This window comes from Takifugu flavidus, chromosome 6, assembly GCF_003711565.1.
Source record: "Takifugu flavidus isolate HTHZ2018 chromosome 6, ASM371156v2, whole genome shotgun sequence".
In the NCBI taxonomy this organism is placed as follows: domain Eukaryota; kingdom Metazoa; phylum Chordata; class Actinopteri; order Tetraodontiformes; family Tetraodontidae; genus Takifugu; species Takifugu flavidus.
This window is the reverse complement of record NC_079525.1, coordinates 1312602-1454993: the sequence shown is the minus strand read 5'-3', so window position 1 is coordinate 1454993 and position 142392 is coordinate 1312602. Positions and strand designations below refer to the sequence as shown.

At 46.3% G+C, this 142392-nt stretch overlaps 5 protein-coding genes and 2 long non-coding RNA genes across 12 annotated transcripts; 4 read left to right on the top strand and 3 right to left on the bottom strand.

Moving 5' to 3' along the window:
• Positions 1–61168: 61168 nt before the first annotated feature.
• Positions 61169–76007, bottom strand: ccdc85al (coiled-coil domain containing 85A, like). Of its 4 annotated transcripts, XR_008951096.1 has the most exons (5): positions 73709–74373; positions 71885–72953; positions 63733–63790; positions 62209–63390; positions 61169–62070 (listed from the first exon to the last, which is right to left on the bottom strand). XR_008951096.1 is itself a non-coding variant. In XM_057036374.1 (4 exons), exons 2-4 carry the CDS (start codon positions 72819–72821, stop codon positions 63192–63194), a joined length of 1194 nt encoding a protein of 397 aa, XP_056892354.1. In that variant the 5' UTR covers positions 72822–72953; positions 75900–76007; the 3' UTR covers positions 61169–63191. The 4 variants fall into 4 exon arrangements, 3 of the variants coding, with proteins under 3 accessions (XP_056892354.1, XP_056892352.1, XP_056892353.1); XM_057036374.1 differs by lacking the exon at positions 73709–74373 and adding an exon at positions 75900–76007 and having other exon boundaries at positions 61169–63390; XM_057036372.1 differs by having other exon boundaries at positions 61169–63390.
• Positions 74298–80283, top strand: LOC130527678 (uncharacterized). Of its 2 annotated transcripts, XR_008951098.1 has the most exons (6): positions 74298–74426; positions 75093–76829; positions 78231–78311; positions 78462–78498; positions 78705–78811; positions 79052–80283. It is a non-coding gene; the product is annotated as an uncharacterized LOC130527678 (long non-coding RNA). The 2 variants fall into 2 exon arrangements; XR_008951097.1 differs by having other exon boundaries at positions 78705–80283.
• Positions 80284–80379: 96 nt separating this feature from the next.
• On the top strand, positions 80380–88252 carry sec23b (SEC23 homolog B, coat complex II component). The gene is made up of 19 exons (XM_057035043.1): positions 80380–80539; positions 81596–81828; positions 82037–82094; positions 82192–82278; positions 82683–82919; positions 83141–83220; positions 83335–83479; positions 84225–84383; positions 84550–84665; positions 84839–84962; positions 85063–85143; positions 85231–85320; positions 85506–85612; positions 85870–86023; positions 86157–86234; positions 86332–86493; positions 86578–86664; positions 86758–86979; positions 87377–88252. The coding sequence occupies exons 2-19, from the start codon at positions 81608–81610 to the stop codon at positions 87464–87466; spliced, it is 2298 nt and encodes a 765-aa protein (XP_056891023.1). The 5' UTR covers positions 80380–80539; positions 81596–81607; the 3' UTR covers positions 87467–88252.
• Positions 88253–90386: 2134 nt separating this feature from the next.
• LOC130527017 (germ cell-specific gene 1-like protein) lies at positions 90387–94477 on the top strand. The gene is made up of 5 exons (XM_057035044.1): positions 90387–90951; positions 92159–92206; positions 92446–92598; positions 92982–93093; positions 93542–94477. Exons 1-5 carry the CDS (start codon positions 90663–90665, stop codon positions 93834–93836), a joined length of 897 nt encoding a protein of 298 aa, XP_056891024.1. The 5' UTR covers positions 90387–90662; the 3' UTR covers positions 93837–94477.
• Positions 94478–94739: 262 nt separating this feature from the next.
• tmc5 (transmembrane channel like 5) lies at positions 94740–103424 on the bottom strand. 2 transcript variants are annotated; one of them, XM_057035042.1, is made up of 21 exons: positions 103285–103424; positions 101609–101806; positions 101081–101292; positions 100820–100882; positions 99983–100099; positions 99798–99900; positions 99498–99579; positions 99165–99425; positions 98561–98703; positions 98344–98488; positions 98048–98200; positions 97711–97877; positions 97334–97409; positions 97150–97247; positions 96981–97076; positions 96822–96897; positions 96304–96437; positions 96043–96216; positions 95890–95968; positions 95715–95801; positions 94740–95637 (listed from the first exon to the last, which is right to left on the bottom strand). In XM_057035042.1, the coding sequence occupies exons 2-21, from the start codon at positions 101680–101682 to the stop codon at positions 95098–95100; spliced, it is 2880 nt and encodes a 959-aa protein (XP_056891022.1). In that variant the 5' UTR covers positions 101683–101806; positions 103285–103424; the 3' UTR covers positions 94740–95097. The 2 variants fall into 2 exon arrangements, with proteins under 2 accessions (XP_056891022.1, XP_056891021.1); XM_057035041.1 differs by lacking the exon at positions 103285–103424 and adding an exon at positions 102173–102325.
• On the top strand, positions 102626–120531 carry nomo (nodal modulator). The gene is made up of 47 exons (XM_057035045.1): positions 102626–102805; positions 103300–103558; positions 103661–103809; positions 103906–104061; positions 104225–104310; positions 104396–104541; positions 104605–104752; positions 104954–105136; positions 105214–105359; positions 105671–105785; positions 105939–106036; positions 106252–106435; positions 106512–106642; positions 107207–107362; positions 107450–107528; positions 107605–107784; positions 109261–109485; positions 109939–110028; positions 110108–110153; positions 110259–110359; positions 111212–111318; positions 111403–111475; positions 111874–112026; positions 112151–112288; positions 112376–112465; positions 112547–112652; positions 112731–112881; positions 112979–113156; positions 113451–113592; positions 113675–113806; positions 114765–114901; positions 114990–115077; positions 115304–115367; positions 115465–115560; positions 115645–115866; positions 115982–116064; positions 116136–116295; positions 116383–116509; positions 116599–116712; positions 116801–116928; positions 117039–117180; positions 117309–117392; positions 118059–118169; positions 118241–118342; positions 118423–118542; positions 118620–118712; positions 118782–120531. Exons 1-47 carry the CDS (start codon positions 102790–102792, stop codon positions 118911–118913), a joined length of 5967 nt encoding a protein of 1988 aa, XP_056891025.1. The 5' UTR covers positions 102626–102789; the 3' UTR covers positions 118914–120531.
• Positions 120532–126150: 5619 nt separating this feature from the next.
• Positions 126151–128463, bottom strand: LOC130527662 (uncharacterized). Its single transcript, XR_008951093.1, has 2 exons — positions 128163–128463; positions 126151–126535 (listed from the first exon to the last, which is right to left on the bottom strand). It is a non-coding gene; the product is annotated as an uncharacterized LOC130527662 (long non-coding RNA).
• Between the last annotated feature and the right edge of the window lie 13929 nt (positions 128464–142392).

Sequence of the window (142392 nt, the reverse complement as noted above, 5' to 3'; positions counted from 1 at the left end):
TGCCACATATTCACCATCACCATGTCCACCAGCGTGCGTGAATGCGTGACAAAGACAATGCTTCAGGGGTCTGGGCACTGGGAAATATGCTAATTGCGATTAATAGACTTTACATTCATTATTGCTCGTTTGTCGGTTGGTGCCAGTAAAGTGTCTTTAGCTGCTTTAACCTTGTGTTCTTTGCTATTTTTTAGGGGTTTGTGTCACATTAGCTTGACACAGTGACGTTTAAAAAAAATTTTTTTTAAAGCTATGAAGATCAGACATTACATCATTATTTCATCTCCCTCAGGGTTCCTTGTAATTCTAATCTGCCCACCTCCACTCCAGCATCTCTCGCCGCTTTAAAGTTATCAGTATTTGCAAGGATTTTCTCACATTTTGTCTTTGTGAGATTTATGGACTGCAGTCATTTGATACGGGAGGATTTTTTTTTTTTTTGCTGTGGAGCAGCCAACGAGTCACCATCTGAGGACCCGCTGCAGTGCGAGTGGTCGGATGGCCAGGGAAAAAAGTCCATCACTGAACGAATAAAGCTCTCGGAATCGGATTCACACTTTGATCCTGCCGCTTTCAACCTGGGAGAGATTTCTACACGGCGGTCCGGCTGTAGATGAGCAGGGAAGTGTGTAAAACGGAGCTTTAGCATTGAACTTTTTCCAGCACCGTAATGCCTGTAAATGTGTCTCAAAGGCCGGAGAAGCTCAATAAAACACTCAGGTCCTCTGAATATTTCCAGCCTGTAATCTTCATATCCAAATACAGAAATGTACATTGAACTCCTGTATGCTACAGGACTAGATTTTAACTAGACTAAAGTTTGTTGTCTGACAATGTATAGTTGTCAGTATAGAGTCATGTGATAGAGCTAGGGTTGGAATTAAGAGTGACAAAAATCCAGAAACCATTATGTACAACTCATAGCCAAAAAGTTCCAGGATTAATTTATGGATTTCATCTGTATATGTGGAGTTTACATGTTCTATGACTTGTCCTGATCTATTCCTACTTGGTCCAGTGACCTTTGGGAACCCCTAGGGTGCATTTGGGGTTGAATAAATGCTATTTAGGGCTTCTAAAGTTTACTTTTCTTCGGCATATTTGGCACCCACGGAGTTCACTCTACATTTTGTCATTCATTAACATCGGAAGCAGTTTGACATCAGAGCAGCAGATGTGAAATAGCTTGCTGTGAAGAAAGAAAAAGATACATGAGGCTGAAGCTGTCATTAAAGATTTCATTACAGCTCGTTTCCTGCCCTGAGCAAACTTGAAAGCAGGAGGAAAAAACAAATGCCTGGTGGCTGAATGAATAACAACAATGCCACGTTCACTAAATTGGTGCTTGAAAGTTTAATCCCGCCGTTTATCAGTGTAAATTTGAAGCCTTTGTCATGTTGAGGTGAAAGCGCACACGGAGGCCTCTGATGTTGACCTCATGGCAACAGCTAAGATCTTATCCTGCCTCCTTTCATCTTAAGGTCAGCTAATTTCCAGTGGCTAATCATCGGTGTTCGGGTGCTCCTTGACACCATTCAGACACATGCTTACTGTACCGTGGAGTGGAACAGATACACGAGGAAGCAAATGAAAGCACCTCGTGATTGGTTGCCCCAGATTTGAAAAATGATCTGCTGTTTTGGGCATTAAATAAAATAAGCACGGTGGTGGTGGAGCATAATCATCTGGCCCCATTCCAGCAAGATCTTACATTTAGGGCAACTGAGCAAAGTGCGTCTGAATCAAAATCAGGTCGTTCCTGTGGGCCACTGGTAATGAAGACTGTGAGCAGTGTTGGGAGTAAAAGAGAGGACTAAGAGATGCAGTTGTAGACGACCTCACATTTCTAGCACCACAGCATGGTGGCTTAAACATGACCATGCTAAGCACCTTTTCTGTACCCATTCAAAGTGTGAAGGGCTGCTCTAATGACTTAACGACCTTCCCCGATGACAACAAGAGACTGGCTTTCAGAGCCATATTGAAAGGAGGACTGTCAATCTGACATTTTCAGGGCTCCGGGATTGTTTTTTTTTTTTTAAAAAGCAGGTGGACAGGGAAGTGTCTTCAGAAATACATGAAGATATTCAGATGTTTGTGGCCATTTTGCAGCATTTCTACCGATCGCCAGTGCAATCCTTTGCAGGGACAAATATGCAGCCTGGGCATGGTTAAGTGTCCTACAGGAGTACCAACACTAAAAACTGTGAATATTTGTGAATATAAATATAGTCACTTTACACTGGATTTAAGATTGATCATGAATTTGTCTAGTATCCCTCATATCAATCCCCTGTGCATACATAACTGCCTTATCTACGCCTCTCTCCCTTCTCCTCTGCCTGTCCGGGGGCCTAATTTAGCCTTAGTAGGCTCTCCTGGTGCCTAAGAGAATTCTCCTTTATGCAAGCCAGGTAAAATAAGAGCGCAGCACAGATGAGGCCCCTCTCCATCATGGTGGATAGGGGGAGTCATGGGTGTCACCCCCCCTGATCAGGTGTGCATGTGTAATGGCCATCCCAAAATAATCACTGCTTTGAATAATTTTCCCTTTTTCTGTCTTATGCCCCATGATTCTTGCTGCTTCGACTCGTTTTGTTCCGGGCATCCCATATATCCTTGCGGTAAATGTAAATCAGTGGGCCGGGTGCGTCTGACAGATGGGGGCTGCAAGAAGTCCTGGGAGATCTCTCCTCTCACCTTTTCCTTCAGCCGGAATGGATGAATTGCTAGCTGGGCTAGCAAATAGCATTAGTGTGCGTCCCTCACTTAAGAAGACAGGAGGCTGAGATATGAGCTAATACGGGGAGAATATAAAGTTGGAGGCTCACTCTGATTGAGAATGATGTGTAGAGGATGCGAGGAGAGGACAGCTGCAGCAAAGAGGATTTTCCTACCTTTGTTGTTGTTGTTATGATGGGGAAATGAGGTTGAGCAGGTGGAGGAGACACGGGCTTGCCGATCTCCGAGCTGTCAGTTCCTCAGAGACTTGGAGATCTGAAGAGGAAGCAGGGTTCGGGGAGGGGGGTTCTTGGTCCCCTTGGCTGTCTCTAGAAGCAGAACCCATCTCTCATTAAGGAAGAGTGGCGAGGAGACACTTGAAAGTGACATTCACCCTCCCTTTGCCTCCCCCCTCCCTCCCTCCGTTTTAGAGATGCTATGCATGACGGCCACTGCCACTCAGCTAGCAGGGTCACCTCTCTCTCCCTCTGTCTCCAGGCCCCTCTCTTCTTTTGCCTGGGGGAGAATATCAATGCTGTAGCGGTTTGGCAGATATACATACAACACCTACACCCTTCAATGAAGTCCATCAATTATGGACCCCTCGCAGGGAGGAAGGCGACACAAGTTGTAAGGGAGAAAATAGAAAAGATGAAACCGTAGCGGATCCTCCTTATTAGAGATGAGGGGGACGGGGTGGAGTCTGATAATATGCAAAGAGATGAAACAATGTGTGTTCTTGATGTGGGGATGAAAAAAGGGGAGGGGAGGAATCAAAGGCTGCAGCCCGCTGTGGGGTCACGGGCTTGAGTGCTGGATCATCTCTGCTCTGGCAGAGTGTCGATTTTCGCCCCCAGTTCTAACCTCGAGCCTTGACTCCTCTGCTCATATCCATCTCTTTAATCTCGGGGAGCTCCGCCTAATGAGCTACATACTTTATTGAGTGGGGAGGGGGGGGTAAAACAATACCTCTCCACTCCACTGTCCGTCCGTCCGTGACCAGGCATAGTTCCATATGTTTATCATCGGTACTTTGTCCCATTACCACCACATGTTTGAGCTCTTGCGCCGTTCTGTAATCACTTGACAAAACATGATTATGGTGTTTAAAAAAAGTACTTCCTGTTGACTCCCCGGGCCAGTTGTTGTGTGTCCAGTGGTCATGCTTGCCCTGTAATCGCCACCGGCTGCTTGAGCCTTGCTCTCAGCCAATGAGGTAAAAACAGCCCATAAATAAATTACCAAAACGGTCCATACATTTTAAGTGGGCAAACACTAGCAATTAAATCCACACAGATATGCAAAAATAAACCAACCCTGTCGAAGGATTCAAAACACTGCAGCCCTGAAGGGTGTTATACGCAATCCATATCCAGTCATAAATCCTTGGAAAACTATACACTCTTTGAGGCGCTATAAACGGTTGCAGACACATATGCTCGCAAGAAGCCCATGTGCTGTAAGTAATTTGTCGTGGGATCCTTTCATTTGCTAACTATCTGTTTGTCACTTAAACTATTTTGGACAGGACTTAAACGCTGTGTGGGTCTGTGGTGAGACCTCAGCTAAGGGTGGCGATGGGAAGGCAGCGATGAGCAAATGTCCAAGTATTCCTGGACAGGATAATGCCTGGAGCCATCGCTGTCATTGATCATAAATCTGCCTCCTGGAAACATTTTGTGTTTATTACAGTTCAAAAACATCCGCCGTGATTCATTTGAGACGCTCTTTCTTCTAAATGGACAAGCAAGGCCTTGTATTGTTCCTTATTTCAATCTGTGTATAGTTATTAAATAGTGCTACAGTATATCTCTAAATTAAAGGGAAAAAAATGCAGCGCTTCCTTCATTTTGGTAAATCTCACTTAGACACAAGGTGTATCTTCTTGGATATTTCCTTTCAGCCTGATCTTCATCACACACTGACTGAGATGGAGAATAGCCAGTGACCATGTGAAGGATAATTTGTACCTTCTCAATGAATGAGGACAGGCAAATTACTGCTTGAATAAGGACTGCCTGTGGATGCCACTGTCAGACAGAGAGAGAAGGGCAGAGAAGGAGAGTGTAATTATCAACTAGCAAAGTGCATTCATATCCCATCACAAAAGGACTGGGATGTGGGTGGAGGAAAGAAAGCAAGGGAGAGTGAAGGAGGCAGAAAAACGGGGAGATGCATGAAGGGGGAGGGAGGGATGCAGAGCGAAGGACTCCTGGTCAAATGGATGCAAGGCCGTAAACAGGGCTAAAAGCAGCCTTCTACGGTCTGGTTCCATGAATGAGGACACATTAGGACCTTTCAGCCCCATGCACAAGCACCTCTTTTGGTGTTAAGATGAGAATTGCCAGGCAAGGAGATGTAGTGTGAAGAGAGGTTGGAGGTAGAGGTGATGCGGTGGATGGTGGGGGGAGCTGTTCAAAAGCACCCATTTCTAATTTGAATAGAATCGTGTACGTTATAAGGATGGTGGGTTTGAGGATCCCCCCTTCTTTTTTTTCTTTTTTGCTAGCTGACATCACAGAACAAAGCTAGTCTATTAGTGACCCTGAACCTTATTGACAAGCCTGCCATTACCCATACTTCCTGGGGTCTGTCAGGTCAAGGGTCACAGACAAGCGGCTTGAGGGGGTTGGTAAAGGGTCTGGGGAGCACATTTAGAGCACAGGGACACCTGTAGGGTCACATCCAGTTCATAATGTGGCCATGAAGAACAGTAAAATCCTTGTGTGAGGGAGCAGACAATGCAACTCAACCTTCCTTCTCCTCCTCCTCCTTCAAGTTTTCTTCCCTCTGCTGAATTTAGCTCAAAAATGGGGTCCTGGCATTCAACCAGAGAGGTGGAGAATCTATACAATCTGCGCAGGTTTCAGCGCATGTCTGTGGTATTATTACGAAGGTCATGGGTTTGTCCGTTGGCAGAAAAATTCCATAAACACTGGAAAACAAAATCCGAGAGATGTCAGTTCATGTCACGGCAGAGCGGGGTGAACGTCTGGCCACAGATAATCCCGAAAACATTTTCATTCGCTCCGATTTTCACACGATCAATCACGGCATTAACCCGTCAATCAAGTACCCGTTGGAGTACACGGGGCCGGATGAAACCAGATGCGGAACACAAACACACATTTGCAAACAGGCATGTGTTCAGACTACTGAGGGCTAAACGATAGCACCATGCGTCCCATATATGTGACACTGCAAATAGAGGGCATCATCAGAACTGTTTGCTGGCACAGCGTGGCGGCGTGTGGTGCACCGCGGGCGACTGGCACACCGGCCAAGCCTGGCATACGCGCCGTCTGAGCAAAGAATTAATCCCTAGTGGCTTTGCTCAGTAAGTACTCTCTTTATTTGTCTCAGTCGTTGGTGTAATAGCAGAACGAGTGTTGACGACTAAACTCAACCAACTTATATTTCATCTGTTCCCTCTGCAGGCACCGTCTACCAAAACACTCTTGCCCTCTTTGCTTTGCTGCATATGTGTGTGCGAACGAGCACGGGTGTGTGTCGGGGGTGTGTGGGTGTGTGTGTGTGTGTGTGTTAAATCCGCATGTTGCCGGTCAAATCTGCGGCAGCGGCACAGCAATCAGGTGTTGGTGCATATGTTCCTGGTGTCAGCTCCGCATTTTCCCCAGCGGGCAGGCCGGCTTATCGTCAGCCTCGTAATAGGAGGGCCAGGCAAGGGCCATGACTAGCAGTTGGCACGCGCCGCTGCCAATATGGCTGGCTTTTTGTTCCACCTCCCTCTGAAACTTAACCAGCTCCATGCCAAGATTAACTGCCGCATAATTTCCCCAGCATCGTTAACTGCCACATGTGTCAGCTGTCAGAAATGTCCCTCTATATCGTGCCACTAATCAGAGACCACACGGTGAGGTTTACAGCATTAAAACTCAGTAGTAATAACCTGGTGGTGATGTCCAAATAACAGGTAGTGTGAGAGAATCTACCCCACTGTGCCGACACACAATGGATCAAATTCACAAAGATAGTGTCATGGTCATTAGCTATGCCCCCCCCCCCCCCCCCGCCCCCCCCCGCCATCTCGCCATACCAGTCGTGTCGCTGTCCTGAGCATCCACGCAATCTCAGCTTTTACCCACCGTCAGCGCCATTTTTAGGTACAAGCAGAATCCACACTGTCATATTTTCCTGCTCATGCACAACACTCTATTTACACCCCCCAGTTTCCTGCTGCAGTTACTCGCATTTTCGGCCTTCTCCTGTCATTCTGAACCTTTCAGCTATAAAAGGTATCCCCACTTCACTTCTTAAAAAGAAAATTGAATTGGATTGTGCTGTCACATAATGTTAATGTAAACCTTTGCCTTTAACAGCCCAATTTTACTACTTTCATAAAAGCAAGGAATTGTTTTTGATCCACTTATAGGATTCATTCATACTTATTACTATTACTCTGTTTTTTTTTACACATTATCAGCAGATCAAAATGGGGAACACAAAAGGAGTTCATATAACTGTGCAGCGTGTCGTGCTATAAACGCACCAGCGCTGGAAGTGACGCCAATTAGACGATAAAATGTATGTGCAGATAGTAATAAACACGCGAGTCAAAGGCTGATATGTATCTAACACTCAGAGGCGAGTATGTGCACATATCATTGACGTGCTTTAGCCATGTGCCATATGGACTCAAGCCACCGCTCTCTTCCTCCTCCTTTGCTTGATTTCATTCCCCGTGTCCGAGATATTCCGCAGCCCTGGGGCCTCGCTTTTGACAAGAGGAGCACACTGTTTACGCGCGTGCACACACACACACACACACACACACGCACACACACACACACACACACACACACACACACACACACATGCAAATAAAGTAACAGATATCCGTACAACTGATTTGGATACATACAAAACAAGACAATGTAAATTCATGTCCTGTCTACTAACTTTAAAATGAATATTTACTTTAAAATGTCTATCCACCCCCACCATCCTTCCCTCTCTTACGTGTTTGCACACACACACACACGCGCGCGCACACACACTGTCCCTGGCCAGGCCAAAGCAGCAGGGTCAGCAGCAGGGCAGCCTGTACCGCTGCACATCTCTGTTATTCATCCATGTCACTGAGTCCAGGATCACGAGGGAGGGGTGGAGCAGGCCATGGCGGGAACGGACAGGCCTGCGTGGCTCATATTCAATCACACTCACCGTTTCTCTCCGCTTACCCCCACCAGCACCTGCACCAGACACACCCCAGTCCCTGCTCGTCCAGCATTGATCAGTGCTGCAATGGACACATGGCAGGACAAGGACAGGACAGAGCAAATGCGTACTTTCTAAGCATCCACAAAAGCTTTCCTGCCGCAGACAGGATGTCAAAGCTAAGAATTTCAAAAGGACAAAATATTTGTTGACGGGGCTGCCTTAAAAACCGTCCGCTGTCAAAATATGTACAGAGTGTGATGTGGACAGAGTAATTACTTCCACTGATAAAGCAAACATATCTGTTATATGCCATCACTCTCCTCGTGTTAATTGATGGGAGAAGGCATGCAAACATGCAGCGCACACATACGAGGTGTGTCTCTGGAGTGTGAAGACCGGCGCATCATTAGTGGGAGGCACACATGCATTTCAGAGAAGTGCCACTAATCCGGCATGAAATTCAATTTAAAACTTGGAGCGCATCTCAACCCCCCTGCTTTGATTCGCTGCCAGATATCAGCAGCATACGAAGGAGAGCTGCAGCAGCAGAGCGCACAAGGATTGTGAGCGCACGAGGATTTCAAGTGAACAAATACATATGTAAAATACTGGCTTTTGTTGTGCTTTAATCATGAGCGCGGATCAGCACATTAACTAACGTTAACGACTCCAAATCTAATGTTTTTCATTTTGCAAGATGAAATTGCTGTTAAACACACACACACACACACACACACACACACACACACACACACACACACACACACACACACACACACACACACACACAATACAAAAACAATTGGTGAAAAATGACCTGTCAGTCAGCAACCCTCTGTAACAATACCGCCGCTGGGCCTGCCACTCTTTATGTTCAGGCAGAGAACAGGGCCCCCTTCTATCCTAGAGACCGGGACTAAAGGTCAGCATGGACCTCTGGACATATCCTATGATAATACCCGAGGCTGTGTCATGTGAGGGAGTAGAAGGGGTGAGGTGGGGGGAGATTCTATAGGCAGAAAAGAGGAAAAAAACAGACCAAATGATGAGAAGTAAAAAGCTTGCGTTTAGGAGGGACTGGAAGGCACAGATCACGAGATCAGCATGCAGGTCATCTGTTTTGAAATCTATTCACAGGATTCATGCCCAGGGTTGTCAAGTCCTTACCCCCCACCCCCCACCCCCACTATAACCTCCTTCCTCCCCCCAGATACCCTGACCCTTCCAGTGTTTTCTCAGCCGCAGACCTCTGGCTGTAATTAAAGACGACGTTTTCACTGGAAGGTGCACAAAAAATGGGCCCCACTTTTGGTGGAAAGTGCGACGGAAGGAGGATGAGGAGGAGGAGCGGTATCCCACAGTGCACCTGTCTCCATTACCTCCTAGCCAAGAAATCCAGAATCGAGAACCCAGTGGAACGTTGGTGTCAGCCTCTTTGTCTCATTATTATGATTATTACTCAACTAAATGGTGGATCTAGTTTTTCTGATTAAAAACGGATTCAGATGTGTGATTACAACCGGCACTTAATCATCTTTGGTTTCTGAAATATTAACATTTCCCCAGAATAATAACGAAAACATTGAAGACCAACTGTTACGGCCGTATAATCGGGCCACAATAAATCACTCGCTTATATTAGGTTTTTAATGAGTTTGTGTTTGGAAGCGAGGCCTGGGTGAAAAATTAGGGTGACAAATATCTGGATAAACCTGCGCGCCGCTTTGACAGCTCTTACATGCCGTACTGACAAAATTCATGTTTGCTTCAGTTCATTGCTACAAAAGTACCACTTCACCTGCTGTTTTCAAGGTTCAAAATGTAAGCGGCACTACAACTTGCCTGCACCAACTCTTAAAACATGAATACATTAGCTTAAATAAATTCCACTCCCATAATAAGGAACGTTTAGTGCATTTGGCTCATAAAGTTAGCGACACGTCCCACATTGTGCTCTTTCATTTGGCCTGAATATCACTCTGTGTCTTCCCCGTCTGAGGAGGTGACGGTGAACAATGGCCGCGCTAATAAATAAAACAGCGGACTATCAACCGTCACTGCCCGGCCTTGCCCTCCATCATCACATGACCCACATGCTGGACGACGTGTCACAGCCAGTGCGTCTTCATTTGCATAAGACAATCGCCCCTTTCGGACGCAGGGCACAAATGTTGTCTAGACGACATGCATCAGACGGGTGAAACCCCCAACACAAGCGCGCACACACACACACACACACACACACACACACACACACACACACATACATAACACCTATATCTGTATTTATGTGCATCCATTCATATGCACAGACACAGCCACGTCACTTCAAACAGCCTAGACAGACCCTCCAGCTAGGATAGAGCTATAAATCAACTTCAGTTCTGTCCCGGCTTGATTTACATGCTGTGCTATTATGATGTGGTGGGTCAGGCCTGAGAAAGACCTCCCATTTTTACAAATCTTTAGTAATGGAACAATAAGATGGCCCCAGCAGTTGTTTAGAGATGTACGCACTATAGGTGGGAAATTATAATTGCAATTATTGTGCTCTGTGGGATAAATCCTATAATATGAGATACACCTTGAAGCCATGACAATGAGTCCTGAGAGTTCGTGCAATCACGTGGATACATATCTGTGTGTACACGCATAGGTGTGTTAATGTGTGTGGATAGAACATACTGGCCACCGGTCCCTCCTGATTGTTTGATGTTTCTGTTAGTCCAGCTGTAATGACTGCGGCAGCAGCAGGATGCATCTCAGGAGAGCTGATTATGTCTGTTTGTCATCCACGTGAGGGTGATCCTGTGACACTGCCAGCATCCGCTTTGCCGCTCTCTCCTGGTTCTCTGTGAAGGAGAAGTTCACTCGAGTGCCTGCCGCGGAACACTCAGACGCCCGCACATGTCAACGTGTGCATTTGCATTTGCAGACTTTCAGCTACGAAAGTGGCATCAAACATCTGTCCGTTGTCACGGCGGCGGCGCTACCAGAGCAGGATGTCAACGTGAGTCGGGACGCTGAAGGAGGAAGAGAGGAGGGGTGGCCAGTGGGAAAATGGAACCAAATAGGAAGAGACAGGAGGAAAGATGACCAGATAAACCATATGGGTCACTTCTTCTCTGTCCAAAAGGGTCTCATTTATACTCCCACTCTTGGCTCACATGACCAGGAGGCAAATTTTAGCGTCGCAGGAAGGCAACATCTTTACCCAGACGCTGGCAGGGGAAAAAAAACTGCGTGAAATGACACCAGATGTTAGTTATTGTTGGTCCAGGGTGTGTGCTATAACTCAGCAGGGTGGGACTAATCAACACCTTGCTGTTGTCACATGTATAGTTTGAATGTCCGTCATCACCTGGCAATAGAGCCGAGATGTTCAGTAAATGGCGGGCCGACACCTTTCATCGGCTCGCAAAAAAGTAAATATGCATGGGTGCAAGCCTTCAAACAACTCCGGTTGGCCTTTCTCTCTTTCAAATGACCACAAAAACAAATTCTTCTCTTCTTTTGCTGACATATTAAGGTTTACCAGCATATCGCTGCTGGTGATATAACTCCTCTTTCACCAGCCAGGCAGCCCTGTATTACCCCTCAGCTGCCTCTTCCCATGGAATCTTTGGGCAGATACCATTGAGCCTGGATTACCACTGCTCACACACACAAATGTGCGCACACAGACACAACTACCCAAACCTGCATATGCACCACCTCGCCTGTTTTATCCATGCCTTCAGAAACCACTCTTTAATCATTTCATCAGATCATTTGCCTGGCAGATACGCCTCAGGCTTTTCCCATTACCCCTGACTGCCTTGACCTACATATGTGTGTGTGTGAATGTGTGTGTGTGTAAAAGGAAAAGAAAAGGGGGATGGAAGCAATAACTGTCCATGCAAAGCTGTGTCCGACAGTGGCTAAAAGACAAACAGCCTCCCAGATAAAGTATCAGATGCACATTTTTTTTTTTTTTTTTAAATCATCTTATAAATTAATTTTAATATTCTTTTACAAATTCTCAGATATTAACAGCTTGGCCCGTCTTTAAACTACATAATCATCACCTTGAGTTTGCATTTGTCTGATTTAAAAAAAAACGCATTAAGTATTTCTACAGTTAATGTGCCGATAAAATGAAAACACATTTTATGACATTTTCTACCAGTTTGTTGGCATTTAGTTTCGCCTTCCTACAAAAGTGCTGCAGAAGTCGCTGACTTACATTTACACGCCCAACTCGTCAAACTGGAAGGTTTCTACCTGTCTGAGACACTGACTTCACTTTGCCATAAATATCAACGCCATTAAAATCATGTAATGTAAGGTTGACAGGAAGTCGTCACAGCGTTAAAATGCTTCTCAAGTAGCTGTTACAGGCCTCTTATGTAGCATTACAGAACTTTAGACAATTTTCAAGAAAGTAGGTGTCATCAATGTAAATACACACACCATCAGGACAGCAAAGAAAGAAAAATGTGTGCTACCTATAGCATCACTTGCTTCTGTAGGATCTCTCATTATTTGGTGAGTTGAGAGTAAGAATGAGTGTGAATAAAACCCGCCTGCTCTTAACATCTGTTGTTGGTCGACTGCTTTACAAACCATATGTTTGTTATTTGTACAGATCCCGTCTTAGACAAATGGTGGCAAAGGTAAAGCTGTTCCGCTTACTTTAGCCTCCAGCCAGCTGCTACAAGAAAGAAATGATCAATAATAAACCATCAAATACAAAAAATCAGCAGTATCGAGATGTTGGCCTCCTGAAAGAGGTTGTTCAGGTTCTTTATTAGACATGATCTTGCATGCTCAGGTGTGCTAGTTGGTGTCAGAGCTGCCGTGAGTGACTATTTTACTCACAACAAAAGACCTGCACAATGGAAAAATAACCTAAAATTTCAACTTTGCATGAAGAGCTTTCTGAAAAAAATGAGAAACTAGGCTGTAATATGCCCTCGTGCCTAATGCGTTCTGTTTCCTTATAAATGTAAATGTTTTCTGCCAAATTTCTGCAGGAAAAACAAGCCGCTATCCACCAAAAGATAAATTGCCGCACGCAAGAAAGCCATTTGCCTTGTAAATGGACAGTCGCCTCATCAAGCAAACATGAGGCGAGGAGACAGCAGGGAGTGGTCACCTCTCCGAGACCTCTTGTACAGTCAGCCTGGCTCCTGCCTGCACGCCTCAGGACAGCCGAGTGACGGATGAAGGGATGAACGAGCCGCAGCTTGGGGAGGGGACAGGTGGGGGTGAGCATGAATCACAGGCAAACAGAGAGATGTCAAGACGGAAGGTAAAACTAGGGTTAAGGAAAAAAGACTTGCAGTATTTTTTTGCGTTAAAGCCTGGAATACCAAAGCATTTCTTAACTGGACGACATTCCCTGACGTTTTTTTTTTGACTGACACATGCCTAAAATCAGCACGCTCTAGTTTCCCATTGAAGCCGCTGAGAGATAATGCTGGTTTCTAATCCCGTGAAATAACCCGCAGCTATACAAGCATACCTGATATTTCTGATAGCGCTCTGGCTGAGAGATTGTGTCTAAAACGGCACCCCCGAAGCCATATCACATGGCTCTTGTATCTTTTCATTCCAGTTTCAATCAAATTTTGGTGGAATGTTTGACTTGATGTGGGCCTTGGGCAGCCAGAGGGTGTAAGGCCAGAGCGTGGCTATCAGGGCTGCTTCGCATGAAAGGACATCTAATATCTGCGGCCCAGAGAGCATGCAGAATTCTCATACGCAAGGACAAAGGGATACGAGTCTGGACTCGTTCGAGCAGACTGCTCAATGCCAAAACATTTTATTGTGTGGGAAGGACTGACGGGTTTTGTGTGGGTATTTTTTTGGTTTTGGTTTGTTGTCAAGCATTGAAGATTAAAGATGAGCTGCGGTGGTGACGTGCAGTTGTGTGCAGGAGTGATCAAAGTTTGCAGATTTGGGTATTAAAACTCCAGTTTCCAGTGCTGCTAATAGTGTCAAGGAGAAAAGAAATTCTATCCCAGGAAAGGCTTTAATGAACTAGAGAAAGAGCCTGCATTCCCTTTTCTTTTTTCTTTTAATTCTGCTTTTCCGAGTGAAAGAGCAGCTAGTGTCTTGGCTTCTGAAAAGAGGGATACTTGAAATAGATTTGGGGTTCAGATATCGTTTCAAGAGGGAAACCTGTTCAGGGGTTTTATTGGACTGTTAAAAGTGGCCATCACACAGTGAATACAAGTCTCTAGAGAACATGAAGCTGCACTGAAGACATCTCATCTCAACCCATGTGTGGTTGGGATTAGGCAGAAAAACATAAATGAGGAACCTACTGTGTCGTCTATGGCTGCTATCTACACCGTTCAGATTCACTTATTTTGTATGTAAAGCTGTGGCGGAACCAAAGACAAGAGTAAGTGAACAACATCAATTCTGGCTTGATACCCATTCGATTTGGGTTGGCATAGCAACTCCGTTCCAGCTTCACTACCGGCGCTCAGTTCGTTAACCTGTTGAGTTTTTGGACGTGGAACAAGAGGTCGACCAGGTCAGGTGCTACAAAAATGAAATGAGAGCATATTGACACCTTTCTTAAGAGAGTTGTCGTTCCTTCAGTGAATAAATCCATTTTATGTGTGTTTGCATACAGAGATAAAGACAATAGTTGGGTTATATTGCTTATTTGGTCCATCATGCTCCATGGTTCCATCAGTCATTGCATAGAAGTGAAGCTTTTATCTTATTTTTAAAAAAAATACCTGCTTGCATTAAAAAGTAAAGCACTTTGAAATCAGAACATTAATGCCTTCGTAAATTGGTTAATTCTAATCTGTTTTTCCTTTTCAACGATGGCCTTGATGCCCTTTATGTGGATCCTCAGAATTCAACCTGCTGCAGGCCGTGTAGCCTTGCCTAAAAAGGCTGGAATTCCAAGACTCGCTAACAGTTTCTTTTACCATTTTTTTTTTCTGTGTACAGTTAGTGAGCATGCATATTATAAAAGCAACAAATAACCTCATTGCCCTCTTGCTCAGTGCTCTGCTATCAGCTCTGTAATGTGAAGCGTCCTGACCAGTGCACATATTCCAATCACATTTATCATTAAGAAATATGTAAACTATGTTTATGGACCACGACCTTTGCTGACATGTTGACATGATCCCCGCAGCGCAGCACACAAGTCTGTGCTGCGGCGCGTGTTAGCGCTGTATACAGCGCTAATGCAAGCGTTTGACTTCATCTGTGTGTGACCAAGGGTCCATATCTACGTTTGACCCCTTTCCTGTTACCTCCGTGCGTTGCCTGCTCGTTGTACATGTGAGGAATGTGAACAAGAGAACATCTCAAGTGTATGGACAGCGTTTACTTGAAAATGTGTCCTAGCAGCATGGCACATGTATATATAAGGGTCGCGGGGACTATTTCTGTCACGTAATGTGATCAGGGTGTCATGTCAGCTGGATGAACTGGTCAAATGGGGACAAGCATGAGAAAGGAGGGGGCATGTTAGTGACAAAAATGCAATGTGTTGGGTTACGCGCTACAGGACGTGCTAATTCTGCTTTAAAAGCGGATCGTGCCTCCCCGTGAGTGAGAGCCCATCGTGCTGATTGCTCTACACAGGCCTTGCACTGAAAAATTACTTGTAACGAGGCAGCGTGCGAAGGTTGCAGCACCTGAGACCCAATTTTGTGCCAAAGTGATAATGAAAACAACAGCTTGAGGTTCAGCGCAGCACTGAGAGGTCAGTGCAGCTACGGGGAAGGCAAATATTTCCCTGCATGAGCTGTTTGTGTTTCAGTTTAGTGAGGGTGCAACCATTGTTGTGTTAGCAGGTCACAGGAACAACCAGCAGACCAGTTTGGCAAGGTTGTTATTTGTCTTTTCAATTGTCCGGGTTTTTTTGGTTTGTTTGTTTTATTGATGTTACTCAAAAGATTTTTCATTTTCAGGGCTTTTATACCCCCCCACCAAAAAAAAAAAATCTCATCTATCCAGCACCTGTCTCCACTCTAGGATGTGAGCTTTAAAGGCCATTGTTTATTTCTGAACACCGATGATAATATTCAACTTTAGCTTCTCCCAGAAGGACTCCTATCTGCTGTGAAACCGTTCCAGGATGCGTTCAATGGGCCTCCCTTTTCATATATCAGCACAAGCAGCGAGACAATCATCCTCAATCACCTTTTTTTCCCCCTGCCTGTCACTCGGAACCCTGCACCACATTGGCAGCGCTCCCAAAAGGTAACGTGGCATCACATTCTGGACTAAACGTGCATAAAAACAAATTAGCCTGGCCCATACAATTTGCAAAGAGATGTGTGCAGCCAGCCAGCAAATAGATGTCATTCCAAACCAAGGTCATGATGGTATTGAGGCTGGAAATTTAGGATTGATGTTTGCACATGCCGGCCTCCTCCACTTTTCACTCTGGGTCTGACGGCTTTGATGCAGGTTTATTGGACAAGAATTGCTGGAAGCGAGACAGCGCAGACAACATCAGAGCGTCATCCCCAACCATGTGATTGAGAGCTGAATTAAACGGCGGTTCATCCTCATCCCAACACTCGTGACAAACAATGAGCAGTTGTCTCAATGCATTTGGCAAAGTAAACTTTCCCCCCATTGTTGCTTTGAATGCACGATTCAGACTGCGTAGGTAAAGGACACCGGCAATGGAAACATGCATAAATGCAACAGACGGATTTAACATTTACATTTTCTGGTCTTATAGATTTAGAATAAAGGATTATAGGAACCCACTACAATTAGCACAACTGAATGTGAGCCAGATTTGTGTTCCCCAGTAGAACATATTGAAAGAGACATCTTTTTGTTCCTGTTTTAGTTTATATATTCATTATTTTGGAAGCCAAAGGGAAAAATGTAGCCAATGTTGCCAACTGGTCCTTTGTTCTAGTCAATAACAGTCATGAAATCTACTCCTTTTTTTGCCTTTTCAGACATGGAGGAAGCCCCCTCCATGCATTGTCAACAAAATTGAAATATTCAAAGCGTAACAATTGATGCAATCCAAACTTTCCAGTCTGGAGGTGGATGAGGACACTCGCGAGCCCACCATCACAACAATGAAGCATATTGGTGTGTGGGTGTAGGTTGGGTTCCACACCACATTAACAAATAACCAACAGCAGCAGCCTTTAACTGGCTGCCTTTTGTAACCACGTTCCTGCTCAGAACCACAGAAAAAAACAGTGTTTGTTGCATCAAAAATACAACACAGTTGTAAGTTGCAGCATGGGAAAGGATGAGGGCATCTCCCTGTCAGAGCTTCAACAGATGGCCACATGTTTTCTCTGTGAGTATATCACTCTCTGGTGTGCATATCATGTGTTGACCTCCAACATATTTTAGTTTGGTTCTGTTTTTTGTCAAAAAATAAAACAAAATGCAGGGCTCTGCGGGACAAAACTACAGCACCACTTATTATGCAAATTTGCTTTGGAAAATGGGTTCAGGTCATGGTCTTCAGTTTGGTTTGGTGTATCCCCCAATCTACTGGGAACACACAGTTCCAACATGCTTTCCCACAAAGATGCGAGACAAATTTGCAGCTGACCACTGCATACAGTGTTTACTGCTCATGTCTATGCATCTAGAAACCTAAATATTCCTTCTTCTACAGGTATATACAGAGACATACAAGGAGGGTGCACTGTAAAAATAGATGATACATAACCTACACACATTATAAATGTGCTTTTGTCTACAGTAGGCATTGTCGTCGCATCACTTCCTCTTCCTTTTCTTTGGAAAACTGTTTATTCCCGAGCTGAAAGGACCGATGTGGAGTGAATAAGTCCACCTCAAAACCACAGGAATCTACAGGAACAGGTTGGCTTCTAACAAATAAATGACACATCAAGGTCATTTCGAGGTCGCATGTTTTTTTGGCTCAATATCTTGATATTATTAGGAACTGTTAATTGTTCAGCTAGAGACCTGCCAGTATTTGTGCTGCTGAGGAAATACCATTGGAGAGCATATTCCAGAGGCTGCAGAAGAGGTCATCCCCTCTATGGAGAATCACAAGGGCAATCCTTGACCCGTCTAGTCAGCAAAATGTCCCTGAGCTGGACACCGAAAATACGTGTGAAATGTTGCCACTCTGAAGAGCCAGGTGGTTCCTCAGATAGTCATGTCTCCCACCAGCGTGTGAATGGTTGAATAACACCGTGCTCTGGAAGCAAAAACGGTTGTATCGATTCTGTTTTAGCCACCTGTTTCCCTGTCAACATCTGAACACCACTTCAATGGTACATTAGATCAAATTTAAGTTGTTTTTTTTTTTTTAATGGGAAAAGCCGAAGATTCTAAACACAACATTTAGGTTAAAAAAACAAATCTGTGACACTTGTATAGAGCTACTTTTCTACAGCACAATATACATCCTGTTCACTACGTAGTCTTATGACTTCATCCAAGTCATTGGGATGCGTGGTAGATGTACAGCAGGTCCGAGTGGTGCAGGCTTTTTACCCTCTATGGTATGCAGAGTGGGCCAGTGTTGAACAGAGCAGGGCCAGGCTAATAAGTCCCCAGGCAATGGCAGCCGGGCCCGTTGTAGGTGGATGATGGATCTCAGTGCCAGGGTACATAATGGTGGGACAGGGGAGCATGGGGGTGAAGGACAACACTCTGCCCTCTTTCCTTAATCAGATGCAGATCAAGCTAAAAGCAGTGGAGCAGCAAATCCCTCCTCTAACAGCGAGCCTCTAGACCCCCACACAATCCCCTCTCCCTTTGCCTCGCTCTTTCCCTCCCTCCGCCCTTCATCCCTCGCTTTTTTCCCCCCTCTTCTGATTGTCTTAGCAACAGAGCTCAGGGAGTGGACCGGAGGAGGAGACGGATGCTCGGAGGTCTTTACCACAAAGATCATATAGGATAAGTGCAAAAGCCCGTTGTGACTTGTTGATATAGTATTGATTTCTCCGCAAGCTGCTGTTTACGAATCACCTTGGAGGGAGTGACCCTGGAGACCTTAGGGTGTAAGGCAGGAGAATGGGCGGGAGGAGGTAAGTGGGGGACTCATGGGGGTGATGTGAAAAATGAAGAGAGGGGAATGCAAAAGGAGCGGAGAAAACCGAGGAGGCCGAGATAGAAATTGATTGGGGACAAAACCGGCTGCTAATTGAAGGGAAGGATCAATGATGGTGGAATGCTGAATTTGGGGGGAAACAATGGGGGAGGCTGTGCTCCGTGATGCTGGTGGACAACGATGAGACCGGGCACACACCCCACAGCGCACCTACACAATCAGATGAACACCGTCTTTGTTTTGATTTTGTCTCCAGAGAGATCACCACCCTGAAGTTTATGCTAATATCCCCCGCAAACCATTCAGAAGACGATGATAAAAAATGAGAGTGTCACCGTTCTGTAGCCTGCGAAATCTTTCAGAATAATAAGTTTTATCACAGCACTTGACTATTATAATGGCCTTCATGCTGGTCTGCGGGGCCTTTTCTCTCTGGAAGTGAGAACACTTCTCCCTAATTCTTGCCTCTTTATTTCTTTACTGTTTAGGATTGATTCAGCCGGTGTGTTGTTTCTAAAGCACAATGGTGCCATCTACAATTTTAAAATCTTTAAAGGCAATGCCTGCAGAGTGGTCGAGGCCCTTTAAATCTTTTTATTTTTCAGTTGTTCCTCAGACGCTGCATGAAAAACAGGTCGGCGCATTCGATACGGGCGCTCGCAAAGTGTGAAATTAGCTGTCTCTCCATGCTAACACAGGTTTTCAGCTCCAACTGAGAGTAAACGCTCTATAGTTTCATCTTATATATTTTTAAAGAGCAGCATTTTGGTCAACAGGCCATTTTAAATCGTCTTTACAAATACAGTTACATTACACTGGGTTGGCTTATGACTTCACATTTTAATTTATCTTTCCTGTTGTGAGGAACTGCTGAAAGACTTATTTAGAGATAGAAAGATTCAAATGTGTTAACACACATGAGAGGTAATATCCTTTCTAAAACAGCACAATGCCAAGTTTTTTTAGTCTGGCAGCAAGGCTGCGAGGGCAGGGCGCCTGATCCAAGAATGACTGCCAGAGCCGTGACCTCCCACTCTTCCTTCCTCTCTTACACCTTGTTGTCAGGAAATCTAATTTGTACCTGCAGCCTACAGAGCCACCAGGCAGCATATGCAGCATGCAAATGTGGCCCTGTTTTCCGGCGTTTGTAGAATCGAAGAATGCGAGATGGAGCGTTTGCTCGGAGGGAGTAATGACACCCCTGGACTCCCAGGATATTACACACCTCTGACGCCGAGGGTTAATGTTGAAGACACACATTTAGAGATCTATCTTCGCCTCCCGGCGTACAGAATTAATGTGACTCTTTTATTATCATTATTATTATTTTTTTGTTTGCTTGATGATAGATTAATCGGAGGCTCTGGGCTACCGCCAGCGGATTTTATTTGAGTCTCACTAATGGTGACCCTTCTTGCTAGCATGGCAACCAAACTTGCAGCAGCAGCGTATGTATGGCTGCTCTACATGCACCCATTGTGCTGCATTATCCATCTTCTATGCTGATTATGTTTAATGCTGTCATTTGACTCAGTGGAGCAATGTGTCTGTGAAAGGGAGACAGAGGACAATGACTGCCAGCGAGGAAAAAAAAAACCTTTGCCAATGCATCACGATGGCGCTCTCTCCAGGGGATCAACTACCACAAACAAAATTCATCAACATGCCATAGACGCAGTTGTTGGTCTTCTAGCATCGCGGCTCTAATCCGTCGTCATCAATACGTTTCGTTTTCTTCTTGTTCTGCTTTAATTCACATCTTAAATTCAGAGGCGGGTTGGTCAGAACACAAGTGTAAATGAAGTAGTGCACTATCAAACGTGTGCAATTATCCCATTCCACTTCCTCTTTCAGCATAAGACCAAATCAATGGAAAAGGTAATTGATTACTCTTATCTTTTTACATAGTGCTGACATGGTGAACTGGCTGAATATTATGAGTTGCATGTGAGGAAAGGGGTTGTTTTTCTACTTAAGGTAGCAGGACAGAAGAGGAATATGGCATCAACATAAGGTCAGATGGGGAAGTCACAAGACACTAGCCCAAGAATATTACAAAAGAGGGAAAAGCTTCAGCCCGCCGCTGGGGCGGGAGCAAAGAGCCTCTTCAGCCATAACTGGCGGTTCAAAATCAAACATCAAATCATCAGAAAAAGTCTCACGGTTCAACTTTTAAGGGTGGAGAAAAAAACGACAATATACACGTATCAAGCCTTAAGAGGAAACGTTCGCTCATTCAAGAAGCGAGGACTGACTGCAGTCTAAAGAGTTCATTACACACACACACACACACACACACACACACACACATCAATCGTGTTTATCCCGGGTTGGACCCAGAGGCCCCAGGCTTCAAGGCCAAAGAAGACCAGGCTAGAGGCTACAGGCTGTCCTATCCTGTTTCAGGCCCCTCGTAGCCAACCACATCTGTTTAATACATACATCCAGTCATGAGGTCATGAGGTGGGAATGTGACAGAGAGCAAAAAGGGCTCTGGACTCTGGGTTCAAGTACACTGAAAAAATAAAATAAAACTGGTGAATCAGGCAGAAAAAGAAATGGTGTGTGTTACATTGCAGCAGGATGTGATTTTGTCCAAAGTTGCCCACTCTTTCCAGCTCTTCCATTCCAGGAACGCTGGTGGTTGACGGACGGCAGAATAACAGCCTGGGTCACTCGCATGGAGGCAAAAATATTTTTCAGTTGAAACAAAGTTCAGACGCGGAGCTCGGCAGGTAAATCACCCTCTGGTCCTCACAAGAGCATATGTCATTTTTTTGTTGTGACCCAAAGGTGGTTCTTCTCACTCCCAGCTTCTGTCATTGAGACATAATGGGACCTGTCTGGCCCGGGGCCATTTTTTTTGGTTTCCATCAAATGAATCCCAAAGGAAGGTATCAGTGTCTGCGCGGTGTTCTTCACTACGACGTCCAACCGCCAAGAACAACACAGCAGGATTAGTGCTCAGGGCCTACAAAGGAAATTACAAGTTAAAGGCCCCAGATCTTTGGACATTTTCAGGTACTTTGGACTATTAATCTGCTGAATTCCTTAATGACAATAATACAGTTATTTGGCTACTGCGTGTGCTCTATCAGCCTGCACACACACACACACACACACACACACACACACATTTTCACCATACTATAATTAAAGGAGGTGAACTCTATCTGTGGCACACTGCCACTCTCTGGTCTCTGAGAGGTGCTGCTGTCTTCTTCCATTCCTAACGTCTTGTTTAGCGTATGTCCGCCTTAAACCTATTTAATGGAGGTTTGGAAAAAAAAAAGTGTCAGGCTCCTGAATGTGTCTGTTGACACATGCGCCACGACCCACGTTTGCATGTCTTCCTCAAAGGAGCCGGCAGAATGCTGGCGAATGAAAGAGTGAAGGAAATGTAATAGAGGTTTAAAAGACATCAGCGGGTCAGGAGACGAGGAGAACGACGGAGGAAGGGGAACGTGAGCGAGCGCGTGGACAGGTGGTAGCCACGCTGCTGTGGTACCGAGGAACATGCTAGCCGGGAACTATGGGCGAGCCTTTGAAACCCGTGCCTCAACTGTTGACACCTCTCAATACACGCGGGCGGCGAGAGAGAATGGCACGGCGGGGAGGGCACGGTCAGGATGCTGGCTCCTACTCTGTGGACTCAAGGATTGTGGCGCAGACTGATTGAATGTGTGGCGTCTCTTTTGTGCAGCTTCAGGGTTATCTTTTAGAAAAGAGAAGAAACACTTGGGGCACGAGTAAACATGTGAAGTGGCATTCATACAAAAGGCTGTGGGGTCTGAATCACAGTCGTAGGGCTGAACTAGTGTGATAAAGGCGGGGTTAAAACATAAAAAAAGGTTGATTAAATGAAATCACATTGTCAGGTTTGTTCTGTATTTTGCCCCTTCGGGTGCCGGAGCCTCCGGATCAAGCTGAGGAGCAGGCTGTCCATCACCGTCCTGGCGCTGAGTCTCAGGATCCTCATGAAAAAAACTCGTTTACACCCTTCGCGCACGCCTTTAATCAGGTTTTGGCCGGACCCGGTGTCGCGTCGGGAGTCTTCTGTAGGCCGTAGATGACCTTTGGCGCTAGCAGGTGTCACCCTCCTAAAAACACACAACAACGTGAGTGTTTTATAGTCATCTTCGTGCCTCGGCTTCTTTTTTCCTGCAGTTTTCGCCTCCTCTGCCCATTTCTCTCAGCAACACTCCCCGCTCCCCTCCCACTCCTTCTACTCCTGCCCCTTTCTCCCTCTTTCTTTCCTCACTGTTCCGTCTTCGCTGTGCCCATGCAGGTTGGTCCACACAGTTTGTTGTGTTGTTTAATATGCACGGCCCATTCTTGCTCCTTTATTATTGTCCCACTGGCGGCGAAGGCCCTTTTCTTTGGCCAGACAATGGGCGGCGTCGTGACAGAGAGCACGGTGGTCATGTCCCATTTGCCACCCCGTGCTATCTCTCTATCCTGCCCCCCTTCTCACCCGACCCGCTGTCCCCCTTTCAATAGCACCCTAATACTGTTACAGGAGAGAAAGACCTGGGAGCTTTCAATACAACCCGAGCCTCCAAGGCCACAGCTATATACATACTATTAGCATAATTATAGCCTGAGAGAGAGAGACAGTAAAGGTGTTGTAATGTGACAGTCCCCCCTGCACACCATCCCACCCCTCCACACACATTTGAATAGGCTGGGTATTGGATTTGTTCTGATCTTATCTGTGGGTGGAAGAGTTCACTCTGGGCTGAGACTCCTGGGTGGGCAACCCTCCTGCTCCGTGTTACGGTTGCCTGACTTTGAACTTGAACTTAGACCCCAGGGGTGGAGCAGTTGGAAATTAAACTGCAGAGGGCTCCCCCTGGGATACTGGGCTGGTATATGCAGGCTGGAGCAGATGTGATCTCGAAACAGATTGTTTACATGTCGTTTGATCCGTCCCCGCAGCGTCTCCTGACCGAACTGATAAAAACGTATTTGATTCGATGTCAGGAAAGGTAAAATTTATTTGCACTGATGGGAATTACATATGTTTAAAGAGGCATTTTATAGAATAATACGGCACAATATTAATATTGTGAGGCAGAGGAGTCACCGTGTTGCTAAAACAGGATTTCAGTACTGGAAGAAACTGACATGTGCTGTCATTTTTCCCACTCTGAGGTTTGTCCCGTGTTCTTTGAATCAACGCTTACGGCTTTCTCTTTAATGGCACCAGACTTGAGGATTTATGACATATACACTCTTTCTCTGCGCACATGGAAACGTGCATTTTTGGGGGGCCAAAGCGTTTGTTACATTTGGATGTAGAGCTGACTATTGACTTTCACTGACGTCGCAGCCTTGCAGTTCAATGGAAACCTTTAGTCATGATGTGTTCTCAGTTGTCTGTCAGGAAGTGAGACACGGTGCATGTAGTTTTTTTTTAGGATCCTGAGCAGAAATGCTACATCTACAACACCATCTGAATCCTCTGACACCAATGAAACCAGGAAACAAAGATGTGAAAGACGATATATTATATATATATATCGCTGGCTCATAAAGGCAGCTTTTTTTTTGACACAACCTGATAATGTCACACTCGAACACAGACTCGGGGTAATACCGGTGTTTGGCTTTTCACAGCATCTGCTCGGCTGCGGAAAAACGCCGATCCGTTCTCTCTATGTGTTTTGCACAGGGAAAAAAATAGCGCTGTTATAGAAACAGCCAGCACCTCACTACCACTGGCCCAGTTGTCCTGTTTTAGGGGCGGCTTTAAAGCATGTCACAAGACCTCATGCATAGTAAACAGCGCGGCCTCCATGGCTGACTGGTGAGCAATTTGCCTCGTAGATTGCCTGGCCCCGGGGCCTGAGAGCTATGTTTATGTATGAGCCCTCCTGTTTCATATGTATCGGCCCCCGGATCATTTTCTCCTCCCCCCCCGCGCACCGCTCTTTCCCTTGCAGAATTGATGGTATACGCACACAAATACGCATGAACACACATAAAAGGACACACTGGACACTGCACAGAGACGCACATGTGGCCACGCATGCATACGGACAACACATAACAGAAACATTAAGAGTGATGACCTGCACAAGGGGTGACTCTGCCCCTGCAGATTACACTATTGTCAATACAAATAGAAATTTACTATACATGTGTCAGAACAGCTGCTGCTTGTGGTGGCGGTTGCGGCTTGCAGGGCGACTGGAGATGCATAAGGAGCGTGTTGTCTGTAATGGTGTTGAGGTTTTTGGGGTTCCCCCCCACACACACACACACGTGCTGTGTATAGCACCTTTCACCATATTTTCTGCCTCAAATATTGCTGAAAATTGACTGATTTGCAGGCTCTCTTCCATCATTGGTTTGTAATGCAATCACAAGGCCTCCATCACTGGCAAATAAGAGACGCTTCTGCCAAACATTACTTGAATTGTCGGCGCCGTGCGCTGTAAGACCACATGCAGGGAGACAATTACAAAACTGAATATGTGTGAGATGAGAGTCGGAGTTCATTAACACTTCATCGCCCCCTTTGTTAGCCCTCCATCTCTAGCTTTGGCTCTCTTTTTCAGACAAAACAAGACATTCTTATGTTTCCCGCTGGCTCAACTATTCATTGTTTTGATCGCCCCCCGCCCCCCCGTCCGGCCCTGTTTAATGGCAAAGTAGACAGGTTTTTAAGATAAATAAAGCTCCTCTTTGATTTGGAAAAAGGGATGCTTAGCATAAGAAGGTCTTAAAGAATATTTAAAGCATCAAAAGTTAGAGTAGAGATGTCCTCTATGTGTCAGCTAGGGCAAAGAATCTCCAAAGGACCAAATATGTAATGGGTTTCACAGGACACAATTTGTTTGATATGAAATGATCCTCACCAGACACAAAGTGGCCCCCATTAGGGTCCAAGCAGATTAGTGCAGTCCTCTGAGGGTCCGTGGCTCAGTGTCAGTGGTGGAGGACCCTTCTTATCTTTCATTAAGCACACGCAGCGGGGCGGATTCACCAGCCAAGGAGGGTGATTGTGGGGGGTGGGAATGGGGGACGAGAGATCGGTGGTGTTTAAAAAAAAATCATTTTCAACATATCAGAGCCTCATCTCTAATTCAGAGCTAGAAGTGATGGAGCCGTGGGGAATGCACAGCATCTTTCCCTCCAAATGCCAAAATTGACCAGAAGGCACGGAGGAAATGAGGCTGAATCACACACACACACACACACACGCACACAGGTTTGACCAAATGCACAAAAAAGGCATACATATATACAAACACACACACGAGCCAAGTTGTGAATGCAGACATGCACAAGTGGCTGAAAATAAAACCTACTTAGACACTGGCAGGGGAATACGAGTCACATTTAATCCACAGACACTACAGGGATGGCAGCGTGCCATGCCGGTTCCTGCCTAATCTGTATTTGTTAATGGTTTGCGTGTGCTAATTACTGTCGCTGAGCACCAGGGGCTCTCTCTGGCCAATCACCAACTAGGCTAGCCTCTGACCGGCCAATCACTAGCCAGCCTAGCCTCTGAACCGCACGGGCATTTGGGAGAGGGGGACTTTCAGTGGCGGAGAAATTGGTCTTGGAACACTTGTCTAATGTTGGAACATGGTGTTTGTGTGTGCGCGCGCGTGTGTGTATGTGTGTTTAGAAATGAAAAGGGGAAGAGACACAGGCATGGAAAGACATGGTGAGAGTGCATGCGTACGGGAGAGCGGGCAGAGTGCTTCCATGTGTCGGTGTCAGGGTGCGTGTGTTCACATGTGGCGCTATATACGCTGCTGAGCTTGTCCAGCCTTACGTGTGCGAGCAGCGGACGACAGAGTGGAAATGAAAACAAGGCCTGAATGTGAGCCAAGTCAACCACTCCACAGACTCAAAGGCTTCGGTAATCCAGTGTTGACATGGTAATAGCCGTGAGCTTAGTGTCAATTAGATAGAAACAATATGCTTACATTTCTGGATTAAGTGGATCGTACCTTTTAAGCAGAGTGATATTAAGTCTGAACTGAAATGAGGTTGAATCCGAGACTTTCCAATTTAACATGTGGTGCCTATTTCTTTCTTCTTTTTTTTATGTCTAACATACGTGAAAATCACACCTTCAAAGCCAGGCTTTGCCACCATTTTCTTTTATTTGATGTTCTATCCTCTGAGACTGCAGAGCCTTATTATATTTCAGTCACTCCAAATGGCTTTCTGGGCCACAGCCATCTCAACTGAGTGGGTCACCATCATCCGGCGAAAAAAGGGGTGACACAAAGGGTGAAACCATCTTTGACATTCCTGGAATGGCCCCGAGGCCATAGGAGGGAGGGGGTACGTACAGTATGTGTGTATGCTTGTGTAAATGGCTGCTTTGCTCCTCCGATAATGCCACATCGCCAGCTGGGGCCAGAGGGTATGGGGGGGGTGGGTTGTCTTGTGATTGGCTGATGTGCTGCGGCATCTTAAGCGAGTCCATTTACCGTTGTTGTCTGACACCCGAGGGTGGGAGGGGTGGGGGGGTGGGGGGGTGGGGGGCTGAGGCATGAAAACACCTGCATGTTTATCGCTGCAGAGCGCGACGTCCTCAAAATAACACGTTTTGATTTAGGGTTTATTTACAGCTATCTTTCACACGCGTGTGAGGCACCGGGTTAAGAAGATGCTGAAGACAAAGCGAGACGTGAAAATGAACATGAAAGGGAGACGAACACAGCTCGCACAGTCTGTGGGAGCTTTGATCAGTCGCAGCCAATGTTTGGGACACAAGACCAGAGCGAGAAAAGGAAACAGAGAAGGGAGAGTAAATCCTGGGACGGGTCCACGATTGATCACCAAAGTTTACGTCAAACTCGAGGCATCGGGAGCAAAGCTGTGAGGCAGAAGGTCGAGTTTGAGGGGGATGAAAGCAAAGTGCTGACCAGTTCTCCACACGATCCGTTGCAGATCTGTGCATGACAAGTCCTTCCCAGGATGAAGCAGCTCTGATTGAGCTCTGTGGATTTGCCCTTGTGTTGAAAGGCTCGATGAAACTGAAGGAAATCTGTGTCGCACGGTCGACAAAAGGGCCAGAAGACGGAATCAGGAAAGACTTTGATTGTTTTCCTTCACCTGAGCTTCCATTAATCAAACAGAACCGAATGACTTTGGTCCTAATTTAGTGGAACGGCCCTTATTAAAGTATTGCCAAACCCATCATCCAAAAAACAACCTAAAGCAAAAGTACCTCCTGTACCTGCACAGACGTCCACATTTCTGCTCTCTTTCTCTACCTTTTTCCTCCCAGCTGTACGCTCTCCTCCATAAATAAACAAGCTCAGCACGTCTCCGAGCCAATGTAGTGTTTGCCTAAATTGGAAGGTCGGAAGGGAAGCCGGCTAATGTGGCGAACCACTTCAAAACCATTTCTGACTTTTCTTTCCCCCAGTTTGCTTTCCTTCTTATTAGCCTCTCTACAATTTTCATGCACTTTCATGTCTAAAAAGGCTGTTTCATTTGAGAAAGAGGGCCAAATAAGTTGACAGTTTGGGGGGGTGGGTGGGAGAGCTGGGTGAGCCGGAGAGAAGGTGCTGGGTGATTAGACGTGAACAGGTCTTAATCACTTCTCTGCTTCCACTGTGCTCGCCATCGTATGAAACAGTCTGCTGCTGTCCGCCATTTAAAAAAAATCCATCTCGCTGCGTTGGCAAGCCGGTGAAGGTCCCCCGTGCACCGACGCAGGAGCGCAGTGAGGGTCATTGTTCGGCTCTGCGGTGAAGATGGGCCTGCCTAAAAGAGGCTGCACTCATCTGCAAAATGTGGAGTTCATTTTCTACAAAATAAGTATGAGCTGCATGCGGCACGTGTGGCCAGCACCATGAAAAACCCTTGAAATCTAATTCTGCCATCATTTGGGGGCCATAATAAGGTTGTTAGTTCTCATACAGTCGCTGTTCCAAGTGTTTCGAGCACCAATTTGATTGATAAAGCCTTCGTTATTAAAAAGAAGGTCGCTTCTTTCCTGTATTTTTGCAAAAAAAAAACCCTTGAGGAGCCGAAGTTGACTGCAGGTTCCTTTTGAAAAGATGGGGGGACGTTCAGGGAGGTCACTGCAGTGGCATATGAATAATAGATTGTAATTGATTTAACCTGGTCCTGAAGTGAGCTAAAACACAAGCCCTGTCACTTTTGGGGGGCAGTAAGAGGAGAGCATGGTCCAGCACACATCTTTAAAAGCCCCTTGACGTGAGTCCGGGATGAAATATTTACGCCGCAGTACCGACTGACCTCCTACTGCAAAAAGACACGGCGTGATCTCCAATTGATTCCTAACAGGACAACTGGGGCGAGACAAAATGCGACCTGCTCCGTCCCGATAACCCTGCGATTCCCGACGCTGACCCGAGACGCCTCGCGGGAACCCCAATCGCCACCTACCTTAAAGAGGAAACGGCGTTTGAACAGCCGCTCCGGAGGTTCACGTGAGTTATTTGGTGCTGTTTATTGTTTATATCCGTCAAGAAGACTTTTGAATGCTGCTAAATTAGAACGCAGAAAACGGTCCCTGAGTAGTTGAGTAGGGGTTAATGCGTGGGGGCAAATCTATAGAACGGCGCTCGTTTTGGATGATCGCCTGGCCCACTTTGACCCGCTGGTTCCTTCTGCACAAAGCAGACAAGTTCAAAAATGATCATTATTTATTTTTGGGCTGATCCAACGGGCCTTCCTGATATTATGCAGATTTATTCAGAACATTAGCATGATAAATTGGGAACAAAATGAAGCAGCTACACTTGAATTATTAAGATTATGAAAAATTGTAATGAATGCTTTGCTCTTGATGTGACTTGTTTTCCTGATAAACAAAGGCCTCTAATTACCGCAGAAACATCTGGGGACTTTGGTAACCTTCATTAATCTAGCACAATCCCACCATTCATCTCCCCGCAGAGCTCCACATTAGAAAGGATAAGTGCACCAGTGACACTGCATATAAATGTGCACCAGCTATCAGACGCCGTCGTCAGTAACTTTGCAAACCTCGGGGACATTGACCAATGAATGCCTCCTGTCGGTGTCACAGCCTCCAATCTTATTGTGACTGAGTGTTAATTGCGAGATAGCAAACGCCGATTGCAAGCCAATTACGCTGCCTCTTCAAACGGACCGCCGCAGTTTCACACTACGAACAGGTGAGGCGAGGAATTCTGCAGCCACAGACGGACACTTTACGGCTTTCTGTGCATATTCCCAGAGGCCCGAACACCGAGAGTTCACCTCAGACATGATAATGGACATCGCAATGAACGTGACTCACACCACATATATTCAACTCGGATTTTTTTGTTTTCCACTTCATGTCTATCCAACTATGGCTTCTTTAGCCCAGATCCAAGAAATCAATCTCTCATGTTTTGATGTTTTGCAAATGGTCTCCCCACCTGTATTTTATTTTTATTTTTTTGTATTTATGCGAGTTCCTGAAGGTTAAAGCCAGTGTTTGTGCTTATGTTTGTGTGTGTGTGTGTGTGTGTGTGTGTGTGTGTGTGTGTGTGTGTGTGTGTGTGTGTGTGTGAGAGCCACATGCCGGAGCCAAGGGTAGCTGTGTGTGGATAACCCCTACAACAGGGGCCCCAGGCTGACAGAAACCCTGGCTCAGAGAGAGAAAAGAGAGCATGGATACAAGGCTGGATCAGACTGGGAGTGATGGAGGGCCAAGACGCTGTGCGCGCGCATGCGTGTGTGTGTGTGTGTGTGTGTGTGTGTGTGTGTGTGTGTGTGTGTGTGTGTGTGTGTGTGTGTGTGTGTGTGTGTGTGAAGAAAAAGGTGATGGAGGATTTTGGATGGTTGTGGAAAAGGGAAGGAGAGGCTGTCATGGTTCTTTGAAAGAGTCAGAACTCATTTGTTTAGTCAGTGTGTGTGTTGGGCTCCGTTTCATGTGTGTTCATACGTGCACGTGTGGATTTCTGCACATTAGCTTCTCCCTCTGTGACCTGTAGGATGAGTGTGTCGTGGGGGGACCTCCTGCTGATTAATGGGCCTGTCGGTTCTCCCATGGTGGCACGTTTCCAAACTAAATTTGGCCACTGCTGGCTCGTGGGGTCAGGTGCAGGCGATGGAGACATTAAGGAGCTCCTGAGCACCGTTGGACCTCAGCATGAAGACGGCGAGACTGGTCATCTCACTGAAATGTTCTAGGTAGATTTATAATAACGCCGTATCATCTCTGAAGACTTCAAACAACACTCGGAAAGTATGTGTTACAACCTGTACCGAGATATCCTCTGACACCAGGGCTATAATTTCCGAGGGAGATTCGGCCGGCGGCGGGAATAGTTCAGCATCTTGGAAGACGCGCTGATTTGCTGTCAACGTGGGCTTTGGAAGATTGATGGAAGGTATTTTTGTTTTGTCTTTACACTAAATCTAAAGCTACTGTCAGAAGCTGATAGCTAAACCCAGCATAAAGCCTGGGAGCAGTGAGAACCAGCTGGACCGGGGCTTCCCAAAGGCCGCGATATCTCACAAATGGTAGCTACATTTTAGTTTGCTGCTACATTTTAGCTGCTTAATCTGTAGAAAAAGAGGAACGTGTTGCTGTAAATACGCAACTGCAAGCCGACGAGCCCTGACAGGAACTCTGCACCTTCACGATGCGAGACAGAGATAATTTCCTTAAAATATGCGTCAACCGACACAGGTCGGGTGCTAATCGATGGCGACGCAACAGGCATCGTGCACAGCAGACGCAACCGTTTTCATCCCACACACAGCCCCCACGGTGACATTTCCCCGTCCATCTTACCACACAATCAGCACTCGCCATTATGCACCCGCTACTAGGTAACAAGCTCAACTTGACCAATTACACTCACAATTGTAGACCCCGTGGCTCATTTTTCTTTGTGTTTTTGCCGGCGCTGTCATGGCGACCTCTGCAACGGACAAACGTCAAGACTGGTTGGCGGGTCACCTGAGGTGGGCAATGTGAGTACATAATTACAGCTTGGGAACATTTGCCCTTTGCAAATTGTATGAAATGCATAGTGGCTAATTGGGCCACTTTGGCATTTGTGGAGTTCACTGGGTCATCTTTTATGTGACGGCCATTATTACTAAAGTGATAAGAGTGATGGGCCCACTCAGATCCCTTTGGTTTGTATCCATAGAAATAACCTGGCTGAGGTCAAGTTGAGGAAGACCCCACAAGTGCGTTGCACGGGGCTCTTGAATAAATCTTTTTATTTGGCATTGATAACTGTTTTGTGTATGCAAAATGGTATTTTATTTGACTATCTCTTCATTAGGAGATTAGGGAAAGAAGAAATCCTCAGTCCAACAATGGAGGTTGTTGCTCAAAGCATTTTTATGGAAGCTACATTGTGCGTCATATATGGTGGTATTTAAAGGTCAGAGGTGTAAGAAGGGGAATTATTTGCACAACACCATAACTGCTGTAAAACCCACTTTAGTTTTGACTTGGTATTCTTAGAATAAGAAAGAAAATAGCCTTCACTGTAATTATCTACAACCCAGAAAGACTTAGCTTTGGGCAAATGGAATAATAAAACACACACACACACACACACATTCTGAAACCGTACGAGTCCTGCTGAAATGCTTTCATTCATCCATTCATTAAGGATGAACCTTGGGCGGTCGAGGCAACAATAGCAAACATCTTCACCTTCGGCAGCCTTTGGCTTATTGTGCGAGGCTGAAAGACACATGTTGCCGTGTTAAAGCCTCCTCTCTGACAGCAAACTTCTGCCATTCCGATAACTCCCAGCTCACAGTGCGGCAGGAATGTGCTAAATCCTCCTCAGGACAGGGGAGACGGCCTGCCGACCATTAACAGACCCCGCTGCCAGATTCCTCCCCCTGTATGTACACCCCTAAGTAAAGGTAGCACCATCTGCTTCCTATTAATTCCTCGGCAGGCGACTTATCACCTCAAGCCACTTTGACCTCGCTGTGCCTCCTGTGTCCTCCCTGCTCCTCTCCTTGTCTCCCCTCTTCACTTCTCCCCTCTCCTCCCTCATTCCTGAGCTCTATTCATCTCGTGCTTTATGCTCTACAGTTGAAGAGGTTTTGTTGACATTTCATTTCACAGTGTCTTAGAATATGGATTGATACGCGCACACGCTAATGAAAACACATACTGCAACCTTATGCTAAGTCAAAGCAATCCAACCCCCCCCCCCCCCCCTTCCAGGACTATGTCCACATGGCTGGGGCTCAGCGGACAAGTCTGGTCCTGGAGGTCAGAGCCAAATGAGAAGCAGAGCTTTAGGTTGAGGGAGGAGATAGTTGAAGGTTTAGAAGCCTTCCTCTGGTTTTGATTACCCCCCCCCCCCCCCCCCCACTTGATTAAATGCCCAACATCCAGGGGGAAAAAAAGTTGAAAATTGGATGAAGGGGAAGACAGAGTCAAGGCCATTTGTTTTCATAGCTGGACCTGGTTCAAGTGCTGGTCTTCTGCAGCAGGAGGGCCCACAGTTTTCACACACACACACACACACACACACACACACACACACACAGGTATCACAAACAAGTACAGAGAGAGAAAAGACAATCATGTTTAGGAGGGCATGAGACAGAAGGCTGGCTCTGACAGGTCCACCACCTCACTTTCCAGTCCCATCCTTCACTTTCCTGTTTACCACCCCCCCCCCCCCCCCACCACCACCACCACCCCCCCCACCCCCCACACTGTACTCTCCGTCAGTGTAGGGTCTGTTAGGGTAACCCGACTCTGGCGGCTTCTGACACGATCCAGACCGTTCGTAGCCCCTGCCCAACACTTTCACCACCAGATCCAGACAGTAAAACAAGCAGATTACTACCACATGTTCTCTCTTCTCCCCCTTCCCAGTCCCCCGTGCTCAGTTTTCCAACTCCCGTGCACACACACACGCACTCACGTGCATCCACGCACATATGCACATGCGTTATTGGCAGGCGTCCCCTGCTGCCACCATTACTAGCTTGGCTCAGGAACACAGGCTACACCAAAAACCCCAGAGTGGGGTAAACTGAGCTAACCTGTGCAGGGAAAATGTGACGGGGGTTGACCTCTTGGTGCAGCGGTATTAAGTGTGACTGTGTAGATAAATAGTTTCAGCTTCAGAAGAGTTGGACTATCTTCTTTGGCCTTGGACGCTTCCAACAGGTATCCCCTTATGAAAATGACCGTTTAAATTTGTTGCAGGGATTTACAGGGAAAGCCATGGAGCAGATATTGAATAGGGGGCACGTGGTATCAATGCTAGGATGCCAAGTAAAATACCATGAACTGGAAAAACCTCTGAGAAAAGAATGACTTTCCATTTTGAAGCGAATCCTCCGTTTCTATCGGTTATTCCAATTCCAGTCGACTCCCGTTTTCTGTTCCGAAAAACTTTGGTCAGAAAGCAGAAACCTTGAGCGGCCCCGGACTAAATGGGCAGGCAGTTGACAGGCCACGTTGAGAGCGCTGAACGTAGAGGCCTCCTTATACCCAGAAATGATATCATCTTTATTCGCCAGTTAGCAGGACTGAGCAGAGGGCAGATCCTCGTCTATTCACACAAACCGGAGCATCGACCAAGGAACTAATGACTTAAACCGTCACCTACGGCCGTTGTCCAACACCTTCCTCGCCTTCCTGTGATTGGTTGAACCACCTTTATTTTGGTTTGGGGGTAGGTTCCCACTCGGTAGGGGGCGTCTGGGCAGTAGGTGGCCTAAGCTAACGGGGCTTTACTGTCCTCTCCTGAGAGGAGCTGCTGTAAGGGAGCAACAGTTTTGGCAAATGATCGCTGCTCCAACCTTTAACGGCCGGTTCAGGAGAAAGAGCTGAAACCTGCGATCAGCGCCATCATGTGATGGCGTTTTCACACCTGCTGCTCTCTTGGCCTCATTTTTTTGGCGAGTGCATTTTTCCCCTTAATGTCCTTAAACAGGAGATCTTAATGACAACTCCATCCCGAAGCAGATCCCACACCCTCAGTCTCACAGTCCCCTTTTGACTTTGCACCTGCACAACGTTCCCTCCCTTTTTCGCGCTCTGTTGACGAGAGCCTCCGTGGTCATTCTGCCTGCCCGGGCACATTATCAACTTGCAATTACACTCGCGCTCCCTTTTCTACCCATCCTAATGAAGCAGCTGGCCGTGCGGCGACGCGGCGTTGCAGACGCATCGATGAGGGGCACGCTCTTAAATAAGAGGTCTTCCGATCGCAAATAACCTTAATATGAACTTAATGTGAGATAATGAAGCTGTAGGAGTTTCATTCCAGCATACTGCACAGTTAATAAAACAATATTGCGTTTGGTGGGAGGGGAAGAAAAGGAGAGAATGCTGTGGACCAAGTCCGAGATGAGGCCCCTAATGGCTCTGGAGCCGGAGGCTAAATTGAAATTTAAAACCCAGAGCGAGACCCTAATTCACCCTTATCTGTGTGAGCGACGAGCTCGCCTCCCCCAGCTGAGATTGGGGCCATCAAGTTGGATGAACTGCAATTTGCTTTGTTAGAGGTACTGTAGGTGTATATGCATCACAGTGTGGAGACAGAGAACGCGTGTTTGGAATGCATCCGTGTAAAAGAATAAGGTTCAAACCCCCACCTGCTTTTCTGCTTTGTCCACCCGGACCCTCCCTGGAGCACCGGGGGCGCGGCAGAGATTCTGACCAGGACGGAGAACGCCAACAAAACCCACCCAGCACGACGCCCACCTCCATTATGTGGTCCTGTCCCGACTGGGGAGGAACACCAGCGTTCCGAACGTGCCGCTCAGCATCCCCTCATACGCACGACACGCCATCGCCCCCCTCCGTCTCCATCCCTCATCCTGCTCCCCCAATCAAAAGGCCACTCGTTCATCCCATCATGTTTCCTTGGTGATATCGCTCTGTCTCTGGCTTCCTCTCTTTCCTTCCTCCACTTTCACATTAATATCCTCCTTTTCCTTTATCTAATCTGTTTTTTTTTGGGGGGGGGGCTCCATCGCTGACCGTTCATTACCCTAATCAGATCCAACAGCTCAACAACCGCTCACTGCCACTCCGCAAGCTGTTTAAAAAAAAAAGAAGGAGAAGAAACGGGACTCATTTGCATATGCGTCCAGTTAATTAGCGCGGGGGCGCAGGTGCGTGGTGATAATCATTATTAAACATGACAGTCACCTGTGACCACGCTGCCCTCCCCAACCCTCCACAAACACACATTTGCACACTCTCTCTCTCACACACACACACACACACACACCAGGCCTACCTCTGCCACTGCACTGACAGTGATGACGCCATTTCCTGCTTCATTTTTAATGCTCAGGACATGTTCTCAGCATAATTTCTGTGCATGATCGCAGGTGACGTTATGTGTGCTGTGCAGCTTATTATAAACAAGGTGAGATCAGATGACCCCCCCCCCCCCCCCCCCCCCCCCCCACAAAGGCATTTAGGATTGCCAGGTTTTATTTCTATGTGTCCCAGCTGGTTTATTCGGGAGTTTCTGTTGATTGGATAAAGTTTGAATTTTTTACTGGAATAAGCGTTAAGTGTAATTGTGTTTACTCAGCATGAAGATTTATTCTTTTCTGCGTGGCCATCTTATCAGGTCTGAGTGTGGGCTTTATGTAGGTGCTATAAACTGGAGCCTGGAGGTCTGAAGAGCGCCTGGTTAGTATTTTACGTGAATCTGAGCATAATTTACGATTAAACCCACTGGTGTATTTTTAAATCCCTCTGTAATGTTTCGGGTGTCCTGGTTGTGACTCTAGCGCCCTCTGCTGTTCATATGCTGAAAGTGCTTTAAGTTACGACATTTTGGACACAGAAATCCATAATCTTCCAAATAAAAATCTCTCCTTTATCTCTTCGAACATTAGAGTGTGAAATTTTGTCGGTTTGTAATTTTTCTTAATCACCCATTTATAGAAAACATAATTGCACTGCATAAATAAGCGCACTAGTTACATTTTAGTTTTTTAATTACATGTTTTTAAGGGAAAAAAAATATGTACGTTGTTATGTCCCTACAAGATAGATTACGTACTGTAGTTTTTAAAAAAAATTATTATCAATTATTTATCGCATTAACAGTATTAACATTACATTCCAAATTGAATTTAATTGCACTTGTAACCAGTAATAACTACATCAGTCATCACATTACACTTGATGCTGATCAAGTCAAGTAATTATAAAAGAAAACATCATGTTGTGTATGTTGTTTTAAATAAAGCGTTTCAATGAGCAACCTGCTGCCCCGATACTTTACTGCCACCTACTGGTGACACGTATTTCCATTAAAACTGCAGGTTTTCTCGTTTTGTCCCACGATGCGACAGTCTCATAACATCTATATTGATAAATACAGGTAAAACAAATCTAAATCTGGAATTTTGAGTTTACAATAAGAAAAGGTTGGGTTTTTTAACAAAATGTTGAGTTTGAAAGAAGAAACAGTCCAACTTAATCATCATACAGACATATCTTAGATTCAGACTGAATATGGTTCGTGTATTTCAAATCAAAATCTGAAAATCGAAAGAAATGTTTTTCCTGTAACAGAAAAAATATTCACAGAAAATTTGTGTAAGTGGCAAAACAAATGAAGTCAATACTGGTGGTGTTTCAGAATTTGTGACACCAGGGGGCGATGTGGTCCCAGTGTACATTTGATAGTCCGCAGTGGAAGAAGAGGAGAAGAAGAATTCTTACGTTAATGGCGTAAAACATCCAAGAGCCTCGCTTTACTTTCCCTTTAATGTTCAGTTCAAATTTAGAATACGATTACACTTAAATCGTGTGAACTCACTGTATTTCACTATAGTCATTTACAATGCGCACAAAAATCCTGCATCCCTATAATAACTATGATAGCAGTATTCCAACGTTTGCTTCGGGATGCGTCTTCTTCTACCTTCTCTCGGACCATCAAATTTACACCATGGCAACATCGCCCCCTGGCGGCTCGCAGATATTTCTGTAACACCTGGTCCGTGTTAGGTTCAATATCAGAACATCTCTCAAACAAAACTAACCTTGAAACTCCCCCCTCATTTAAAAAAAAAAATTAAAACAGAATAAACGTAGTGTTTTCGGCTCGATTTTGGGTTTTGTTTTTAAACCTTTTTTTAAAAGAAAAAAAAATACATACACAGACTATTCAATTACTTTTAAAAAAATCACATTTTAATGCGGCCGTAATAGAACCCCCACCACCACCCGAAAAAAATAAAATCGAATAAATAAAATAATAATAAAAAGCCTCTTTTCCAAATGTTTGAGTCATTTCCCCCTTTGTCCTGCTCTCATCTGTGCTTTTCAAATGTGCCCGCTAGATGGCGGCATATCCGCAGAACTCGGCTGTGATGGAGGATCCAGTTGACGTCTTATCATCATCAAACTATCACTGTTGGATAAACTGGGCAGAATTCTAATTCCTTCGTTTGGTTTTGCGAGTCACGCAGTATAAAGATTTATTTCATGGAGTAAATAAATAAATGCTACATTCGAATAAAAGACTGGTGGTGGATGGAGACACAAGGTTTGTCTGGATCTAAACAAAGCTGTTTGTCTGTTTGTCAGTCAAACGAATAATCAATGAATAGATGATCTTGGGGACGGAACACTACATTCATTCTTTGGTTTCTATAACTAAATCAGGGCCACAACCTCAGTCCAACCCCCCCCCCCCCCCCTCCCCATCAAACCTGTTCCTTAAATGCCAACACCCTGCTCTCGTGTCCAGTGCTGCTGAGGTTTCAACAGGCCATTTCAAAGACTCAATAACAGACCTCAGTTTGTAATAGACATGGTTTAAAACCCATCGATCGTGTTATTGGCCAATTGTGTTTTGACTGATTCTGAAGCGTGAAGATGAATCAATAAGCAGTTTTCAAAACTAAACATCAGGGAGCGGAGCCACCGAGGAGGAAAGTAAATACAGCACATATTCATGTACTCACACACTTTTTAGGGTACGGGTGCATCGTGAGGTCAGGAGGGTCAGAGATAGGTCAGTCTTGCTACTGCTGGATTAAACCAGACATTACCCTCAATTTGTCTCCCATTATGTTTCTTTGGGTCTCCACCAGCTCAGAGTTCTGCCTGTTGTCAACCTGTGGTTCCCTATTATGACTGAAGGTTGTTAAGGACAGAATGTTGCCTCTTCAAGTACACATTTTTTAACCATTGAATCCTTAAAAACCTGGAAAACGATTACAAACTTGACATTGTGAATGGATTTAAATGTTTTTTCCCAACATTCTTTAATTCCTAAGTGTGTTTTTCTCCTGAAATGACCACTAACAGCAGCAACTGATCCATGGTTGAAGTGTCATTTACAGCCTTCCCATTTAAAATTGGTGTTTATTAATGGAAGCTCAGATGTTCAGCAAGAATCTGGGAAGAATGAGCATCACATGTGTCTGCAGCTGGAAACCTCTGCACACCCTGCAGACTTCACTCAATAACCCCATTTGCCACATTTTAATGACAGAAACAGGAACTAATTCCCTGTCTCCTCAGCTAACCTTGATGGCAGTGGAGCTGTGACTGGAGGGCAGGGACCCGGACAACCCGGCCACGGAAATAAAAATCAATGCAGGAAGCAGATCTGTTGCCAGAGCGTAGTCCTCCAAGGTCATCGGCCCCGGCTGAATATCTCGCTCTGCTTTCCGCCCAATCGCCTCGATGTCAACAAACCAGAGACATGGACATTAAAACCGCCCACAACAATATTCCTGATACGTTAGGGTGGGTTTCTGGGGGGGATTTTGGAACTAAAGGATGGAAAATTTATTTTGTGCTCGCATCAAAAATCACCCAACAGGAAGAGTCTTGCTTCAAATGTTACCAAAGTGGATATATGATATATGATATTATAAATTTGAAATGAGAAATAGACGTAACTCTGTCCATCCCACCGACTCTGATGTCCTAAAGTCTGTAATTATCAGAGTAGGTGGAAGCAGGGGGACAAAATCAGAAAAAGGAAAAAAATAAAATCTGTATTGATGCGAAAACCAGTTGGACGAGGGAAAAAAATGTAATTATAAACTTTACTCAATTTTACCCTTCTTGGGGCTATTAAGTGGTCATAACCGTCAAAAGGATTGAGGATTCTTCAACAAACAAAAAGCACCTCACACCCACTGTTGATTAAAAAAAGGCCCGTTTCTGACATTTTAGGCAAAAAATCTTTCAAAAATCAGTAAAAATGACCAAACATTTTCATCAGAGGTGGAGTATAAACTCCCCCTTTGTACTTTAAGGTCAAAAGAGTTTAACCCAGGGACGGTGCTCATTCATAATAATCAGGAAACAGAGCAAATCATATTTAACACGTCTCAGGCGGATGTCTTAAAAGATCTGCAGAGAGATTACAAAAAAAAAAATCAACGGTCCCAACCAATTAAGAGTCTTTTCTGGTTCCAGTCAATCGTGTCAGACGTCCTCCGCAAAAGGTCAGAGGGAGACGTGGAGTGTAAAACTCTCTGATTAAGCTCATGCGGGAGCTGCAGGGGTCACGCCTGTCAGAGCGGAGACCCAAAAGACCTTTCCCTGCCTCTCTTTTCAGGGCGCCCTTCAAAGCCAATGCGGTTTTCCTTTTCAACTGGGCCGATGCTAAAAACCTCAACCTTTACTCTCTGCAGATTCATCATTTCGTTATCTTTTATGCGAGCGGAAGCCCGCTCAATATTGGGCCCGAGGGTCTGCAGATTTCTCTGAGAGCTGGACGGGTCAGCCGGGGTCCGGCGTCGCTCTCAGCTGTTCCTAGCGAGCTCTTTAATTACTGTGCAAAGGTCAAGACGGGCCGCTCGGAAAATGCTTATCCACCAGGATCTGGAGCGTTGAGGGCTGCGCAGGCGAGAGCGGGAATCTGCCGATCAATCAGAGGCCACCTGGGAAGGAGCCCTGAACACCTGCATGGCAGATCATTCCCATTCCCATTCCCATTCCCATAACCCACCATTCCTGGTGCAAAGAGCCAGCCAGTGCAGCCGTGGCAGAAAGAAACCATTTGTCCTCATCACAGGGGTTCTGATTTCTACCAGCCGTCTCCCTTCCATCCTTAAAGGTCGTTACATTTACAGTCACCAGGCTGCTATCTGGCCAATATTTGTTGCCCTATGTGCACTTTTTAGTTGCCATAGTTTCTAAATGTATGTTGTTGTTTCTTTAAAAAGAAAAAAGCAACACTTCTTGTTCAGACTTCTGGACATAGTTGTGATTTGCTGAAAAAAAGAAGATAAATCTGTCAGCGTATTCACGAGATACGCGATTAGCTGGGTGGTTAGCTAAACGTCCCGGTGTCAGATGATCCCAAATGTATCTGGATGTCCAAGTGAAACAACAAATACTTTAATGACGCTTCAGTCAGCCTGTGCACATGTACAGAAATGGACTCAAATGTGGATCCGACCCAGAGTTCAACCTAAACCCTCAATGTACCGAGTAGCAACGGACACATGGCCTGCATCCCGTAAACATGGAATCCTGTGATCCGCTGCTGTAGTTACAGTATTTATCTTTAATGGAGCACACGGTAGGCAAAGGTCAGGATCGTTGTCAGCAGAGAAGGTCACATCCCTGGAGAGATGGTTTCCAAACAGACAGAGGGAACAATACCTCTCGAAGGGCATGTGACTCAGCGATGCGTTCAGCGGCCGGACGCGCTGCATGTAAATGTGACTGCCTGTGTCACCCCGACTGACATTCAGATTCGGCAAAGACCTCCGGTCGACATTAGGGCTGACGCACGTGTCCACCAGTCACGAGGAGATCTCTGAGCGTCTGTGGAACGAGGTCCGACAGTGGCGTTCTGTATGTGGATATTTGGGCGGGAGGTGTCATCACGATTTCATTACTCCTGTTCATTATTCCCTCAAGTTTAAGTTCAAGTTTATTGTACTTAGAGAACATTCTACACATCCTCCGTCCTTAGACCCACGGCAGGAAAAACCTAAAACCCTTTTAGGGGGAAAAAGAAGAAACCTGAAGGAGCTGAACTTTAGTGATGAGGATCCTGGTGAAAGGATGCTGAAGCATACTTCTTCTTATTATTATTGTTATGCACCATCTATGATAGCGTTTTTGAAGCAGATGATATCTATATGATACGATTAGCTTAAGTGAAGCTCATTTTAGGCCGCCGGTGCCACACTTTCTGGCACGAGTCTGACAGGATGCCGTGTGGTCAGGATAAGTTACTGCAGCCGAAGCTGTGGCAAATCACCCTGTACCCTTCTCTGCTCTTTATGAAAATATACAGTCTGTAATTTGAGCTATGTTTGGCGATGCCATTTCTCATCTGTCCCGATCTCCCCCAGGACATAAAGAAGTTAAATATAGAGGCGAGCTGAGCTGCGCTGTCTGTGAATCACTGTCCACCGGCCAGGTCAGTTAACCCTCGGTCAGTCTCCCAGCACATCCCTTCAGACCCTCTGCTGGTTGAGAGGCCCACATCCAGCAAGGCAGGGCTGTCCTGGGGCCCTCATCAGGCTTGTCCATGCGCCCGTTTGTACATTAGTCTACATGCTTTGCGAAGCATTTGCATGTGTCAGATTTGGTCTTTAAAAACTGAAGAGATGGGTAATGTGAGTGGTCCTTTCGTATCTTTCTAAGGCACAAATGAGTGTGTCGCTCTATCCTTTTCTGATGAGCACACAGATTGCATCTCCCGAGAGTGCTGAGCTTGTGGGATTTACCTGTATCCACCTGTTCTCCAGAAAAGCATCCTCCACCCTCACTATCCTAGAAATGTGGTTGTACCAGTCAGAGCATGGAACCTCCCAGGAGACGGCCTTCCATCTAAAGGTCGTGCCCTCCCCAGCACTCTGCGTTATCCACGCAGTGTCGGAGACCAAAACGGGGGCCCCGGGGAGCGGATGAAAAATGCTCCAGAACCGAAGTGGCGTGAGGGCGAGGCAGGAATGGAGCGAATAAAGAGGGACAGAAGGAGAGCACGGGAAGGAGTAACATTAATTTATAGCCGCCGTGCGACAAGGATATCCATTAGGAGTGTCTTAATGAATCTCCGGTCCTCAGCAGTGGCAGTGAGATAGAATCTGGGCTGATTGAGCTGTGACCAGCAGACTGCAACAGCAAACAAGGCAACTCTAGCCTTTCAAGCTAGCATCAATGTACACTCTGTGTCATCGACAGCTGGCCTCACACATCTGGTTTTAAATCATCCCTCAGATTTCACCCCCCATATATTTGGTCCAGTCAGACAGCATGTGTGTTTCCGGATGTGGAGTCTCTTAAATTTGGTCCCAAAACACTGAAAAAAGACGCATCCCAACTGGATTTATTTTTCTTTTCTGTTGCAGCAGATTTCCCACTCATCATCTCATCCACTCGACATCTTCGTCTTTCCTTGTGTTTCCATCCAAAACGCACCCTCAGCAGGTCAAACCCCTTCCCAACCTGGAAGCGGCTGTCTTCCTTCTCCACCATTGACTGATGCATCCGCATCAGCCGCCTCGCAGGTCCGACAGGCTAGCCGAGCTACGAGAGAGTCATTCTTTATCTCGACAGCAACCTTCACCTCTGGTGTCAGAGATTACTGCCACGACTTGCTCCAGTCACCAGATTCAAGCAGCTGCCTCGGCAAGAGAGGCACAGAACGATATCTTCAACTATTGGGATATAGTTCATCATTATGGATATCGACACTTTTTCTTCCTAAAGCCCATGATGTTATTTAGCTCCCACCAGGTTTGTAGCTAAAGGTCAAGGACTGTCGTTTCCTGCTCAGCGACATTCAGCAACAGAGATACTGGACCATCGAGCAGAGCGCTCCAGGTAGCTCCCCGCCCTCCCCTGGCCTGTCTGACTCTTGTTTTATTTGTGTAATCCATGTCTTGGCCTTGGTCCAGAGCAGTGAAGTACAGCAATAATAAGATTATGAGTGAGTCCAAACTTCATCGCCTGTCGGCTGCCGTGCCAGGGGAGCTGAATCAATGGGGTGATTTATAGTTCGGAGTGTCGCTGGAGCGTGATCATGTGTGAGAAGACTGTTTAATGCTCTTTAACAGGGAGGTGAAGGTAATATTCCCACTGTAACTGTAACTAGTTATTTTAGTTAGTTATAAAACTCTTAATCAGGGACAGCATTGTAGGATTAAACACTACTCAATTTTTAGATATGAAGCTGTTAATTGTGATATGAGACTGATCATGTGAGCACTAACATCCCATTTCTAAATAAAGTAAATAGTGATCCACCCCCCCCCCCCCCCGACCCTTCTATCTATTCTCTACCCCCCTTCTTTCTCTGCCCAGCTCGCCATCAGCAGGAGCCCCCCCCCCCCCCCCCCCCCCCCCCCCCCCCCCCCGACCCTTCTATCCATCTACAGGTATCGCCAACCCCTGCTGACCTCTGACCCCACTGACCCTCTCAGCTCTAGTTTTGATTGCTGTGTAATTAATATATTTGCCTGATTTATGTCTATTCTCTACCCCCCTTCTTTCTCTGCCCAGCTCGCCATCAGCAGGAGCCCCCCCCCCCCCCCACTATGACCTGTTAAAAGGGAGTCTTATCTTGTCGCTGTTGCTTGTTGGGGAGGGGGGGAGCATTGTAACAGAAGTTATATAAATAGAGAGTAATTGTATTGTTTTCTGGCCTCTTCTGTGTCAGGTGTAAATGACCCCGTGCACAAACATCCTTTCCCTTCCAGGCTTCTCCCATGGCCGCAGCGAGCGACCCCCCAGGCTGACCAGGCAGCGACAGCAGTCTGCCAGCATCAATCGCCTGATCCGGAGACGCGGCTCCTTCGCCAAGATGACGGTGCCTTTGAAAAGGAACCGGGGCGACATTTGAATTTGCGTCTGAGTTTGGTGGCTGCTGGTGCGTCCCGCCACTCCTCGCCGCTGTCCGAGCCCGCCCGCGTCGATGCGCGTGTCACGACGCATCAATGCGCCGCAGCTGGGGAAGGCGCAACGTTTCCTCCCCTCACGTGTCAAATGGCCGGCTGAGCTGAATGAAGTGAGCGGACGTGGAAAGAATAGTGAAAAAGTGAGTCCAAACAGTTCCTAAAGGTGTATAAATCCACAGACTATCCTTATTTTGGGACGAAGCACAACACTCAACAGAATTCACCGCGCACTCAGTTCTCAAAGCGCCACCTGCGTCTTCTCACCTGCACACAAAATCAATAAAACCCAGCTCTGTGGGTGGATGTCTTTTCTAAAATAAATAAATATAGAGAGATTTACTTTCTATGAAACTCTTCCACAGTCTTCCACAGTGTGCTCAGGGCGCAGCTGCCAAAGCAGATGTTTTCCACCCAAAACCGCCTTCAAAGCATCAGATCCTTGTCTGAGCAAACAGCATCAGACAGACAGACAGACAGACAGACAGACAGACAGACAGACAGACAGACAGACAGCTGGTGCACGATCTGAGTAGGGAGACATGTTCACAGCAGTCCATCACCTCTCTGACGGATGCGTACGGCTGGGCGTCTGCAGCATAGGTTGCAGCAGTGCGACACACCGAGGGAAGGAGCGAGCACAGACACGTGGAAATCCACCAGCATTCAGGCCATATTCACTGCGCATAAATAGGACACGCGTCGGTGACTTTAAGTCCCAGAAGATGTGGACACTGACTAAAATAATGATGCTCCAAACATAAACGTCACTCATTTAAAACTGTCCTTCCCATGAAGAGCCGGCTGAGGTGGTTCAGATCTGTAAACAGGAACTTAATGGTGTGTGGGTGATACGGCGCTACGGCGCGGGCTGATTGGAACTGAAGGCTGACCGTTGTTGTCCTGGTTACTCACATGCTCACAGGCATATGAGGTATGAGGTGGAGGGTGCAGTCAGCCGCGTTTCTCATCATTTAGGTGGAGTCACGTTCCCCCAGTCCTTGAAATGAATGACTCCCAGTAAAATCCTCACATTTTCTTCAGATCGGAACACACAGCGTCACACACACACACACACACACACACACACACACACACACACACACACACACACACACACACACACACACACACACACCTCTTCTATTATTTAAATGCTATTTGGATGATACACAGCTAGCAGATAGTAAAACGTATCATCTGCATACATTCAAAGACATAGAGAAACTGTTGAAATCAGCCTGAAGGAGGGTGTATTCACGTTTTCCCAATGGAAGTTGCAATCATAAAAACATTACTTCTCATTTCTTAGCAGTAGCTATTATTTATGATTTTCCACAGGAATGATATAATAACGCCTCACTGGTGCTGGTTTTAAATTAATCCAATAAAAAGAAATCCCAGAACCCTTTCTGTTGGGTCTTATTGAAGCCTATTGAATCTCTTTAGTAGGCTTTGGTATATTAAATGAGTCAAGTAATTTTGAGCAGGTGGAAAATTACTATTTCCTTTCATAAAATTAGGTTCTTTGTGTTTGTGGATGCAAAACTTTGAGCAGAAATTAACTCTACAGATTCAAATGACAGGAATCACACTTGTGGCCGAGAAAACCCTTCAAAACCTGTTTATGCATTACAGCTTTATACCCTCTGTTGCCTAGAACCGCGCACATAATTGACTTAATCACGTCAGCCCAGTTCAGTGGAACAATGAATCACCAGTAAGTGCCATATTATGACTCAGCTTTATGAGTAAATGGACACCAAGAAATTAAACTGGATCTCAGGGGTATAGGGGACCGTTATAAACCAATGGAAATCAATCTGAGTTCTCTCATTAAAGCGATAATCAACTGTGTCCTCTGACGCCACATTGATTGAACAACAGTTTGAGTGACAGCGGCGCTGTCCTCAGGGCTTATTTAAGATGAGTCATGGTGAGAGGGACTCAGGACGCATCCTCCATGTTCCTCCATGGCGGATCCGCCTCACTGATCTGATCCAGCATCATGGCGCCTTAGTAGCATTCATATTGCAGCACTGTTGCCACATCCGCCCCTGAGCCTGTTTCCCTCTCTCCAACTGTGCATTCCCGCCTACACTTTGCTGACAGTTACTTCCACCCACCTCTGAAACATTTTTTTCCTTAGCAAGTTAATAAACAACACTCCCCCAAGTCGTCGTAATATTAGGTTAGCACCTGTGTGCATGGTTTCATAAAGCTAAATAGAATTCCCGGTGGTGAGAAATATATTTGTTCTCCTTCAGCGTATTGCCCACAGACTATCATTATGGTACTCTGGGCGTAAATATACAGGAATGAGAGGTGGGAATAAAGAAACAAATAAATATAAATGTACATTTGTTGCAACACTGCTGACTTTAATGCCAAAGACACATCACTGATGTGACAATAACATCATGTCTTACAGGTCACGAAACAGTAATAATCACGCTGTGTCGTGTCCCCGACTGTTTCCAACTCTGACGGTTACCTAAAGTCAGCCATTGATTATTTTTTACCCCAGATAGGGGCTCACTTCCCCGGGGCTGATCGTGTTGCTGAGCAAAGCTATAAAGTTTCCAATAAACTGTTGCCACTTTTTTTTATTACACAGCCCAAAAAAAAGTCTTGTTTTCAAAGAACAGTAGAAAACCATTACAGTTCTTTTCTTGACTTTTCTTGTATTGGGCTGATGTTTATAAAACCATCCCTAGACACAATCTAAAGTGTCTTTCATTTATTAAAATGACCTTTTTTTTAACTAAATAAAAACGCACGTGACACACAATGACAGATCCCTTTAAATATTCCAAATTAGTAGTTAATTAAACCATCAGGTAGGAATTCATCCTTGTGACTTATGTGATTCAACTGTATTTAGCACATCATAGCCCAACATTTGGAATTTTTGTTTTAATTAAATTTATTGTACCATTAACAGCGTTAAGCAGTGGTTTCTTGTTATGTAAAAAGATGAGTTAGTTATTATATTGTCTTCTCTTGATTAAAGACACATGGAGAGACACATCCAGGCACTAAGAAGCTATCTGTATAGCTGTTGTTGTGTCCCATTACCACTGGTAATCCTCTAATCCCAAAGCCCCAGTGGTGATTGTCAGTTGCTGCCCCTGGAGGTGCCTGTCTGAATATTCCTATTAATAGGTTTCAGTGTCCTGTTTTCCCCAGGCCTCCGTGCACGGGGGAGGCCAAGCAGGTGCAGAGCAGGAGCCTTTACACTTGGGTTTGGATAGTTAGGGGTTGAGCAGATAGTGTGGCACTGTCTGTCTGTCTGTCTGTCTGTCTGTCTGTCTGTCTGTCTGTCTGTCTGTCTGTCTGTCTGTCTGTCTGTCTGTCTGTCGCATGCGTGAATGGTTGGAGTGGAGGCTGAGGAAGGTGGCAGCTGCATCTACAGGACATGATGGAAATCACTGTCAGACGCTGCAGACACGTCCCCCCGGAGGATATCCACTTGGATTAGTAGAGATCCACGGGGTCTGCATGCCGCATGGGGCTCTTGGGTGTGGACAAGGGGGTGACAGCACCCTTTCAGTGCACCTTACGCCATGAGAGCGTGGGTGGGTGTTCGGCCAGATGAATGTCAATAGGTTGCCATATTGATCAGGCCTGGCTCCAAATGACCTCTGAGTGCATTCCCCCTCACAAATAACCCCTGCTGACAGAGAAGTGAAGATTCTGGAGATCCATTTTTATATCTTACATCACACACACACACACACACACACACACACACACACACACACACACACACACACACACACACAATAACTGATGTTTTTCTACCTATGTTGTACCTATATTACAGCCATAGTTATAGGATTGGAAGTCCTGTGCCTTTAAATTAATAAAAAATGGTTGAATGTGGTGAAAAGACAAAAGACCTTCAAGTTTGCATTGATGGCATCTTGACAGGTGCTTTTTGATGCACTTGAAAGGAAAAGAGGCTTGTACACAGGTCTCAGAAGAGCTGTACCTAACAAAAGTAGGGCACCGTCATCAGAAAAGAAGACATATGTCTCTAAGAAGGTACGTCTTTTATTCGATGACACTCATAAATGTAAAATGTGCACAATATTCTTCACCACTTTTGTTATTGTCATAGAAAATGTTGAGCTTGTTACCATTTTTCATGGTTCTAACTAAAACACAGCTTCAGGGGCCAACCTGTGGTCTGGTTTTTAACGCTTTGGGGTGAAGTCTGGTCTGTTTTCAACAACAGTTTCCGCTCTGGTTGGCCGGTTGGTTCCATTGTCAGTTACAGAGCGGACATTGTGAAATTGGTTCCAAATGCAGGAAGATCGGCCATTACATGTTCGTGATGGTTTTAACCAGATTATACTGCTCGATCTCCAACCAGACACTTGGCAACACTTCCTGTTTCATGTTTTTCTTGTTTGTTGCAATGTGGTGTAATAGATATGGTCAAATTCAGCGTTTCAGCTCTGTGTGAAATTAAATCCCCCAAAAGGAGAAACAAAATGAGAAAACCAAAATATTGATCATTTCCTGCAGATTATCCAATAAATAATAATAGACACAGATTTTAGAGGATATTACTATATACAAGAAACTATAGATCTGTGCCAATGTATAAAGCATTTAAGACAGAGCTAATGCTGCTATTGTGATGCCAGGATGCTCTGCCTGAATCTCTCTAAAGGAGGTGTTACTGGAGACCTGTGGTCTTCCTCTGTGCACACGTGCACATAAGCAGGCATCCTGGTGCATGTGTGTGGGAGATCTTACCGATGCTAGTGATTATTTTTACAATGCGGTAAAAATAGCATGTGTCCCCTGAACCGCTCTGTAGCACAAACCTCTCTGGACAATAAACTGTTTATGAACTCTCCCTCAGCTTAGTCAGGAAGGGTTGAATTTATGAACCTTCCAGCTCTCTTTGAGAGGGGCATGACATCATTGAGGTAATGTATACCATCTCTAGCGTTCTCTGTTGACCCGGATGGTGAACCAGACAATAGTCAAGCCTCTTATAGCCACTCCAGAGGGAAATACCCACGAGAGGCTAACAAATCGCCTCTTAGAAGGCTCTCACAGTTTATTAATCATCTTAAGATGATTACGTAAAGAGAATTATCCATCAAAGTGGTCCCAGGCAGGGCACCAGAGTAATTGAGGTTTCCTTTAGAGCAGTAACTTGATTGGAAATTCTTTTCAAGGAAAATAGAAAAGCCCAGTTTATCGAGGCAAAGGCCGACTGGAAAGACGCTGAAGTGAAAAGTTCAACAGTGAACAGTTCATCTAACAGTTAATAACAGATTTATTACCATTAGTATGGCTTTTAGTGCAACGTTACAGAAGTGAGTCCAATATAGTTATAAGTAAAGATGTTACAGACAGAGATAAGTTTATATCCGTGCAGATCATGTGACCAGACCATTCTCACCTGTTGATGCCGAGCGCCTCTGTGCTTGCTGGTTCTCTGATGTCACCACGAGCACCCTGCTGCTTACAACTGTATGTGTCTCTCTGCAGGGTGCCGATTGAGGTGGCATTCTTTCTTCAACGTCCCCCTCATTACCCCCTTCCCCCCACCGGCCTCCATCTCCAACTCCCCGTCATGATTAGGCTTGACAGTCCCAGAAGACCTGCAGGCTGCCAGCAGGACATTGTCCCTTTTCCTGCAGAAGTGCTCAAAAATAAAAGACCAGCCTGAAATGCTGCCACGCAAATATGGAGGAGAAGAAAAACTAGAATGTTTTAGTGGCCAGTGATGGAACCAAAACTTTGATGAAATGAATTCATCCAGATTATTTCATTTGCATCCAAGTCAACGTGTGCAACATATCGAGCAACATGTCGACTCTCTCGATAAGAAGTTTAAAAGCCCGAGTTGGAACGAGCACCCTACGTGACGTTTGGACCCGCTGCAGAAGGAAACGTGCACGTCCAAGCTGAACGTGTATCAAAAAAGACAAAACCTACTGACCAGATAATATACAGAATAATTAGCCAAAAAATTTGATCCACATTGGTCCACTCCCCTGGTCTCTCATCATTGTCCGATTAATATAAAAACTTTTTTTTTTAATCTTTAAAGCTCATTAAACCAGATTGTCCGAGGCCCAACTAATGTCTAACAAATCTAAAATTAACCATTAATTATCTCTCCAGACCTCTCATTAAAATTTCTGGTCACACTTTTGGGCTGCTGCTGTCCTCAAAAGGGTGCAGCTCTCCAGTAATAAGAAGAAAAAAAGTGCAAAGTCATAGAAAGAAGGGACAAAGGGAGGGCTGCGCAACTCTGTCTCCAGTGGCACAATTTATTTCTCTCCCTCCCTTCATCGCTCTCTCCCTGCATTTGAGTTTTAAAGCGACCGTAGAAAGTAAAGGGCTTCAGCAAAATAAATGTAGGTAATGCAAAGGATTTATATGCTGCTGAAAATGGCAACAGGTTAGTCAACTGCACTAGTTATTGGATATTTGTCTGCCTGGTTTCCGATCGAATGAATGAGTTAAAGGTCATTTGAGTTGAGCCTCCAGATGGACGCGTCTTAGAAAAACCGGTACATGATTAGAGACTGTTTTTCTCCGTTTACCTCCTTAGACGACATGAGCAGAGTGCCAACTGAAGCCACACTGACGCCAGCGTCCGGTGGTAAATATGTGTTGTTGTTCAGGCATTCTGCTGGTAACATTCCAAACCAGCTGGTGTCTCTGCACGTTTAGCTGATTCACGCCTGAATTAAAAGCACTGCAGTGAATAAGTCTGCAAAGAAAGGAGCAGGAATGGATAGAGAGGCCTTATTTTTTGCACAGTTGTCTCAGCTGTTAAACGTCTGCGTTGTTTTGGTCATGTGAGACCCCTGAACAGCATCTACACTGCTGAGTAATCAAAGATTCCGAATAAATAACTAAACTCTTGATTTAGCATGTGTGTGCATGTGTGTCCCTGTTGTCTATCACCATTTTTGTACACGAACGTGCAAAACGATCTGAAAAAAGTCAATAGTCATGCAGATTTAATCCTACTGGAGCAGATGGGTCAGATCGACACCTCCAAAATTCATAAACACACACAGACACACACACACACACACACAGACACACACAGTTTACTGTAATGAGACCGACAGCAGGATGATCCCTACACACACACACATACACAGACACACACATGAACATACACAGTTTACTGTAATGAGACCGGCAGTGGGACGGTCATTACGCACGCATGCACACACACACACACACACACACACACACACACACACACAAGCTCAACCAAAACCCCTGCAAAGCAAGAGATTGAATTGCATCAGAATATTACTTTCTAAAAAAAGGAGCTTGAGCAGCTATTCTGACTGCAGCTGGAGCTCTTTTCCCTCTTGCTGCAGCCACGCAGGGATCGCTGCATCCTGGAACAATCCTCTATACACCATGTGAGGTAAAGTGGGGGTGACGTGCTCTGAGCCAGGCTTTGGTGAGTATCAGGACGACTCTAAAACATCGCGGCGACTGTGTCGTTTAGAAAGGTCCACCCACCATCATGAAGAATAAATGGGTCATGCACACAAACAAGAAGGGACGGCTGATTTTCTGAACCCTCAGGACTGCAAACATGATATGTTTTGTGCTCATTTGTGTCTGTCTGCTGCTGTTTAAAAGTTTTTCTTCTTGCATTTTTCTGCCTGCAGCCCTGCACACGCTTGACCTGTAAGCTCCTATATCTCAAAATCTGACAGTATTCACGCTACTCTCGACGAGGGTAAATCATCGGCACAAATTTCACAAACAAAATTAACTGGGGGGTTGGATAGAGAGGGAGATGGTTTGCTGTGATAAATGTTAGCCCCCCCTGGAATGGGACAGCAGTTTATGTGTGGAGGGCTGGAAGCAAATGATCTCTTTTTACTGGCGAGCAGGTGGTGTGATAAATCTCCCACCCTGGTGGCCATTTTAAGAGCAGCTTGGCCTGATTTTGCAGACCCCCAAGAAAGGGGCAGGCACCATCCTGAAAGTAATTACTCTGTATCTTCTCGGCCCTAAATCCAAGCAATATGCTGATATAGGATATGAAGCTTTGTGAGTAATCACTTTAGGATATTCGCTACGTAAATAGTGGCTCCCAATCGGATTTCGCGGTCTCAACAAATAAATGGAAATAGAAGAATCATTGCAGAGCTTGCTTAAAAACTATCTCTCAACAGTCAGGAAAGGCTAACACAATTACCGTACAGTTATGTAGCCCGCTGTCACCTGCAAGGAAACTGCAGAGCAAGCATAAATCAATAAATATGAGGGAAACCCCATATAGTACTAGAAAGTTTCCCTTTTCTTCCCAAGGGACATATTGCTGCAAGGAAAGATAATAATAGTCTGGTTGGTCAATGAGACAACTCGAAGGAGTTGCACTTAATTTGTCAATTATAAAGCAGGGGAAGGTTCTCAACAGCCAGTTATGCAGTAGATGTCTTATGTGACTATGAGTAATTAAGAGCTCCTTAGATGGAATGTATCTGGATCCAGGATGGGTTCTATTAATTGGTCATACACACCTATTGCCTCAGTCTTTAAGTAGGATCCCTCAAATGAATTGTCAGTACCTACATTCTCTTCATGGTGACTACTCTGCAAATTTTCCTTTGGTTTCACCAGGAAAGTATAGCAGCTTTCGATAGCTTCACAGATATTTCAGCCCCACATTCACGGGTAGAAGAATCCAGCTCTAGGCTCTTCAACAAATTATTACAAATTCATCATGAATAAGTACTTGTATTAATGATTGTTAGAGTTCCATCTATCAGTGAACAGGATGGGTGTAACGCTGCCTCTGCTGGTGAGCAGTGGTACTACATTTGAGCTTTTGGAAAATGAAAATCGAATAGAAACGCATCTCAAAACTGTCCGTCTAAGTTCACACATGTTGATTCCAGGGTTAATACATGTGATTACCTTCATGCATTAAGCTGCTTCACACTGAACACCTGACAATCCATTCACAAAGATTTCCTTCTCACAGATACAATGTTTGCTGAAAGCTCTCCAGACATGGCCTTCTGGCCGTGACCTCCTCAGTTTGCGATTCAAACGGGGCCAGAGGCCTTTATCTTTCCACTGTCACCAACTTGATTTATGCTGGATGCATTCCAAGGTTCCAGGGCTCTAATGCCCCACTCAGTGCCTGTCTGAAGTACAACAGCGCGATTTCATGACGGTACTATGTGGCCTCTTCGTGCCATGTCTGAAGGTTGCATCATGCTTTCCAAACACACTCCCTGCTGCTTTTAGGTGTTTTATCAAGTGTCCAAATAAGGCCTATTAAAGTTGTTTTTAATGAAATCAAGTCATTGCCATCAAAATGTGTGCTTAATAGAGAAGGGATTACAGTGTAGAAATCCAACCACACTCCAAAGGGGGGGGGGGGTCGCAATGTTAACCACATCCTTCACTTACCCGTGTTAATGTTCTGCCTTGCTGCATCCCCCCCCCACACACACACACACACACTGTTGTCCTCTAGTCCTACTAAAGTGGCAGCAGCCAAATTGGTCCCGAAAAAACCCAGTTTCCATCTGCTGCTCAAAGGAAATAATAAAGCTTCAGGATAAGCTGTGCAGAGAGCAGGACAGGTGAAATGACATAGCGGTAGAGCTGGAAACACCTGTGTACTCATGTGTATGCGTGCTTTTTTTAAACTATACTCTTGAGGAAACACTGTGATGGTTTAATCTCACAGCGTGGATGAATGAGTTTTCAGAAGCACAATAAATCAGGGAACTTGAAGATTGAAAACAGGCATCAAACCAAAGACCATGCATCCTTAAAAATAAAATCCCTGCATGCCATTTATTTCCAGGATCTGCAAAGAAAATTGTAATGGGACCAGTATAGATCCTGGTAGGAGCTGATTTTCAATGGTTCTGTATTTGCTGCTGTTTACTATTCAGAATACAAACATATCCATCAATTGCAGGACAATAAAGCCCAAACAGGCCCCGTTTCTCTTTCCATAATCACATTCTGTTCAGTTCAAATGAACGATGAATAAAATATGAAAATAAATCAGTGCTTAATGACCGCTCACTGCCATATGCTGTCTCCTCTGCTGTGCTGCTGAACGACATGACGCCATGTTACCGCAACATGTCACCCAGGAGAGGATTTCAGTGTCCAAGATTGGGGATAAAATTGGGTGTTGCTGTGTTGCTTTTGTGGGGGTTTTTTGGACCAGTGTAAGTGTGCGTGTAGCACTGACCAATAGATAACTTAGATAACACAGGAGTGTGCTTGAATAGGACACTCTGAGCATCCAAGTGCTGCATAGCACATGTTCTGCTGCTGCTTAATGCGTCTCTTTTGATTGGATGAGTCTGTGATATCCCAATGAAAAGTGCCGTATGGACCCTCTCAGTGCAACCCCCTGTGAGCGGCGCCACTCGGGCAGCTAAAAACCAGACGTTGTGAGATTGTCGAGCGTATAGGCGCACGAAAAGAAATAAAACAGGAAGAAAAAGAAAAGTCCTGACTGACGTGGTGATGACAGTCTACTGAGTGTGAGGATGGAGCATCTGATCCTGCCCGTTGGGTCCTACGGCAAACGCAAGCCAGCACGCTCTGTCTCTCTTGCACACCAACACACTCACACACACACACACACACACACACACACACACACACAGCTTACTATAATGAGGCCGAGGCCTGCTGGGCAGCGGGACAGTCGTTCCAACTTGTCCTGGCTCTGATTTCTGTCCTAAAGCTCCTCAGATGTCATCCACCGTTTCACAGTGACACTTGGTGATATTTTCCTCGCAGCATTAGCTCGTATTTACAAACTCGGCGAGGCTGAACAAACACAGACCTGTTCCACCAGAGCTCAATATGAATATGATGGAGGGCCTTTGACCGTCCACGTAAGGGGCTAAAGTAAAATGCCTGCAGAAAAATGCATTGAATTCAAATTCTGTTGCCATGTTCTGAAATTAGAGCAGCACTGGATCCTTTAAAGCCGGTTCTGTTGATACCCCAGCCTATAAAATCTAAGAACACAAAGTGACAGACTTGAACGACTTCAAGCAACCAATCTGGAATTAACTTAATATTCTAAGATTTTCTCTCATCTGTTATGTCCGGTTTAGCTTCCTGCACAGCCAACCATGATTCTCTCCATCTCACGTCTCCAAGTCGCTCCATTGTTTTATTCACACACACACACACACACACACACACATTCACTCACAAGCTGATATTTTCATGTTTATTTAATCTTTGACACAGACATTTAACATTTCGGTCAAAGGCGTTCAGCAGGTGCTGGTGCTGCTTGTGTGCACATGGAGCGCACAGGTCCTGCAGCAGTGGACTGAATTTAAATCCATTTCCTTCAGCGGGCCAGCTGAGCCTCCCTGTTCCTGGATGGGTCTAGTTACAAAAAATCTAAAATTGTTTTGCTCTCAATATAGTTTGTATTTCCTGCAGCTGACTATCACATCATAGCGCATGTGTGAATATTTGATGAAGGTTCTTTTTCCATCAGTTTAATCTGTTAAAACAGCAACGCTCACCCCATATTTTCAAAGGCACTAAATAGCGACGGGTGGCTTATTGTTGGATTGAGCTACTCTGCACCCATGATACCCCCAGCACCGAGACCGAGCATGTTGTGTCCATTCGTAATGGACATTATTTCAGACAGAAACCAGGTCAAGCTGCAGTTAGAGGTCAGGCATTTTTTTATGCTTAATGTATAGAACATAATACAGTTTTCAAAATAAAATACCTCATCGGCCTTCATATAAACATAGTGATAAAAGAGTGGATGGAAAAGTGGATGTCATTAAAGAAATCAAGTGAGAAGAAAGACGTAGTGGGATGGACAACAATGTGGACAGGTCACGAAAGTCAAGTGTGCTTCACGTTGAGGGTTTGGTCACCAATGTCTGAGTGCATCAGCCCTGCAGTTCTCTACCTCTGCCTGTCTCCACTGCTGTCACTGCATATCAGCATTGCATTAATGTCTCACTATACTGGGCCTGGCTCTACTCACCCACTCACCACAGGAAAAGGAGGCAGGAAGAAATAAGGGGGGGGGGGGGGGGGGGGGGGAGGAGGAAAGACAGAGTAAAACTGAATAGAGGAGATTTGAGAGAGGAAAATGTTATGGATTCCATCTTAATGTGTTAATGGATCTTATTTCAGATAAAACCAAAAATTGTGCACGAATATTAGAAGAGGAATGAGGTATCCTGCAGTGTCACGTGTGCAGGGCTCGATCGTGCAAACAGGATTTTGGACCTGGGCCCCCTGAACCATGTGTGAAAGTCAAATCTGTAGTGATCATTCTCGGAGGTTACATTGATTACATGAACGTATCAACGCTGTGGCCGGTGTTCCTATAAGAAGGATCTGTGTGAATTTCTGAAAAAGAAACCTTCCCAGAATGAAGTGTGCACCCTTGGTCTAATAAAGCCCCCCCCCCCCACCCCCCCCCCCGCCAAGATATGGGAAGGGTGGTAATGAGAGATCAGCTATCTTTGCTAGGCATTAGCTCATTAGCTCTGTGTGTACGTGAAGTCATTAGAGGATGAAATGAAGCCCCATTGTGTTGGAGATGGGTGATTATCAGACACGTCAGTAACACGCATGTAGAGCCGTGCGTTTCCTGCTCACAATGGTGACCTACATATGGGTGCCAACAGTCAAGTACCCCGGTGTGATCACAACGTATCAGGTTTGCCATCTCTGTGCTTCACACGAATGAGAGAAAGTAGATCTGTTGTGTTTCACCTTTTAGCACAACTAGAGATTTGCATCAATGAGCAAAGTGTGTTTTTTTCTGTTTAACTGTTTCCATGTTGATAACAATCTTCATCGCTTCCACCTGAAGCTCTGCTGTTCAGTCATCACCCTTAAGTGCTCACCCTTGCTCACAAGGCCGTGGACATTCATTAATTTTTCATTTTTTAATGAATCTGGCCTAATTGGAATGTGGATTTTCCTGACTAGGCGAAACCTTCCTCTTCTATCCCAGAATTGTGGAATAATCTGTGCTGCTCTCAATCCCAAGACAACTGGTTTAAATTGTAAATGACCTGTTCAGTGCACCTACAGATTTGCATGAGTCCACCCATCCATCCATCCATCCATCCATCCATCCATCATCATCCATCCCCCCACCCATCCACCCATCCCATCCACCATCATCATCCATCCATCCATCCATCCATCCATCCATCCATCACCCACCATCCATCCATCCATCCACCCATCCACCCACCCATCCATCCATCCATCATCCATCCATCCATCCATCCATCCATCATCCATCCATCCATCCATTATATTTCCATGTTTGTGTGAATCCTGAGCTTATGCGTTGTGATGCTGCTGTTCAATATAGCTTGAGCCTTTTGTATTGAGCCGTTTCAGCCTGCAGTTAACCTCAAGTTCATCCTTTCCAGTACAATATTCTGTGGAGAGGATCCACTCTGTGAGCACACGGATCTCTTTTGCGTTTTTCTACTCAGTATCATCTTAATCGTGTTTACAGGCTCACATCACATCTGAAACTCAGACCGAGCCGCTGGTGGTAGCTGAGTGCTGCTCTAACGGCACTCAGATTTAGCATTGACAGCCTTTAGCCTCAGCCGGGGATGCAGATGGGGAGGATTGACCTGCTGTGACCTTGGGAGAATGCCCTGGCAGAGGGCGACGGCGACCGCGGGATGGGCAGGACATGCTGCAATGCAGTAGAGCAGATCGGTGGTGCTGCATGCTCCCACCACACACACATGTGCACACACACGCACACACACACACCAGCTGCAGCTGACAGGAACAGAAACACACAGGCGAAGAGTTTAAACTAACACAATATGCATAGTTGCACACAAAAATCTACACAGCTTGTAACAGCTACAGTCCACATACATAAACACACAGACACACACACACACTGTTGAGGAAAGTCCCCTCTTTTCTTTATGGTCCTGCAACGGTGTCTCAACGAAAACACCTCCCGCGTGACGCTGCGTGTTGTCCAGCGCGCACACGTTGCCACATTTCTTAACCTATAGACACATGTGCGCACAGATGTGGAGACACACAGGAAATGATCATCAAATTGCTGTCAAGCACTGCACACACAAGGACGTTTGCATTGTCAGGCTAAATATACGGCACATTAAACCAGACAATTCCACAGAAAATGTGAGGTTGCTCCTACGCCTCTGGCTGATTTCCCTGTGTGTGTATGTGTGTGTGAATATGACAATGTACAATCAGAGAATGGAGGGAAACCCCATTCTATGGTGCTCCCGCGACCCCTTGAATTTGTGGTGAAGCTTCTCTGATAGGGCCAAATGTCTCCGGGTCTCCTTAATATCATTAGTTATTTGTGAGTTGTGTCGGTTAAATAATGCGATCGCTGTCTTGCCTTCCTGCAACGTCCCCGCGGGGACACCCCAGAGGAGTTCGATATGTAACAGCATCTGCTTCCACATACCAGCCCAGCACGCGCCTCATGAAAGAGATTTTCTGTGGCATATAATTAAACACTAATCACTCTGAGCAATCTGATCAAACCAAATCAGCGTCAACTCACTTTTCTTACTGTTAAATAAACTTTTGTTCCTCATCTCAGTGGAGGAGCTCATGGTTCAACCTCCTATTGACTTTCAGCTCCTACTTTATATTACTGTAGGGATTTATGGTACATTTGTACTGTGTATAGCCAGTGTTGGCATGGTCTAATACTGTCATAAGCATATTCTTCATCAGCGCAAGTTTCCACCAATCAATCATCAATCTGTTGGTGTTTGAGAGGGTGTTTGCTTTCTTCAGGAATTGATTTCTCTGCATTTGTCTGCTGGTTGTTGGAACCTCGCACTTTCATTCTCTCCACCGACGTTTATTCTGCACTCGTTTGTGGGGCTATCACAAATAAAACCCTAATTTCTGTCCGAACGATCCAGCCCTGCCACCTCACGCTGAGGACCCCGGGGGTCTCTGCACGGTTCATTAGCATCCGATGTTCTGCTCCACAGCACATCCACACTTGACTCTCCTCTCACTATACTGGACTTCTGCAGTTTTCCTTTTCAATCTGCAACCCTGCCTTTGATGATGCTACTGTAAATTAATACACATTTGCTGCCATCCTATATGTCCATTTTAAAACTATTTACTGCAGGATTTTTCAGATTTTGGTCCATTCATTTGGAGCCTGCTACATTTTCAGCACTTCCCAGGAATAAATTAGGCAGTGATATATTAGGCAGAGAATAATTCCACCTTTTATTGTATTTTTTTGTTCTCCTCATGTTGAATTAGTGCTGTGTTGCCCTACATTGAAATCATGCAGGGACATACTAAGGTGGCTTAATATGCTCTAGTGCAATAATGGTTCTCAGTTTCTTGACAGAGCTATAGGGGGAAGGAAAACAATGTACATATCATAACAGATGCTTGTAATGGATACACAGAGTGACATCATCTTTTTTTCCTTGTACTGACTCATAAACATGTACAATTGTGTGGAAGTAGAACTAGTGGGTTGATGGTGCAGGCAGGTCAGGATGTGAGGGATGGCGATCGCTGCAGCGGAAGGAGAACAGTGTGTTTTCACTTCCAACAGGAAGTCTGGAAATCTGTTCCACCGGCAGCCGATTGTTCCAGGGTGAGACGTGGAAATATACAATGTCTTCATCGTAAACATGTGGGGAACTTAAGGCAGAGCGGATCCCGTACCAGGAACTCAAATAAGAACACTTTAAGGTGTAACGGGAAACTTTAAAGCAGGTCCTCATTTATTATTTCAAAATCTAATGCATAAAGCACAAAATATTATACAGTAATCTGCACCATAAAACTAGTCAGAACCCTCAAACCAACTAGCCAATTGTTAAGCACACACTTACCACACAAGAGGGAAAGACTTTGCTGCTCAAGTTTATTGTGACAAAGCAGAATGGAGAACAGAACAGGGACCGAGACGGGAGGCTGGGTGTGAGACAAAATAGATGGTTGGAGGCAGCAGACCTACGTTTGTTATCACAAAATCTAATAGAAAAGTTCCTCTAGAGCCTGGTGCCCAATGAGCGCAAGGGTTCAACAGCAAACTGGCCAACAACTGAGAGGACGAGCATTCTTTTATCATGCAGCTGAGTGGAGTCAGTGAGGACCAGGTGAGCTGATAACTGAGGCACAGCAGGTGTGTGTTGACCAGGGAAGCAAGGAGAGCCACAAGCATCCAGGGGAAACAACCCCTGGAGAGCCGAAGGACCAAAAATGTCCTTGATTTTTATGGAACCTTTGGATTTCGGTCCTCACTGTGACACCTGTACAACACATACACACTCTAACAGACACACACACGCACACACACACACAAAGAGAGTCAAATGAACTCGAAAGACATCATTTACTTTTACATAAAGAACTCTGTTTATTGTTTCATATATATATTATATGCATCTTCATACAATAGTTCTAATACAGTCAAAAATAATAATCATATATTTGTATATAGATATATAGAAAACTAATCCCATAATCTACATTTTACTTGTAAAAAAAACAAAATGGAGAAACGAATAATCTTATTGCCAGATTTAGGCATTTTGAGGGAGCAACAAAGATGATACAAAAAGGAACGATTACACCCAAACATCGCAATTTATAGACCTAGAACATCTGTCAACAGCTAGTAATGACCATCTTGGTTTAAGACACAGGAAGATTTTCTTGTTTTTACTTTGTCATATTTCTTGAATAACATCTTTAAACAATTACAAGTTTGTTTGTTCTTTAACTCAGCTGAAATGGCTGTAAAATTGGATGTTGTGATGGACGGAGCTGGGAGTGAGGGACAGAAAGGAAGAGGGGAGTAGATTATAACTGCCTCATTACACACTTTGAAGATCTGACACGGGGAGAAGGGAGGAGGAGGGTCGGAAAAAGAACCGCGGGGTGTCCAAAGTCGACTTCATGTGCTTCTCCAACAGTGATCTGCTTTTGTAAACAGAGAGGAAGTGGCACAAACACTCTCCCATCATCCTCTTTTCCTGATTCCTCCCATCCTCTGGGTGCTCTCCGGGAGGTAGCAGTGTCACAGTTGGCAGGGAGAGATATCCGCTCTAATCCGGTTCGCCGTGGCAGTCCTCAAAAGTTTTTCCAGCTGCACCAAAACTCCACCGAAGACGCTCGATATGTTGAAATGAGGATATGAAGGCAAACACGGGCGCGTCACGCAGGTGCCGCAGGAGCGCTTTAGCGCGGGGACGCCTGGTTCTTGAAGTCGGGGTCAAGAAGAGGCATCGAAGCTGCACAACAACAAGAAGAGTCAACAACATCTACAAACCCCTGCAGATAGGCACACAGTCTTTTGTATAGAGATTCAAGAAAACTGCATTTGTGGTTTTCTGGAAAAGCTCATAGCGTTAGAAGTGTTGTGGACTCACCAAAAGGAGCTTTTGTCACTTTATTAAATTTTTCCAGGCCAATTTCCTGATGAGTAAGCACTAGGAGGGTGACCTGCCGACCTCACCTGCCATGTTTCTGATCCATCATAGCAACAGTTGAATTGTTACAATTTGCAGTATGATTTCTTCAACGTTTCCCTTACATTTTTATTCATATTAGCGCTGATCTTTTATGGACCGTTCATTTTGTTTTCAGCCTTCCTTGATGGTGTCTAAAGATAAAATATCACGTAGCATGCTTGACGCTAATTAGCAGTAGATGAAGCTGAACATGAATCCATGTAATCCAGATATTACCTTTCTGTGCCTATTTCTAGTTCAGAGAATTACTCACAATAGAACAGTAACCTTGAGGAGGTGTTACAGACAATATCAGCCACTGACTTGATGATAAACATGCAACCATTCTCAACACAATGGATCTAATTCTATAACATAATTATCTATTCTGTTGTCATTTGGGGGAAAAGAAGTGAATAATTAACTACATTTTTCCTCATCGTTCTCTGTTTGCCACTTCAGCTGCCGCTACCTTGAAACACCAACAGCTGCCTCTTACTAATTTATTGCTGAAGGTCGTGGCTCTTGCAACAATCCATCAAGACCTGTGCATGAATACGGCGTTAATAAATGGATTTGGTCCAGTTGCAGAAGCAGCTCTTGGATTTTTGTGACATTTGGACCATACTCAGCCATTTAGAAAGCCGTTCAATACCGCGGTGGGATTGATTAACGCCGGAGGTAAACAACAGAGTTTGAGTGTGAGGTTCATCGCTGCTGGTTTTCATGTCGCCTCGGCGGCGGTTCCTTCCGTGCTCTCCTGCAACTGTTTCCCCTCCAGCTGCGAGGCGAGGGAGCCGACTTCATGGCGTGTTTCTTTTTATCTGAGAGTGTGAATCATTTAATGATGGGAAGTACGCCTTCTTTTGTACTCATGTCAGAGGAAAGATGAGGTGAAAACACTAATGTGTGAGGAAAAAAACAAGATTTCTAGCAAAATAAGGCATATGAACAGCCTCAACATACTTGTACAACACTGTGTGTGCACACGTCTTGTCTCTTACAGGCATTAAATATTTACTGCCATCCCGATGGAGCTTCATTGAAGATGCAGGATGCACAGAGGGACAGGGTACGGTCACCTCCAGCTCAGTAATCCCACTGTAAAGCCACTGTGATTACACATGGGTCAGACCAAAGATTTCAACATGCATCTGAAGCTTTCGGCTTATTCGGGCCCATTATATGAACGATTGTCATTCTATAGTATCAATGTCAAATTGCCTCTGAGCCAGCTGTTAAATGTAAATAGGTTTCAAGACTCCTGCAAAAGAAAGCCCATTATAGGATCAAATGGAATCCTAAGAGCTAATTACTGGATTGTGGACTCTGGTGGATGCACAATGACCTTCACTGGCTGTCCTTGTTCTTACAGAGATTCTAATTAACAAAAAAGTGAAGAAAAAGAAAAAAAAAAGAAACAGGTTAGAACGACGGCCTTACCTGTCCCAGAGCTTGACATTTCTACAGTTGTTACTGCAGCAGCCTGCCGAAATCAATGCTGTGACAAGGAGAAGAAAGACAGGGGGGAGGGGGGAGTTTAGCGTGCTCTTTTGATAAGAACTACAGACCATAAGCTATCATTTCATATCAGTTTATGTACCTGTTCAGGCTGAGTATAAGTTGATACCATTGGCAATCAAATTTGTTAATTCAATTTGTTTAATGTGGAACAACATCTCGTCTTTCTTTTACCCCAGCACGATTTTCTTTTGACAAAATGTCGTATATCCGTTTTATCAGAATTCAACTGGCTTTTGATGGAGCTAAAAGCAACAGCTACGCAGGCTAGCATAGCAGCAGGACTTGTAACAAGCTGTGAATAATCAATATTACCCATAACCACTCTGCCTCTATGTTCTCATGAAAAAAATGTTGTCAGTGCTGATGGGCAGGGGGTCAACTCCCTCCTTCCTTTGAGATGATAAGCTAGACCCATGGTGGGATGACAGAGGGTAGAAAGTCAGAGTGATGATCATGTTCTGCTACAAAAGGGACAGAATGAGCAGCTAACTAGCCATCCTTCACCGATGTCTTCTGCTTTAATGTAAAGAAATAGTCTAAATCTGGTTTATCGCTCCTGTGGCCACTGCGTTCCGCAAAAGATTTCCGTCTTTGCCTTTGCTACAACGCTGATATGAGGTCTTCCAACGAGTCCTGGGACATGGAAGAGGGCTGGAGGCTATTTGCATTCGGAGGTCAAAGTGTGGTGGGTTTAATTGATTCCACAGCTGCTGTAGATCTCAGACAGGTGACAGAGAGGTAAAGACACGATCACAGCTCACTTTCCCCACAAACACAGACACAAAGATGGAAAATCTGATGGAGGGACAGATGGTATGTATGAAAAGAGGATGCTGGGACGTTTACTGCACCTCATTCTTTGGTTCTACTGCTCTGATTGGCACAAACTGAGGAGCCAAATATCTTCTGTGGAGTTTTTCAGCAAACATCCAGGCCCTGCTCAAGGTTTCCCCCTGTTAAAGGGTTAATCAAACTTGAGTGTAACAAATGTTATATCGATAAAGTTGGATTGACTTGAAGGACCGCGACCGTGAGGTGGAGCGTTGAGAATCAGGGTAGAAAGAAAAGGAATAGAAAACAAGAGACAAAAACAGAAATAAATTACATCTGTATAATGATTATGCTATGAATAAATCTGGATTTAAGGGGATGTGAGGGTCTTTATAGTAACAGATTTACAAGATGTGTTGATTTTGTTTTGGGATTTTTCTTTTTTAAAAATCTGAGGTAAACCCCCAAAGCGCATTTCAAGTTTTTATTGATATCTGAATCAAGCAGGTACAGATTTGAACCGCTCGGTCTTCTTTCCTCCGTCCACAACCTCCTGTCTCTCCCTCTATCAACTGGATCAATGCCGAACGGATTCACATGGACATTCCCTCAGATCAGAGATCCCGGGCATATGAATTATCCAGGATGGGTGAGCAGGAACAGAGAGACGCGGTAGATCAGGGAGCTTCCGTTTAGCTAGTAGTTGGGCTCAGAAAACTAGAGACAGGCCTTTCCAATGATGTTGCCTTGAATCAAGTTTAAAAATGGCAAAAAAAAAACCTCATCCAAGAAAGCCTGTTAAATAATAGAGGAGGAACCTCCGCACAGAATGATGGTGACAGATTATGATCCAATAGTATTTATGACCCACCTGAACAGCCGAGGCACAACAGATAATGTATGAAAGAGAAAAAGTGGAAACAAAATCACAGTCCTCCGATCAATACTGCTGCCGCTGTGGAGAATATCATGCTGACACTGCAGCGTCAGGTGAAGGGACGATTCATCTAAAGCTAAAAATGCATGAAAGAAAAAAATGGCTATTGTGTAATCTTGACAAATCAAAAGAACTTGAATTAGAGTAAAACATGATGCTGGCTGAGCTCCAGAGATCCTGAGTGCAGATTAGAAAAATGTCCAGAATCGCTGCACCAATCTGGCCACACAGGCACCTCTCAGATGCCCAAAGCCCTAAGTAGAGACAAATATCCTGATCCAGAGCACTCAGAACCTCAGCCAACGCCACAGGCTCCCCTTCTAAAAACACAATGGTCCTAATCACGTTGCCAAAACAACTGTGAATGTCTTGGAATGGACCAGCCAGAACCCTGAAATTCAACTAAACAGCTCTAGAGAGACCTGAAAACAGCCCCAACAGACGCTGAGAGGATCTGCAGAGGAGTGAAGGAATATCCTTAAATGCAGGTCTGCAGAGCTCGTGTTATCATGCCCATAAGGCTGAAACCTTCGACCAAGGTCCACGTATTTACATGTCAAGGGGAGCACATTTCTGATTTAATTATAAGGCGTAAAGGGATTGTTTAAATTTTTATAGAAGACAGTAACTTGCAAGGGCAAAAAGCTGTTGCAGTGTCGTACAGCTAGATGATTATTTTAAAGAAGTTTCCTTAAATCCACAGTTCCTTTAGGATTTTCAGTCTTTTGTTAGGCTACATTGTTCTTTTCTATATTCGTCTAAGCCTTAGAAATTAAACCGTTCTCCCTCCATAGTTATGCTTTAATGACATTTTGAAGAAGCTCGTGTTTGTTCTCATTTGACTCCTCAGAGTATAAAAAGAGACTAAAATTCCGCAGCCAGGGTCACGACGCTTGGGTGGATTCCCGATATCAGAGGAGTGTGGGGAAACTGGAACGTGACAGCAGGTAGGAAAGAGTAAATAACTGGGAGCTGTGCTTCCTGCAGTTAGCTCTCTCTGAGGCTGAGGTAGCATGAAGAGAAGTGACGATGGAACCCGCTGGGGAAGAGCCGGATAATTGGTGCCCTGTGGGCTGGTCGAGCCTATAAGGTCAGAGAGAGAGAGAGAGTGTGTGTGTGTGTGTGTGTGTGTGTTAGTCAGAAGCATATTTGTGATCAATTTAAGAAAGAATTACAGAAGACGAAGCTCAGATGACCATAAACTAACAAATTAATTTAGCATGATCAGCATAATGGACCAGCGGGTTTTAACTTACCAAGGGGGCAGCATCGTGTTTATATGCGTGGTACACGGATGTCTGGCTTTATCACCGGGATCTTCCTGCCTCCTCCATCAGACTCAGTACATTATCAGTCATTAACTCCTTTTTTTTTTGCTTCTGTCCTTCCTGTTTAAGCCCTCGCCCCATCACTCTACCGCCATAGCAGCGGTCCACAGTGTCAGTCACAGCCCCGGGGTCTGTTATCTTCCATGGATGGTGAAATGAATTATTGAAGCCGGCATTTGCACGATAAACTGCTGTTGCCCTGTATCCACGTGTTACTGCCCATCAATCCTCAACGCTGGTGAATAATGCAGGAGATTGCGGCATCTCAATGCATGATGGGGGGGGGGGGGGGCACGGGAACATCTCTGATTTCCTTTACTGTTGAGCTAAGGATGTTCAATCAATGTCCTCTTGACTCGTCAACCTCCACCTGGCCCCAAAGGCTGTAAGTGTGCTCCACCAATCAGCAGTCTACAGCACACAGCCCCGCCCCCTCAACAATTCTGGCTAATCTTAAAATAAAGGCAGAAATGTGTCAAGGTTTTTCCCAAATCATTGTGAACATTAAAAAAAAGTTCCTGCAATGGAAAAAAGGGGTTGGGGCAAAGTTATCTCTGCACAAACACCGTTTGGGAATCAGGCGAAGCCGGAGGTTTCTTGCTTGAACAGGGTGGTGGCTGCGACAGCATGTGTGCTCACGGTGCAGCGTGATATCTGCTGTAGCCTAAATAAATCCTGATCCATCACCTACATGTGAAGGACACCTACCACTAAATAGCTAAATATTTAAAATTACACCACAACTGGTCGTCTATCAGAAGTAGAGACATGAAGGGCGACATTTCAGAGGCGCTAGCACCAGCTACTTCCCATCTTTCAATGGCAGACTTTACCTAAAGCTCGCACGGGGCAAATGAAAAAGGTAATTGAACACACGTTTTTTTTTGCTGTAGGAAATGAGCCATCCGCTCTGGAACTGTGGGGCTAGCCGGCGGATGTCGGTACCCCTGACAGGAAACCTCACAGAGTATGTCTCTGAGAGTGAGTAACAGCCAACAATAAATGTGTAATGACTACTCCGCCTATCGTTTCACATTGGAAGGATCCATCCATCGGCGGTAATGGGACCCGTGTCTCCGCGTCGCTCTCATCGGGCGGCCGATACATCAAATGTGCGTAATGCACGATATAGGCGGCAGATAAATTTGTGCTGCAGGAAATGGATAACTGCTTCCTGCGTGTTGCCAGCAGGGATGATGCCGTCAGACGGAGCGGTTCAGGCGTGTTAAGGCCATTCTCACTCGCCTTGTTAACAGACGGCATCAGCGGAATAACTGACCAGCGGGGCAAACGTAAGCCTCGCTAAGCCGCCGGCGTTAAGACTTTTCACTGGCGCGCTCGCTCTCGTTCTCAAGAAATGCGTAAAACCTGGATTCTCACATCGAATATTCCTTCACAAGCTTTCGAATGTACAAAAGCACTTGTCATGTTAAACATCCTCCTGCTTTGCCTCCGCTTCACAAGGGAAACTGAGCACAGCCGAGCGTGGTTACCGCTGGTGACTGTGGGACCGACGGAGGCTCCCTCGGGCCGCCAGCTGCCCTCGTACGTGGCAGCCACTCATCTTCCAGTTAATTACCTGGCCTAGGAAGCTAATTTCCTCTCAGCTCAATGGGCCGCTCCCCACTGGCCCAGCATAAGCGTACAAAGGCTGTTCCGCGTTCCACTGGGCTTGCGTGTCTACCAGACGACTGAGGTTACTGTGGAACATTTGTCACGGACCTCTGGGGGTTTTGAGCAGGAGCGATGCAAGAACGTGGCGAGCGAAGCGCCCTCCTTTATGACTCAAATAGCTGCTTCGGAGCTGCTAGCATGTAGGGGCTGGATAGTACTCATTTTCATAACTGCCACATTCGTGGAAATATCTTGCATTGCTGAAGGAAAATAAGTAAGAATAATCATAGCTGTGTCATCTGGTCCAACTGGGTTTCACCTTAAACACAAATGACTAAAGTGCAGACTACATCTCGTTATTTATTCAGGGGTGGATGAGCTTTTGTTACCGTGTCATTTCAGTCGTCCGGTCTGATGTTTAGCAGCGTTCAGTGGAGCATAACCTGCATTTTTATTGGATTTGTTCAAATAAGCCCTTATTTCCTTTTTTTCCCCCTCAGAATCTCTTTCCTGACTCAGCTCTGGAACTGAATATGAAGGAAATAAGGCTTTTGAATCACACCTCTGACAGCATTAGGAGCAGCAGCATGCGCATGCAGCCCAAATAAAAGCAAAACTTCTGCCGTTATCAAGCAACCAAATGTGTCAGCCTCCACCACGCCCTGCCGCTTTAGGAGGACTAGTCATGAGCGACCCGTCTGGGACGGCAAGCGCCACAGATGAGGTCGTCTGGTAGGAATAATCCATTTGAATTACAGCGGGCTAATGCTCCCCCAAATCCTTTCATGTCAGGCAGCTGCGACAAACATTTGACTTCCTCCGAGTGGCATAGCCCACCATTCGTCAAGGGGACGCGCTCCATCCACCGCCTTGGTAGACATGTGAGACGGAGAAGAATAGAGTCAGGGGAAGAGGAGAAGATGCAGAGAGGAAGCAGTAATCCACTCAACACTTCTTGGCCCCCCCCCCTTTCCCGGCTCAGTCTGGCAAAGAGCGCATTCTCCGGCCGTTTTCAACCAAAAAAAAAAAAAAGATTTGCAATCAGTTTTCACACTTGCCGACAGCTGGCCCTTCCTACTGGCAGCCAATTAGGGTGGTGGGGGGGGGGGGAATCGAGAGAATAGCTGCTGTAGTCAAAGCCTCAGTGATGATTTCCTGTTGCTCTGACAGTCGGCGGCACTTCAGCACAACAACCAGAGGGGCTGAAGCGATGCCACACTTACCAGGACGAAAAGAATCAGCGAGCCAGTGGGAAGATCTTTGCTAATTCAATCAGATTCTTCCCTGCGAATGTAGATTCATGCTGCCAGTGTTTGTCAGCTCTGGTTAAATCAACAGATACTGAGCGCAGGAAGAAATCTCTTCTCTATTAAGTCCAATCACCGGCTGTACTGACAGTCGTCTCATGACAGCAGTCTGAGGTTCAACAAACAAAAACAAAATGCTAATTGTGTGACTGCTGCTGTCTGCACAGGAAGTCCAAAGCATTTTTCTCCATGGCGTTTGGGTGCGCGTGCATCTGCGGCAGTCTTTGGCGTCGCATGTGCAGAGGCAGAGTTCCCAGGTGGGACAGTTCATGACAGTTTCATTTTCTCCTGCAGATCCTGCAGGCAGCTTAAGCTAATATGCAGAACCTGTGATTGCTGAAGCGGAAAACGCGATTAAGGCCGTCCTCTTTTTGGAATAGGACCCCCTGCCATGCAGAGATCCTCTGGGCATGAACCCTGCAGTCTGGGTCATGAGACTTCAGCCTGCAGGAACGTTATCACATGGATCTGAACTAAGACTGCTTTCACTTGTGTCCTACCACATTATGTGACACAACGGGTTTACTGTCTTTATTTAATCAACGGTGGAACAACAAACTGTTTCGTTACTCCTTATGCTACTTTTTAATAAGCTGCAACTGTTTTTAATCTCCTCCATTTTGCAACGCTAATGTGCTTCTCAGGCCAGAGAAGGATTGGTCCTTTTTCCCAGAAGTGAACAGAATATGTGCTATAAGCTCCGGGCAAACATGCAAAAGCAGATCGTGTTGAAAGGCTGCAGAGGTCAGAGAGCTGTTTTGCTTTTATTTGGGATTTTGTCGGGAATTTAAATGGCAGACATGAGACACTCATTTGTCTGAATAAAAACCCACATAGCTACAGTGATCCTGGCACACTCTGGCATATCTATCCAAATCACACACACATAAAAATGAAATAATACTGGGCAAAGGGCTTAGAGGATAATCCAAGTGAGTGCAGTGTACGACAGCATCACAGGAATTAAATTCCCTCTCCTTCCAAAAAAAAAAAGACCCCGACAATGAGGATAGGTCAATGGCCGACAGATGTAGTTGCTCTCTTTATTCCTCCACCCTCACAAAGACGGTTATTCAGTCTTCTCTTCTTCTGGCAGTGTTTCTCTCATGCTCTCCGTCTCATTTTCTGATATTGTCAGAGCGGCGCTGCAGCAAAACGTCCAGCTTCCAACTAAAGCCAGTGTTTGTGCCTCGATACGGAGACACTTGACATTAGTGTCCTTGGCAGGTCAGAGGGGACAGAGATATAACTGTCCTCATAGATGAGGACATCTGAGCCTTTGTGAGTGTGGAGCATCCCTTTTACTCTACAGAGGCTCAGTCTGCGAGGGCCCCGTGCACTCCCGATATCCTCCAATTAGGGATTTGTAGGGCATTAATGTGATGAGGCCTCTCGCAGACTTCATATGGGTTTGAGGTTACAGTGAGATTGAAACGCTCTCACGGAGAATGAGCACCAAAAGAGGCAGAGTGATGATTCAAATCAAAGTTGTGCGTGCCTTTTACGATAATCCAGGGGAATCCTTCGATTGCAAAAACGGGAAGAGATGACATGTTTGTTCCTGGACTGTTATGGACTGCCCCTGGAACGTTTCCACGTTTATTTGATTTCTGAACTATGTCCTATGACATCCTCACAATCTACACTATGATTAAAAACGGTCGTGCTTCTGGGACCGCAGGAGGAGCACAAACACAATCTAACTGCTAATTGGTGTGTTCTCTTCACAACCATCCCCCTAAAAAACATGAGAACTATCCAGACGTGGCTCCATGTTTAGACGTGAAGTGGCGGCGGATATCCTTCCTGTATTCTGTTGTGTAAATTCAGGCTCATATTTCAAAGTCATGCAGATATTTCACCTTGAGGAATCTGTCCTTCAGCCAGCTCTGCACCACTCAGCAGTTTCACTCCAGAAATCATTATCAGCCACTGTGGGGTATTTAAACAGCAGCCAAGCCAATATTATCCGCCTTCCCCTGTCACACCCATAACTGGCACTCATCTCACAACACCGGGCCTCAATCGCCACATTTCTAAATGGAAATAAACCCTTTTTTTGAGTGTGGTACGCTGGATGTGGGAGATAAGTGTGAGAGTGCACGCACACGTACCATTCATTCCATTGTAGATGCTGCGATGATGAGGCGAGAGCTCATCTCCAGCCGCCCTCCTCTGTCCGTCTCTTCCAGGGCTTCCAAACTTGACGTGGTCGGGGCTCATGTTGTACTGGTGTCTTTGGGGTTCAGGGCTGCCCCCCTTGACCAGGCAGCTCTTTTCGTGGTGCTCTGTGTTCCCCAGATGTGCCAGCCGGGGTTCTGGGCTCATACACCCGGTGCTGCTGATGCTGCTCCTGTGGTGCCTCTGAAAGAGCTCTCTGCCGTCTCCCTGACCCACGAGGTGCTGCCTCTGACCCAGCAGGAGGTCGGAGCTGTGGTGCTTGAGCTGTTGCTCGTAGATTCCTCGACCGACGTTCCTCCCGTATTTTTCCGGGCTAAGGCCCCTCATGACTCGACTGTGGTCAGGCACAGATATGGATCCGCAGCGAGGCCGGCAGAGCTGGGGCAGAGTGTACGGGTACTCGAGGCTGGTACTTCGATGGCGCCCAGCAGGATGCTCGGGACTAGAGACGTCCTTGTCCGATCCAGTCCCGCCTCCCATTGCACTGATGCTGCTACACCTTGGTTTGTGCATGAGTTCAAGGCTGCCCTTTTCCCCTCCGACTCCACCTGGAGCCAGGTGGGACTGCTTATGGTGAGGGTGATCAGAGCTGTCGGTGCTCCATGCACTGGAGGTGCTGCTCCCATCGCCCACATCTCTCATGAGCAGCCCATGCCCAGGAACCAGCAGCAAACTGTTCTGGCTGTCTATGGAGTTACGGCAGCCGCCCACGCTTACGCCGCCTCCGCCGCCACCTCCACCTCCCACACCCTTCTCCTCATCCAGCAGCAAGCAGAGCTCCTTCAGCTCCATGTTTTCACGAATCACCTCCTCCTGTCTGACCTCCAGTTCCTTGAGCTTCTGGAGGTAGAGAGTGACCTCTTTGCGCATGATGCTGGCGCTGTAACGGCCCAAACGCTGCCACTCCCTGGACACCCGCTTGCCTTTCTGGCGGTCATCATCCAGGAAGCAGCAGAGGTCACGCAGCTCACGGTTGTCTTCATGAAGCTTCTGATTTACGTCCTAAGAGGACCAGAAAGAACAATGTGGGATTAAATGACAGTTGCACTGAGACCTGGATGAGGACGCATCACAAAGCTTGAATATTAGGACAGGGAAATCAAATTTGGACCTTGTTTTAAAAAGATGTCTGTTTGTTCTTTTCCTCTAAGTAGATCAATGTACCCGCCGTCCACTTTCAATCCATTTACCTTCTATTTTGGGTATCAGACGGCTGATACTCAGAATGAGATGACATCCTAATCCCCTCTATCTTCCCTATGAAAGCACAGACTCATTGCCTGTGATTCAAAGTGAAACAGGATTATTTTGGGTGTTTTGTTGGGGAGCGGAGAGCCAACAGATTGACTTCAGCTCAAAATGTCCACACTCTGTTACTGTGAACAATCCCTTTTCTTGGATATCCAAGATATTCTTTTTTTGTTTTTAACTTTCTCATCAGCTCTCCCCATCCCAACTCTTGTTACAAGACGCACAACTGCACAAGTGAGCTTTTCACCATAGGCAAAGGATCCCTCCGTGAGTTTTTTTTTTTTTTTTTTTAAACAATACAGAAAAGCAATTCTGTCGGTAACGGTCCCCTTCATATGTTTCCGAGGCCACGTGCACATTCATCCATATCTGATATTTATTTAGTATAATGTAACATTTTGCTGCCATTTATTCTCTAAATAACGGAACATCCATTCTGACGTGCGCGCTCTCAGGTGCGCTCCAAAACTATGATCTCATCCCTCACGGATGCGCGCCCCCCTCACCTTCAGCCCCCTGATCTCGTTTAAATGCAGCTGGAGGCTACGATTGACCTCTCGTATGAGATTTCCGTGGTCCATGATCACGCTCATCTTGTCGGCCTCGGACCTCCTCAGCCGCCGAACCAGATCCTCTTTGGTCCACTTGAGCAGCTCCTCGTCGGTCAGGCCGGAGATGTCCGCCGCAGGACTTTCGGTCTTCGCTATGGAGAGCTGGAGCTGGGGCTGGGGCGGCGGAGTTGCTTTCTCCATTGGCACAGCTCCTCTGGCACCGACGAAGCACAGAAACCAGTCAGAGGCTCGGTGGCGTCTGCTCGCATCCGCTCCGCGGGTGGACTAGGGGATGGAAGCCGGTGAGCGGTAGAAAGTCAGTCTCATAGTTTGGCCTTCTTCTGTTGCTCCCCACCCTTCCACTATCTGCTAGAGCAACAGCTGACAGAGCCGGATAGAACAGGGAAGATGCTCTCTCCTCATATCAGCGCAAAGCGCTCACGGCCAAGGATGAGGACCCGCGCACGGACCACTTTCTGTAGCGGGTTCGAATCCAGAATCGGTAGCAGGCGTGGTCGGTGCGTGAGGGAAGCATCCGCGGAGAGTCTCGGCGCACACATGCTGCCTGGATGGGAAGCTTTCTGCGAGGCAGAGGGAAGAACGCACTCTCTGCACGCACAGCAGAGATCTCTCCACCAGCCCTCCTCTCTCTCTCTCTCCAGCTCCTGGACCGGTGGGTTGACGCTCCCTGCGCTAGAAATCGTGGCTACAGCGCCATCTAATGGGAATCTATGATACAAAGCCGTTTATTATGAAAATATTCCGGAATAACGATATTAAAATGCTATATTATGTTATTTTAACTATTAACACTCAGTAGCAATGTTGAGCTGAGCCGCTTTTCTAATTATATAGGGCTTGATCAAGTTACCACAGCAACCACATCTACTGGGGTTCCTATTCTTTTACAGGGTGCTTTTTTCCCTTCTTTTCCCTCAAACATTGTGGAAGAAAAGTAAGGACAAAGTGGGTTCTTATGTAAATATGCATTGGTGGAATAAAAGCACCTTTTAAATATTTAACATACAAAATAATAATGCCATGTTTCACTAAGAGCTAAAAAAAAATTTCAATACATTTCAATCTAATCATAACATGACACAATGGCATTCAGCCTTTGGAATGTCTTGTATGTATACTGGGTATATTGGCAAAATATCATTACATTGAAAGGAATATAATTATGAAGAGTGTTTTCTAAGCAGTTCTTAAGAGAGCAAATGAAAGAGCCAATAGTAGACGCCTAAACCTGGACATTCTGAGTGGCGCACACAAGCCAGTTGTAGGGCTTCTCTAAAAGTAAATTGTACTCTATGTAAATTGAGTGGTATTCCAACAGGAGGACAGAGATGGGGTGAGATTCAGCTGGAACATGTGGCCGTCCAGTCGACTGGAAGCCACCAGGCTGGTGGTCCCACTCTCGTGCCTCTTCACGCCCACCAAAGAGAGGCCTGACCTGCCACCGCTACAATATGAACCAGTGATCTGCAGTCAGACCACCTGTATTTGTTATTACCTCCACCAAGGAGCCAGTGTCAGACATTCCTGTTTTCATCTCTGTAGTGCAGGTATGTGTTTCATGTCTGCACTTCTCAACAATTTTATGAGATGTTATTGCAGTCCAATTAATCTGGGGGGAGAGGTTGTTCTCCAGCTCACCCAATTTGTTAAATGAGTAAATTATTCATTATTGTGCGCAGCAGTCTATAAACATTAATTCTATAGAATCCTCCCTTGATTTGTGACCCGACTGCTATTGGAGCTGAAAAGGATCACTTCATCAATAATGTATTTGACTTTCAACAGTAATGTGAGCTTCTGCAACTATAAACATAGAAAATAGCATCCAGCCTAACAAGCATGGATGTTAGCACCTCAGTTCTCTGGATGTTTGTCTAGATTCCTGTAACGCTGCTGTGGATCAGCAAAGCTGTTATCTTGGCTCCTTTAGAGAATCAGAGGTGAGACTTTCTGCTTTTGCCAATACAGCTTTGAAAGCCTCCCCTGACCTCTGCACCTTTACAAAAGACCCTTAACTCTCTGTGCACAGTAAAATAGACCTCTGCTGCATCATGTTAAGGACCACATCAGTTTCTGCAGTGCTCACATCTGTGCGATGTGGAAACAACCTCAAAATGATCGGTACCTTTCAGTTTCCAGAGTGTCATGAGTGGTTGAGGTTGGATTTAAGATTTAGTGAAAGTTAGCTCAGGGCAAAACCAAGTGGTACTGGGGGCAGACAAACTCGGAGCAGGTGCGAACAGGCGTCCGATCTGCAGGAGAGACTAACAATCAGTTCAGAAGTGGAAACAGGAATAATGAAACAAACTTGCATTCAGAATTCCAGGAGCCAGGTTGTACCACTGGGGCTAAACAACAAATTGGTGAGGATTGGAAAGTGGACCAGGCTTTTAAAGCAGGAGGCAGGTGTGGGTGATGAGCTGGAGATGAGTTCCAGGTGTGATCGCCCGACAGGAGCACTTGGGAACCCCAAACAATCACAGGTGATGATCAAAGCCAAAGGGGTTTGATAATTAAGCAAACTACTATGTTAGATAACCATTCTATTAGTACAGCTTGTGTTTCGGGCATGTCTGCACGTCTCACCACCAGTTTTTTACATTGGGGCTGATTAATACATTTTGGGAAAAAATTTAGTTCTTAAGCTCTCCTGATTTGATGAATTAGTAAATCATTTGTTAAGGTGCATGTTGTATGAAGAAGACCTTTGGTTCTTGGCCCAACTGCTATTTGAGCTGGTCATTAATAATGTATACAACGAGCTGCTGCAGGGACCCAAATCCTTTGGCCTCACCATCACTTTTCTCACCATTTACGGCGCGGCCCTCCCACCCCTCTCATCTTTCTGTATGTGGTGGACACCTGCTTGGAAGAAGAGGACCTCCAGGCCCTCAGGGAGTCCCTGCAGATGTCCCTCAGCCTGCTCCCACCCAACGCACTGGTGGGCCTCATCACGTTCGGATGCATGGTTCAGGTTCATGAGCTCAGCTGCGAAGGGGTTGCCAAGAGCTTTGTGTTCAGGGGCACCAAAGACCTGAACTCTAAACAGATCCAGGTGAGTGGAGGCTTGGCTGTTGCTCTGGGATTAGTGAGTGATGCAAATGAAAAGAGTGTGGTTCTTGGAAATGCTTTAAAAGGATAATTGGAAACTCTGCTGTTGCAACCTTGTTGTCTTATTCCATGCAGACTAGTTGGAAAGGACACTGCAGCTATTTGTTCAAGCTAATTGGTTTATTTTTCTGTGTGTCTAAGGAAATACTGGAGTTTGGTCCCAGCATCTTATTTAGAGTTCCAGCCAGGGCCCGATGTCCATATTCAACAGGAAGAGGAGTGTTTTGTTAGTTCAAAGGCTGTTTTTATGCCTTCTGTCTCTCAATATTATCCTCCAATTTGTGACTGCTGATCTGCAGTTATGTAACTGATGAGAGCCGTTCTTCCCTCGCTGCACTCTGCTTACGCAGATAGCAGATGATGCCTGATTACACACAGTACCAATTTCTCTGAGACTGCAAGGGAACCCCAGCTTCCCTTAAAATGTCAAAAAAAAGGTCAAATACGTACTATTGTGTTAACATTTAATTGACTACAAATGGGTTAGAACAAAATCATCTTGAAGATGAGGACGTTCATAATCAGCTACTTGTCACAAATCGAGTGACTCACTTTTGTTAACATCCCATGACGTCAATGCATTTGCCTGTGGAAGCCAAGCGTCCATTCACTCCAATGGGACAGTTTTATTCACTTCTTTGAAAGGTCATTGGACAAATGCCAGTGGGGCGCCTCAGTTGGCCTGGACACTGTGCTTCTGCATGTTTATTGGAGGATCAGAAGCAAGGCTGCATCCCTTTTTAATGTTGGCGATTTTGAAGCACACGGCGAAGCATTTTCCAATGCAAGTTCAGTCCTTTTGGATCTAATAAAAGAGCTCATTTTATATTTGGTGATTTATGTGTGCATGTGCATGTCCTTGTATAATATAATTAAGAGTATTATATAGATGTGTTTGTTTGATCACTCATCCTGTGGAGCAAGGAGGCAGGTGCCCCATATGGTAATTAGAAATAATGATACTAAATGATAATAATACTGATCCACAATGGCTAGATCAGTAGCTTTATTTATTTATCTATTTTCAGTCGCGTTATTATCACATTGCTTACTCGTATTCCTGGACTCCGAACTGTGGATTGCTAATGTCAACATTGGAGTAACGAACCCTTTGTCCACTGAGTTCCTCGAAACGCATTCCGATAAGATTAATTGGATATGACTCCTTTAAAATCCTTTGAAAAATTGATATGACTACTTTCAAATCACTTTTTTTGAACAGCCCTAGGAAATCCTTGATAAATGTGGCTCAAGGAAAAGACGGGGAACACACTGGGTGAAACACATGGTATATGTTGCTGTGTCCCCACTGATGTTTGGTGAACTTTTTTTCCCCTCTTCACAGTATTACGAAGCCCTGGCGACCCGCCTGTGCCCTGGACCAGACTGGGCTGCTTGAGATGAAGTGCTTACCTAACCTCACTGGGTATGTCAGCACTCTCACTGATAACCTGTTGGGGATACTTGTGCTTATTTTGAGTCATCTGTTCCATTTACACATGTGTTCTTGGTTCAATCCAACATGATTTTGTTTGATTTCACCACTGCAGTTGCTGATTGCAGTTTGTATTAACAGGGGCCATATCGTGATGGGCGACTGTGTCTCAGACAATGTGAGTCCTGTCCCCAGAGTCTCAGTTCTTCTTGTTTTCACTTAAACATAATAGCTTGTTCACCAAAAATCAGAGTTTTGTGTGGGAGATGGGAATCGGTGGCACAAACCAGTGGAAAATATGCAGCCTTAACCCATCAACAACCTAGACTATTTGTTAGGGTTTGTAAATCTACCTACATCATGTGTCATGTTTGTGTGTGGCAGCACGATGCGCCGATTCCACAGGGAGGCCGAGGCGTGATCCAGTTTGTTACCCAGTATCAGCACGCCAACACACAGAGGAGGATTCGCGTCACGACCGTCGCCAGGAAGTAAGACGGCAGAACTCTGCCTGAAGTTATTTCTGTCTGAAACTGGAATGCTATTATAATGAAGCCTGCAGATATTTAACAGAAAACAGACTTGGGTCGCTTCAGAAATAACAGTTAGTCAATATTGGCCTCTGTAGAAAGGATATTTGCATTCCTGCTACTCCTGACAACGCCTGCTTGAACCAGTGTGCGTCATTCACGCCACACCCATGTTCCTCTAACACTTTCTCCATGTCACAGATGAGATCTTATCCCTCACCTTCAGCCCCTCATGTCGTATAAATGCAGCTGGAGGCTACGATTGACCTCTCGCATGAGATTGTCATGGTCCATGATCATGCTCCTCGGACCTTAGCCTCGGACCTCCTCAGCCGCTGACCCAGATCCTCTTTTGGTCCGCTTTGTTCTCTGCTCATGTCAGCGCAAAATGGTCACGGCCAAGGATTAGAGTCTGGATTGGGTAGCAGGCATGGGTCTGAGTACACATGCTGCCTGGATGTGAATGCTTCTGCGAGACAGAGTCAAGAGAAAGGTGTGCTGCAGGCAAAGCTCTATTCCTCCCCCTTCCTCTCTGTCCCTCTCTTGTAGGCTCTTAGACCTATGGTATGGTGCTGCCCTGACAATAAATAGTGGCTACAGCACCACCTAAAGAGAATTGATGATATAAGGCTGTGAAATAATATGAAGAAATCCTAGGATAATAGTGATAAATGGCCATATTGTTTGTTATAGCTTGCAGATGATATTAACAGGAGAGCATCCTCACTAGCGGCCTCTCAGTCTGGTACAGCAGCTGCTCTGTTGTTGCCCAGAAGGCCCTTAATCAGGGTGTTGTGGTCACCAGAGTTGACCAGATCAGCCAAAGACCTGTACTTGTCCCCCACCTAGTGCAAGAACTGTTCACCCTCCTTCTCATCCTGCAAGAGCTATTGCAGCAAGACGACCAGACTCAGCAACAGCTTGTTTCCACATGCCATTAGACAACTCAACTCACACAGGAAACACCCACAAAGACCAACTGAATGTTAAAATCGTGTGAATTCAATGTCTATGGTCTTTATATGCATGGTATCATACATGTATACATACAGATATATCTTCATGCTGCCATGTCTGCAAAAAAATGCTTTAACTCTTTTATTTATTTAACTATTAATTGCTAAGTAAAAAATAATGTATGGACACTATATCATAGTGTAACACAATGAGGCAATAAGGATTGTTGTATGTAGACTGCATCTATTGGCAATGTACTATAGGCAAAATGAAACTGCATTAAAAAGTGTGTAAATATGTTTATAATGTGTAGGCTATTCTAAGCAGTGGGGTATTAAAATATGGAATTGTGTTTGTACTCAATAACTGATTGTTTTTCTGACTTTATGTAAGTGTTGTATTTTCATAGTGATGGCACTTTGTATGTACATGTTGCACAGTTAATAAAACTATATATAAAAAATCTACAACTTCAACAGTTGCTGCGTACTACATTTCCCAGCATTACTTTGTCCCCAACAAACGTCATAATCAGGGAGCCAATAGGAGGCGCCCGTACTTGGAGTAACACGTCAGTCTAGTGGAGTACAGAAGCCGGTTGAGGGTTTCTCTTCGTCGGTCTCTCCGGTCGTCTACATCCGTCTGTATTGGAGCCCAGATGTTGTAAATTTGCTCAGAACCCAGCAAAATCATAAACTCTTGTACGAACCGAAGCTACTTATTTGAAGAGAGGTAAGCAGCGTGTTTAATGTTGTCAGTCCGGTTCGTGTCATTCGAGAAGAGGCAGAAGTCATTAGCTACATTCGGTTAGCTAGCCCAGTCAGCTGTACAGCTTACTGTATTTTTGAAGGAAATTCGATATTCGATTCTCAAGCAGGATAGATTGGACAGCTAATGTTATAATGTTAGTGAATCAGTCGTTTTTTTCTTTCTTCTTTTTTTTTTGCTTATATTTCTTCCACTGAAGTTTTTTGAAATAAGTATAAATACGCTCGAAAAATTGTAATTTCACATTGGCTTTGGCCTGTTTATTTATAATGACTCGTTTTATTTGTTGTCCCTGTCGTGTCCACATATCCGAACGTGCTGTCAAATGTCATCACTCCAGATCCGCTTTTAGTCCACACGGTCAAAGGTCACACAGACAGTCGAGTATATTATCACTAATGTCTTCACATTTCAACATTTATCTCACCATATACATGGACATTAGTATTTACTCAACAGTGGCAAAATGCTCTGTCACTAAATTATTTTCATCTATTTAGTTTTCCCTATTTGGGACCCAGTACCATTACTTCTTGGGACACACACACACGATATCTACCTGGTCATTTACTTAAGTCCAGATCAGCATACACTCAGTGCTTGTTTTTAGCTGACTGCACAAGACGGTGATATTTGCCATGTTTCTGCCTCTAAAATCCCCGATTATTATCCCTGATAGCACTGAGATATTGAGCCACTATGACCGTCCCAGCAGGCTCATTTAAAGACGCGTGTTCATTTTCCGAAAGACGTCACTGCTGCACCTGAGAAGGTGGAGCCCCGTGTGAATATGACAAGAATTCCTCGTTGCTGGGCTGTGCAGAAACGCGCAGGTCTAGTTCCCAATGACGTACTTGTGCGTCAAACCTGACAATGTAGGAGGCTTTTTTTAGCATTGTTTTGAAAGGGACGCCTGCTTAAAGAGCACTTCAACTCCAGGCTAGCTCAGCCTGCCGACGTCCCGGAATTCTCTCGGTTCTCCTTCTGGACCTGCATCATTGATTCTGAGTCTTTCTCTAGCAAAGTGCTGTGATGACGACCTACCAGGAGTTCATCCAACAAAATGAGGACAGAGATGGGGTGAGATTCAGCTGGAACATGTGGCCGTCCAGCCGACTGGAAGCCACCAGGCTGGTGGTCCCGGTCTCGTGCCTCTTCACGCCCACCAAAGAGAGGCCTGACCTGCCCCCGCTACAATATGAACCAGTGATCTGCAGTCGGACCACCTGCAAGGCAGTTCTCAACCCACTCTGGTGAGTTCATACGTTATTATTGAATTTTAAATGTAGATATTATAGTACTATGTATAAACTAAAGAAGACAGTTTAAACCTGGTTTAAACTGTTGATCCGTTGTATTACTATCATCTAATATTGGGTGTGATGTCAGACGGCTATAAAAACATGTTGCTGATTAGTCGTTCACAGCTACATTCCTGTTTTATGGTCTTTTTTTTAACAGTCAAGTTGATTTTAGAGCAAAAATATGGGCTTGCAACTTCTGCTTCCAAAGAAATTCAGTAAGTACCAGTATCATTATTTCGTTTGATATGAAAATGGAACATTTGCTTGACTCTAAAGAGTATTTAAATCACCTGGATGTCTGTGTCTCTGTAGTTTCCCCCCTCCTACGCTGGGATTTCAGAAGTAAACCAACCAGCTGAACTCATGCCACAGTTTTCCACCATCGAATATGTAGTGCAGGTACAGTTTGGGTTTCAGGCATGTCTGCACTTCTCATCAGCAGTTTGTTATAAAACTCACCTGATTTGTTAAATTAGTGAATTATTCATTCATTTGCACATTAGTCTTTAAACATACTAGTTCTTGACCTGAGTGCTATCGGAGCTGGAAAGCATCAGGTCATTAATAATGCATCTGACTTTCTGCAGTAATATGAGCTTCTGCTCAGTAAACCTGGAAAAAGCATATATGCTGATGTGACCCAGTATATTTGTAGAAACTCTTAAACAAAGCAAACATCATGTTGTTTTTTTTAGTACTTTATTTTACAACTTTAACAAACAAAGGGGAACGTTGCCAACTCTTTCCTTTATGTTAGAACCCAAATCCTTTGGCTTCACCATCACTTTTCTCACCATTTACAGCGCGGCCCTCCCACCCCTCTCATCTTTCTGTATGTGGTGGACACCTGCTTGGAAGAAGAGGACCTCCAGGCCCTCAGGGAGTCCCTGCAGATGTCCCTCAGCCTGCTCCCACCCAACGCACTGGTGGGCCTCATCACGTTCGGACGCATGGTTCAGGTTCATGAGCTCAGCTGCGAAGGGGTTGCCAAGAGCTTTGTGTTCAGGGGCACCAAAGACCTGAACTCTAAACAGATCCAGGTGAGTGGAGGCTTGGCTGTTGCTCTGGGATTAGTGAGTGATGCAAATGAAAAGATTAGATGTACCGGTAAATGTTGGAGTGTGGTTCTTGGAAATGTTTGAAAAGGATAATTGGAAACTCTACTGTTGCAACCCTCCTGTCTTATTCCATGCAGACTAGTTAGAAAGGACACTGCAGCTATTTGTTCAAGCTAATTGGTTTATTTTTCTGTGTGTCTAAGGAAATGCTGGGTTTAGCAAAACCAGCAGCACCGGGACAAGGTCGTCCACCAGCCCCCCACGATGCCTCTGTCCCGTGCAGGTAGGGAAGAGCTCTGCCACGTCAGACTTGTCTTCACTTGTTTTCAGGGGATCAACAATCTTGTTGACCCTCCAGCAGTCTCTCTGTTAAGAGTCTACTTTTGGTCGTGTTTAGGTTCCTTCAGCCCGTGCACAAGGTCGATATGAATTTGACGGATTTGCTCGGGGAGCTCCAAAGAGACCCGTGGCCTGTTCCTCAGGGCAAACGTCCACTCCGCTCCACCGGCGTCGCACTGTCTGTTGCTGTTGGCCTGCTGGAGGTACGGTGTCCCCACCTGGAAGTGGAGCTTATTTATAAATAAGATGCTGGAGTTTGGTCCCAGCATCTTATTTAGAGTTCCAGCCAGGGTCTGATGTCCATATTCAACAGGAAGAGGAGTGTTTTGTCAGTTTAAAGGCTGGTTTTTGTTTGCCTTCTGTCTCAATATTATCCTCTCATTTGTGACTGCTGATCTGCAGTTATATAACTGATGAGAGCCGTTCTTCCCTCGCTGCACTCTGCTCACGCAGATAGCAGATGAAGCCTGATTACACACATTGTGGGCTTTTTCAGCAGCTCGAGATTCTCTGGGCCATTGAACCGTTTGAAAAAAGTATGTTTTAATATAGAGTGAATCTGAAACTCTTTTAGCCAAATTAGGTGTGTTTTTCCTCTGTTTGGTTCAGTACCTTTGTCATCACATCGCTTTCTCTCATGTCAGTGTTTCGGGCATTCCTGGACTCTGAACTATGGACTGCCACTGTCAACGTTGGATGTGGAGTCAACCTTTTTGTTACTGAACAGAGCTCAGTCTGATAAGATTAACTTGATATGGCTCCTTTTTTTAAAATCACTTTTTTGTGTCTATTAGCACCAAATCCTCCCTGAATAATTGCAACCATCTTATTATGGAAAGGGAACTCTAACAGATCTAACTGCAGGATCATAAATATGGTCATATACAGTCTAAATTTGTAGCGTTTTAGCACAATAATACTCAACTCCTCATCCATTATGATCCTCAGGGGGCCTTTCCCAACACAGGCGCTCGTTTGATGCTGTTCATTGGAGGGCCTCCCACCCAGGGCCCAGGTATGGTGGTGGGTGATGAGCTGAAGACCCCCATTCGCTCATGGCATGACATCCAGAAGGACAATGCTCGCCATTTAAAGAAAGCAACCAAGGTGACCTAATGCACCAATCACAAAGTGATCTTTCAGTATTCAGTGTGTGTGTTCCGGTACCCGTGAAGAGATGTGACTATGTTTTTGGCTTGCTAGCTACTGCGAATCCTAAATAAGTTTGCCACGGTATTTGTTGTGTCCCCACTGATGTTTTCCCTCTTCACAGTATTACGAAGCCCTGGCGACCCGCCTGTCAGCTAACGGCCACAGTCTTGATATGTACGCCTGTGCCCTGGACCAGACTGGGCTGCTTGAGATGAAGTGCTTACCTAACCTCACTGGGTATGTCAACACTCTCACTGATAACCTGTTGGGGATACTTGTGCTTATTTTGAGGCATCTGTTCCATTTACACATGTGTCCTTGGTGCAATCCAACATGATTTTGTTTGATTTCACCACTGCATGTGAAGCAGAAGCCGATGAGCAGTTGCTGATTGCAGTTTGTATTAACAGGGGCCACATTGTGATGGGCGACTCCTTCAACACTTCCCTGTTCAAGCAGACTTTCCAACGAGTATTTCACAAAGACTATAATGGAGACCTCCGCATGGCTTTTGGAGTCACCCTGGAGGTCAAGGTAAAGACCAACGAAAATTTTATGTATTGTTCATCATGCTAAGCCAAATATTAGCTCATGTGCAGGTTGAAGTTTCACTATGTGCCTGTGTGTGTTACAGACATCAAGAGAACTAAAGGTCTGTGGCGCCATTGGACCATGTGTTTCACTCAACTCCAAGGGCGCCTGTGTCTCAGACAATGTGAGTCCTGTCCCCAGAGTCGCAGTTCTTCTCGTTTCCTCTGAAACATAAAAGCTTGTTCACCGAAAAAATCTGATCTTTGTGTAGGAGATGGGAATCGGTGGCACAAACCAGTGGAAAATATGCAGCCTCAACCCATCAACAACCTTGGGCTTGTATTTTGAAGTTGTAAATCAGGTAAATGCCAGAGCAAACTTTCATTTATGAGACGGATTTGATTCTTGCAAATGATCGTATCAGTGCAGCAGTTGCATTAAATAGGTGGATAAGTTTAAAGTAAAACTCTATAACTCTTATAGGAGACTATTTGTTAGGGTTTGTAAATCTACCTAAACATCATGTGTCATGTTTGTGTGTGGCAGCACAATGCACCGATTCCACAGGGAGGCCGAGGCGTGATCCAGTTTGTTACCCAGTATCAGCACGCCAACACACAGAGGAGGATTCGCGTCACGACCGTCGCCAGGAAGTAAGACGGCAGAACTCTGCCTGAAGTTATTTCTGTCTGAAACTGGAATGCTATTATAATGAAGCCTGTGGATATTTAACAGAAAACACACTTGGGTCGCTTCAGAAATAACAGTTAGTCAATATTGGCCTCTGTAGAAAGGATATTTGCATTCCTGCTACTCCTGACAACGCCTGCTTGAACCAGTGTGCGTCATTGACGCCACACCCATGTTCCTCTAACACTTTCTCCACGCTTTTCTCTCCACCGACCAAAAGTTGGGCAGATGCACAGTCACAGATTCAGCACATTGAATCGTCATTCGACCAGGAAGCTGCTGCGGTTCTTATGGCTCGCCTGGGAGTCTTCCGAGCCGAGTCAGAGGAGGGGCCAGATGTCATGCGCTGGCTGGACCGGCAACTCATCCGCCTGGTGGGTGGCCGGACGGCTACCGGCATTAATGATCAAAGAGCCGCCCACATGAAAAGAAATCAGCCAAACTCTGTTCTTTGGTCAATCACTGACTCCAGTAACGTTATTCTATTATGTCTCGTTTTGGTTTTAGTGTCAGAAGTTTGGCCAGTTCAGCAAAGACGATCCAACATCCTTCAGACTGTCTGAATCCCTGTGCCTCTACCCACAGGTGGCCCCACACGACAGTTACATGGAAATATATAAACACACATGTCATTGTGAAAAAGATGACTTATCTTTGCTGTGTTCCTCTCCTCCACCTGTAGTTCATGTTCCACCTGCGGCGATCACCCTTCCTACAGGTGTTCAACAACAGCCCCGATGAGTCGTCCTACTACAGGCACCACTTTGTCAGGCAGGACCTGACACAGTCCCTCATCATGGTGCAGCCCATCCTTTACTCGTATTCCTTCTATGGACCACCAGAGGTCAGTATCACACCCTCCATGTTATTGTCAGCATATTTGTTGGTGATCTTTATTTATTTATGTATTTCTGTCTTCTCTTTCAAGCCTGTTCTCCTGGACAGCAGCAGCATCCTGCCTGATAGAATCCTCTTGATGGACACCTTCTTCCAGCTGGTTATCTACCATGGAGAGGTGAGGACTCCCCTCCCAGGGTTCATTCACATGACCACACACCTACCCTAACAGCACTTGTTAAGGTACGGTATTGTCCCCTTGTGATTCCAGACCATCGCCCAGTGGAGAAAGGCGGGCTACCAGGAAATGGCAGAGTATGAGAACTTTAAACAGCTGCTGCAGGCTCCTCTGGATGATGCCCAGGAGATCTTGCAGGCGCGGTTCCCCATGCCCAGATACATTGACACAGAACACGGGGGCTCGCAGGCTCGGTTCCTGCTCTCCAAAGTCAACCCGTCACAGACGCACAACAACCTCTATGGCTGGGGGCAGGTACGGTATTGTGAGATCCACCTGACATTTTTTATAATTAACTCAAGAAGCATGCTCTCCTTCCACATTTAATTTCATGGAAGGCCCATAAAAGTAAACATTTAAGGAATATCTTCGATTTTCTGTACTAAAGAATTAGAAGTAGTGCAACTCTACTTTTAAAGATTCAAAAGCCCAAAAGAGCATTAATCCTTAGTTTCTGCAGTGAGCATAAAGCCTTAAACTGTAACCAGCAGAAGGTTGTGAATATATCTGAACCTGAAAATGAACTTGTCATCTTGTATGAGATCATCGCAGTGATAAGTAATTATGAGATCACTTATGTCATATAAAACATCTTTGGGCTGTTTAATGATCATGTAATGGTTCCTTTTGTTTGGCCTTTCCTTTGCAACAGGAGGCAGGCGCTCCCATTCTGACTGACGACGTCAGCCTGCAGGTCTTCATGGACCATCTGAAGAAACTGGCCGTTTCCAGCTCTGCGTAAATCCGTTCCCAGGAAGAGCGACCCAACATTCCCGTCATCACACAAGGATCCGCCAACATTTCCCCTCTTTGTGACGAGCCAAACCCCGACTATCTTCTGTATTTCCTCACTTGAGCTCCACGTTCTCGCAGTGCTCATTTCAGCTAATTCAGCACAGTCCTATCAGGAACCCAAGTGGGGTTTTTTTAGTTCTTTGATAATTTCCTATTTATAAGTAAAGATCTTACAATCCAGACTAGTTTTATGTGAGCAATAAAAATAATTCACTCATGTATGTAAAACCACCTGTGAAGTCACCCAAGGAATAATTTATTTTTTCTTTCTCATCTTACCAGATTGTAATTTATTGACCTCACGGTGCAGAGAAATGAATCTATTTAGCTTTATCTATATGTTTTACATCCAGAACACGCTATGCAGTGATTAAATCCCAACAGTACTTGCTGAGAAAGAAATATTGGCAGAGATCATCGGTCTCTGCTCGGACAGCCTCTCAATGAGAGCCCGACAAAGACGGATAGAATATTATGTTGGTAACAAGAAGATTCCCTTTCAATATTGAGGATTAACACATTCCAAGGAATGGCAGGCAGCTGCCCCAGCGGAGAAAGCCCCCGTGTGGAGGAGCATCGCGAAGACACTTTATTGAGCATACGTGTGGTCCCGTCCCGTCTCACCATCTGCTACCGTGCACCGGACGTCCTCCCCCAGTCTCTGTAATCATCGCTCAATAAGATGGGGCAGTTTGTGCATTTGATCTATGCATAAAGTTCTGTCGGCAGGAAACCGCCTCCGTGTCTGTGTCCTGCACATGCGCGTCTTCAGGCTTTTTCCCCTCGCAGATGCTCAGTTGGCGCAGCAGGCATCTGTCCGGCGGCGCAGCAGAAGGAGCGGCTTTAGTCCACCGTGTGACGCTCCACCAATTGCATGTCAGTCGCAGCAGGTGACATATTCTCTGCACTCTTGATACAATTGTCTTTTTCTCATTTGGCACCGCCGCACATAAAGCCTGCGCAGCACGCAATCCCAATCATAAACCGCGCGCGAGCCCATCTACTGTCGGTGCTACTGTAAGCTGATTTCAGAGCACCCAGACAGTATGATTTCGAGGATCAGTGAATGGGAGATTATGAAGACTAATCCATCTGTTTAGAGGAAAATTCTACTCTTAGCAGCTTTAAGCGGAAGTTGCTGCCGCAACACAAATGAAGTCTGTGTCCATCAGGGGCTTAGGCCCCAGAATGGTGCACTCTCAAGATGCATATGCTGAAAAGGTATTCAGGGCCAAAGAGCAGATGCAATGCAAAGCCCGGTAATCTGTTTTTCCTGACAGATCTGTTTGCACAATACCAAAAAGCCCTTTTTAGGGTGCTGGATGTCCAACTGAAGCTGCACTTTATTCAAATATGCAAAAAAGGAACCACGTGTCTTCATTTAGTGCCTGTCTGTGCGTGTGGACACATTCCTTGATTACTTTTGTCTTCAGCAATCATGTATCGTCCGTGTCGATGTGATTTTCAAGGCTTTAGCCTATTGTCTTTTGTCTAATCATTATGGATCAGTTCAACCACTGAGTCCATTATGGCTTCTGTCCCATAAAAACTTATGTAAGACCTCCGTATAGAATATACCAGCGTGTTTATGTAACGGCTGGATCTGATCAGGTCGCACATTCAACACCAGCACTTCCGATATCTAGCAGGAGGTTTATCAAGGAAGATGGTGGCCACTAAAGCATCGATATCCATCTGGATAAACTAGTGATAATTTAAGGCTTCTCAAAAACTGGTGAAAGGAGAGATTTGATAGGGTCTTGACATTCTCTCGGGTGACTTCTGTCGCCCTGAATTAGGAGTCGCAGCAATTGTGACGCCTACTGGCAACAGGATTGTTGATTTATTCAATACTTTAATCTCCAAATGGAATCTTTCTGTGCTGAAATAGTAGAATTATCCCCCTCCTGAAATCATGAAAAACATGATAAGATCTCATCAGGGGTGAACGGGACTTTCCAAGTCTGCTTCTCTGTGTTGTCTTCCCTCAAACCTTCCATGACCTTTTCCAGGAATCATCATGGCAGTCAAAGAGTGAGACATTTGCTGTCAAGCTAAGGCCCAGTTTCCACCTATAAATAAACCAAAAGAGTGAATTTATCATAATGACTATTCTGTGAAGTATAAAGTTAACACAATGTTGTTTTTATATTCAAATCTGCTTTACTTAATTTGGCATAATTGCAAATTAGAGTCTACAGTCAACAAAGATGTTTAATCTCATGACCCCATACGTCGACTTCGCGCAAACACTCCGAAGGACAAAACCGCCTTGAAGCGTGCTAAACTGAATTAGTCTCCAGCTTTGGAAGACGTGTAGACATCGATCGCTTCCTTCTGCAGCAGAAGGGATGAGGATGCGCGAGCACGAGCAGGGATTAGCCTCTCGTTATTGCTACAAACTCAGGAGATGGCGAGCTTATCGCAGCCCACATGGATGCAATAAACAGGGTTAGCCAACTGTAGCCAAGCGGTCTGGATTCCAAAGATTGCTGATATGCCAGAAGGCGTCGCTTCAGATGTTCTGAAGGTGCCTCTGCTGCAGTTGGGTCTGTCACTGGCCCTTCAGCCGGTTGGTTCTGAAGACGACGGCCTCCACTGGATTCAATCCTTCTTGGAACGGCGCCCACCATCACTCAGAAAAAAATTGATTAGTGATGTCAGCAGCAGCTCATTCATTAAACTCTGCATGACCTTCTCTCAGCACTCACTGGCTCCTCTAAAAGCCCCAGAAGCCCCATTCTAGGGCTCTACTACGGATTTTTTTAAAATAAATAAACAAATAAATAAATAAATTCCCCTCGAATCTATACTTAGCATTTAGAGAAGAGAAGTTTGTGTCCAATCATCCATTTGACGCAAGCGCCACGTCAAATCCTCTGACAACGTGACGTCCTATAGGCAGAAGGCTCGTCGGTCACCGCGCGTGGAAAAGGGAAAAAAAAAAAGGAAAGTGGGGAGATGGAGCTGTGAGCCTGCAGCTTGGAGCTCAGTGCGGGGATGCTGTCGCTAATCTGCGCATCGCTCGTCATGTGTGCGTCGTGCGCAGCGCCGCTCGGGACCTGGACCTCACCGGGCGCGTTCCGAAAATAACCCGGGCCCGAGCACCTTCTCCCGCTGGCACCCATGAATTTTGGCGGACAATGAAGACCACACGGAGATGCAGGACCCTTCTCTCGGTCAGCCTGAACTTTTTTGCCCTGTTTTTCTCCATCACCGCCTTCATAACCACCTACTGGTGCGTCGGGACGCAGAGGGTCCCCAAGCCGAAGTGCAGCAAGCTGCGGACTCACCACTGCATCGACTACGGGGTCAACGAAACGGACCCGAACAAAGTCGTGTACAGCTGGGAGACCGGGGACGACAGGTTCCTGTTCCGACAGTTCCACACCGGCATCTGGTCCTCCTGCGAGGAGAATATCGACGATGAAAGTGAGAGAAGGGTGGCGTGTGTTGTTTTTAGTTGCGCAAACTTACTTATTTACTCTTTATTTAGAAGTTAATGAACTTTTACTTTGTCACTCTCCAATTTAAGTTTCCCCCTATTTTACACATCGAAAATCCTGTTTAAAAATCTAAATGAACTCGTTTTGTTAGTTGTGTTAACATTTATTGAGCAAACAAAAAGATGGAAAAACAGAACATAGATTTATATCAAATAGAAAATTATAATTATTGTTGTTTTTATAATGGTAAGGCTGCTCAGGAGTGTGATTGCTTCCCCAGCTTAAGCCATGGGGTGACTTCACTCTGGGAGATGGGGGGAAAAATTGGATCACACTGGAGTCTGTAGTCATTTAATAATCGGAGGCTTAAGTCACAATTGCAAAGGTATAAAGACCCCAGGAGGAGGGGTGGTGAGGGTGTTGATCAGTGAAGGTCCGGGTCAGCGGTGTGATGAGGTCAGCTGTTCCAGACGTGTTCCACTCATCCCCCGTCCGTGTCTCAGCACCACCACGCCGGCGTTAACACGTGTTACATATTTTGATGGCACTCGAAGGCCTCCGCACGAACGAGATTACCAAGGGAGGAATTGCTAGCACATGTCCATCTCATCAAGTGGCTGTCCGACCGGGGAGGGGTGGCGAGGCGGCTTGAGTTAATATGGATTACGTAAGCGCGGCCTTGATGAGTTTTTCCTGAAAACAGCTGTTGCCACCCTCCGTCCACCTGATTAAAGCGCTCCACTCGCAGCAAATCCGGCGTCACGCTGCGTCCGACAGATGACGGAGCAGCAGCAGGCCGCGCTTCGTGTCAAAGGTCATGCTTTTACTCTTCTGGAACAGGCCTCCACCACATGTTTGTGTCCATTCCCAGCGACGGGTCACCCCCCCACCCCCACCCCCACACACACAGGACGGCGTCTCTGCTCTGTGGTGACGTCATTCTGTCTAAACACCTGTAACTCGCTGCGACACGCAGCAGCTGTTCCACCAGCTCTGCCAACAGACACGATCTGCCTCTAATATTCCGTTAATGCGCATCTGAAGCCACGTAGCCTCAGCCCCGTGGGGGTCACGGGGATGGACAGCTAGAGGAGAAACTCAGATTTAGGGGCTCGCTTCTGCCAGAAACAGCTCCGTTACAGCTCCCGCAGCTACTGACGACACAGTGTGGGTTTTTTTTTGTGATGTTACAGGTGAAAGATGCCGAAGCTTCATCGATTTGGCCCCCGCGTCCGAGAAAGGTGAGAGCGGCTGCCCCGATTTTCTGTTTTCATTGTTAAACATTGACTTTCCCTGTTGCATAGCCGAGACTTTGCAAAGTGTTCCAATAATAAGCGTAACAGTGACATAAAACACGCGAAAGCCATCGATTTAAAATGCACATAAACGGGAGCCGGCGGCGTTCTCTGGCGGCGTTCTCTGGCGGCGTTCTCCGTCGGCGTTCTCTGGCGGCGTTCTCATGATGAACCGTTTCCTGCAGGGATGCTGTGGCTGTCGCTGGTCTCTGAGATGCTCTACATCATTCTGCTGGTGGTGGGTTTCAGTCTCATGTGTTTGGAGCTCATCCACTCCAGCAACGTCATCGATGGGCTCAAGCTCAACGCCTTCGCAGCCGTGTTCACGGTGCTCTCAGGTAGACCCCCCCCCCCCCCCCCCCAGCCTTCCACCACCATCTCATATTGGATCACTACTAAAAGTTTAACTTTCAGTTTGCGGTCAGATCCAGAAGAATCCTGAGGATTCTAATCATACGTCAAAACATCAAGGATCCTGCAAAAAGGATAAAGCATATAGAGGAATATAGGAGATTATTGTGGAGCATTTCCTGCTGCGTGTAGCTGGATTATTACAAGTGCAAGGATGAGCCAGCGAGACGGAGCTTTTCTTTCAGTTTCGTGTAAAGAAATGATGTTTTTCTGCTCATTAATCTGACGACACAATAACCAGCAGTGATGTTAGAATCCTACTCTGATGTGCTTCCACAGTTTTGTGATACTCTTAAACATTTTCTTCCAGGTCTTCTGGGCATGGTGGCTCATGTGATGTACACTCAGGTCTTCCAGGTCACCGTGAGCCTCGGTCCCCCCGACTGGAGGCCCTACAACTGGGACTATGGCTGGTCCTTCTGGTACGGCTCCAACCAGTTATTTGATGTCGAAATAATTCAGGGCGACTCAGATGAGGGGTGTCGCTCTGCGTTCAGCTGTAGCTGTCTCACCTCGTCCCAGCATCATGTCTCTGATGAAAAAAGCCCAAAGCTCTCATGTTCTGGCAGGATTAGGCTTTGGTGTCCAAAGCCCCGATAGGGGCCTGATTGGAATTGCATAAGGGGATAATATTTCACTCCTTTACAATATGTACAGTATGCTGAAAACTCCTTTTAGGGGCGTGACATTTTTTAGGGGGGCGTTCAGCGAGCTGGGTGGACAGGTCCATGATTTCTGTCTCATGTGGACCAGCATGCTCGGCTGGGACGGGGCAGAAGGACTTAGAGTGACAGTAATCCTGCAGACAAGAGGAGTGAGGGGAGATTTGGGCGTGTTTGGTTGTTCACCGTGCTTTGTCTCCTCTCTCAGCATGGCCTGGGCGTCCTTCACCTGCTGCATGGGCGCCTCCGTCACCACCATCAACTCCTACACCAAGACCGTCATCGAGTTCAGACACAAGCGCAAGACCTTCGAACAGAGCATCCGGGAGGAGCACGCGCGCGAGGCTTTTGGATATTTGCGCGAACACTCGGTGCACTCCATTTCCAAATCCGTGGACATTTATTCAGGCCAGACCCCGAAGAGCGGCAGGAAAACTCCCATCGATGCCGATTCTCTGGACCTGAGTGACATCGCAGGGTCGCTGGGAGAGGAGCAGTGCTGAAGACAGTGTGCGCCCTCACCAGGTGGAGGCACTTTCGCTCCATCTTGATCACGTTTAAACGGGTTTCCTGCAGCATCAGTTCTTTAGGAGCTCTGTTATATATTTATTTATTTGTTTACCTCTGCCTTAGCAACGGGCGTGACATCAGCATCGGCAACGGAGCAGACGCACGCAGAGAAAGCGATGGCGGGATAAATAACACGGGCACAGAGGAGGTCTTTTTTTTTCCTGTATCGCAAAATATAGTTACATTTATTCAGAAAAACAGAGAATGGATCTCTCAGATTGCAAGAAGCCTTATTTAAAGCAACAAATCACCCAATAAACCAACAGATTTAACCGACAATAAGCCATACATACTTCCTGTTTATGAAGTGCCTACTTATATTAGCTGTAAATATGTTGTGGAGCACGTTTGTATATAGGATGAGTGTTGACAGTTGTGTATTTGTTTTAGAATGTTCACATCCTGTGTTATTGTCAATGAAAAAGAGTGCAAAGCATCATGGGAGCTTCCAAATGTGAATCTGATCTCATCGTGGACGTGGAATCGTAACGACACAGTCATGTACACAATAAATGGTTTTTATGTGATGTTTTTGATTTATTGGGGGAAATAAAGTCAGCACTGTACAACACTATATCTATTTTTTGCTATTGTTTTATCAGTGATGCCTTGTGGGGTATTTTCTTCTCTCCTCGCTTCAGGCGTTAAAAAGTGCCTTTGGTTGTGCCTTCGGGTCCAGCACTGCAGAAGACTGAGAAATGCTGCAGGAAACAACACACACACACACACACACACACACAGATACCTTACTTGTAGCTGCACGAAGGAAACGCACAAGTGCAACTTCCTGAAGTAAAATGAATGAACTTTTCAGAACATCTCATAACCCAAATACCAAAAAAACTCAGAAAAATTATCTTCTTGTGTATTTAGATTTTATTTTGTCCATATAGAAGAGGATATCAGAAGATAATTTACATATTTTAGTAAGAAAGTTATACATTATAGTTAAAAATGGGTTTATAAATGGCACCATGTCCTAATGTAATGGTATTTATTTGTTAGGGACATTGAATTTTTATTATCTTTACCTCACTGTGTTTGAGGAGGTGGACCTGCACTCTCCCCTTGATCAGTTATAGCTATAGACATAATTTCTTTATGAATTTGTGCATTTGTCAATTCCTCTTTGCTGACCCCTGATCAGTTTTGAGTTCTACTGTGACTTTGATTATCTTTCACTTCCGTTTAAGCTTAATAACCGTCGTCATACTCGTTCTGGGCCTGCTGCCGGGCCAGCATCGCCTGTATCAAAGCGCTGGGACCCGCAGGAGCAGAATCCTGCAGACTTTCCTCTGCTCGCTGCCTGGCCTGCATGACCTGCGTCATGACATCAGAGCCAGAGTACGACAGGCTGTCCTCTGCTGTCTGTCTGGCTCGCATTGCCTGCACGACAGCGCTGGATGTGTCACCAAAGAAACCTGTCCCGCTGTAGTCCTGATCGGATTCTCGGGTCAGGGAGGCCTGTCTGGCCTGCATGGCCTGTGCGACGGCGCTGGAGGACGACAGGTGCATATCTGGCATCCGATGCACCTCGAACTCCCCATCCTCAGCTCTCTGACGAGCTAGCATGGCCTGAAGCAGAGCGCTCGAGGTGGGGATGTCGGCGGGAACGGGCACTCCACCGGAGCTGCTTCGCTCCTCCTCTTCAAACATCTGCTTTGCCAGCAAAGCCTGAGCCATGGCCTCAGACTGATCACCCTTGGGGAGGTCCTTGGAACGCCAGTTGGTGCGCTAACAAAACAGGAAGGAGAATTATGTACACAACAGAGCTTAGGCCTTCATTAACCATCAAACCCTCCATGACAAACCTTATTTGGATGCTTTTGCTTGACGTATTGGTTCGATTTCTGAAGGTTCTGGAGCTTATCGAGCAAGAAGGACTTGTCTTTCCCCTCCTAATGAGAGAGAGAAGAGAGGATGAGGAAGACAGGCAAGACCATCACTCAAAACCTTTCACCGAAATATGCAGATGAAACCCCTCACATTAATGATCTGCTGTCGAAGTTGCGCAATAAGCAGCTTGCGGCCCTGAGTGACTTGCCAGAAGATGTATATAATAATTCTGAGGAGCAAAGATGTCATTATCTACATGTTGACAACCACGTGTACAGAAAAATGGACAGTTCGTGCACTTACATGACAATGAGTGCGAGAAAAAAGTAGAAGACTTCGCTTCTGATGACGTGGTGATAGATCCAGACGGCCCACTGAGAGCCGGGGATCTGCTGCAGATCCTCTATCCAGACTCCGACTGCGCTGAAGGTGTTGTTCTGCCCCCGGAACGGACCGCACTGTTCTGATGGGGTCAAGCTGCAGAGCAGGACAAAACCAGGGGAGGACTAATGAGCGCAGCCTGTTCGGTGGGATTTAAAAAGAGGCTACAGCGCGCCGTCATACCTCCAGGCCGTGTACGCGACGATGGATAGAGCTCCCACAAAAGAGGGGAAGAAGAGGAGGGCGATGAGGATGGTTTGCATCTGAGCTGCCCTCCCTGTTCGCTGTGGGGGCTGACAATTCTGAGCCAGGCTGACCTTGAGATCAATCATGAAGCACAAACTTTACATTTCAATCTGACTATCAGCCCCACGACTCTCTGTGGCCGACGTCTCCTCAGAGGATTAAATGGCAACACTTTAGGCAGACGTTCGCAAAGTTCATGAAATATTCAACAACACCAAACCCGGTCTGGGTCCAGTTACCAAAGGCCTTTTATTTTACCCTTCAGGGAAGGATGAGCGTGGTCTAGTTTAATGGGACCTAAAGGTTAACTTCTGTGAGACCAAACGTCCCGCCTGGCTCTCCCTGAAGAGCTGTCAGTTATATAATAGCGCTCCAATTAATTTTTCAAAGCAGGTGTACAAACAGGGTAACACGATCACTTCAGGCATCTGAAACAGGGACGCACGTGGATTTACCTTCTTTACATAAAACAAGATGAAACATTTGAGAATCTGGATGAGCGGCAGCAGTGGAGAGAAGTAGATCCCGATCCTGCTCAGACAAACGGCAGAAAAATGAACCTGTAACAGCGTTAGAGCCCGACAGGAAGTGCTGTAGGGTCAAGTAGCCCATACCAGGACAGCGTCTGAGCATAGATGAGCTCGAAGACATTTCGGGCCACGTCAAACTCCGGAACACCCAAACTCGGCAGCAGCTTTCGCCCAATCAGGCTGTAGAAGAGAAACAATGATGATTTCTGATCGGAGCATTAACCTTTAAACCATTAACAAAAAAAACACCCACTTGCTGAGAAACTCTCCAAAGAAGGAGCCCAACAGTAGGAACAGGAAATCAAAAAAGACCAGTCGGTACAGAGCTTGTCCCACCATGGACTCCCAGCACTGTGGAGAACACACCCAGCAGTTACCACAGCAGAATGAAGCAGAAACAAATGTGGTGAGAGACTGGAAATAAAGGAGGAACATACAGAAAACTTCTTGGCCACAACATGCATCCAATAATAACATAAGACAGCCAGGATGGACATCTTGAACAACACGTTTCTGTTGACATGGAGGGAAAAATACAGCATTATTATGTCCTGAGCATGATGTCATTATAGCAAAATGTATTAAAATCAAGTTCATTTCCATCTCACCTGAATAGTTACATTTAAATGGCTATTACTGAACTTCATTGATATTAACTTGAAAAGCAAAAGCCTATAATGAAGGGGCAGCCAGAAAGGTCTGCTGCCTCATTAAACACATCAGCGAAAGCCTTTCTCCTTCTTTCTAAGATTACAGCAGGAACTGGTTCTCCGTCTTCTAGAGCAGCCTCCCGGTGACCTTCCTACTCCCTCACCTCACCACGAGGGCGTAGATCTGCTTGCGCTGGCTGGAGTACACCTCAAATTTTTTGAAGAGGGCGTAGAAGAGCGGGACCACCAGGTTCATCAGAGACACAATGAAGGGAACCAGGAGCGTTTGAGCCTCCTGAAGCGGAGTCCAGCTGGACTCATCTGTTGTACTCTATGATGGAGGGAGAGAAGAGCAGCAATGGACAAACACTTTGGTCTAATATTTGGGATCTGTCAATGAGTAGTCTGAGCTATGACTGAGCTCATAAAGAAGGAACCAAACAATAAAGTGGAATCATGTCATTTGCAAAGTAAACAAAAAACTCATATGAGCGTGAGCACCTGCTGCTCATACTGGCAGAGGAAATAGATGCCGGCTCCACAGCCAAAGGCCAGGCCGGTGGAGAGGAGCCAGAAACCCAGATGAACCCCAAAATGCTTCATCTTTTCAGAGAGGGTCAGCATCTCCTTCTGGGCTCCCTCCGACAAAGACTCCTGGAAAGACGATGGAAGTAAAAACCAAGAATATTGAAAACTGAAGGTCACGTGGTGCTTCGGGAAATGACACCTGGGTGGTTACATTTGGGAAAGTAGGAACCAAATGTTAGAATCCAGGAGGCAGCTGTGAAACTCCTCACCTTGAGTTGAACACTCAGGTTGTTCTTGCGCTGCTTGACGGCTCGCTCATTGGTCACGCTAAAATCCCAGGTGCACAGGAGCTGCCACGCGCTGTTCGACGCCGGGTCAGCAAGCACGTAATTTTTCTTGAAGGACTTGGCCATGCTGAGAAGGACGGACATGGCTGAGAAAATTCCAATCAAGAACAACGTCCATGTAAAAGCAAACCGCACCTACCTGAAGATGAGAGCAATGCCACACAGAACCATGTAGAGCGAGATGGTGAAGAAATAGGCTAGCTTCATGTCATACGCCACCAGACCCACCAAAGTTTCATTGCTGTAGCTGCCGTAGTACAAGACGCTGTAGTTGAAGTAACCCTGCAGGTCAGGAGAAAGATTTCCACAGTAGTGAGGAGGCAGCATCGTTACTAGAAAATGCGTTCCCCTAGAACTGAATCCTAATGTAACATCTGAAGAGCGGCAATAACAGAAATTCTAAAATTACAAATCCGCAATGTTGCATTTAGGGAGATCTTATAATGGCCAGAAGCAAGATGAACCCTCCACATCAATCATGATGGCTCCTGACATCTTTAAGATAGCTCCTGAGATGTTGTTCCTTCTTTTTGGACTGTGTTTTTCAAAGTTGGATTCGAGGTACAGTTGCAGGGGTGTAATGATGCTATTATGTCACTGATATCTGGTCCGTCCGGGCTCAGGACGTCAAAAGTATGACCCGCCACTCAAAAAAGCTGGATAATGTTGAGCGTGATTGTTGTTCTACTTCCATCGACCACCAGGGGGCGATCAAGTCAGCCGGAAGGATGAGACTCACTTACAGCTCCAGTCAGTAGCTCCAGGCCCCTGAAGCTCACCCCCTCAGGAATGTTGGGCGAATGGTCATAAACCAGCAGTGGGATGGTGATGAACCCAAAGTTGATCAGGAACGAGACGACGTTGAACATGAGGAGCCACTTGAGGAACAGGAAGTAGGTGAGGACGCTGGTGCCGAACCTGCCGCCTATCTCCTTCATGGTGCCGTGCCAAAGCTGCAGAGTCTGCCTGGCTGACCTTAAAGCGTAGCCCCACCTGCGGAGAGTCTGAGAGAACCGCCGAGCTCTTTACTTGCACAGCGGCAGTGCGTTTTGCTGCACGGCCGAGTGGAGACTCACCACCGACACATTCTCAGAGAAATCTCTGAAGCAGGTGAAGTGGTGGGACTGGGTTGCAGACTTAAACGCCAGTACTTGGTTCCTGTGGGGTAAATACAGAGATCCAGGAGTGGATTATAAAAGCAGTATTCTCTGGTGATTTATGTGAGAGGTTGCAATGTCAGAAAAGCCCCTCTTAATCAGTTTTAATTGCCTTCTTTTGCACCTTTGAACCAGAGTTTTATGGTTGTCAGCAGGGCGCGGCGACCACAATAACGCTGAAAAGAATCCACATCATCTTTAATGGTCTGTCAAACGCACCTAATAGATTTCTTCTCTTGAAAGCTCATTGGCAGGTCCCGGATGGCATCAATCCGTTCCCGTGTTGACATGTCAACAAGGTCCTTGACCAGGTTTTGCTCCTCTGTCACGCACAAGGTGGGAAACAAGGATCTCTCTGTTATTCGCGCCAGTTTTAATAGTCTGACACCTCGAAACACTCATACCCGTCTCCATCTCCTTCTGGAGGGCGTCCTCTGTGGGAGCCAGGGGGGGCGGCTCAGCGTCGGGAAACACGCTCATTCTTCTCGTCGTATTTCCTCTCCATCTCATGCTCATGTTTCCTGAAGGAAAACAACATTCATTTCATTTTATCCTTAAAGAATGAAAGGAAAATACAACACAGAACCAGGAAAGAGTTAGCTGTTATGTTTTAGGTTGCTACCATTACTCTGCCTAGTTTCAACCTGTCCAGTAACCAAAACTATAATCCATTAATGACAGCAATGAATGATTAACAATATGTAGTTTTTTAGATTTCAGGATTCAAAATCATCGTCTGGGGACGGTGAACATGAACCAAAACACTTTCACCATCTGAGTTTGCTGCTATTGATAGTCTCTATGAATGACCCCATCCATCCCTCCATCCATCCCTCCATCCATTTTTAACCGTTTTATCCCTTCATTAGGTGGTGGGGGTGGAGCCTATGCTAGCAAGGCAAGGCTCCAGCTCATTGCAGAGCTGACGTACACAGACACCCACTCACACTTAACACCTAATGTCAGTTTAGAGTAGTCCTGAGGAATCCAGTGTACCCGGGGGCAACCACCGCAGACATGGAGAGAACACGCAAACTCAGCAGAGAAAAGATTCAACTTGTTTTGGAGCAACAATGATGCATCTGTCATCCAGGTGACTTCCTGGTCATGTTGCTGATTAACCAAGACTCTGGTTGAATGTCTCATCCAAACACTTCAGTGTCTGTCTGCCTTTACAAGGGTAAACAGCAGAGGCACATATATCATAGAAAAGAGCAGAGTGCGAGTCATTTAAACATTACCTGTAAAGGAAGAAGGAAGTCGAACACTTCCAGAGCCAGTGGAGATTTGAAAGGTAGTGTGACCTGAGAACACACCAACATGTGTCACTTAGCAACACAGTTGAGCCAAAAGGACACGTGACTTAATTGTGCTCCCTGTACATCACAGGGGATATTTATATATATATGTGTGTGTGTGTGTGTGTGTGTGTGTGTGTGTGTGTGTGTGTGTGTGTGTGTGTGTGTGTGTACAGTTATATACAAGGTATGCGATCCAATTACTGTGATTGTGGTGCCATGAAGGACTCCCACTCTGATTTGAGATGAGATTCATGGCAATGCTCTCTCCCCCCCTCCAGCCATCGTGCTGCCAGCCGGGCAGCGCTGCATTTGCTATGCCGCCACCACCGCCAGCTCGGTCGTTCGATGAGTGGTGCGAGTCCGCCCTGATGTCCCTTTCATAAGGGTTGGTGTGGTGGCCTTTGCTGGGAAATCTGGGAAAAGATAAGAGACAGATGTAGAAGTGTAATGTTTTAAAGTTTTAGTGGACACGCTTAATTATAACACTTCTCTGTTAAACAGATATTGGAGTGTGTAATATCCTAAAACAAATCCAACTAGGAGTTATAATACAGTAATTCATATATTATACATGACTTACTGTATTATACACAGAGAAACACACACACACACAAATGATTGTATTGTCACACACTGTATATCATTACATTTACTCACATCCATATATCCAATTGCTGTAAGTTCTAAAGTGTATTATTATTATTACTTTGCCATTAAATCTCAACAAACCTTTTCTCGAGTTCCAGGGTCTCGCTGTCATGATAGGCGAAGTTGAGGAACCCTCCACTGCTGGACTTTGACATTAGGTCCTTTAAAGTGGTGTTTTAAAGCATCAACGATCCTTCAGCCCTGGTGTTCACGGTCGGTGCCCGATGTGGTGTTTACATAGTCCAGATCCAGGATTCATGAGTGTGCTATTGTGCGAAGCTGTCATGGAAAAGTTAAGCACCGGCTGTATTAGACTTCTGATTTCCAGCCAGAAAAAAGTGTTCAGGCTTCCGTCTGTGCTGTGAGTGACATCTACATTGTGTGGGGCACCAGAAGTGTAATCCGATCTTCTATTCCCATTTGCACATGATTAATTTAAGTGTAATTTTAGCTTTCTCTATGATCGCTTAGATCCATGGTTCTCATAACAGCGCCACTGAGGCACACAGGAGCAATTTACTCAAAACTGCTGTCAAATTAACAACGCCTAACACACTGGGAACAGAAATAATGTATACTATAAATTCTCCCACTATAATTACATATCTAAAATTACATTATGAAAAAAGAAACAAAACTTGTTACCTAGGGGTGATCAATCGCATGCTGCACCGCTATAGGCTAAGTGAATATGCCTCCTACCAGGAAGCTACTCTGAACTAACATGTTGAGGTAAAAGTCCACAGCTGAGCAGCAGGTGTAAAGAACATGTTAATAATATGGTCATTACACCCAGAAGTGACAGCAGGGAGGGCCGGATTTAAATAACAAGCTCAAGATGGAGAAATTCATAGATAGATAGATAGATAGATAGATAGATAGATAGATAGATAGATAGATAGATAGATAGATAGATAGATAGATAGATAGATGTAATTAAGTAATGGGGTGTGGCAGGCCACACAAACCACGCCCCCTACGACTTGCGACCTCGTCCAAATCAACCAATCATAGATGTTTAAAAGACTCCCGGCCCAACCCACTTTTCGTGATGAGGGCGTGGTTTGTAGTTTCCGCGGTCCGCAGCTGGAAGAGCTGGGTTTTCTGTCAGTCCGGAAGTTGGTCTTTGGGAAAAAGTGTCATCTTCCTGACAACAGAGCAGCCACTGCCCCGTTGTTAAACAACTGTTTTCGGTAAATAGTTCTTCGATTGGAATATTGGAATACACCAACACATCTGGGATTTGGCCAGAACCGGCAACAATGGAGGTCGACTCAGGTAAACTTGCGATGTTGGTCTTTGTAACGGGTTAAAAGTTGTGTATTAGCTAGGTAATGCTAATAACTACGCTGCTGACACAAGTTTTTTATTTCTTTATTATTAGTTTTAAAAGCCTGCTCGATTCTAGTTGGACAACTATCGTGCCAAAGAAGTTTTTGTTGCTGACTTTTGTTTGCTATTTAACGAAAAAGTTGCAGCCTGTAAATCCCCAGAGTGATGGTGAAAATAAAAAAAGATGCACATGCAGTTTGAAAAATTCAGAAATAAATGGTATGCATAACGGTTCCAAATTTACAGTGTTTAATTCTAAATTTGAGGAAGTATGGTTAGATCGTGGGACCTGGATCTATTGGTGTGACAGGATTTGGAAGAATTTCCCAACAATTTTTACCATGTAGCTTCCACTGAGGACGATCATTGAAACCATATTCTACTACAACAATGTCTTCTTGAAAGCAGTCTGAATCCTTACATACTTTCTCTTGTTGAAGTCTTCTACACTGATCGCAACGGCCCAGTCACCAGTAATCCATTGTTGGACCAGCTGCCCAGTTACCAGTCGCTGCTGTACCGCAGGAAGCCATCGGCTGGAGGCAGCAAGCGAAGACACAGCAGCAGAGGACGTCTTGGCTCGTCTGGTAGTGGAAAATGGGTCGCGAATACCATCAGCAGACAAGAGGAGAAACAGAAGCTGGAGGTGAAACCCATACGTGAGCTCGCCAAGCCAATGGCCGAAAAGCGCAGAGACAAGTGAGACAGATTTGACTGTAAAACATTACCAAAAGGGGAGGTTTAAATTTTATCCAAAGTTAGAGTTCCCCTTCATCCATTCGGACTCTCTGTTCTTGCCAGTACACAGCGCTTGGCTGAAACTCAAGAGCTCAGCAGTTGGAGCCAGTTCAGGCGAAGCGCCCGCAGGTTTCTGAGGAGGTTCAAGGAAGATGGTGAAGAATGGCTGGACTCAGTGAAGCTCTGGAGGAGCGACATCCACCTGATAGAGGGTGAGGGAACGGCACCTCGTCCACAGCATCAGCGGTGAATCTCTCGTGGGCGATTGGGCGTTTACCGAACTCCTCTCCCTGCTTTACGTTCAACAGGGATGTTCGGCACGGGGATCCAGTCGTACTTCTCCTTCCTGCGCTTCTTGGTCATGCTAAACTTGATCATCTTCCTGCTCATGTTCAGCTTCGTCATGCTGCCCATCATTGTTGCCCCGCACGCCACGGGAAACATCAGCTACAATCAAAATGATGGTGAGGAAGCTCCCCTTTTTCTAAATGTAGTTTCTGAGGGACTCTTATTTTTTCCCTCCTGCTAACAGCTGAGTAGCGTTCGAGCCCAATCGGTGTCTTCAATAGTGCAGTTACGTTGATTTCGACAAAAAGGAAACCCAAAGGTTTAAACCTTTCACTGTAGGAAGCGCGTGCAGCGTGTATCCCAGCAGTGCTCGCCGAGGTTTGGTCATCTTCCATGAGCACATTGCAGACCTGCTGTCCGGTGGGGTGAGCCTTTTTTTTCTTCTTCTCAATAATAAGAGCAGAAAACAAACGTCCTTTTTCTCACCCACCTTTTGATCCCACCCTGCAGGGCTTCCTGGAGCAGACCTATCTCTTCTACGGCTACTACAGAGCCGACAAAATCGTCTTTCCGAACGCCACCTACAATCTGGCGCTGGCGTACCTCCTGGTGACTGTGGCCTATCTGTTCCTCAGTCTCATTTGGATCGTGAAAAGGTAGCAGAAATGGCAAAACCCCCAGTTGGGCCGATCAGCGTCTGATTGAGGTGATTCTCCAAGGTCGGCCACGGGATTCAAACGGAACCTGGTTCAGGATGCGGATCGCTTCCAGAGCTTTTGCAACAAGATCTTTGCTGGCTGGGATTTCTGCATCACCAACGAGAACGCCGCCAAGCTGAAGAGGAGCAGTTTGCTGTATGAGCTCAGGGTAAATTACCACCATCCATCCAATAGACGTTGGTGAGGGTAAAATAATAAGATGATCGCTCAAAACTTTTTTCTGTCTGTGTTTTTCTTATGTGAGGTGTAAGCTATTCATCGGTGCTCTCACAGGCTGTTCTTGTCTCTCCAGCGAACATTTAAATCCAATGTTGACACGCTTCATTTTAGAATGTCATGTTCTCCCCAGACGGATTTGGAGGAGGAGAGGATCAAGCAGAAAATAGCAGATCGCACTCGCAAAGAGAAATGTCGGATTTACCTCATCCGCCTCCTCCTTAACCTCTTTGTCATCGCTGTTCTGGCTGCTTGCTTCTACAGCATTTATATGGCCACCATCTTCTCCCAGCAGGAACAGATGAATAACATAAAGGTAGGGAAGCTAGCTTAGACGCTCCGCTAATCATTGACCACCCTCCAAGAAGCATCTGTGATATTTCTTTCCTACAGGAGAACTTCTTGGTGGATCTCATCTATGAGTACCTCCCTTCAATTGTTATCACCATGGCCAACTTCATCACGCCCCTCCTCTTCTCTGTGATTATCAGCTTTGAGGACTACTCCCCGGCCTTTGAGATCCGCTTCACCCTCATGAGGTGCTTTTGAGGATCCGCACTTTTAAACAACTTTATAAAAGTTATACATCCCCCTACAAGGCCACAAAGTCAGACGTTCTAGCTTTAACGTTGATACCGAAGCAACAATGTTTGGACGACTTGTTGAATATCAGCACAGAGAACATTCAGATGTTAATTAATCAGTTTTAGGCAGACAAACCCTCTTTGGTTATATTTCTTAGCTTCCTTGCCAATAAAATTGCTGTTATTGACAGAAGTGAGAGTGGATCCCGAGCTAAATGCATTGATTTAGACCCTTGACCATGTTTCCTTCCCTCATGTCTTCACAGGTGCGTGTTCATGCGGTTGACCAGCATTGGGGTTCTGCTCTTCTCTCTCTGGTCCCAGATCACCAAATGTAAAGAGGAATCCTGCATCTGTGGTTACAACCACCTTCTTTACTCTGTGAGGCCTTTTCCTGCGTCCAAATACAACAACCAGTGCAGCTTTGATACCATCCATCTCTTATGAGTGCTGATGAGGGCTTGTAAAGCTCATCCCCAGTGAAGTTTGCTCCTGCTTCTCCGGGGCTGAATACAGGCTTGTTTCTACCGACAGTGTTGGGAGACCCGCGTGGGCCAGGAGATGTACAAGCTCACCATCTTTGACTTCATCATAATTGCTGCCGCCACCATCTTTGTGGAATTTCCCAGAAAGTAAGATCTTAACAAGTCAGCCTGGTCGGCTGTCGTGTGTAGCTGCTGTGATGATTCCGCTTAATGTTGCAGCACGCTAACAGATATGTAGATTTATTCATATGTTCTGTCTCTAGACACCTGTGTGAGTGATGTTCTGGCCGTACGTCTGGTCAAACCTGGAGGCCGTCTGCCTCTGTCTTTGTTCCTGAAGTCTTTTTCCATGTTGTCGTCAGGCTGATCGTGCGGCACTGTGACTGTGGGCTGGCCAAGTGGTGGGGACAGCAGGAGTTCGCCATTCCTCAGAACGTGCTGGAGATTGTCTACGGTCAGACGATTTGCTGGATCGGTACTTTTTACAGTCCGATGCTGCCTGCCATCTGCACCATTAAATACTTTTTTATCTTCTATATAAAGAAGGTGAGTTTTCCTTTTCCGTGCGCTCAGTTTTGAACAGTCTGGAGTCGGCGTTTGACTGTTGCTGCGTCTCTGTCAGGTCTCACTGATAAACAACTGTCGTCCTGCCACGCGTCCGTTCCGAGCCTCCAGTTCCCACTTCTTCTTCTTGGGCGTGCTGCTGATCGGACTTGCCCTGGCCTGCCTACCGGTCATTGTCAGCGTAGCTCAGTGAGTCTCGATCTTGGTCTAATTTTTTAAAAACAGATTTTTATCAAGTTAGGATTGTTAGTAAGGTTTAGCAAACAACCATTGTTCGATGTTTAGAAACTTATTGGAACTCTGTTCAGGTTGATTTCAGCATTTTGTGACATGAGATTGTACCACCAGGTGGCACTGTTGCATAGAAACTAGGGCTGATTTCTTCAACCGCGTCTTTGTTATTAATCCAGTGAGACAAGTTAGGTTATAAACTGTTAATATGGAGGAATATGAACTGATTCAACATCAGTTAACAAAATCATCACACCCTAAGGTTCAAAATAAGTCCAATCCAAATGCAATAACACATCATTCCCAGGTCATTATTCACATTTCTGGCACCCTGATATTTAGCCTGCTGTGCTGAACAGTGGATGTTTCTTGATTATTTTCCAGTTGAATAGTCATTTAATCTCAGATAGATCTTTTTGTCAGGAGTTTCTTTTTGATTTCTGTTACATATGAGAGAAACTTCACATCTGTCATTTTCTTCCCCGCGTCAACATTAACTTTTCCACATTTGTCACGACCCAGTCTCAACTGCTCTCAGGCATGTGGACCATTTGTAAACTACACCACTTCATGGGAGGTGCTGCCCACTACAGTATCGGAGTTACCTAAGGGACTCCAATCACTCCTCAACGCTCTCTCATCGGAGGCTTTCGCTGTCTCCTTCTTTGTTGTTACATGGTACTTATCCTTTGTTTGCATGTTATATCACGATCAAGCATTTCAAATATTTTTCTGTTACAAGCTTCTCATCACTCTTTTCTGCAGTTTGGCCATGTTTTATGTCATCGCGCTGGCCGGGGCTCATAAGAGAGTTATTAACCAGCTGAGGGAGCAGCTAGTCATGGTGGGGTTTTCTCAGGCCTTGCATTGACCACGTTTTATTACCAGAATTCAGCATCTGTGGCATCCTTGTCCAACAGGAGGGCCGTGACAAGCGCTTCCTCATCCAGAAGCTGTGCCAGGCGCAGAAGGTCGCCGCTGTCAGGTCTCCGGTGTCGAACCCACGCAGCAGCAGCAGCTCCAGCTATCACACCAGCTTTTCCAACAATTTCAACGAACGTTTGTTCCTGGCACACCCGACTCCTGATTCCGCCACACACGTGTGAGAAGCAGTTAGACGTCTCAGGAGCAGACAGATATTCAGTGGGACAAACTTTTGTGGTCTCCCACATATTTGTGTTTTGTATTGTTTTTTTTACCTTTGATGGGAAAAACTTGGGAGCTTCTGTGGACTTTTATTATACATTATTTTTTTCTGGTAATTAATAGTTTTATTGTAAACACTAATAAGACCCCAAAATGCACATATATTTCGATACTGTCAGAGTTGTGTAAGCTTTAACCTAAAATAACACTGTTTTAACTACTGAATTTTGCAAAACTTTCGGAATTGTATGCACTTTACATGTATTAGCAGCCGTTAAAACTTGTTTACAGGGGACTGTGCAGCATGTGTCCTTTCTGAGGTTGCACAATAATGCACAATACATTTTAAATGCAGAACTGTAACTGTCGTTTTTTTCCCCACATGAACATATTTTGTGATTTGTACAACACTAAGGCAAAAGCTCAAGCTGTATTTTCCGGACTATAAGTCGCACTTTTTTTCATAGTTTGTCAGGGGGTGCGACTTGTACTCCGGAGCGACTTAAATAAATACATTATTACAGAATTTCACATGTTCGTTATTTTCACACTGACGACCACCAGAGGGCGCTCTAGGCATGTGCACTGACGACCACAAGAGGGCGCTCTAGGCGTGTGTACTGAGGAACGAGTTCCTTTAGTGACGCAGAAGAAGAAGCGGTGCTTCGTCTATGGCGTTAGACTTGATTGTTTGGTAAACTTGCTCGGATGTTCTTTATGCTATAGTTATCTGAATAACTGTTAATATGTTACGTTAACAAAGCAGACACGTACTCAGGTCGTTGTGGGTCATGTAGCTGAATTTGTTACTTTAGCATACCGTAACGCTATTGCTAATCCATGCTAATGGATTGCTAATTGCCTTTCAAGATTAAATGTATGTTCTTGGTCTCCGATTTTATCAAATAAATGTCCCCCCAAAATGCGACTTATTGTCCAGTGCGACTTGTATATCTATTTTTCTTCTTTATTATGCATCTTTTGGCTAGTGCGACTTAAACTCCGGAGCGACATATAGTCCAGAAAATACGGTACTCAACATACCGCAATATATTGTCCAGTGTTACCCACTGAACCATACAAATCATTGAAAATTAATTTTAATCACACACAATTTTAATAACAAATGGCATGTATAATATCAGTGATTCTATTTATAATATCTTGAATCCAGTTGCAAGTTATTCTTTCACTACTAGTCTCTTGTTTGATTTGTTTTTGTATTGCACACACATTAAATATATGATAACTATTCGAATTGATTCTGAAATTCTGCTATGTTTTCCTTTACCGGCAATCAGAATGTTACTTAATTACTTAATTAAAGACTTCTGGTAAAATAAATATAGTAATGTAATTGGCAGTGCGGTCGTACTACCTCCCTGCCAACAGGGGTCGCTACTACGATTTTGTCGCCCCCTTTTTGACAGCGGCTCAGCTGGGGCGGAACCGGAGGCAGCGTGCTGTTGCTCGGGTCAGCGACAGATCAGTCGGCTAAAATGTTGAGAATTACGATTCGTGCGGATTTCGGAGCCCTATGGGTGCTCTTATGCATCACCTATTCACAGTTTATGACGGCGTCCTCCGATGATATTGTAGTGGCCTGCGGGGGATTTGTTAAATCCGATGTTGAAATCAATTATTCTTTGATTGAGGTGAGAGTGCAAACGTTCTTACTGGTTAGCAGCTTGCTAATGGCTAGCTGGTTTGCTGTCTGCTAGTAAGCTAAACTGGAGGTTAAATGAACATTTTAACTAAGCAACGAGCAAACAAGTTAATGATCTTTTATTCTCTATTTGTCACTTTTGAATTCAAACATGTATTTTACATTTAAGCTCCTGTGAGACGTGTATTTAGCTGTCTTGTCAGGTTAAACATTTCTGCTTCCGGTGACGTTTTATTTCCAATACATTTACATTAATATCTTTATTTGTCTAACGCATGGATCCTGTCGCGTAAACTTAATCATCTGATAAACATGAAGTGATAAATGTTAATCCCCGTTCAGGACTTCACGGGATTACTAGTTTAATTGGTGAAAGCGTCTCTAGACCGAGCATACCGTTTAAATTTGTATTTGAGTTTAATAGGTGCGTGTTTTTTCACAGATTAAACTGTACACCAAACAAGGTTCCTTGAAATATCAAACGGATTGTGCCCCGATCAACGGATACTTTATGATACCAATCTATGACAAGGTATGAGAGTTTTATAGTGCTTGTTTGGGTTTTTTTTAGTAATCTCTATGAACAATGCACCCTTTTTTGCCCAACACAGGGAGACTTTCTTTTGAAAATTGAGCCTCCTCTCGGCTGGAGTTTTGGTATGATTGTTTTATCTCCATCTTTGTATATAACTACATGATAATTCCTGGAATGTCTTTGTGGCTGTTCCTTTCTTTTCTAATTGCTTCTCCCGCCGTCATCAGAGCCGACCAGCGTTGATCTGCATGTGGATGGAGTGAGCGACATCTGCACTAAAGAAGAGGACATCAATTTTGTTTTCACTGGCTTTTCGGTCACAGGAACGGTAAGGGTTATGAAAGAATTTCTCTTATTTTATCTCGAAGACCCTGTATTCTTACCTGATTGGCTGTTTCTGTTTGAAATCGTGTGCACGTGTGGCTCTTTTGCCTTTTTTGCCCCCGACTACCCTGAGAATAAAATGCAAAGGCTGCAAAAATAACTATTTAATTGGAAAAATGAACACGTGGCTGGAAGGAGTGCATTGTACTCTCTGCTGGTGCACTTTCTCTGGAGCCCATTGTGGACTGATGGGTTCTGATGGTGGACTTTTGTAATTGCACTAGATGCAATATTCCAGAAATCTTCTGCTTTCTATTGTTATCTGTTATTTTGTATTTCGCAGGGCGAAGGTCTGGTACTAAAAGATTTTTTTTAGAAATACGTTTACTTTATTTTGCACTGAAAACAAATTGTCAAATAATTTATTTTCCGTGTATATTTGTGTCAATCAAAAACATGCATTTAATTGAATACCCTACGAACTATAATATAAATCATGACTTCTTCAATACATTCAACCCGTCGCTGATTTACGTTATTTAAAAAAGAGGCACAAATCTGAGTCAGTGATCACATTTGAGATGCTGTTTTTGCTATGCTTGTTAAAATCAAAGATGACCTTTTGTGGAAAAATCACATTTGATTGAGTCAGTCTCGAGGTTTAGGAACCATCCTGAGGCTCTGATCCAAAACCTCAGATGCTCCCTTGAGTGCGTTATCGTAACTCTTAGCAGTGAAATAATGACAGATCTTCCCTAATCCTAATCTCTGCTATACTGAGGTAACTAATAAGCCCTTCTTCATCATCATCATCATCGCTCCCTTGAAGATACTGATGTGGGCCTCTGTTGCACAGGTTCTGAGTAAAGGCCATCTCCTGGGTCCGGCCGGAGTAGAAGTCCTACTCACCCGAGCGGGAACAGAGGAAAAACTCCAGAGTGTCGTCACACAGTCTGGAGGAAAGTAAGCGGCTCCCAGACGTGTGGCTTGACCAGTGTTTCTCCAGTATAAACACACTTTGACCTGTTTTTACCTTTTCTCTCTCAGATACACCTTTGTCCAAGTTCTGCCTGGAAATTATGACATCACGGCTGCCCATCCCTCCTGGACCCTGGAGAAGGTGAGCGTTCTTACCTCAGTTTTACCGGGCCTGAGTCAGTAGTGTAAACGTTCCACAGGTATATTGATTTAACTACGTGTACTATATTTTTAAATTTATTAGTTTAAGTATATCATTTTTCATTATGAAAGTCTTTTGATAAATGAGCGTCTCAAATGAAAAAAGTTCAATGCTCCTTGTGATATTTCTGTAAAAGCCAATGTCTTATCTTTTTAATAGTTAATAAAAGATTGACAGAAGGGAATAATAACCAACTACAATCCTCTGGATCAGCAGTAGCAGTGGATCCTGGGGAAAATTTATAAATTAGATTTATAAATAGTGTCTGTGCTGCTGACGCTCCCATTCGTCCAACTCTAAATCTGACTTACCTGATGACCTTTGACCTCCTCCTATAGAGCGCTACCTCTGTGTACGTCTCGAACGCCAATGCCCCAGCCGCCGACCACCTGGTCGTTGGAGGTTATGATGTCACCGGGGAGGTCCGCAGTGATGGAGAGCCCATGAAGGAGGTCACCTTCCTGCTGTATTCTGCCACAGTCAAGAAAGAGGTCGGGAAATATTCTACACATGTAAAGACATTGAACGACTTTATTAATGGTCACATTTTAGTGTTCTTTGAACATCATCAGGGTTGTGTCACCCCAAAACTAAGTTCTTTGCCTCTGCTGTTAGGACGTGAGTGGCTGTAACGCTTCACCCGTGGAAAGAGCCGACGCGGGGGACAGCTCTTTGAGCTACATCTGCAGCGCTCTCTCTCAGGATGACGGGACCTTCGCCTTTCCATCACTGGCCAGCGGCGAGTACACCGTGGTCAGTTGTCCTCATTTTAAAAGTTTCGGAGCCTTGTTAAAAAACCACCCAGATCACGTGACCTTGGTGACTCTGCCTCGGATTCAGGTGCCGTTCTACAGGGGGGAAAGGATCACCTTTGATGTTGCTCCTTCCAGGATGGATTTCAAAGTGGAACACAACAGTTTGAAACTGGAGGTGAGGCGTTTCTCATGCTCGTGTCGATCTGGTTGTGCGCGCTGTTGAAATGTGCTGCTGACTCCCTTCGGTTGTGTCCAGCCCATTTTCCGCGTCATGGGCTTTTCTGTGACGGGCCGAGTTCTCCACGGCCTGGAGGGGGAAGGGGTGCCGGATGCCTCGGTATCCATCAACAACCAGATCAAAGGTAACTGCAGCCAGGCGGCGGCGTCGTGGAAGCACCATCCGTGCACGGCGGGCCTAATGGCGCTGTTCTCTCCCCCAGTCACCACCAGAGAAGATGGTTCCTTCAGGTTGGAGAACATGACAGCTGGCACTTACACCATCCGTGTCAACAAGGAGCTCATGTTCTTCGAGCCAATCACAGTGAAGATTGCGCCCAGCACCCCCCAGCTTCCCGACATCATCACAGCAGGGTGCGACCTGCCTGGTGTTTGAGCTCCACCTTTGTTCTGATTTCACTCGTTCTCCAGCTCCAGTTCTGATTCACGAACTGATGTGGGTTCTCCACAGATTCAGCGTCTGCGGGCAGATCTCTCTCAGCCGCCTGCCTGAGGGCATGAAGCAGCAGGGACGCTATAAAGTGACTCTGAAACACCAGGACCAAGACAAGACCTCCAGGAAGACCGTGGAGTCCGACCCGCAGGGAGTTTTCTGCTTTCAGGCCAAACCTGGAGACTACAGCGTCCATGTAAATTGGGTTTATTTTCACTGAAGTAGAACGTTTTACCCCACAGGCTTTGACTTCAATCACCAAGACCTTCACATTTAGTCGATTATACAGAATAAATGTTGTTGTGCCCTTGAATATGGAAGTTATCTTATCTTAATTTGGACCAAAACTTGCATCCCAAAATGTTTAATCTCAGTCATTTTTGTTGCATAAAGTGATGACGTTTGTATGATTATGACATAATCAGTCTGCAGTGATTAATTGAGGCGCGTTATCAGCGGCGTTCTGATGGTTGCAGCCGTGTGTGTTCAGGTCTCTCTCCCTGAGTCAGAGATGAAAGCTGGTCTGGCCCTGCAGCCTCAGGAGCTGCAGGTGTCCCTCGTGGACCGGCCCCTCACAGACCTCCTTTTCACCCAGTTCATGGCTTCCGTCTCTGGAAAAGTCCACTGTTTGGGTAAGGGTTCGCTCACCTGTCCAGACACAGACGTGTCTGCTCCTCTCCTTATTCCCTTGTAAACACACTTCATGTCTTGCAGCGTCCTGCGATGATTTGTCAGTGACTCTCCAGCCGGTGAGTCGGCAGGGAGAGAGGAGGTCGGTGACCTTACCTGGCAGTGGAGACACACTCAGCTTCTCCTTTGACAACGTGTTGCCTGGGAAATACAAAGGTCAGGACTCCTGGTTGGCGTGTTTCCTTCCCCGTGATGATTATTGTTGCGTGCTCTATATTCTGAAATAGGTGTAACAGTAACGTTGGCAGATGTTAGTTTGACTTTGAAGTCGCACCTTTTCCTTCATAATGTTTGTCAGGAAGTGAATTGGTCGCTACCAGCTGCTAATCCAAACTGGTATTAAGCAGCAGCTTTCCGGACTTCCACGTTATCCTGGCAGAGATTCCGTGCCTTCTGGTGCCACATCCATCTTGCTCTCTGTTCAATAGCCACAGTCTGTTTAGTGTGCCCGCAAGCTGTCTGCACAGCGAGCATCTGAAGCCTGTTTACTCCGACGGTATCGACTGTGTCCAGCAGTGCAGCAAGTTTACTTTCTTCAGCTGAGCACCATCTTCGAATTGAAGGAACATTTCGTCCACAGATTTAAATTACCCAGCCTCATGTGGTGGAAATGCTTTTCTTTTGTTTTTTGTAAAGTTTAAAATCCTGGAGGATTCTTTACCCAGATAGTAACGTGATGTTACATCTGTGATGTGATGTGGAATAGTAGTAGACTTAATTAAAGCCCCAGTATTTATTAATGTTGTACCACTGGAAATGATTATGGAGGCATTTTCAGGGGCTTTTTGTGTTGATGCCACTAGACGTCACTAAATCTCAGTCCCTTTATTTTGTGGGCGTTAATATCCACCATCCAACAGTTCAAATTATGATCATCAACTTAAATTTGACATTTGTATCTAAAATGTGTACACATGTTAGTTTTTAAGGTGTTTATAGCATCAGAGCAGCTGTCCAAAAGCTTTCATCTATCACAGGATGGCTGTTTATTAATATTTCTTATAATTATTCATGATTTGAAGCATTTCTGAGTGGTTACCACTGTATTTACACTTGTTTGTTTTGTTTTTTGACCCAAATATATTTCTTTTCCCTCATCATGTGAACCCCTCAGTGAGTATTTCTCATGAGGAATGGTGCTGGAAGCATAAGTCTGTGGAAGTGGACGTCCTGGACGCCGACGTCTTGGGGGTTGAGTTCAGACAGATTGGCTACATCCTCCGCTGCTCCCTCTCTCATGCCATCACTTTGGTCAGTAATGTCTTCTTACAGGCACCAATCACGGCAGCAAATCCATCTCTGTTATTCAAGCTTAAACCAAAAGTGTTTTCCCACGTAGGAATTCTTCCAAGATGGCAGCAAACCTGAAAACGTGGGCGTGTACAACCTCTCCAAGGGAGTCAACCGTTTCTGCCTCTCCAAGCCTGGTGAGCATGTCTCTCCTGACCTCTCATTAGCTAAACATAGCATCTATTAGCATAGCTACTAAAGGAAAAATGAGCCAACTGTTCCCTTGGTGGAATTCACTGTTGAGAGCCAAAAGGTAGGTAAGTAGGTGTGTGTGTGTGTGTGTGTGTGTGTGTGTGTGTGTGTGACTTGCTTAAATATAAAACTGGAACAAAGCCATTAATCATGTTCCTCTGGCTCGCCCAGGTGTTTACAAAGTCACCCCTCGCTCCTGCCATCAGTTCGAACAGGACTTCTACACGTACGACACGTAAGTAAAGAGTTGCTGCCTCTGTTTATTCCTGGATCAAAAGACCGTGGTACTTTTTGACGGTGCCCTCTGACGATATCCAACCGTGGTGCAACAGTTCAGCCCCCAGCATCCTGACCCTCACCGCTGTGCGGCACCACATGACGGGAATCATCACCACAGACAAGCGTCTGGATGTGACCATCACCATCAAGTACTGAGGACTCCGTCTGCCTCCGCTTTTTTAGTGCATCATGCAAACGCTAAATCTGTTTTCTCTTGTTTTCCCTTGTGTAAGATCATCGATAGAGAGCGAGCCGGCGCTGGTGCTGGGCCCCCTGCGCAGCCTCGAGGAACAGAGACACGAGCAGCAGCTGCATGAAATCGATATGCGCCGCCAGGAACGAGAACGCCGCGCCGCCGAAGAGGACGGAGGAGCCCGAGACGACGGCCCCCCCATCCAGGAGAAAGCCGACGAACTCACAGGCCCGTTCCATTATGACTTTTCCCACTGGGCCAGGTCAGAACCACCGCACGAGCCCCACCAACTGAGCTCTTGCTTGGCAGTAAAAGCTGTTTTTAGACAGATCGCCGGTACCAAACGCCGCCGTTTCGTAACGATGTTGTGTCTGCAGAGCTGGAGAGAAGATCACAGTGACTCCCTCCTCCAAGGAACTGTTGTTCTATCCTCCCGAGGTCGAGGCCACCATCACTGGAGGTGAGTTCCTTCACATGTATGACGGTACCTCTTGAGATGAACAGACCAGTAAAGCTTCCCTCTCTCGGCAGAGTCGTGTCCGGGGAGGCTCGTGGAAATTGTTGGCCGCGCGGGACTTTTTCTCGCCGGCAAAGTGACACCCGAGCTTCAAGGCGTGGAGATTTCCATCAGCGAGCGGGGATCCAGCACGCCGCTGATCACTGTGGCCACCAATGAGCTGGGAGCGTACAGGTGGGTGTCACTCAACAAATGACATCGTCTTAAAAATGGCCGCTCTCGACGTGACCCTAAAGTCCTCTGTTGACTCCACTCTGACAGCGTGGGCCCGCTGCACAGTGACCGGCAGTACGACATCGGCGCCAGCAAAGAAGGCTTCGTGTTAAGTCCCGTGGAGGGAACCCAAGGAGACTTCAAAGCCTTCGCTCTGGCCGGCGTCACCTTCATGGTGCGTCTGGGTGTTCACGGTGAAGCGACCACTCGGTCTTTTAGTGGAAGCGTTCTATAACCCACACCCCCCCCTCTTGTGCGACGCAGATCAAATCCGAGGACGGCGTCCCCCTCGCTGGTGTCCTCCTGTCTTTAAGTGGAGCACAGTTCCGCTCCAACCTGCTGACCCAGGATACCGGGCTGCTCACCTTCAACAACCTGGTAGGCGTCCAGTAAATCCCTCATTTTGTGGTCAATATTGTAATTTTATTTCTTGAGGTCTGAGTTGATGAACGTTCCCTCTCCTCAGAGCCCTGGTCAGTACTACTTCAAACCAATGATGAAGGAGTTCCGCTTCGAGCCGGCGTCTCAAATGATCACAGTGGAGGAGGGCCAGAGTCTCAGCATCGATGTTACTGGCATCAAAACCGCTTACAGGTATGACGAACCCGTAGCGCCCGTTTCAGCGCCGTCTCGCTCAAGAATACCGTTTAAGGACGTAGAAATTGCTCTGGACCTGCAAATATCTGCTAGCGGGTTTCTTGCAGCTGCTACGGAGCGGTGCAGTCTCTGAGCGGGGACGCGGAGAGAGACGTAGCCGTGGAGGCGGTGGGACAGGACGAGTGCAGCCTCTACAGCGAGGACACCGTCACCGACGAGGAGGGGCGCTTCAGACTCAGGGGGCTGCTGGTGAGCGCCTGCTGCCTACGGATACCTGACCGGCCTGGCCTCGCTAAGCATCGCTAACATCAAGAGTTAAAGCTTTTGTGACGTCGGTGTTTCAGGGAATTCTTAACAGATGTCACACTTGTTTTCAGCCGGGCTGCAAGTATCTGGTCCAGCTCCGAGCTGAAGGCAACGACCACATAGAGAGGGCTCTGCCGCAGCACCGATCTGTAGAGGTAAACCTAATCCAGCTTTCAGAGGCTTCAGAGCACAATCCTCTGGGCAGCAGAAATCCTTTGGCTTTTAAAAAGATGCTTCACAGTTTCAGCTCTTGTTGTTTTGCCCGACGCACCCAGGGGGGTCGAGTTTTCTTAGGATCCAAGCGATATGTGGTAATACCCAAACGGCCGGTCCTCGTGAAGAAAGGAGAATTTAGATATTCCGCTGTACGCACAGGACTTGCAGAGAGAGCGCAGGCTCACATTTGGGAATGGGAAATGGCTGCTTGGCTGGAGTCAGATAAATGCTCCTCTCGTTAGTTCTGGAAAGTTCCTCTGACTTGAAGGAGGGTGCTGCAAACTTTTGTAATTGAATTGTTCAAATAACTGTGGGAACCCCGTGATTACACCCTATCAGCAGCCTTATCACATGCGCTCTCTCCGTGCGCAGAACAAAAGCAGCTATAATCCCGCTGCAAGTTTAAACCTCTGTTCATAATTTTAGCTCTGCTGAAAAGTGCGGGGCCTCTAATCTCTCCAGCGAGGCAGGGAATGCTTTAATTCCACTTAATTCTCCAGCTATTATCCCGCTGTGCGACTTTTACGACGCTTTATCCACTGTTCACCTCTGCTGCGCCACAGGGCCACGTTTCTATCGCGTCCTTAATCTGTGTTTCCTCCAAGGTGGGCAGCAGTGACATCGAGGGGGTCAACATCATCGCCTTCAGGCAGATCAGTCAGTTTGACCTCAGCGGAAATGTCCACACGTCTCCTGAATATCTGCCAACACTATCAGTAAGTCGTTCCCGTTTGTCCTTTCCAGACAGCCGCTGGTTTTATTAAACGCCCTCCCTCCCCCCGTCCAGGTGAAGCTGTACAGGAGCGACAACCCGGACAACCCCATCCACAGTGTTTCTCTGGGACAGTCGCTCTTCTTCCACTTCCCCCCTCTGGACAGAGACGGAGAGGTATCCAATGACGCTCGGCCCCGGCCGTGTCCCCGCGGCCTGCTGCCACTGGCTGTAACGTTGTTGTGTTTGCTCCCCAGACCTTCGTCCTGATGCTGTACTCCACGTTGTCCCGCACTCAGTACGACTTCACCTTACCCCAGGTCACCTTCACCTCCAGCGGCTACCACAAGCACATCACCCTGACCTTCAACCCCACTGTGAGGCTGATGTTTTAAAGCAGCACTCGGAGCAAATTAATGCTCGGTTCTCATGACTTTGTGGTTCGGTCCAACAGCGGAAAGTGCCTGACCAGGACGTGGCCCAGGGTTCCTACATCGCTCTTCCCCTCACGCTGCTGCTCCTGCTGGCTGCGTACAACCACGAGAAGGTACTTGAATGTCTCAGAGGTGAGCCTGCTGCTCGGCTGGTGTCACATGTCCCCGCCTCTGTGGCGCAGGTGATCCCCCTCTTGCTGCAGGCGGCCAGTCGCATCCAGGGCGTGAGGACCATGGCCCAAGCCAGCGGAGACGGCGCCGCTCTGGAGGACGCCAAACGTCAGGCCAAGAGACAGAAAGCCAGACGCACATGAATCGCAGCTGGAGCTCGCGCCACCGCTCCGCGCACGACACCCAGGGTTCCAGCCTCGGAGAACAGCTGAGTAGATTTTGGTTAACAAGAGAGACCTTTTAATATCAGGGTGGCCGTGGCTAATCGTGGGCCCCTGTGAACTCTTCAACTGTGACTTGGCCTCGAGCCCAACCCCGACCGCTCAGCACGCATTACCATCACCTCATCGGCCATCCAGACCCCCCAGGTGGAAAGTTAACATTTTTCCAGGGCGACTTCCTGTTTTTTGTGTAGATTTGAATCATTTTCTAGAGTGTTCCTTCATATTTGTGATCGAATTTGAGCCAGTTTTGTCTATAATTACTGTCTGACAGCACCAGGATGCTTTTGGTGTCGGTTTTAATGTGAATGTGGCAATTATGATTAAATACGTCTTTAATTTACCAGCTTTGGAATCAACTCAGACAAAACAGACCTTCACTGTCTCTCATGTAAAAGCCAGTAAGATTATTTTATTTATTTTTCCCCTCAGCCGAGGTTTCACGGAATTCCCACTGAGGGGGGGAGATGACATCTGTTGGCAGGTTGAAAGCAATAAATCAGCTTTGAACCACCCAAAGCAGAGCTGGCTAGCAGTGTTAGCTCATTCTCTCTGGACTAGTCATATTTCTGGCTTATTCCCACGACGCTGCAGTTTTATTCGGTTTTTACTCCTCCAACTCGAGATCACTCATCCTCCAGTCTCGTGAGCCTCGTTTGAGCCCAGAGGTCTGGAATCAACCGGAACTGCCATCAAAAACAGGCGGTTTACACCGCGGCCGTCAGCCGAGCAAAGACGCAGCACATGTGAGCAGTCGTCAGCTCCATCCCATCAGGGTGGCTGGAACACTGAGGATTTAAAATGCTGCCGAGTGATGAACGTTTCTCCATCAGTCGACAATGTCAAGACTCTGTGAAAATTCTTTTCTTTTTCTTTTTAGGCAGGGTGGGTAGGGGCTGTTAACTGGTAGCTAACTTATTAACTTTTTTTTCCTAATCTAATCTGAGTGGTTGATGACATCATCGTCCAAAATTGTGCTTTTTTTTTCTCTTTTTTTTACCGTACAAAAGTGATTCGAAGTGAAAATATGAGTCTTGTATCCTTGAGTTAATCCCAAATGAGCCCAGGTTGTTATATTGAGTCTGTTTTAATCGCAAATGTGTTAAAATGCACTGGAAAAAAAAAAAGATCCAAATTATCTTCTGTTTGCTCATGGATGAGTTGTGGAAAGCTGTAACGGCTTCTGTTTATTGTGCTGCCATAAGAGAAAATTGAATTCTTTGGGTTTGGGAGGGGCTGATGTGTCATTTCAATCAGTCAGATTCTCTTTTTCTTCCCTGATAAAAGTTTGACTGGAACAAAATATTGGTTGTTTTGTGTTTGCGCCTCTAGGGGGCAGCGTAAGATTAGACACGGTCAGTAAGGGTTCAAATCAACAACATGCGCATTATTCTGTCAGAAATCCGACTTCTGGGCCCTTTGAATGAACAGGTGACGCTTGGGAAAAGGTAAAAAAAATGCTGTACAACACTGTAAAAAGTTGATACATTTTTACAGGAGATAGGATGAGAAGTGGAATAAAATTAGCAGCGGTTTTAAAGTTTTAGAACTACTCATTTCCTGACCAGCTTCCATTTTCAATGAACAATAAAGTTGGCGACTGCAGGAAATTACTTTTGCTCCGTCACCGAGGAGACGGAGCTGGGCGACGGGGCTGAGACGCAGCGCGCTGTTGACCCCCAACAGGACAAATCACATCTGCAACCCACATTTTTTTCCTTTTTGACGACATTTAAGGCTCCAATGTGCCCGTCTACACCCACCAGGAGTTGGACGCATGGTAATTATGTCCTTCTGAAGCGTATAAAATAAGGGTTTTAATTAAACTGAGGGGTTTAACATAACAAGAGAACATTTTCTCTGCAGGAAATGATAGAACTCCATATTGGTAATGATTTCTAATATGTGACGTTTCAGACAAACCCCCTTTTTCTGACTTTCAGGGTTTTTCTGAGCTGTTCTCGTCATGCTCGTGTTGGAGTTTCGGTGCTTTAGTTTCTGAGGTCTGTATATTGTTCAAATTGTTCAAAAGTTTATTTCTTTAAAGCTACTTCTTGTTCCCTCTTGCCAAGCCTGTCACGCTTTGGGCTGAACACGGGCGGTTCTACAGCGCTGAGACGCTTTTACCTGGATGAGAGGCAGCCAATTAGTGAGACCCGCTTTGTCAGGAGCAATCTGCTGCACGGATGAAGAAACAACACACACACACACACACACACACACAGACACACAGTCAGCATGTGGAGTGTATCCTGCCTCCGGCTAGTCTGCCGGCCTCTGAGGAGGACAGGCACAAACCATCACCCTTTGGTTGAATTGATGCTGCTGAGACGTCAGCAGATCCTCCAAGAAAGAAACGTGGTGTCAGATGGCTGTGGTCGTTCAGCCTTCCTGTCCCACTCTACCCCTGCCCCTCCGGTGACCCCTGTTGCCCTCCTTCCCTGGTGACACTGGCCTTCCTGCCCTTCCGCTACGTCCCATTCGTGCGGTCCTGGACGTCCACGCGAGGGTCTCAGCTCTGTGAGGTGTCCTGTGTGTGGATCAGCCTGTTGACGTCTCTGTGCTCGTCTCTCGGTCGTCCTGGTGTCTCGTAGACGAACCGCAGGCTTCCCAGAGACTCCTCGGTCTCACCTGTCCACCCTTGGAACCTATTCTTTTTATTTTGAGTTTGGGTTTGGCTCTTGCTGGCTTTCTACTATCGCCCTTGCTTCTGTGTGTCTGTCTGTCCTGCATCTGTCCTTCACCTCTCCCCTGTCTTGCTGTCTCGCACCTTCGAATATAAAAGCCGTGGGTATCGCTTCTGTCTCTGCCTATTCATCATATCAGCCATGTTGTTCTGCACTCTGGCCAAATTCTGCCACCCTGATAATCACACACACACACACACGTCCGAACTGTTGAGGAAACTCTTTGGGTCCATTTCTCTTGTTCAGGACTCATTTTGCTGCTAATTGAGTTAAATTTCCTGCCTTAAGCTGTCATTTACGCAGCGATAACGTGATCTGTTGGGGACCCCTTCGAAGGAGTCCCCAACATTTTCGGGAGCCGCGGTCTGCAGGTTTCCAAATCGCCAGTGATCTCTGGCACGCAAACGTGCGCTGACGATGCCGTGCAGCAGATTACTCCAGAGGTTATGGAAAAACCAATGAGCCCCAAATTAGGCCGAACATCCCATTAGCCGCAGTGCACATCCAGTTTAATATAACGATGCTCCGCTGAGTGAGGCGACGGCGTAATTGCATTAGCTCACCTTAACTGATGAAATGATCAGAATAAATGGATCACATGACTCAGCTGGAGCCAGCAGTCCTCTCGGGTCCCGCTGAGCGGTGAGACCTGCTGGCTTGCTTCCCCCTATGCACTGAATGACTTTCCAGCTAGTTATTGTGTAGAAAGGTTCACTCCAGAATGACGTGTCTTAAATATGATAAATCCAGCTGTACGACAGCGGCGAGCAGCTGTTCCCAGGAGGTGGATACGGCAGCGTCGACTGCTCGGGGCTCTCTGCCTGAGGGTTTTAGCACCAAAAAGGAGAAAATCTTAATTTAATCCTTCAGCAATGCTTTCTGTCTCAGAGTTTGACCTGGAGGTCGAGGAGAAGGAAACGACCCGATGAGGGTCGAACCCTCGTGTTTGGGGGCTGAGGAGCATTGGCTGGAGCGGCCGATGTCCCCTCACGGTCCCGGTTTGTCGTCGGCTAACGCGCCGGTCGACTTTGTTTATCATTGACTTCCTTGAGTCGATGAATCCATCGTCCTCTCGTGGCTGCGCGCTGGGACAAGAGCAGTAGTTTAATGGAACGGACGCTTTAACTGCAGCTCAGCTCCCAAACTGTCCCGCCATCCCTTTAAGGAGAACGCGCCTCATTTCAACACAGACGTTCGGGTCCACTCGGCTGTAAAACAACGAGCTCCAAAGCCGCCGACCTGTTGTTCTAAGACATTTTCCAGTGTGGGCCCAATGATAAAGCCCGGGGACAGAAAAGGCTGACGGGCCCGGCGAGAAGCCGCTATTTCTCTCTCTCTCTCTCTCCGGCTCGTCTCCTTTCTCGTCTCCCCTCGCCGGCGCTTTGGTTTGGTCATGCGTACGGGTGACAAGAGGGGAGGAGAGAAGAGATGAGAGGTGGCAGGAAGAGACAGCGGGGTGTGAGGCGTGGGGCGAAAACTTTTGGAAAGTCCTTGAGGAAAGTCACGTCGTTGAGGAGGACGACTGCCGAGGCCCTGGAGGAGGCGCCTGGACCCAAACGTCTCGTAGACAGAGACCTTTCCTCACTCCATCAATAGGATGAGCTGCTAAATATTTAACATCAGCCGCCAGCATCGATTAATGCTCCAGCAGTCTTTAAAACTGCCCTTCGGGGCCAGGTGTGGGCCCTCCGGGGCCGGGTGTGGGCCCTCCGGGGCCGGGTGTGGGCCCTCCGGGGCCGTGTGGGGCCTTCCGGGCCGTGTGGGGGCCCTTCCGGGCCAGATGTGGGGCCTTTGGGGCCAGGTGTGGGGCCTTTGGGGCCAGGTGTGGGGCCTTTGGGGCCAGGTGTGGGGCCTTTGGGGCCAGATGTGGGGCCTTTGGGGCCAGGTGTGGGCCTGCCCTCATGGAAACACGTGGAAGACCTTTGTGGTTTAAATGAAGGTTTCGCTCCAGATTCCCCAATGTGACCTGTGTGATCAGCGTCCTCCACAAGCTGTGAATACACACAAAAAAACCCACATTATTCTAAAAACGGTTGCCACGGGCGCGCATTAAAACAAACAAACAAGAAGCTGTCAATGGACGACGAGCCACGGGTGCGTCAGGAACCCCGGCTGTGCTGCCGGGCTCGGGAAAAGGCCGTGATTTGGAACTGATGGAGGATTATGAAACAGGGAGGAGAAGCTCCATTGTCTCCTGGTCTCACCCTTCACACTGTGCTGCGCAGGGGCGGATCCCGGCGCTGCCACCCAGGTACCGCACACATGTTGTGATCCAGCAGATAGACCTTTTCTAATTTATCGGATTAATTAAGCGGGTTAGATGTCATTCGAGTGTGAACGTTTCCTTTGATAGGGCCGTGTGTGTGTGTGTGTGTGTGTGTGTGTGTGTGTGTGTGTGTGTGTGTGTGTGTGTGTGTGTGTGTGCGTGTGCGTGTGTGTGTGTGTTTGTTACGCACAAAACATAAACAAAATTTAGATGTGCTGTCAGCCATGAAAGCCTCATGAATCTTTATGTTGCATGATAAACAATGATCCACAGTACAAGATAGTGGCGAGGGCGGCCATTTTGTTTTAAGATGGTGGCGCTGAGGTTCTGTTCGGGTGTAATGAGGGTGGTTTGGATCAGGAATGAGTACGTCTGAGGGACAACGCAGGGATGCAGAGTGGGCCAGACGGAGACGGTTTAAAATGCTTTTGGAAAACCCAAAGTCCTCCCTCAGAAGGTCTTGGGTGTGGCCACAACTCTGGTGGCACGGGCGGCCATTTTGGCTGATCTGAGTCCGCCTTTCCATCCCATTAAAGTTGCCACAGGAGTATTTACTGTCAAAACTCTTATTTTACCCTCCGCGCATCGTGAAGGTCCTGATTCTGCGGGGTTTATTTTAACACAAGAGCAGGTGATTGCGCTGATTAGTTGTTCCTCACCCACTGATGACTAATCAGTGAAATCAAACCCTTAAGTGGACTCATAAGTGCTGCGTAACGCGTAAAACTCCAATTCGCTTTATTTTTCCGTGTTTAGTGCCTATTCTTCATGTGTTCGCGCCCTCCTTGCATGTCTTAAGTGCGTTCATCCTGGCGTCTGGGCTTCCACCTCCGCCCCCGCCATCCTTCACGCCGAGATGTGCTCCCCGTCCCCCGGCGTGAATAATGCATGGCCTCCGAGGTTCTGGGTGTGGAGGGGGAATGAGATACCTGGTCCGGGCGATGTTCTCTGACTGCTCACCTCCCGGGACCCTCACGCCTTCAGCGCCGGCCCGGCTGCTGAGAGGAATACTGAGTGACACCCTACGACAAGCTGCTGTAGGCAAGTAGAAAAGACCCCATGCATTTATTTATGCTGTGTGTGTGTGTGTGTTTTCATGCACATTTGAGGACATTTGGCAGTGAACACGTGGCATCAGGTGTGAAGGGTAAGGGGTTATGTCCCCACAACGATAGAGGAATCTAGATAGAAGTCACCTTCCTATCAGGAACATCCGCTTACCAAACACCAGCCGAACCCGCCTCGCTTTTTAAAGCATAACGGGAGGAAATGAGAGCGAGCGGCCCTCTAATTGATAACCTCATTACCTGCGCCTACCAAGCTATTAAGAGCCCCCCTGTTCTGTGGCGCCGGGGGTCACCGGGTTACCACGGGGACCTGCACACGAGAGCAGCGAGCATTAAATTGGTACAAGACGGCCCGGCTGCTGTCAGATGGCTGCGCCTTGCAGACACACGCCACGGGATTCTGCCCGCCACCAGCTGCTCTTTGATGATACCAACTGAAGACGGAACACACACACACACACACACACACACACACACACACACACACACACACACACACACGAGGGGGCTTCAGGTGTCTGATCCATTATCACCACAAAGCCTCTGTAGCTCCATTTTGTGAGATTTCTGGATGCACTTCAGGAGCAGAACTCGATAAATCATAGCGTATATATCCCAGAATGCCGTGCGGTCATGCCGCCGATGTTAGATAACAGTGTGTGACCTTGTGTGTTCAACTCCTGCTCTTTAGTGTTTCTGGTTGGTGCAATTCTGGGGCGTTTTAGAAAACGTTTCTGTCTCTCGCGAGTGTTTTCAGCCGCGGGTGCTCTTTATGTTGCCTGTGACACGAAGATGGCGCGACCTATTTATAATGTAGCGGCGCGGCACAAGTGCGTTGAGGGTGCAGCACCACGGCGGGGTGACATAAACCTGTCGTTTATCTTCAGCCGCAGCAGTTTTTAATGATTTATTTATCACCTCTGTGGAACTTTAACGCGGCCAGAGATGCTCGTGGATCTGAGAATGTCAGCATCATCTTTCTTTGTGCGTTTGTTTGCAGCGGAGGGTATCGATCCAGCCGTCATATATCCTCTCTGAAAACAACCTCTCGCCCCTCAGTGATTAAACAAACAACAAATAAAAGCAAAGCCCACGGGAGAGGAAGGGGAATAATAGAGTGACCGAACGGGAAGAGCAGACAGAGAGAAAGAGGTTTAATAAGCTTTTTCAGGCTCCACCATAAAGGGCAATTCTGCTCTTTTTGTGACGGGACTCTCCATGGACAGTGTGTCGTTGCCTAGCGTAGCACAGTTTGTCGTTGCCTAGCGTAGCACAGTGTGTCGTTGCCTAGCGTAGCACAGTGTGTCGTTGCCTAGCGTAGCGCCTGCTAACATCTGCTGAGCGGCGTCCAATGCTCTGCTAAATCTCCACCGTCTCCCCATATACCCTCCTCCTCTACACACTTGACCATCAGCAGGAGCCTGGACCTGCTCAGGGTTTCTTCCTGTTCCTACGGTGACCCAGAGTTCTGTGATCCAGTTCTGTTGTGGTTCAGGAGCGCTCCGTTCGCTGAGGCGAGAAATCCTGAGAGAAAAATCGACAAAAATGGCAACGAAAACAAACTTCGTGGACGACATTCGGACATTCATCTTGATAAACAACTGAGCTTCTGTGTGTGTGTGTGTGTGTGTGTGTGTGTGTGTATTGACGGCTTGTGCTGAATTTCTCTGCTCACTTAGCAGATATTACGTGGGCGCATGATAAAATGTGGAAACCAGCTTCATTAATCCTCACTAGAGGACTCGCTGGTCGATTTAGTCAAATCGATCCGGGCCCGAGTACAAAGTCACGCGTAATGAAGCGCGACTTTCATCGACAGCTCGGGCACTTCGGGTATTCACAGCAGAAAACCAGCAAAACCCCTTAAACCAGAAGCAGCCTGACTAGATAGTTTATGAAGTCAAGAGAGCTTCTGAAAGCAGCCGTTTGTGGACGTTAGCTTTGCGGTGATTTAGCTTAAATGCTAGCTGAGGTGGGAATAAAGGCTGTCTGAAGACGAAGCTCATTGATCAGGCGTCAGATCGATGGCGTCTCTGATACGGAGCCCTCGGAGCAGAAGCACGACCTCTGTATCCACCGCTCTCCTAAAAGATCCTCCGTATCGGTTGGTCATGTGATCACGGCTCATCATAAAGCTTCTTTCGCGCCCTGGCTCCGTTTCATCCAAATCCCAGCGCGGTCGGAGCGGATTCACCTGGATTCACCTCGTCAGATTAACGGGCCGCTGTGACGGACGCAGCGGGTCGTCTGTGGGCGGCGCCGGCTGTCTGACAGCTGTCCAATCAGCGTCCATCACCGCTGACGGACGCCGGGCTCATCTCTGGGCTAGCCGAGCGTGAGGGTTCCGTTGGAGCACACCGGAACACTTCTGCTTATTTCTTTGTGATTCATTGGAAATTCTGGGAATCTAAAGTGGCAAAGACACCGAATGGAGGCGAGAGAGTCTCATTTGCATTACAGAGCATAAACGGAGAGAAAAGAAGAGGGAGAGAAACACACGATTGGTTGGGAACAGCGAGGAGACGGAAAAAAGCAGAAAGACAAAGAAATTCCTTCCTTTTTTCCCTGATTCCTCACGTGGTCCAAGCAGCGTCGGGATCCGGATTTCTTTGATTGGATGAAGAAAAAAAACATGCTAAACTGTTTGAAATCAAGCGGGAATAATCAAGTGATTAGGAAATCAACTTGTGACACGAGGGACAGCAGGAAAATAGGGTAAAAAGGAAAAAATCCCGAATTCCTCGAATCCCTCTGAGGGCTTTTCTGCGAGGTGCGTGCACGTTACGTGCACGTCCGCATGGGTGGGCGACAGCTGAATTGGTGAGGTGACCTCATGGCGACCTGCTGAAATGATCAGAAGGTCCCGGACAAGGCGGCGCCGCTATGATGGACGTCAGGGACCGTCCCCCACAAGCTGTCCCACAATTCCACGTCCCTCCTTCTAATAAAGCTGCTCGTCCTGTGTGAGCATCTCCGGAGGTTCTGTCCAGCCTCTGCTCCAACCACCGCCTCCACGCCGCCTCGCGTCGACATAATTAGGCATCCTTTCACACTCTGACGGCGAGGACAGACTTGCTGAGCCAACGGCGATCGACCCCCCCGACCCACGGCGGCAGTGTTTATACACAAATAAGATCAACGGGATGCTTACCAAGTGTTTTCTGATGGACGCCCACGGGACAGTGGACCTGAGTGGCAGCTTGGCAGCCGGCACCGGAGAGATCCATCATGTCGTGACAGGAAGGAGAGGGCCCTGACGTCTCGGCCGGCCCTGAAGGGCCCGCGTCTGTCAGCTTAATGAGGCTCCCGCTGACAGGTGATGCGTGCGGGAAGATGGCGCCCGCGCCTGTGAGTGCACGCGCGGGCGGGTGCAAAGGTTGGACAAGTGCGTGCAGAAGTTGTGGCGGCTGAGTTACCCCGCCGCTGTGCCCGCCTTGTCGTTCCTCCTGGTCCGGCCGCGTCGCCGGTGTCGCGGCGGCGCTCCATCGCTAACTTCCTGTTTGGCTTCAGGGTCGTGCGTTTGAATCTCGGTCACCTCCCCCAGCCCGGAAGGTGGGCGGGGCTCCAGTTGCAGATGGAAATATGGGAACATAGGACGGTAGCATTCCAGACGCCAGGAACTTTCTCTGTTTAATAATGTTTGTGGAATTAGTAGCATTAGTAGCAGCATTAGTAGTAGCATTAGTAGGAGCATTAGTAGTAGCATTAGTAGTAGCATTAGTAGGAGCATTAGTAGTAGCATTGGTAGGGGCATTAGTAGTAGTATTAGTAGTAGCATTAGTAGGAGCATTAGTAGTAGCATTAGTAGCAGCATTAGTAGGAGCATTAGTAGTAGCATTAGTAGGAGCATTAGTAGTAGTATTAGTGGGAGCATTAGTAGCAGCATTAGTAGTAGCATTAATAGTAGCATTAGCAGTAGCATTGGTTGTAGCATTAGTAGCAGCATTAGTTGTAGCATTAGTAGGAGCATTAGTTGTAGCATTAGTAGTAGCATTATTGGGAGCATTAGTTGTAACATTTGTAGAAGCATTAGTAGAAGCATTAGTAGCAGCATTAGTAGCAGCATTCGCAGTAGCATTTCCCCTCTCAGGGGACTAATAAAATTACGCTTCCTTTTATTCCAATTTTGTGCAAACTTCATGTTTAGCACCACCTTTCCTGGTTTCCCCCGAGCACCCTATGTCAGTCAGTGGTTACTTGTCGGTAGTTAGTGGTCCATTGTTATTTATACCAGTGGGAACAACTGAACTAGCATAAATTAATCACAGAACTGTATTAGATTATATCATTATTGAATATTATATCAGATGTTGCCGGCGCCTCTTCCACAATAAGTCATTTATAAGCTAACAGCCATATATAACACCCCCCACTGCACCGTACTCGCCACTTTTCCCTCTCACACACTGAGCTAAATCACGGTTAATTGGTATGAATAATTTTAGATGTGCCACCATTAATATAAATGATAATTAGAATGCCACATGCTCATTTTCAAATGTGTTAAGAGATTTTTCTCCACATGCAGGCAGGGATGGAAGGGTTTCTCACCAGACTCCAGGATTAGTAACATAATCAGATATTTTAATTGTTTCATCTATCTATACTTTCCATGTGCCATGTATCGTAGATATATGAGCAGGTAACTGATTCAACAGGTTTAACCCTTCAATCCACTAACACAACCAGTAAAAAAACAGGTTAAAATGATCTTTAGTTAGGTGGGATTTCAGTTTAAAGAAGGAATAAATGACTCTTGTTGGTTTTTGGGGATTCAACCACTGTGGCGGCCATGTTTGTAGTCCATCGGCCTCTGAGGCGCCACGTGTGTGGATAAATGTGGAAAAACGGAAATAGCAGCCCAGTCCGAGAATTCAGCCTCAACCAAAAGCCACAGTCTGGAATTTTACAAGCTTCTCCTCAGTTTGTTGCTGCTATTTCCGAAAACACGCTTGCCTTCTTGTGCCGTGGCGGGCTGAAGCCCCGCCCAGCCATGTCGCAACAAGGCCGACGCGCAGTTACAACTTCCTCCAACGTTTTCTTGGTAAAATCTATTGAACGCCGTAGCAGGGCTGTTGTTTGTGGGAAACCCTAGTTTTATCTCTTCTGGGCTGCAGCCTATTTCATTTAATATGTCTTATTGATTTTCCTTTGGAGCTCAGCTCAGACTGAATATTAGAGGGGGTTAAGGGTCAGGTTTAGTTTTCATATGATATATGGGCTTCATATAGAGGTCATATGATATGTATGTAAATCTCAGTTCTGCCTGGCTGAGAGATTGACCCCCCCTTCGGCGTTTGAAGCCTCCTCCCTTTTAACAGGAAGAAACTCGGATCAGGGCCGGGGCTCATATGAGAGGAAGAACAGACGCTGTACATTATAAACGCAACACAAAAGTCATACAGCTAAAACTCAGGGGGTCACTGGGGTCAGAGGTCAGTGTGCAACGACAGAGGCAGTGCGAGCTGTAGCGGGCGAGAGACACAAGGAGAGAGAGAGAAGCTGAGTTCTCTGTCAGACATTTTTAAGGGTGAAAGGTTCTGGTCATGGTTTCACTCTTCAGTAGCTCTTTAGAAGGCTTCCTGTCCTCATTTGGCCATTTTCACTCGCGCGGATTTTACAAATCCAGCCCATAATGTCGGGACTGCTGGAGCGGGAATGTGAGGTGTTGCTGGGGGGGCTCCGCTGGCATTTCCTCCAAAGGTCACCTGAGCTGTTCACGGCTCGGTTAAGTGACTCCCGGTTTTCCTCCCAGATGTGCTGGATAACGTTGACACCTTATTGGTGATTGAGTCTTCAGGAATGATTGGCATCGGTTTTAAAAGGTCAAAGGTCAGGCTGATATCCGCACGTTTCTTCTTAAGAATAACGTTATTAAGAGAAATCAGCTTGACGTTTGGATCATTTTCAATTCAGCACTGTAATTATCCTTCGTTTTCTCTCCTTGACCTTTGCACGAGTGGTAATTTTTCCTTTTTGCACACATTTTGCTAACGGAACCTCAGCGGGATTTTAATAATTACAAATCTAAAACATGCAAAAGAAGGCACGTGCGCCCTCTTGGCAGACCCTTCCTACCACCGTTTATCACGGGCGTCTCCTGGTGGCGCCGAGTTGCTCCCGTCTGAACAGTTTTCGTGCTCGAACCCGCGTATCGCCGGAAAAAACTACCGGTAATTAAGCTTTGAATTGGTAGAAGCCGATAACGAGGTTCTGCTGATGGTGGCGTCAGAGCGGCGTGTGCGGCTGGATATTACGGGCCAATAACGCCATTTTGGGTGTTTAATTTCACAGATCTCGAGCCGCAATCAGACACATCTTTTATTAATGGCCTGAATAATAGAAAATACGCAACGGAAGCGACTCTCGCACTTTTTGGAGGGAACGGTGACGGGAAGTGGAGCGACATGTCGCGACCTAACGAGAAGGCTAGCGACGGTGTTCTTCTTCTTCTGTTTCACTGCACCGTTGCCAGGACAACTGTCGTTATCGCTGTTGTTGGACACGCTGCTGGAGCTCATCATCATCATCGTCATTATCATCATCATCATCATCATCATCCTCCATCCCGAAAAGGTTTCCGATTTTGCATTTTCCATCAAACATCTGTTTTTATTTCCCAAACCTAAAAGAAAAAAAACCAAACAATCAGATTCTGTGTGCACGTTCGTTAACTGTACAGCTGCCATCAGCTGTGGGACGCACGTGCGCACGGATGGACGCGCTCGGAAATAATTGGCGCGGTCCACAGGATCGCCGGCGTTGCTGCAGACAGGCGGAGAGAAGAGAGGAGGGAGACGCAGGACGCTCTGCTGCAGCTCATTAAGCAGCGCCTGTTAACGTGGAAATAAATTGGGTGAGATTCCACCGCTGGAGAGGCTGATTAGTTCATTTTTCTCCTCCCCTGACTGACCCGCCGCATGTTTGGCGAGGCGAGGACGCGCCGGCCTCCGTCTGTCTTACTTCCAGACGCCGTTTGAGCCGGAACACGCCGGCGGTGGGAGCGGCGGCCCCCGTGTCCCGGGGCTGATGTGATCCAGACAGGTGTCAGGTGACTCGCAGGCCGTCACACCTGGCGACGCCACCGCCGTGTCTCTGAGACCGATGGTCGATCCAGGCACTCATGTGGAGGGGGTGAGTGCCAGAAGTGGGAAAAAAAGGGCAAGGAACACTCATTCTATGTCATTCTCCCTCTCACATACACATTCTTGTACTTCTATCTTTGTGAGGACCTTCATAGGCATAATGCCTGACTCTAACCAGCATGTAGCAAGCATATGGACACACACATACACATCTAGGGATGATTTTTGGAACCTAAAACCAGCGATTTGGAGGATTAACTGCACAAACAGAAAATGCACATGGACCTGGACGCAAACCTGGAACCTTTGCAGCTGTTTGAACCATCACAACCAACCACCAAAAGACCACAGGAAGAGGCAAGTTGCACTCCTTCAACACCTAGCAATAGCAAGTTAGCGAATTAATCGTGTCTCTTCCGCCGTCCACAGTTTTTGGACACGTTTGACCAGTTTAGAACACCTGGTCCTAATCCAGTCCCACATCCCCTGGGTGTCTGAGCCGAACCTACAGTAACTGTCTTAACCTTCACCGCGACAAACTGGATGATAGTACAGTTAGTGTCAGGATGATTTCGCAATAAAAATACACAGATGTGATAGAAAAGTCTTCAACTACTCGGGAGCGTCTCCTCTCCTCCTCAAGAGCTAATTTCCATTTATCAGAGATAATGTACTTGGACATTTTGATGCAAGTTGCCAAATGTCAACAGGCTGCAGTTTCTCTTCTATATTTCCAAGTTTAATAACTTTGAACAGGGCAGTCAGCATTAATTCATTAAAACTCGGTAACTTATTTCTGCAAATGAATATCCTCGCGGCCAAAGACAATTGACTGGTGTAAAGTACACACCAACACACTCTGCAGAAGCAAGTTTTTGTTTCTGTTGTGGTAATTATGTATCTCATTGTCAAGAACTTTGGGTTTGTACAAATTCAACCTCAAAATGCAAGATTACCAAGTTTTTAATTAATATCTAGACACAACTTCTGGTTTATAGTTTAAATAAAACAAATATCAGGTGTATATTGCCCTCTGTCATGAGTCTTTATACCCTCAACAAAGTGAAACACAATTAATAATGAGAAGAAAATGGATCATAAATAATAGAAAATGGCTCCACAGCAGCCCTGGAACCTGTTTAAACACATAATCCTTTGGCAGCCATAAACAAGAATGTAATCAGGAAATATTTTATTACATCTAACTTCACATTGGAGAGTTAATGGAAACTTTCAGCAAGAGTTACACGACCCACAAACTACGCAGCTGGAAGTTACGACTCTCGGTGACACCGTCCAAGATGACGGCGCCCAAAACAAGTGTTTACTTGTGTAATGGAGAAGAACACATGGTGGAAAACTAGGAGACAAGAGTTGAAGCACTTATAATGTCCGTGACCAGAAACACACACACACACACACACACACTCATGCTAGTGGTCAATCAAAGAATAACCTGTCATTTTCCCCCACCCACTGGTCCTCCCTTCTTAATAACATCATTAATCAGGAGTGTCAGTGTGGAGATACGGGTCGATAAACAATTTGGTGCGACATGGCTAATGAAAACCGGACTCATTTAACATATTCACTTGCTTATAAATCTTGCAGATTACATCCTGATTCTGGGACCCGCCCACTAGAGCTATGATCCAATTCCCCTCTAGAAGAGGAAAAGAGAAGCTGATACTCATATAAACACATCTGACCAGTCCAAACTAGTCCTGGACTGGTCAGTTGTAAATGAACTAGTTAATGATGTTGATCAGTCTTTGTTATTGTATATCCTCTTCTATGTCATCTGACTGTTGCCAAATGAGGCGTGAAGACCGAGACAAAGGGCCAGCTGTGCTGGGAGCCACGGCTGTGCAGTCCAGCTGTGGAAGCAGCAGGTCAGCAGCTGGCAGCTTCATCAGGAGCGTGCGTGGGCATCACAGCCTCACCCAGGTGGATCTGTCGGGCGTCTGCCGGGGCCGCAGGGGTCGGTCTTCCATCCATGAACCAGGAACGTGTCCTCTTACGTCACTTGTCCCAGACCACTTTGGTGTCGTTCCAGCTCAGGCGTCCAATGGCGGCCAATGGCGTTGCAGCGCAGCCGGTTGCCGGGCGACAAACACGGAAGGCAGCAAGTGGACGGCAGCGATGAATCGCAGGGAGGATCTACGTTGCTCATAGAAAAACATCGATGGACCAGACAGGAAAGACCCCAAGAAAAGGGAAAGGAGACCTGGTGAGGAGGGTGATCAACAGTGGGGCAGTTCCACATCCAGAAAAGCTAACATGCTCTCTCTCTCTCTCCCACACACACACACACACACACACACCTCATAAGCCCAGCAGGTCACAGAAGAAGACAGGCAACCCCCATCAGGACGCAACCTCGCCGTGCCGACCCTGAAAAGGAAGTCCGTTGACACTTTTGGAGCTGGAATATTCATCTTCCTGATCAACTTGGCTTCATCTTCTGACAGTTTCCTTTTTTAAAAGTAAGATTTCTCTGGTCTAATACCAACACGTGTCTGATGACTAAGAAAAACAAGAAAGAAGGTGCAAACAAAGGTTATTTTTAGTGTTTATTGTGATGCAACTATTAACCCTCATGAGTCTTTTACCCAGGCCTGAGACTAATTAACCTAATCCCTCAAATGAAACCCGCTAAGATTCCTGCTAAAGCCCCTCTCAGTGTCCCCAAAATTCATGGAGATGTAGTAAATCTCTCCTATCAGGCCCAAACAGCAGATATGCAAATGTTTCCATCTGTGGATTAATACAGCCCATAAATCTACTGTTGACTTTTCATAATATTGTTACTTTCCTCGTTTGGATGATCCACTCACACCAAAGTGGAGTTATTCCTGCAGGTCCAGATTACCCAGGTCGATATTTACCTTCTGAACTGTCCTCAGCTGTTATTGAGGCCTCCCTCCCCTAACTGAGGACACGGATCAAAAGGAAAACGGACAGTTGATTTTGGAATCGCGGATGATGAAGAGTGAAGAGTCCTGCTCAGATATCTGGGTTTCCCTCTGAACGCAGCTCCGTGCTAACCCACGCCGCTCTGCGTGTGTCCCCCGTGGTCATTCTGGGGACGTCTGACCTGGTTTGGGTGTTCCTGTGTGAGGATGTGCCAGCAAGGCCCCCGGAGACATGCATGTCCCACTAATGAGGGGACGCCAGGTTATTTATGGCGGGCTGGACCGGTGTCATGGCTATGGAGATAAGGTAGCACCTTGGTAATAAATCAATACAAATGTGCCCGCGTGCACGCGCAGATTTAGTCCAACAAAACACACAATGTGTCTTTGGCGAGCATGTCTTTGCATCCGTTCACACCCCCTCCCCCGCTGTCGTGACTAAGCAGGGGGATTAGTGACATCACCTGTCAGCCGGTGGAGACGTGCGCCTCGCCGCCGCCATGTCGTTACCATTATTTTATCATAAATGAATGAGCAGAGCTGTTGTCTGCTGTTGGAAAATAGGGGCAACAGAAGTGAATGAGGCTGTTTTATCTGGAGTCGTGAACATCTGACGGTTTTAAAACAGGCTGCAGGGGAATATTTCATCAAGTGTCCCCTGAATAAACAGCCTGCTGCCTTCACAGCGCTCTGAAACAAGTGTGTGTGTGTGTGTGTGTGTGTGTGTGTGTGTGTGTGTGTGTGTGTGTGTGTGTGTGTGTGTGTGTGTCGTAGAACTAAACTGTCTCTGAACAAGCTTGAACTATTCAAACGCCCACCTCATCCCATCATGAAAGGCTTAAAATAAAACCCCTCCACGGACAGTAAATGCTCCTGTGTGGGTATTTTTCTCAAATATCAAAACGAACTCTTTCCATTATGATGCTCCAGTGAGTTTCAGAGTCGGCGCTTTGACCTTTGGATGGATTCTGTGTTCTTTAAAGTGGAGTGCATGCATGGCTGCCGCCTGACGCCCCCCCTCACCGCCGCCCCCTGCTGACTTTGTTAACCCGGCCTTGCTCTTTTTCATGCTTCTGTGAGACCTTTGACCCCCCGCATGCTTATGTAATTTATGCTGTCTAATTGCCACGGAAAAGGCTTTAATCTGCGTTCATTCTCTGCTTGTAGTGTCTTTTCAGAGCTGATGTTCTCGTCTTGGTCCGGCAGCAGACATCACCGGAGGAATCGGGCCGTGAAGGCCCCGGCTGGCGTGGCAGCCGTGCACCTGCAGCACAGGTAAGCAGGGCGGTGACCTGCTGCGCTCCTAAAGTGTGTCGGTGACAGACAGGATGAAACATTCCATAGAGTTGGGATTGGGATCCACCAATGTCTCATCAAAACTAAGATGGGAAAAGTTGCTGCAGACAGCTGAATTCCCTGATGGATCCGCCTGCGGACTCTTGGGGTTATTTCGCCAGCAGTGGGACGTCTTCAGGGAAGGGAATGAAAATATGGCTGCTGGAAGAAAGCAAGTTGGCTTCTGCAGCGTTACTTTGGCACCATGAGTTACTTCCTTATTTATGCCGGATGCTTTGTCGCCATTCCCGTCCACGCCTGGACGGCTCCCCTCTTCCACGGCTTCTTTTCCCTGTTAATGAAGTGAACTTTATCACCTTTAATTTTGCTGCTCTTTCGGCTCGTCACCCCCCAACTGGTTACCAACACGTTAGTGTACATCTGACCTTTGGTGGCGGGTCGTGACCTCTATCAGATGGGAGTTATGAGTTCAGTCAAACGGGGTTTGTTTCTGTTCTGGTCTGTTCTTTTCAAATCTAATTTAGATTAGATCATTTAGATTTAAGATTAAAAGGTCAAATATCTCATAGGCAAAAAAAAAAAAAAGACAAATGACTGCAAAGAGTTTAGAATAATAAATTTCCCCCAACATTGACTGTTTTAAAAAGGCCAAATCAAAATGCTGAAGTGCTCTGTGTGTTCTGTTTCTTCTTTAAAAGCATGAACCCAGGTCCAAAGGCGCTCCACTGGTCCTGGCTGTGAAGCTGCGCCTGCTCTCTGCCCTGTTGAGCCTGGAGCAGTATTGGTTCTCATGACTGACCCTTTGACCAAATGGCTTAGCTTCAGGAATCTAATTGCGTTGTAAAAACTTCCCGTTTGAACCAGTTTATACAACCAAAAAGTGTTTGGCTAATTGTGTTTTTCCGCTGTAGCTGATGCCTGCATGGATCAAAGCTTTTACCGTTTAATTCAACACATTTCTTCTTGTTTCTTTGACAAATCAGTTACTGTAGCTTCTAATTATCGTGCTCCTATCAGCACTTTGACCATCAGCCCTCACGCATAATTTTGACGCAATGGGAGGATGATGCCGAAGAAGATTCCTTACTTTTAGTGTCTAATTACAGGCCTCATTGTAAATGTTCTCTCTTTTCTCCCTTTGTCTTTGTACGCTGGTGTCAGGAGGAAAAAAGAAGCTAAGACAAACAACGGCTCTGAAACCCTTTGTAGTGCTTCTCCCCATAAGATGCTCATTCATCATGTACCTCACAGTTATGCTGTCCTAGATGACAATATAGGAGAGGCTGCTGTTTGTGGGCTCCACGTGATCTGCCCGACTGTTAACGCTCTATGAGCAAATGCCGTTTTTAAAGCCTCAGCTCTTAGACCAAATGTAAGTAGATACCCTGGTGTGGTGGGGGCACCTTTAAGTGCACTGCTCGAGTAATAGCAGGACCCTATGATGTAGTCAGCAGGCTTCACCTAGCTCATACAGTCCAGAGACCTCAAGATGGAGGAAACAGTCCAAGGAAGTATTAAGTAGTTTCTCCAGAGTGGAGCGGCCTCCTGCAATGGCTGGAGTTACCACGGTGTTAGAGGAGACCAGTCCGGAGGACCTACCAAGTCAATTCTGCTTTGCTTGGACAGCCAAGGTTGTCTCAAAACAGCCTGATCCTGGCAGAGGGGACATTTTTTTAAAAGAATCCCCTTTAACAGGGAGAAACCTTGAGTAGACCCGTGCTCCTTTGGGGGTGTCGCCTCCCGCTAATGGCTGACCTTGTGAAGGAGGAGGGGAAGGCGAGATGGAGCAGGGGTGAAGAAGAGAACAAAGGAGGAGGAGGCATAGACATATACAAGGGAACGAGGGAAACGAGAAGGAGTCTTCAGCGGATCCTCTCGCAGCGAGACCGAGAGCGTAATCTCCTTGATAGTGAAAACGCAGAGCATGTTTTTTTTTTATCATGTTCAAGGATGCATTGACGGATTAAAAGATAAAGATGGATGGCTTCAACAAACTTATTACAATTTAATGTGCTGAGATTATGCAGGCATCACCCTCTGCACCAGCACCCTCAATGGGGAAACATCAGTTTCTGTTTTAAAGGCCAGTTTGTGAGAGGAAAGAGACATGGAAGAGGGAGGAAGCATGGAAAATGGTCCGTGTGTGTGTGTGTGTGTGTGTGTGTGTGTGTGTGGTGTGTGTGTGTGTGTGTGTGTGTGAGTGTGTGTGTGTGTGTGTGTGTGTGTGTGTGTGTGTGTGTTAGGGGAAGGAAGGACCCGGCATAGTGATCTTTCATCATAATCCCGTTACTGTTGAATAATTTAAGTATCTCCTGGCCGACATTAATTTCCTATCATCAAGTCCGTCTTTAATTCAGTGGGAGAATTAATGAGGATTGACATGGCTGCTCTTTCTGTCGCTTTGAAAGCCAACATGGAAGTGTTGATAAGTGGACCGTGCTGGTGGGACAATGGGCAGCCAGTCACGGCCCGATCCCTCTTAGCTGCCTCGAAAATAAAGCGCTGACGAAACCTGAATTGATCAAGGTTCTGCAGGCGTGTTGCTTTGGACTTTTCTTTACAAATAGAATTTGCGAAGACAATGACATGATAATCTTAAAGCACATTATCTTTGTAAGGTCACCTCTAGTAGTAGGACTAAGCTGTGCAACTGAAAGGCCATCTGTTGTTAAGATTGATAGCACTCTTCCGCTAGCAGTGATACGCCAACGCAGCTCCGAGCAATGGAGATCCTGGAGATCTTCATTGTTTTCCTCAAGGGCATCTGGGGTATACGTCGTGATATAAAATCATTGGTCTGGACATATGCAAGAGGAGGGGAGGGGAGGGGAGGGGAGGGGAGGGGAGAGGAGGAGAGGAGAGGAGAGAGAGGAGAGGAGAGGAGAGGAGAGGGGGAGAGGAGAGGAGAGGAGGGGAGGGGAGGGGAGGGGAGGGGAGGGGAGGGGAGGGGAGGGGAGAGGAGAGGAGAGGAGGGAGAGGAGAGGAGAGGAGAGGGGAGGGGAGGGGAGGGGAGGGAGAGAGAGGAGAGGAGAGGAGAGGAGAGGAGGGGAGAGAGATGAGGGGAGGAGAGGGGAGGGGGGGGGTCGGGGAGGGGAGGGGAGGGGAGGGGAGGGGAGAGGAGAGGAGAGGAGGGGAGAGAGGAGAGGAGAGGAGGTGGAGAGAGGAGAGGAGAGGAGAGGAGAGGAGAGGAGAGGAGAGGAGAGGAGAGGAGAGGAGAGGAGGAGACATGGTGATTTACATTCCAAGCCATCTTTAATAACGGGAAGATTCTGCAGTGACATTCGCATCACAACAGCCCAGCGTAGGTTTACAGGAGGGGGGGGTTGGGGATGGTGGGGGGGGGGGGGGTTTCACTGCACCTTGAAGTCATTTGGCCGTCACTTAAAGCTGACCCGCTCTCACTTCTCTCCTTGTCAACAGCAGCTGAGAAAATTCCCCCCAAGAAGATTCAAAATATCCCACTTGTGACACAGCTGATAGGAATTTAATTAAAATGTCAGCCGAGCGACGGGGATCCCAGAACGTGTTTCTCTGCTCGTCTCTTTATCTTCCTGTCTCTCTCCGCGCTGAATTACAGCTTCATCTGGCAGTTCTGGCTGAGCACGAGGGTCACGCCGTGCATCAGGTAACGCCATCGATGCCGCGCTCATTTGACCCGTCACCCCAACAATGGAGACTGACCCTGAGCTGCTCCCACGATTAATCACCCAGCCCTTCTCGCCACCGGCTGCCCCCCCCCCTCGCTTTTTCTCTGCACCCCGACGGCCTTTTCTGAGTTGACCCACGGTGGCGGGAAAAAAAAAACCCTCCGCCGCACACCCCCGCCTAGAAGGGTCGACGACGGTCGTACGCCATTCCACATGAATGCCAGTATAAATCTGACGGAAGTAATTACCCATCATTCTCCGGGGGCCATGAGCGGTTCCCCCCCTCCCCCCCTCCCTCCCTCCCCAGCGTAGTGCAGCCTGATTATACTCTGCCGGGCATATAGGCACAGAGAGCCGTATTTTGAGTTAATTGCCTCTGGCAGGTGAGGACATCAGTTCCAACGGGTGCTCAGGCAGATGGTCCACCAGAGGCAGGTTCAATCAACTAATTGTAAAGTTCTGATAGGCCTTTGGGGAGGCGTTGACCTCGGGAAGGAAGTGACCGAAACCAAACGACCGAACGGCAAAACCTCTTCAAACCAAGATTGGTTCTGCATGCAGAGAAGGTTTCCTATCATCTTTTCACACGTCTCCCATAACTGAAACGTATATGGTTCATTATGTCCGCTCGTAATAAAACCGATTTTTCCACCAATGCTGGAAAATCTGGAAAAAGATGTGGAGGCTTAATTTATGAACATCAGCATCAACCCCCCCCCCAATACTTAAATATTTTAAATATCCCCATTCACTGGGCTCCATCCAGGGATGTTGCTAGTGTAGAATAAGGCCAGCTCATCACAGGGATCCATCCCAGCAGCTCTCCTGCTGCCAGCAACTGGGACTTGAACCAAGAACCCTCTGCTTCTCGGCCCGGTCCTCTCCCGCCCGAGCGCCCACCTCCAAACTTGCTGAAGAAAACTTTGTTTCCATGGTAACCTTTTCTGTCTTCACGGGGGCAGTTCCCTGAAGTGACACCCACGACTGCTACTGGGAGAAGAAAAAAAACTCTAGTTCTCTATTGTGAGAAGTTCCTTCGCTTGTCAGCCATGCGTGGATGTGGGGAAGACCCTGCTCAGCACCGGGGGGGGGGGGGGGGGGGGGGGTTAAATAAAGATGTAGGCTGATGTGAAATCACTTGGCAGGTAAAAGAAAGACAGCCGATTCAGCAGACGGAAGCCAGAGGTGCCGGAGAACCAGGCACAGCTGTTAGATGTGCGATATTTTATTTCTATTTTATCACTTTCTCGGCGTTGACTTTTGGAGACTGGCGTATCCTCCGCGAGCTCGTCCGCGGTCGTTTTCACGAAGACGCAGAAGCTGCTGGAGTCTGTAGAACGGGCCGGGCTGGTGTTCGCACCAGACCCGAGACAAGACAAAAGTGGGAGGAGAGGCGCAGAGGGGCGAGGCGAGATGGATGGGGCATATTTTCAGGAGCAGACGGGGAATGATGACGGGTCAGGTATACCCATGAGGTCTCTGTCAGTGAATAATCTTCACATTAGCATTGACTCATTTAAATAATATGGATCGCTCAGCAGACAGAATGTTGAACCCCCAGCTGCCTTTAAACAAAGTTATCTTTACATCCACGCTGGGCGGGATTCCATTACGGCTGCTTTAATTGTTGAAACAGGGCTGGCATCAGTGGCAGAGTGTGGAAACAAAAGAAAATTCAGATAAAATGCAGAATATTACAGCTCATTTTATGTACAAGTGCCAGAAATTGGAGGAATGCAACCTCTGTCAACCAAAAAATACCCGACAAAACATCATAATTATAAGTCTGAAAAGTCTGTTTGATAGCAACATGTTTGTTGGTCGCGTTTGAGTAGCATAAGATGTAATTATGTTGATAGTTTTCTGGTGCCGAGTGTTAGTGAATGTAAATGAGTTGAACAACACGATGTATTTTGGCACAGGCAGTGTAACAAACAGCCTCACCTCCTGCCAACAGGGGGCGCTGCAGCACCCCCTGTGCCCATCTCCCAGCCCCGATTCCTCCTCCTCCAGGTCTGATCGAGGGCCATCGAGTAAACATACAACATACATGCTAGCTCTAAAAACAAACATCCTGATCGATGGGCACCTGGAGTGGCTGTAACCTCTTCTCTGATCACCTCACTCGGGTCACCTGTCACCATGGATACAGTGATCGTTTGAGAAATAAGGAAGCCCAGATGAACTTATCTCCCTTCCACTGACAACAACTCGTACTGCACAAGCGTGCTAATGTCGCTGACACAGAGCTACATATGCTAATGCTAATTTGGGTGTTTTCCACGAAGTTACCTCGAGCAGATGAGAGTCTGTCGAGAACAACGCGAACCGAGGCAGGAGGCCACGGCTGGGTTCACGCCAAAGTTTTTGATATCGATTCTCATTCTTATTCATTGACCGAAAAACTTTTCAGTTTTTTTTTTTTGTTTTTCCCTCAA

Bases quoted from the DNA above. Each gene is read 5' to 3' on its own strand.
- ccdc85al (XM_057036372.1), bottom strand. From the start codon at position 73,954: ATGGAGAAAGCAACTCCGCCGCCCCAGCCCCAGCTCCAGCTCTCCATA. The intron at 63,791-71,884 runs GTACGTGTGCGT...TCCTTGTCACAG, and splicing joins CATCTACAATGGAATGAATG to CATTGATTTCGGCAGGCTGC. The intron at 63,391-63,732 runs GTAAGGCCGTCG...GTGGCTTTACAG, and splicing joins AATGTCAAGCTCTGGGACAG to TGGGATTACTGAGCTGGAGG.
- sec23b (XM_057035043.1), top strand. From the start codon at position 81,608: ATGACGACCTACCAGGAGTTCATCCAACAAAATGAGGACAGAGATGGG. The intron at 82,920-83,140 runs GTGAGTGGAGGC...TGTGTGTCTAAG, and splicing joins TGAACTCTAAACAGATCCAG to GAAATGCTGGGTTTAGCAAA. The intron at 83,221-83,334 runs GTAGGGAAGAGC...GGTCGTGTTTAG, and splicing joins GATGCCTCTGTCCCGTGCAG to GTTCCTTCAGCCCGTGCACA.
- LOC130527017 (XM_057035044.1), top strand. From the start codon at position 90,663: ATGAAGACCACACGGAGATGCAGGACCCTTCTCTCGGTCAGCCTGAAC. The intron at 90,952-92,158 runs GTGAGAGAAGGG...GTGATGTTACAG, and splicing joins GGAGAATATCGACGATGAAA to GTGAAAGATGCCGAAGCTTC. The intron at 92,599-92,981 runs GTAGACCCCCCC...ATTTTCTTCCAG, and splicing joins CGTGTTCACGGTGCTCTCAG to GTCTTCTGGGCATGGTGGCT.
- tmc5 (XM_057035042.1), bottom strand. From the start codon at position 101,682: ATGTCAAAGTCCAGCAGTGGAGGGTTCCTCAACTTCGCCTATCATGAC. The intron at 100,100-100,819 runs GTAATGTTTAAA...GTTTTCCTTCAG, and splicing joins ACTTCCTTCTTCCTTTACAG to GAAACATGAGCATGAGATGG. The intron at 98,201-98,343 runs GTGAGGAGTTTC...TCGTCTTTCCAG, and splicing joins ACCTGAGTGTTCAACTCAAG to GAGTCTTTGTCGGAGGGAGC.
- nomo (XM_057035045.1), top strand. The intron at 107,785-109,260 runs GTGTGAGAAGCA...CCTTTTTGACAG, and splicing joins CTCCTGATTCCGCCACACAC to CGGCTCAGCTGGGGCGGAAC. The intron at 116,713-116,800 runs GTAGGCGTCCAG...CCCTCTCCTCAG, and splicing joins TGCTCACCTTCAACAACCTG to AGCCCTGGTCAGTACTACTT.